The sequence below is a fragment of the Carettochelys insculpta genome, chromosome 26 (assembly GCF_033958435.1).
Source record: "Carettochelys insculpta isolate YL-2023 chromosome 26, ASM3395843v1, whole genome shotgun sequence".
NCBI lineage: Eukaryota > Metazoa > Chordata > Testudines > Carettochelyidae > Carettochelys > Carettochelys insculpta.
This window is the reverse complement of record NC_134162.1, coordinates 6,828,024-6,971,780: the sequence shown is the minus strand read 5'-3', so window position 1 is coordinate 6,971,780 and position 143,757 is coordinate 6,828,024. Positions and strand designations below refer to the sequence as shown.

Below are 143,757 nucleotides of genomic sequence, written 5' to 3'. Positions count from 1 at the left end.
CGATAATCACTATTAAAAGATAAATCCTGCTGTGATGGGGGAGGATGCTCTGAAACGCTCGGTTGGAGGTTTGTGGCCTTGTCACACTCTGTCTCAGCAAATCATAGATAAGTCCTCCAAGGTGGGTGAGAGTTTCTGCAGGAGGAAGTAGTCAATCAGGGATGAGGAAGTTCTATAAAAGGAACTGCAGGACCAGAATCAGCTCAGTACTTGATCTTGAGGAGGAAAGACTGGTGTGACTGGCTGCCTAAGGGAGCGGCAGCACCATGGAGAGCTCCAAGTGGAGAACTTGTGAGAGACTGTGGACTATAGGCAGACACTGATGGACTGTAATAGAGCCCTGATGTCAGGGCGAGGACATGATCTCCAGGAGCAGAAGCTCTGGAGGCACCATTCTCTACCCAAGTGGGGGATTAGAGACTGTAGGAAGGGCACTGAGATGAGCCCTTGGTAAACATGTACCCCAGAAGGGGTGTTTGATTCACACAAAGTGTGACTCAGAGGGCTGAGGTAGCCACAAAGGCTGACAAATTGAAGCAGTGCAGATACACACACTTGACCAGATGGAGTTGTGCATGGGAGGTGAGTGCCACTCCAACATATCTGCCCAATCTCATTTTCTTTTCAATGGCCCAAGCAAGGGCTCTTCAGCATGCAGAGCCAGATCTTGATGGGTTCTAAGCACCCAGAGCTCCAGCTGATAATGGGAGTTTAATTCCCCAGCCTGACGGCTAAAGGGGTATGCAGAAAAGGTGGCATCCAAAGCTACGTACCACTTCTGATTATTTGGGAGTGTAATTGCTTAGGTTTCAGGAGAGGAATCAGACCTTCCGCCTGAGGAAAGATGGGCTTGGGTGAAGATGGCAAATGTGGGCTCATTTCTGAGCTTTGTCAGATACTTCTGCACCAGCCATTTAGCCTGCCTATGCTTCTGTTTCTCATCTGTAAAATGGAAACAATCCTATATTCCCCCCAGCTTTGCTGTCTGTGCAGGACCCAGGACAGCCTCAATTAAAGCCTGTAGGTGATACCGTAACACAAGTAACTAGGTGAGAAGGCCACTGTTTTGGATGGAACTAGACTTCATTTATAGTTCTCAGACCAATACCCGTTAATTAAGATCTTCAATTAATCCTGCTCTTCCTCCCTCTTAGACCCTTACCTGCACTGTGCTTTGGAGCCATCACATGAGCACTGCTGAAAACCCATCTCCTCCCGTGCAATTAAAACAAGTGGAGAGCAGCCCTTCTCCATCTCTCCTTGCCCTAACACCCTTCACCGCATTGTGACCCACAGGCAGAAGCTGGGAGCACTAATTCTGCCTGCTTGGCCTTGGGGACACATGGAATCCCGCTGAAATAAAAGGATGTGCGCCCACTCTTCAGCATAAACCCTTGCTGATTTGGAGCCTTGCATGGGTTGGCAATGATATGGAATAAGTTAGGTGCTTTCCCTATTAGCCTCTCAAGAGTCAGGGGAGAACACTAGCACACGAGCTGCAGCTATCCAGGATACAGATGGGCATTCCTGCACAGCTGCTACAATGCAGCCTTTTAAAATGCCATCCATTGTTCCTCGCCACTTTGGTAGTTAAACATGCATTCAGGTGATCATTATTTAAAGCTTTTGTGTCCTGAAAAACAAACCACCACTGAAGCAAGGCCCTTCCAGGAGGGCATCAGTCAGGGCATGCTAGGGGAGTTGGCATAGAAGCCCAGGTTTGATGGTCCAATGGATAGGGTGCTAGCCTGGAACTGTGGAGAACTGGTCTGCCGTGGGCAAGCCACGTGGAGTCTGTGCCTCAGTTTCCTTTCCCATCCTTTCTCCAAATTCGCTATTGATCCTATCAGCAGCCTGCACAGAACTTGAGGGCAAACTGCAGGCTGTAGAGGGCAGAGTTGGGAAAAGGCTCCAACTGACCCCATGATGAGTTTGTTTGTTTTTAAATACAGGTTGAACCTCTCTAATCCAGCACTCTCTTGTCCAGCAAACTCTAATCTGGCTGCCTCTGCACTCAGGTCTTTATGCAGGAATTTCTTGGGTGGAGAGGTGTTTGTTTTGTAAATGTGGACTGCAATTATTTTAAAATATAAAGGAGTTCAAAACAGTTATGCTATGAGCATGCCTAAGAGAGGATAATGAATAGTTTGAATGGAAACAGTGATTGGTAAAATGATTTTGTTACAACATACTAAACATTTTTACAGTAATAAAGTGTTTATAGAAATTGCCTTCTGGGATCTTGGTGTAATATTGTAAGCGAAAAACAATATTCCCTTGTCCCCTTCCCTTTCTTTTTGCTAGTGGCCAAGGGAATGCTGGAAAATTTAGTCCCTTCCCTACCACGGAACTACAGATCCCAGAGTTCCTTGGGTTCACCCATCATGCCCAGCAGGCTCCCCCTTCACAGCACAGCAGGGAGGAAGGGAAGGAAACTGGACATCAGGAAAGCTGCTTTTGTGCCTTTGCATACATCCCTATGTATAGGCCTGGCACTACTGCAAGGGAAAGTGCTTTCTAGTCCAGCCACGCCTTTACACAAAGGCATAGATCCTAAAGCCCTACTGCACTGCAGCCCCTGAAGTGGGTGTCATTTGGATTTAAAAGCCAATTCATTGCAACCCACTGGCTTTTAACATGCTGCAGATTTGTTGCACAGGGGCATGTGAACAGCAGACTCTCTGAGAAGAGGATGCGTGCTCCTGTTAGATGTTCCTGTTTCAGCAAGCAGCTGTGGAACAGTCAAGTCACTTTTAAAAAGCAGCCACCCTCAGACTCCAGTGTCACCACCCCACAGAGGAACAAAAACGCTAGCACTTCCCACAGTGATTCAGAACCGCTGTAGAGAGATTTCATGGGCGGGTACATGAGGAGTAACCCCACTGAAGTCAGTGGGGTTACACCACCAAAAAAAAAATCAAATTGGGCAGAGAATTCTGTCCATGACGACACTACAGCAGTTTACAGTCAGTTCATGTTTTCAAATTTAGTTTCATGATGACTAGAAAGAGCAGATGCACCCCAAGGGCCTGTCTGAGGATTTTTTCCTGCTTCAGCTGTATCAATTTAAGACCAATCTAGCTGAAGTGACAACCCCCAAGTGTGGATGCAATAATATTGCTGTAACGATGCTTATGCTGCTATAGCTTTTGCCAGTAATGTCAGAGACTACGACCAGCATAAGAAGTCTTGATATTAATAAAGCTGCATCTAGACTGGTGTACTAATTTGTCTGCTTTGCTTAAAGTCATTTTGCTAACAAACATATTTAAATGGATACAAAGGACTGTTTAGATCAAAAGGAAGTAGATTCTGAAGCCCTGTTCTCAGCGGCTGGAGAACAATCCAGTGCTCACAGTTCACTCTGATGGATTAAATCTTCTGGCAATGGAGATAGCCTCCATTGTTTTGCAAGCTGCATTTCCATACAGGGTGCTGGCAAAGTGCAGGAAGAAAAAGATACCCCTGACTTTGCTATCAGAGGGCTACCCTGTATCTACAGAGAGTACGAGTAAACCCCCTTTGAACAGAGCAGCATTAAAATAACAGCATTAGTTTAATTACTGCCATCTTGTTCAGTGTGATATGAATGTTAATAAAACATGGCCTAGATTTCATGGTTCTTCACACCATAAGCCAATTAAAAACTGACTCTGACAACAGGTCGGCTTGAATTAGTCAATGCCTTGCTTGAATGTGCAGAATCAGGGGATGTGTGCGTTCAAACACACCTTCCCCCTCACCATCACCACCAGTTAACACTTTCCCCCATGATGGGAGCATAAGATATTTGGCTTTCATGCAGAAGGACAGAAACCTCCTGTTACATATAAAGATATGCTTTATGTAAAATGGGGCAAGTAACCTCTCATTCAAGAGTTTGTAATCCCCTGAATGAGTATATTCTTTTATGTGCATGTATCTTTTTTGTATGTGAAGTAAGAAATATGAAGTGCAAACCTGTTCGTTAATCTAGGTCTTCTAATGAAAGCTGTTAGTGGTATTTAAGAAGCTTAATGACCCAGTGCTCAAGGCAATGATCTGCGAACACTCTTGTTTTTCTGGTAAACCTGGATTGCGGTTGGTCCTATAGAGATAGGCGACCACAACACCTGGTGCTGGAACCAATCTTTAATTTGGTACTCTTCCAAAGAGGCAGGGAGGAATTGAACAAAGAGTTCCTACCATAGGGAAATTCTGTTTTCGAGTTGGGATGCAAACAATGACTTCAGCTGGTTTCACAGTCTGTGTCCAGCCACAAGAAGACATGTGAAGAGATCTGGACACAAAGAACTCTAAGGAAGGGGAGAAGCAGCTGGGCCCAGGCCAAAAAAAGATCAGCTCTGGCCCAAAGGAACTTCATCTGAAATCAGAACTAGATTAAGAAATTACAATTTGCAATGATTTTGCTTTGTGTAATAAGCTTAGCCCATGTGTTTTGTACATTTTAGCTTAAGTATTTACTTTGATCATGTTACAGGTTGAACCTCTCTAGTCCAGCACCCTTGGAATCTGACTGGTGCTGAACCAGAGAACTTGCCAGACCATGGAGGTCAATATTGTCTTGCAGCATTACCAACACTTCTACTGCTTACTGGGCTCTTTGAAGACATTGAGGGGTAATTTAGAGCTAAATAACAGCACAGAATGCTGAGAGCCAGGACTGTTGGCTGGAAACAAACATTATGCGACCATAGGAAACTTATCCACTTATCACGGATGCGCCCATCAGGCTAACTAAAAAAATCACATTGAACCACAGATATTGCCAGGCCAGAGCGTTCCAGACTGAAGAGGTTCAACCTGTACATCACATGCTATGAATGAGACACATCCAGCCCAACTTAATTGGCTTCATCAACAACTGGTCCTACAACTCTGACAGTAACTTTTGTATTTTACTGTAAAATACACACCCTGGGTTCTGTCATTTCCACCCCAGCTCATCTGAACAAGCAGGTTTTACCCAGGAACGCTCATGACCTAATAAATCTGTTAGTATCTAAACTGCTAAAGGACTGCTTGGCTTTTCTAACACAGCTAGATTAACACAACTACCCCCTCTAAGACTTTATTGACCTGTCATCACTTGCAACCACTTAACTGACGTTTTAGGGTTAATAAAATCACTTGTTTATTATCAAACAAGTGTACATAATTATGAGAAGAAACAACAGCTGGGCAGATCTTTCTTTCAACGATAACAGGAGCAAATTTATGAGCTCTTGCTGTGTAAAACTTTTATACAGAGTAAGACCGATTTCTTTGGGATTTTGGTCCTATTTGGAGCTGTGTTCCTCTGTGCTGGCGAGTCTCCATAGCCAAGTCCTCCCAGAACTGAACTGTTGTCGGAGTCTGTAAAAATAAATGAGAAGTCCTGTGGTACCTTATAGGCTAACAGATTTTTGGGAGATGCAAAGTGGGTCTTTGCCCACGAAAAATTATGCTCCAAAAAAATCTGTTAGTGTAGAACATGCCATGGAAATTCTCATATTTTTGTGGATACAGACTAACACGACTACCTCTCCCATACTTGTAAGAGTCTGTGTTAACTCTGCTAGAGTGGGGGCTGTTACACCAACTCTGTGCCTTTGCTGGGGGAAACCAGAGTGTGTGGCCCAGCAGGACAGAAAGTTGTGGAATGCCCCAGAGGGCAGGTAGGTGGGCTCAGTATGATCAGCCCATCAGGTGACAGCCTCAAGGGGATCTCTGTAATACAGCCCATCACAGGAAGCTCTTAGAATCAACCACTGTCTTACTCTGCCTACAGCATCACAGGGCTTGGATTACAGTTAGGCGTCACATGGCAACAGAAACAGAGCAGGGTTCCAAATCTATTCACAACTTCCAAGGCTTAGAGCTGGGGTTCTGACTAGAACAGATGGCTTCTAGACAGACAGATTCTCTCCTCCCCCCGCCACTCCCATGAAACATCTGGAGGAGAAAGAGCCCTTCGTTTTGAAAGAGGAAAATAAATCACTGCAATAGAGAGAGGACACCAGGCAGATGTTGCTTTTCACAGCAGCAGCAGGGAAGGGAAAAGGCCATGGGCTTTGAAGGGTGCATTTGGATCATCATCAAGAAAGTCAGTGGCTTCACTATAGCATGTGCAATCTCTCCACACCCTGAGGATCAGAGCACGAACCTCCCACGGGTTTGAGGCAGTTTCTGATCCTTCCTTGTTCTTGTCAAGCCAGAATTAACCTATGAGGAGTTTGGCATCTTGCCATATCAAGATACAGGCTCAGAATCCCCCCAGGCTAGGGTCTGCCCAGAGAATGACAGTCCCTGCCCCCAAAGAGCTTCCTACTCTTCTGTGACCTGAGATAGAAATGCCTCATTGAACCTCCTAGCCAATCCAAACCTTGTTTGCAACACCTAGGCGGTGAAACAATGCCATTCCTGGTTTCCTAGGCATGAAGCTGTGCCCAGCCACTCTGCAGATGTAATATCCACTTGTATCCTATTGAGTGTTAGTCAAGACTTGCCTACACATTGAGACCACTTAGAAAAGAGAAGGGGTTTTCTGACAGAACTGCCAGATGCAGCTGGGTCTCTCTGCTTCTCCAAATACAGGTGCTGCCCTCGGAAGAGATCTGCTGATGAGGCAGCAGAACAGGTACCTGCCAGCTCTCCCACAGCATGCTCGCTTGGCAGGGCTCATGCAAGCCAAGGCTTGTTTGTATCAGTCAAGTCAGAAGGTGGGATTTTGCACAGCAAGAATCAAAGGGTTTGGAGATCCCATAGGAACCATGCTTCCAGCACTCTGTATCATGCCATGCGCTAAGCCAGAGCAGACCATATTATATTGCAGTCACAGCGGTTCTTGTTAGGACCTATTCCCCCATTCATCAATGTCAAATGTATTGACTCACCTGACATGCACAAAGGGGGAGCAGATGGGCCTTTTTTGGCTCAGAGCCGATTCAACATTAGGAACCTGATCCAAACCCCCTGGAGCCAACAAAGAGATTAGAGCACAGGTGTCCAATACGTTCGCTACTGGTTTTCAGGGAGTGCAGCAACCCCTCCTGAACCCCATAGTCTCAACCTGAAGCCCCCCACTTTGGGTTTATTGCCTGCAGAAGGAAGAAGGGATGTAACTGCTACAGACAGAAAGAGGAAGTGATGTGCAGGGACAGGAACAGGGTAAAAGCAGGGAGATGTGAATTGAAGTGTACATACAACCCAGGCACAAGTCAGCATCCTGGCAAGATAGCTAGTGCCAGGCAGGGATGGCACAGGAGGAAGCAATGGACAGGGATGAAGGAGTAAGTACAGAGGCATCATGAGTTAGAAGGGCTGCAAGAACTCAGCAAGGGTGGGCAAGGAAAGGGAGCTCGCTTTGTTGTAAAAATTAAGGAGGCTGCAGGTGTGACTCCAAATTGTCTGTAACTTGCCCCACCCCTGCATGTGGCTACCCACTGAGCAGCATAATCAGAGACAGCTCTGGTCCATGCACAGCCCCTGGCCAGCATGCGTGACTCATCCTGCAGTCACTTGAGCAGGGTGGCACGTGCCGGGAGGCACACTGTGCATTGTTAGTTTAATGTTATTTGCTTGGCAGGTGAGCGGGAGTGAAGAGAGCAGAATTCAAGTTCTCCTCTGCTCCCCTGCAGTCCCCCACAGCTGGGGTCATGGTACAGGGAAAGGCAGAAGGAACAACAGCAAGGCACAGAAGGGAAGGCCAGGATGAACTGGAGGTATCAGAGAGCTGCCTTCAGTTCCCAGCATTGCTGCTGTTTCTCTATGCCCCAATTCCTTTTCTGATGTCTTGCCTCCGAGGGTCAGAGAGTCCCTTTGTGTGTGTCTGGGCTGGGCATGGACTCTCATTAGGCACCTCTTTGAATTGCACTGCCACGGTCCCTGCTTTATCGCCAGGCTGATACCACAGGCAGCTGCCTTAGAGCAGTGGTTTTCAACCAGTGTGCCATGGCAAGCTGGTGTGTCGTGAGAACTGCCCAAGTGCGCTGTGAAATTTTGTCACCTTCCCCTTGTGGTGGCTCTTTGCAGAGCCACCTTTAGGGAAAATGACAACCCCAGTGGGACCCCATTTGTGCCAGGAGGCAGGTGCAATGCTATTTCCTGGCCCAAACAAGCTGGCAAAGAGCTCCCCCAGCAGCTGTGGCAAGGGCAAGGGAGGGAGGGCAGAAGCCGGGTGGAGCTGGGATGCAGTTTAAATGCCCCATCCTGGCTCCCACAGGTTGGTGGGGAGGGGAGCCTGATTTCAGCAGTTACCCCTTTACTCAACATCCTTAGCATGGCATTGAGCAGATTTTGAAAATGCATCTGTGCTCTCCAAGTGTATTCTGTGGTGGATTGAAAACAATGCATTTGGTCTTTGTGTAGCTTGTTACATGCACTATTGTGTTGCAAACCTCTCTAGTAAGACTGTAACCAGAGTAAATGTGACATTTATGAGCAATCGATTCAGCTGAACAAAGAGGGTGCACTGTGGAGCTGTTTGGGAAGCGTGCCGTGTTGCTGAAGAGGCTGGGAACCACTGCCTTAAAGGGAAACGCCCTGAGCCACACTCAGAGGAAGGCAGTGCTGGCAGAGTCTACACAGTCCGCTGCAATAAAAACCTGCCACACCAAGTCTCAGAACCCAAGTCAATGGACTCAGGCTGGAGCCTAAGCTCTGGAGCCCTCCCCCAGGGGCAGAGTTTTAGCTCTGCAGTCTGAGCCCTATGAGCTTGTATCGGGTAACTCTGGCCAGCCGTAGCCATGCCACAGGTGTTACTACCATACAGATGGACTTGCCGTAGCCAGCCTGTTGGCTTTAGCAACCAAGGGCTGCATCACCACACTGTGCAGAGGTACTTAGATGGTGGAAAGAGCTTCAGAGCCCTTCACTTCCAAATTCGGCCGTGTTGGTAGGGACCGAGAATCTCTTACTTTCAGTGGCCAGGCAGGCGCCACAGTCAGGCCTTCAACAGGAGCCCACCTCTCTAAGGTGCTGCCTGGGGTGTTGCCTCTCCCAGTGGTGGAGGGCAAGTTCCTTTAGAGGCTCCTTTGTAGGGCGGGCTGGAAGATGGCAGGGGGCTGGCTGTTTCTTGTTGTGGGCAAATGGAGCTCTCCCCTGCCCATTCACCCACGATCTTTTCATTCCCTCCCATCCACCCAGACTTCCTCTGCAAATAGCAACACTAAAACCAAGATGTGCACCCACAGCATGTTCCACTGGGAACAGATTCCACTTGCCACTTAGTCTGGGAGCTTCTTTCACGGGGGCCGAGGTGAAGTGGGGCATGGAAGGAGAAAAAGCAAGGAGGGGGCACAGGGCAGAGACCTTCCCAGCCCTGCTAAGCTCAGTGCCCAGTAGGCCTTGAGAGAGGACAGCTAGGAAGGAGCCAAGAAGAGCCCCGCATTTGACAACAGCTGCCACAGCCACGTGAGCAGAGAAGCTACAGGCTCCGTCAGCAGATCAGGCAGGGTTTGTGGTGGGAGGAGGCTGCGGGGCAGCAGAGGTCAGTGTTGGTGATGAAGAGGTGACAGTCTATCAGGGTGACTGTTCCTCTAGGGTGGCCCTCTTGGGTCTGGTCTCACCTTAGTGCAGGCCACAGAGGAACAGAATAGGGCCTGCTGCCTCCTAGTACAGGGCTGGGACACAGTCAGATTAGGGAACAGTTGTTGCAGGATCCCATTTGGCAAAGCCTTTATCTATTCCTAGCAATACAGCCCATGCTGTGCCACGGGGACTGACAGGGACATTAGACGTGGAACGTAGCAGTAGCTGGCAGAGGCGCAAGTAAACCATGGAATCCACGAGCTGGAAACACTCAAGTTTGCTTGATAGGAGACAGTGACACCTCTTTCTGGAAGCAGATCTGAGACTGCAGTAAAATATGGGGATGAAGGGGTGGACCAGGGTGCCAGTAAGTTCTACCACAGAGGCAGATGCCATGGTAGATGGGGGCTAGCAGGAACCAGGCGGACTGCCAGAGACCATAAGGGGCAAGAGAACAGGAGAGGCATAGGTATGAAGGGGGATGAGCTACAGCTCTGAGTCTGCTCCCTGCTGAAGTATCAGTTGTACAGCACCCCAGGGACTCTGCCTCACTGGGGACCATGTACTTCCAAGGCTGGTTAGCAAACAGGAAGCCACTGACATCCCAGCTCCAGCGGGCCACTAGATGGTGTGAGGCCAGATTTACTGCCTGCCTGGGAGACCTGAAGAGAAATGCAACAGGCGGCTACAAGCAGCAGTGCCAGCTCTTGGATGGGCGGCTCTCTCCCCTGGCTCCATGTCCCAGGCAGGTGAAGGATCAGCGCTGCTGGAGGTGCAGTCTTTCATGAAACACAAAATCCCAGCTACTTGGTTCTCATAGATCTAATGGTGCTCACAACCGCAGTTAAGGGGATTAAATTTGCTCCTGGCACAGTTCCAACTTGGGCACCTCTGTCCACCATGGGAGTGTAGCAAATTGCTATCTGCATCTGTAGCATGGCACTGCTGTGCACTGTTTTACAGCGGCCGAGCTCCATCCCAGAGATGGCTGCATTTCAGTGGCATAGCATTCCCCTATCTAATCTTTGAAGCATTCCTTAGGCACTGAAAGGCACTTGGTAAACAAAAATTTTTCTTATACATAGATTGGTCTAACAAACTATTCACAGGAGCTCAGAGTGAGAGACAGCCTGAGCCTAGGTCAAAAGGGAGGCTAGTCTTGAGGTTAAGTCACTGGATTGGTATGCTTCCGGAAAGCAGGCTTCAATTCCCAGCTGACTGTGTGACCTTGGGGGAGTCCTTCATCTCCCTGTGCCTCTAGTTCTAGGAAGCAGCAACTATCGCTTGCAAGGTGCAGGAGATGAAACAGCAGCAATGCAAACCATCCAGCACTCTAGTTACTGTTGTAATGCCAAAGGTTATGCCCAGCTGGGACATTTGATTTAACCTGTTGTAAAGACAGGAACCCAGCTCTAAGGAGCACCAGCCTGCAGAAAACTGGGGTGTAGGTGTTCGCAACCAGAGCTGAGTAAAACCTCTGGAAGGGGAGATGTCAGCAAAGACTCATGGAACAAGTGTCTGAAGCTGCTCACAAGGCTGTTCCTTGAAGCCAGGGCTTAGATCTATTTTAAGGCTAAACCAACTCCCGGCAGCCTGCCCTGCACCTGTGTCTGGAGCTCTCACTCTGCCACTTTGAGAGGCTCACTGCTTCCCCAGCCCACCGGGTTTTGTGCAAAGCTGAATGGCACAGAGAGGTGTGTGCTTTGTGCAGTGGAACAGGTCCACACTGCTGAGCTAAAAGTCGAAAAAGGTGCAGGGCAGTGGGGACTAGAGATGGAAGGGAGCCTGCAACTTTGGAGTGGGTTGCCCAGATATTACAGCAATGGAGCCTTCCACTGGAATGGCGTATCTAGAGAGGTGGTGGAATCTCCATCCCTAGAGGTTTTTAAGTCCCAGCTTGACAAAGCCCTGGACAGGATGATTTAGTTGGAGTTGATCCTGCTTTGGGCAGGGGGCTGAACTCTATAATCTCATGAGGTCTCTTCCAACTCTAATTTTCTATGCTTCTGTGAAAGCAAATGGTTTCATTTGGGACTGGTATACATCAATGGAGGTTTAACCCTTCACCACCAAAGGAGAGTGCATGGTTGCGTTCTTCGGCTTATGCATCAACAAGAAAGGCCCTGGTTGGTTTTTAAAACCCCTCTTCTGCACCTCCCACCCAGGACATCCTGGCTCCACAGTGAGTGTCCCATTTTATGTAAGACGTGCCCATTTCCCTTCTGTTCCTCTTCTGGCTCCACCAGTGACATACAAATGAGCAGTTGCTAAGCAAGTAATTAGTCAGTCCCAGAGCCATTCAAGAAGGTAAATTACAATCTTATAAACTCCCACTGAGATGCTTGCATGATGGATGGTGGGAGACTGGAGTATGCAATACACTTCAGCTTAGGCAATGAGCTCCGGAGGACAGACCCAGCACGGCCCACCAGCCAGTGGAGTCTGCACCAGAGTCTATTCTTCCCATGGTCCCATGCCACACGTCTGCCTCTGAGGCCACTGTAACCACTTAGCTACATTACCCACATGCACTTGTCCCTTCCTTTCTGAAGCAAGCCCCTATCAGTTGGGCTGAAGGAGATCTCCTTAGTGAACAGGATCAGGTGGCTATCATATCCATGGAGCAGATACACCCCCATTCCTGGCTCCACTCAATCCCTGCATCTGCCTGATCACAGCAGATGGCAAATTCTCGCCTGCCCACCGTAAGGATATGGATCTGGGTTCCTCTTCCTGCTCTCCTGCCTGTAAAATCAATCATTAGGGACACCAAGGTCCAAACTGGGGGATAGATGCTCACCCCGTCCTAATGGACTAGGTTGCAAGCGAACTGCCTACGATGATGGTGGAGGAGGGCTAGGGTTGCTGGATGTTCTCCACAAAAATACCAGCAGCTGGGAGGGTGGGGGATAAAAAAGTGTGTATTTTCTTTGGGCTGGAATGAGCGAGCAGCCAGCCCCTCCTCCAGCCAGGATGGGAACAGGGCAGCGAGGGATTCCCAATACCTGAGACACAGAGGCAGTGGTTTGGAGCAGGGAGTTACGTGACAGATTCACAAGCTCAGACTCTGCACATGCTACAATTTCGCATCCAGCTCCGCCAAACCCACTATGTCACCCCCTCGTCCGAGCGCCTGCCACCCAATCACAGAGCCCAGCGGGATAGGGGCAGGGACGAGGCAGCCAGCGACCAATCAGAGGTCCATTGAGGGGCCTGGAAGAGAGAGGCATCCTGTCCTCGCCTATTGTCCTGCATGGGCAACCCTAGAGCATGCAGAGGAACCAACCTCATTGACAGGATGGGCCAGGAGACGAGCCCACATCTTAACTTCACATAAGGCCCCAAGAAAGCTATCATGAGCCCTAGCCACAGTAAATAGCAGAGCATCAAAGCGCTGTCAGAGGTCAGTACAGCTGGGGTGTGCAAATTGCAGGGCTGGCCCCCTTGGGGTGGCATGAAATTTCGTAAGGGGAGGTGCAGCACAATGAGCTGCTCATCCAGCTCAGTACAAATGATGAAAGCTGTTACCGTTTTTAGGTCTGTGTAGTGACATTTCTGTAACGATTCATAGAGTTTTGCATCCTACAGACTGATTTTCTTACACACACCAAAAGGGTTTGTTTTCCCCCCTCCATGAACAGAGCCAAAATTTCAGTTGGTTTGGATTGCATTAGGCAGGTTGGGCGCGGGGCAACCTTGCTAACTGCAGGGACGAAAAGGGGGGCCTGACGTAACACACTTCCTCACACTTGCCCTAGAATATCTGAGCGCATCACTGATTCCGTGCACTGCACTCCGACAACAGAAACCCAAAGGAAACATTTCCATTGGAACAGAAGGAATCCCAGTCCTGCCTGAACAGCAGGGGCTAGCTGTCCAAAACAACTTCAACGAGAGACAAACAAACAGGCTTCTCTTCTAAGCAGCTGGAGCACCAAGTGGCTTTGCAGCTTTTTTCCCCAAATCAGGCACTGTTGGCGGTTTTGAAGTTTGTGCAGCACAGAGAGACACCTAGCGGCTGAATCATACACCTCCAGGTATGTATCAATTCACTTTCCCTGCTTCAATCCCATGGAAACCCCCTCCGGCCATGTTAAAATTTGGCATGCACCACTCTCTTTTGCTCAGTGAAGCATCTTCCCCAAACCACTAGTCACAAGCATGCCGTCCCCTTTTGCAGAGCTTTGTTATCTTTAACTACTGAGGTCTACACACTTTAGGTTCAATCTTCCAGGGCTCCATTTCGCCATGCTGGCCTAGACAACAACTATAACCGCATTCAGTCATTTGACTTTAATTTACACCTCCCATACAGAAAGTTACCAATTGCCTCATGTTTAGAAGATTTCTCCACAGACAAAGAGAGTCTGTCATTGCTGACCCTGCCCATTTCCCTAACCTACATTAGGTTCAAGAGTGATCGCTGCGCTGAAACAAGCAGGGCGTACCTTCCAAGTTCAAAAGGAAAGAAAAAGAACTATTTTTAGGAACCGTTGTGGGCTGGCTAGCCTGACCAGCAGCAAACTCACAGCAAGGAGGGCTGCTGGTTTCTATGAGCTCCTTGAAAGCAAAGCTCTGCGGTGGGATACAAAACACTCACTTTTCTCTCGTTTCTTTCCTGAGTCTGCCTCGGATGCTACAAACACAAAGGGTTATTCAGTTACCCAATTCTTATGGGAGTTTGGGCTGAAATGTACAAGCAGAATCTCAAAACACAAAACTGCTTACCTTGCATAAAGGGAAAACCTCTCTGCTCAGCTCTTTTGCTGGCCCTCAGAGAGCAGACAAACTCCTCTCACTCCTGGCCAGAACTACCTTACTCTATACAAAAGCAGGCCCTCCATACTCAGGGTTTATATACCTGAGCTTCTGAAGCAGCAAAGCCTCCGAGGCTACATGATTCAGTTCTAAGGCCAGCTGTAGCAGGAATACTTCATTTCCATGTGAACAAGCAGCTGACTGGAGTTAACACAATGGGTTAGGCCTGGCCTACACACAGGTTTGGTTTTAGCATAACTGTTTTGGTGATGGATATGATTCCTCGTGAGCTCAACGACTAGGTGTACGCCACTGTATTGACATTAGGGTTACCACATTTCAACTTCCAAAAAAGAGGACACCGCTGAGAGGGAATGTATCTGTATCAGTATCACTACTCTCGTTGTAGTAATGTACTAGGTACATACAATGTATGTATAGAGTCTCTCTCTCTCTCCACCAAAAACAATACTTTACTAAAATATAAAACCCTTTGATATGCTAAAATGTTGAAAACATATTTTAGCATAAACATATAGCAAAATTTCATAAGCAGGTCTTGTTAAGAAAAATCACATAAAATAAATCAGCGTGCCCGTTTTGTAAAAGCAATAAAGTTTGTTATGAACACACTAAACTGCTCTGATTGATTCATTTGAAAGAATGTCTGTGTTTCAGTGGGTTTAAATGTGCAGCAATCCAGAATGATGTCTTTATGAAGAACTTACAAGTATATTTTAAATATGAAATCAGCTTGGAAATACTGATGAACACAAGCAAAACAATGAAGGGCTGCATCAGGTATTCCAGAGTGTTTCATACTGTACCCAGCTGGACAACTGACTTGCCTTACTACAGTCTTTGAACATAAATCTCTGACAAATTTCCAGGTATATAAAAGAACCGATGACTGACATTTTTATTCTCAAACTTACTGCTTTTAATGACCTATCTTCTGCATGTCTAGTCTTCACAACCTGGCATGCAGAAATTTTAGATTTTTTTTTCCAGTTGTCATGTGGGTTCAGGTAGTTGGCCGGAAGGGCTGAGCAGAGAGAAGAGAAAAGAGTGGGAAGTGAGTGGGGAAATGGGCAGGGGATGGATCTGGGCAGAGCAGAAGTGGAGTATGGGCAGAGCCACACGCTGGGGAATTTGCGTCCCCAAGCAGCAGCTTCACCCGCTGCCCATGCCACCCAGCTGATCAGGAGAGGAGCCGCCCACAGCCGGCAGCCTTTGTTCCTATTGATGGTGCACATCTGTGCATGCCTCGGTGCACATAAAATTTATTCTGCTCAAGGATGGAAAAAGTTAGAGGGAGCCTTGCCCAGTTCTGAAAACCCAGCCATTTATTTAGGGGTGGCTGTTTCAAAAGCACCCAGCTCTGGCCAAAACTCTCGCCCGAGGGGCTTAAACAGGAGCTGAGCTCTTGTGACAATCTGGCCTTCCATACACCCAGTTTCTCATAGGCTCACGCCCTGTGCCATCTCTGCAAAGCAGGTTTCTGAAACCCATGCAGCGTTCACTGTGCACAGATAGAGATGACTCCACAGGGCCCAGGCAGGGGAGAAGCAGATCGCAGAAGGGCCAGCTCCCGCTTGGAGGGAACACTGCAAATTTAACAAGCTCATCAAATGGATTGGCAAGACCCAGGGACAGCTCCTGCCCAGAACAGCAGCCCTGGAGCCCAGCTGCCTCCTACCTGGGGAAGCAAAGATCTTCCCAGGGAACAGAAAGCAGGGGAATGTACCCTTACGGGCCTGCATTGATGGCATTCCACAAAGCAACAAGCTGATGTGCCCCATTTTCACAGTAGATGGCAGCAGGAAACCACAGTTGGGTGGATGAACCTGTAAGGCTCATCTTCCCTGACTATGATTGTTTGTATCCCAGTAGCCTTTACAGATCACTGTGTTCCGTCATACGAGGAGCTGTACAGCCTCATGGTGAGCAACAGCCCCTGTCCCGAACAGCTACAGATGAAACAGACAAGACAAAGAGTGGGAGGGGAAACAGAGACAGAAAGAAGAGGTATATCTGCCCCAGGTCAGGCAGCAAGTCAAGTTGGGAACAGACCCCAATCTATTGCCTTGTCCATTAGACCACATTGCCTCACCATGCTTTAAAAAAAAAAAAAGACTTAATTTTGCCTTTTTATAGCTCATATTTCACCTGTGGCTCTCATTAATAAGTTAAGCGTCACAGCCCCTCTGGAGGAAGTGCAGTGTCATTACCTCCATTTTGCAGATGGGGAAACAGAGACACAGAGCAGGGCAATAACTTTCACAAGAGCTCATCATCCAGCAAGTCCATGGCACAGCAGGGTGCCAGTAAAGTTAAAACCAAAAAGCTCAGAAACCTCTAAATCCAAACTCAAGCTGGTTATGATCGGGGCAAATAAATGTCAGGGATGGTGCTTGGTCCTGCCAAGAAGGCAGGGGACTGGACTAGCTGACCTCCCGAGGTCCCGTCCAGTTCTGTGACATATGTATCTCCATATATGTGTATGTGCATTGCTGGCGATTTGTTCCGTGCTGATCGCATGCACGATGCCTTACACAGCACAGGAACATGGAACCTGTCAGATTCGAGCAGCCCAGGGGGATCCTTCTAGAGCAGGGTCCCATCTCCAACAGTGGCCAACAGAAGCCTTTTCAAACAAAAGAGTTAGAAGCCTGCTCTGGGGGAAGCCTCCTCCCAACTTCCAATGGTTAGAGAGATTGATCTGTGGTGGGACGCAATTGGACAGTCTGGTTACCCATATGAAAATGGCCGATCCTTTATTGGACCCCGCTACATGCTTGCTGTCAGGGAGCTCATGTGGCAATGAGTTCTACCAGGTCATTGCTCTGGGTGCAAAGAGAAAGTGAGGCAGGGTCAGAGGAAGAATGAGCAACACAGAAGAACAGAAGCAGCTTTTTACAAGCCTATGCAGCTTGTCCCTTCACTTGGGTGGTACCGACACGGAGTTCGATTACTGCCCAGAGCTGTTTGGGAAACCCATGTGCCTTCTGGGTGTGAGGTTCTGTCTGCTCTATAGCCTTAGCTGATAGCCCGCTGGTTTTTAACCGCCTGCAGTAAAGGCTCACACGCTAAGGGTATGTCTACATTCTGCAGAAGATCAACCCGGTCAGGGTCAATCGTTCTGGGTTCGACTTTGTGCTCCTGGAAGGGACACACAAAATTGAACTGTCTGGGGTTGGCAGTCAATCCCTGTATTCCTCAATCTCATCAGGAGTAAGGGAGGTTAATGGAAGAGTTTCTCCCACCAACCTCCCTCCGTGAGGACAGCCAGGCAAGTCGATTGTGGATAAGTTGATTCTAGCAACGTAATTGCCATAGCTAGAACTACAGATCGACAATCAACTTTAATGCCTAGAGTAGACCTGGCCTGAGCAGCAAAAGTCCCAGGTTCAATTTCACCCATAGACAATGGGGAGTGGAGGGGATTTCAGTTTTCGTTAGGTTGTGTGGGGCAATTGCTCAAAAATAGATCTTTCCATGTGGATCTAGTGCTAGGGGAAGTTCAGTCTGCATGTGAGTTAGGTCAATATTGGTATTCCCCTTTTGCTGGGTGGGAGGAGAGGAAGACACAGAGAGGGTGAAGTGACTTGTCCAAGATAACAGAGTGAGTGAGTCACAGACCCAGCACAGAACTGAAGTGCTCATCTTCCAATCTGCATTCCTCCGGACCATCGTTCCCTCTAATTTTTTCCATCCTTGGGCAGAATAAATTCTGTTATGTGCACCAAGGCATGTGTGGATGTGCACCACCAATAGAAACACATGATCCCCACTCTGGGTCCTCTGCTAACTGGCTGGGTAGCACCTGAATCTCCCCTGGCAGCCACTCAAGTGCTCAGATTGCAGGGAACACTGTTCCCCACCTCAGTGCCCTTGGTCTTCTGCGCACAGATTTTTAACAAATTTACTCTCTCTCTATTTGGGATATACCAAGGATGGTAAATCAAGCTGTCGCCTCTTGGGCTAGTTCTCAGCTTAGATAAACCGGTAACACTCTGTTAAAGTCAAAAGCCCAGAGACCCTGCTGGTGTAGATCAGCATAGTTTCCTTGAAACCAATGGTGCTAAGCTGATTTACACAGCCTGAAAGCAACACTACTCTTGCCACCCATCAAGAGCATGCTGCAATCGGCACAAAGCAATGCTATAATATTAGTAGCAATAGAGCCAGACAACAGTTTTCCAACAGAACATTTTTCTGCCAGAAAATGCCAATTCATCAAACTCAAAACATCCCACAGCAACATGTCAATTTCAAGGCAATTTAATTTAGCAAAAAAATCCCAATGGACAATTTCAATCAATTCCCCATGTTCCCTGTTGACCTGCTTAGAACGGACTGTTTTGAATTTTCATCATCCCACTCCTTTTCTTTGTTCTTTGCAGGAAGAGGAGCAAATTCTCTGCAGGTGTAAATGGGCATAGCGATTCCACTGCCACAGACAGAGTTTATCCATTTACACCAGCAGAAAAATTGGCTCCTTCTGGCTCTTTTCATCTGCTTTGCTCAGACTCTGACTCTTACTTCCATCTACTTTCTGCCTGCTTCCCACTGCCTATCACCTAGCATTCTCTCCCCACCACTTCCATTCTCTCTTCTCCTTCTCATGCCATCTCTTCTCCCCTTGCCCTCCTCCACTTTTCCTGCAGGACTCCAGACTCCCTGGATAGTGGCTGGCCTCCTGTTGAAGTGCTGACTCACCAGGCATGACCAGGGTTTGATTCACAGAAGGGAAGTCCCTCCAACCGGGTGCTTTTCAGACCGGAGCTGAGTAAAAGGGAAAGTGTCAAGGAATTTGGCCTGGAAGAATGTTTTCTTGGAGCTTAGACAAGCTCTCTGTTTGCCTGTGTTGTTCCCCTTTGCCACAGTGAACTTCTGTGACTAGCGGGATCCAAAAGCCCCGGGGGGAAAGGAAATTGACCCAAAAATGGAGTCGCTGCAGAGATCCAGCTAGAAGCTGAAACTGCTTCACAGAAACAAGCAGCAGCTCAAATATTTCACATTGCTATTACTATGACTAGCAGGCCTGATTCCCCACTGTTTTGCACCATGGTGTAATTTACACCTGAGCAAAGGAGCACAAACTAATCCCACCATTGTGAGTACAGACTGCTCTTTACACTTCCGTTACACAGGTATAAATGATGCCCCATGACCCACAACAGGAGAGAATCAGACCAGGAAGTGCCATCATCTGATATTTGATTGCAAGCTCCCTAGAGCCGGCCCTTGTTTCTTTATTTCTGAAGCACCAAAAAATGTTGCACAGCTTGCTGAAAACTGTAAAGTCTAACTGCATGCTGGAATGCAATGTCTACTGAGGAGCTGGCTCGTGTGTGCATGCGTGTTTGTCTTGTGCTCTATTGGATGGAGTAAGAACATCTCAGCTATATATCGTAGTTCTTATACTGCTACTGGCTAATGGAGATTCTCCATCAGCTTTCAGGTTTAGGAACAGTATCCCTGCTGCTGCTGCTGCTGCTGCTGCTAAGGTCCCTGCTGCGAAGCAGCAAGCGGCACAGACAGCTCCATAATGCTGTAAGCAGGCATGAAATTGCTACAATACTTCTGTGGCTTAATTCTGATGCACCATTTGCAAGAGAAAACTTATGGGCCCATCAGTGAAACCTCCCCTAATTGTCCCTTTGCAATTCTCCTAAGCAGGAGGCTGGGGGCTGGACTAGATGACCTCCTGAGGTCCCTTCCAGCCCTAGGATTCTATAAGCAGCCATTCCCCAACTTAACATTGACAGTGTTTCCTATCTGGCCTTTTTACAGCTCTTTGTAAGTCTCCCTCATGCCAGCTGCTGGGGGGAGGCGGGAGGGTTTGCTCAGCTGGACCACGCTGGCAGGTACACTTCTGTGTACACAGTATCCAAGCTCTGCCCACCACCCCCCCAGCTCCATTCTCTTGCTGGAGTACTTTGCTCCCCTGGGCAGCTTTTGTTTCCCCCATGCTGCCTTTGTGACTCAGGCTGTTGTTTAGTGCATAAGGAACAAAGGGCTCAGCCTGACAGGCCAATCTCTAGGTCAGGTCTGGATTCTAAACTGGGGGTGGTGGGCCATAATGCTACTTAGCAGCTCACTAGCCTCCTAGTATAAGTCCAACAGACTCCTGTCACCTGTGGGCAGAACTGAACCCGGGACCTCTGGAGCTTCATGTATGAGCCTCCGTGGCAGGGGTGGGCCCCTTTGGGAGAGGCAGGGGGTTGAAATTTCATACGGGGGTGCAGCACGATCAGCTGCTGGCTCATCCAGCTCATTACAAATGTTGAAGTCTGTTCGTGTCTGCATACATGTGTATTCACATTTCTATACCAATTAATACACTTTTTCCATTCTACAGGCTTATTCTCTTACACAGGCCAAAAGGGTTTGGCTTTTTTTCATATGAACCTAACTCAAATTTCCACCTGTTTGAATTACATTAGACAGGTTCAGGGACCTTGCTAATCGCAGGGATGAAACGTGGGGCTCAGTATACAAAGTCTGCTCACCCCTGCTGTACAGCATAAGCTAAATGCCATTTGGCCATTCATTAAGCCTGTAGAATAGACTGGTTATTCTCTCTGTGTGTAGTCCCAATGCCACTAGCTGGGACACTGCACCACACCCAGGAGGGGGCTGAGTTACATTCCAGGGATGGGCAATAAGCAGCCCACAAGTCAGGCGTGGTTCGCCAGGGTTAGACCCTGGTGGGCCATTGGCACTTTATTTATCTGCCTATCTGCAGGTACAACCACTTGCAGGTCCTGTTGGCCATTCATCGCTGTTCCTGGCCAATGGGAGCTCTGGGAAGCAGTGCTGTGGTCTGCACCGCTTCCCACAGCTCCCAATGGCTGGGAACAGTGACCTACGGCCAACGGGAGCTACAAGCAGCCATCACTCAGGCCAGGCAGGTAAATGAAGCACCAGCAGCCAGACAGGCCTATCTCTAGCAAACTGCCTCTGGCTTATTGCCCACCCCTGCACTACCACACAGCAGCAGCCTCACACACAGACTCCAAAGGGGGCACTGACCTTCAATTAGCCAAAGCCCTGAGCCTGGCCACCCAACCTCCATAATACTCCTGGTTTGTCATACTGTACTAGCCCAGAACCACAAGCTGGATAATGCACATGCATGCACCAACAGAACATGCATGCATGCTCCCCCCAATATACATGGTTCATGCCTCAACATACACATGAACATGTTTCAGGCTTTGGGCCTCCCCCACAAAGGTTTCGTGTTAGTGGGAGACCGGGGGGGGTGAGTATGTGTTAGAGCAGGCAGAACGTTCTGGGAAAAGAAAGGTCATTCCAATTTGGAGCAAAAACCAAAAATTCCAAATTTCTCTGCAAATGGGAATGGAGGCCTGGCTCTTGGACAATTCTCAGCAGGCTACCCAGAGCCATGGACTTGGAAGCCCTGGTGTCTCTTGCCTCACGGCACTCTGCCACAGCCGACCCAAAGTTCTGCACATCGAAGTCCTGGCATCTCTAGCAGCCCAGCAGACAGGCCTCCCTGGAGACGTGCAGATAAGCAGGTGGATTTCCGCCAGAACGTCACCAGATTGAACTGTGTCTGCAAACTGTTTCCATTTGAACAAACTGGAAAATTCCGACGAAAATCAGTACATTGGAATTTTTCCAGTCAGCTCTCCCCATAAAACTAGAATTCTCCAACTGGAAACCACATCTAAAGAGTAGGATAATCTCATCATGCATCCTGTCCTACTTCCAATTGTGTAACATCCTTGGGAACAATACTGCCATTGCTTTGAATGTCATAGTGTAGTACCGCCAGCTCCAGGCTTTCAAGAGTCAATAATCGGGGCCCCCAAAACTGTGACTGATTTAAAACGAACACTTAAAGAAGTAATGAAATCTGGGGTTCTTTTCAGTTGTCTTCTAGTTTCTCATCTGTCAAAGGTCACATTTTTCTCTACAATCACATGAGCTAGAAACCTTATTTAGGCAGGGAAGGAGGCAGGCAGGCAGGCAGAAAGACAGACTTTATATTATCCATAACTTTATATAATCATATGCATCTGATGAAGAAGGTCTTTGCCCACGAAAGCTTATGCTCCAAAATATCAGTTAGTCTATAAGGTGCCACAGGACTTCTTGTTGTTTTATATAATCCAATGACTCTAGGAGTTTGAGCTTTCACAAAAACACTCGCTGTTGAGAGCATGGGGCCCACTGCAATAACAGAAGAGCAGCCGTCTGTCTTCAGTGGAATTTTGCAGCTGGGAACAAAGGGGAGGGGTCAGCACCTAGGCCCAGTCAGCTCTCTGCAGACCAGCCTGTGCACCTCAGATCATGGTTTGAGAAATACTGGCGCAAAGGAACAAGGGGACAATGCCCAGAGGAAGAGTTTCTGCAGCTCAGCTGTGAGATCACAGCTGTATCTGTTTCTTTTATTACTACTGCTAACACTAAGATGGAGAGAAATTGATTTTTAAAAACAATAAATAAAAATCAACGTTTAATTTAAATGAAATACACTTTTCTTTTTTAAAATGCATCCTCTTAAAATTAAGTATGAAATTATGACAACCTAGAGGAAGATCCAAATTTATGGTATTCTCTTTACAATCATTTAAATAAATAAACGCTGCCTCAGTAAGCACTCTTCAATATTTAATAAATTAAAGCACACTACTTTTTAATTATATACTGAATGGGGGGGAACATCCTTTAATTTGAATCAGCTTGAGCTTCTTGTCCTATCATCAGAGGTTAAGGAGAACTTATCTCCCTCTTCCTTGCAGCTGCTATCATGTACCCTCTGTCTTCTCTTTTCCAAACTAAACAAACCCAGCTCTTTTAATCTTCTCTAATAAGTCATATTTTCTAGACCATGCATCTTTTTAGTTGCTCTTCTCTGGATCCTCTCCAATTTCTCCACATCTTACCTAAAATGTGGTGCCCAAAACTGGACACAATACTCCAGTTGAGGCCTAACCAGCACAGAGTAGAGCAGAAGAATGACTTCTCATGTCTTGCTCACGACACTTCTGTTAAGGCATCCCAGAATCATGTTTGCTCTTTTTTGCAACAGTCTCACACTGTTGACTTATACTCAGCAGGTGGTCTGTTATGACCCCCTCTATCCCTTTCTGCAGTACTCCTTCCTAGGGAGTCACTTCCCATTTTGTATGCGTAAAAACTGATTGTTCCTCCCTAAGTGGAGAACTTTGCATTTGTCCTTATTGAACTTCATCCTATTTTCCTCAGACCATTTCTCCAGTTTGTCCAGATCTTTTTGATTTCTGTCCCTACGCTCCAAAACACTTGTAACCCCTCCCAGCTTGGCATGACCAGTAAACTTGATAGGTGTACTCTCTCTCCCATTACCTAAATCACTGATGAAGATATGGAACACAACTGGTCCCAAAACTGACCTCTGTGGAATCCCACTTGCTATTCCCTTCCAGCTTGAAAATAAAGGCTGTGTCAGATGTGAGATTTGAACCTACACCTCCCTTCAAAGACCAGAACACCCAATTGAGGGAAAGAAAGCAGCTTGAGTCTAGCACCTTGGACCTCGCAGCCATCCTGACAAATGGCCTCAGAGGGGTGGCCGTGTTAGTCTGTAGCTTCACAAAAAACAAGCAGTCCTGTCTTGGCAGTCACTCAGTGATGATTAGCATGTCTTCATGTCACCCTCCTATGTGTGAATCCATTGATGGCTGACCAGCCCGATTCTAGAGCTTTCATGGGTGAGACTCACCTCTTCAGATTGTTGAGATTAGAGTTGACAATTAGAATCCAGGGTTTATATAGCAGAAGGTGGGGGTGAAAGAAGGATGGGAAAAAAGGGTAAGTCACCTGTCACTAATAGGACCAGTGGAAGAAGTAAATTAAGGAAGTTGTGCGACATTCAGATGAATATCAAAGGTGGGGAAATTGCCCTTGTAAAGCATAAGATAATTGAGACCTCTGTTAAATCCAAGAGTAAATAAGTCAAATTTGCAAACAAACTCCAATTCAGATGTCTCCCTCTGTAATCTTTTGGTAAAATCCTTTCGTAGAAGGATGGCTACTTTCAAATCCTTTACAGAATGTCCAAGGAGGCTAAAGCATTCCCCATAGGTTTATAAGTATTTCAATTCCTGATGTTGGATTTATGTCCATTCATCCTTTGGCACAGGGACTGTCCAGTTTGTCCAACGCACATGGCAGACGGGACATTGCTGGCACATGATGGCATTTCTCACATTAGTGGAAGTGCAGGTGTATGAGCCCCTGATGGTGTGGCTTTAGCTAACTAATACACTGAGTAGTTTTAGCTAACTAATTAAAAACAATATTACACATTCCCACTGAATTCTCCTGTCCATCCAAATACTGCTTGACATAAATCCCAAGGAAAAAATCATCATACAAAATGCATCATTCACCATTTTCCAGTACAAAAGAAAATAATCTGTACGTGTATATGTTAAACTACGTACATGCTTAAATAAATGTGTGTATAGTTGAGGTTCTTGCTTAGCAGAAATTATTACAAAATTTAGTACAGTGATGATAACTAATTGCACATCAACATACATCTACATCTACTTGGTTCTGTCTTAGTGAAGAAGATTGGACTAGATGACCTTGCAATGAGTCTTTTCAGCCCTCCATTTTTACAATTCTATGTTTTGGCTCAGAATGAATATTTCCCAAGGAAATTAAAGAGTACAATGTAAAATGAGACTCAAGTCCATTATTTAAATAAAGAGTTTCTGCTTGCTGAGTTTAAATCATGCTTTAAGCAGATGATTTAAATCAATCCACCCTGGTTAACAATGAGATTTATGGAGCATTTTCACCCAAAGGTTTCATAATGCTTCATGGATTAGACATGCAGAAATAACATCTGAAATGCAGCCACCTCTTGGATGGAAAAAAGAACAGGATCAAACGGGCAGGAGAAAGGAGAAGTTGTGTTGTGGGCAGAAAAGCGCAGAGTGCGTAGGGACTTGGGTAAACAAAAACTCAGGAGTGGGCAAGATACAGGGACAAAGAAGACAGAGCGGGAGGGGCAAATGAGGTTGTGCGGCCAGGGCCCAGGATACACAGGGCCAGGGCATAAAGATTTTTAAAACTATCACTTAGTTGCTCAGAGAAACACAAGTGAGAACTTCAGCATGAACAGAGTTCTTTATTTTATTTAAAGAGATGGAGCCAGGCTACACAATTTGGAGCAGCACCTGGACTCAAACTTGCCCACCATCCTCACCTGCTGCCATGAGCATTCCCTTCAACCCATCCGGGAGATCTGAGCTCCAGGATGATGGGATACAAAATTGTAGGTCAAACCAGACTCAGCTCTAAATCTTTTCCTTTTAAATCCTGGGCACATCAGGATTGGCACTCCACATCAGAGGAGTCTGAACAGATTTCAGAGAGATGAGGACAGTGGCTGCTCCTCAGTACAAGCTGAGCTGGGCCTTTTTGTAGCATCCCCTCATTCCCCTTTCCTCACCCACTTCAGAAATGTTCCTTTCCTCTTTCTGCAGGAAAGCCGCATCTTGGGGAACTTGGAGGTGTTAAGTAGCAAAGTGCAACTCTTGGGTAAACAAGGGAGGAGGCAGGCAGCAGAAAAAGTAACTATCAGACATAGAAACACTCAAGAACCTGGGAGTGCAAAGTGAGTTGGCTTTAGCATGTTTTTGCATGCATTTGAGGAGGAGGAGGGGAAAAGATAAACATGCAGAGGTGCGGCATGGTAAATAGATTATGGTATCTCTGGATTCTCATGTAAACTCCCTTTTAGGCAGAGGTGGGGAAAGTACCCAAAAAGGTACTTGACTAAAAGTATAGCTGCTTTGGGTCATGGGGGAGAATGTACGAAAGTGCACATCACCAGCGTCCCTTTGGAAAACTACTTGAGTAAAGGTATGTGCATGCGTATGTGTCACATCTTGCTTGAGCTCAAGTATCCAGAAGGGGAAGCAGCTGCACTTTTACTCAAGTAATTTTTGGGGTATTTTTCCCACCTCTGCTTTTAGGCCTAGCAGTAAATTTCAGCCCCTTTTTATAGTCAGAAATTACTTCCAGCCAGTCCATTCCTTCCTGCTGACCCCAGGCCTCAGTTAGGGTCTCATTTACAGGGCATCTTTTGCTGCCACCGAAGTCAACTGGAGTTGCGATTGTTCAGCACTCCCAGAAAATTAGCCCCTTCAAGCCCTGGTCGTTTAATTATGTGCATCATGGCACTGCCTAAGGGCCAACTCAGAAAGGGGCCCCATTATGCTAGGTGCTGCAGCAGACACAGAGTAGCAGACAGTCCCTACCAGGAAGAGCAGTGAATCTGGGATGCTGCTTCTTCTGAGTCTGAACGCAATTTATTTCCCAAGGAGGCAAATCCATTGCATCATCTCTAATGTAGACAGGACATGGGGGATTCCCCTAACTCAGTGGTTAAAAGACAGCACCTTGTCTACACAGTCACATCCACACTGATATACAGTAGCCGTACTGCTGAGGGATTGAGTCCTACCTCTACCTGTGTCAAGGTAACCTCAATGCAAGCAAAGGGAAGGATGGCTCAGGTGAGTGGCAGCCCCTGTCTCTCTGGGCTCCAGCAGTGACACATCTATTTCTGGGGAGCACACCATTCAGGGAGGTAGCTGGGGAACTTCAGGGGCAACGTGTGAATAGCACAGATGAGGCCTTTGCTTGTTCCAAAGTCTTGGCCGTGGATTTCGAAGGGATGTTCTCCAGGACACCACAAAAGACCCAAGCTAGTCTGCCCAGGGCTTGCATAGTAGAGTGGATGAGCCATTCACCCCTATCACACTTGCTAGGGAGGAGAGGGAAAACAGGCTGGCTCTGGGAGGTGAGCTAGTGAGCACCAGAGAGCCAGGCTAGGTAGAGTGGAGCAGGGAGGTGCATGCCTTGGCATACTCTTATTCAAATATTCCGACTTATTTGCAGACAACTCTTCCTGCATTTCAGGCCTAACCAGTGTTCCCTGTAAGCAGAGCATTTGGGCAGCTGGCCAGGAGAGATTCGGGTGCCATCCAGCTGATCAGCAGAGCCCTGAGCATCCACGGCTGGCAGCATGTGGTGCAGCTGGTGGTGCACATCCATATGTGCCCTGCTGCACCGAACAAAATTTATTCCATCCATGAATGGAAAAAAATAGCCTAACCCCCACTAGGAACTGCAGCTTAGATTGGACTGCAGAAGAACCCTTCCCCCTCTTTTACTTCTCACCCACCCAATGAGAGATGCCCACATGCTCCTCTGATACAGCCCCTCGTCAGCGCACAAAAGCTCACAGATAACCAGGTGAGTCATGTGCTTGCCAGCAGAGTGAGGATCGATCAGCAAGGCTACATTAGAGAACTACTCTAGCTCAGTACCTCTCAGCCTTTCCAGACTGCTGGACCCCTTCCAGGAGGAGGCTGCTCCTTCTGGTGCACCCCAAAGTGACACCTCACTTAAAAACAACTTGCTTGCAAAATCAGATATAAAAAACACAAAAACATGTCACCACCGCACTCACACTGCTGACTTGCTCCTTTGTATCACAGCACTTTAAAATCAATTGACTGGACGATACATTTCGGTGTGTAATGTACAGACTGGTATGAACAACTCATTGCATGACATTTTAGCGTGTGCTGTGTTGGCGGGTGCTTTCGGTGGAGACTGCTGAAAAACAAGGCAGCTATCTAGATAAGCTGATGCACTGCGCCCCCACCAGAAGACCATAGTGTACCTCCAGGATATCATGTACCCCTTGTTGAGAACCACTGCACTAGCTCAACTGCAAGCTAGTGAGCTGGGTACAAGAATCCCTGGAACAGCATCTCTGCCCTAGGCTGTGCAGCAGGTCAAATCACAGCAGTCCCTTCTGCCCTTAAGATCTGTAAGCAGGACAAACAATTCAAGTGACGCAGCATCAATAAAGCAAAGTGCCTGACAACAATGCAGGGAGTAGTGTTACAGTTCTTCACCTGAGTTGCACCAACAATGCACCTGGAGCTGCACAAGACACAAAGATCAAAACAGTCTGTGCCCCCAGTGAAATTACACTCTCAGAGAGGCTGTGAGCCCAATCTCGCCGCAATGCTAGGGGAGCTACATGCTGCTTCACTGGCACCCCCGGGGAAGGCATATCTGCAGGCACCCCGGCAGCCCAGAAATCCTTAGCGACTGGAAGGGACAATTTCTACAGTGCTTTGAGATCCTAAGGTAAAAGATTCCATTTACTCTATTGCAGGTTGAACCGCTCTAGTCTGGCATTCTCTCATTCAGCAACATCTGTAATCTGGCATGATTTCCACTAGCCAGATGTTCACTTATCATAGGTGTGGCCAAGTTTCCCACAGTCTCACAAGGTTTGTCCACAGCCACCAGGCCTAGCTCTCAGTGTTCTGTGCTGTTATTTAGCTGTAATTTACCCTCAGTGTCTTCTAAGAGCCCAGTAAGCTGTGGAAGTGTGGATGCTGCTGCTAGTCCAGCAAATTCTCTTGTTCAGCACTGGCCGGGTCCTTAGGGTGCCTGACCAGAGAGGTTCAACCTGTACTAATGTTTATATTGCAGCAGCGCCCAGACACCTGAGCCAGGTTCAGGGTCACATCATGCAGGCACTGAGCAGTTAAGCTTGTGCTGATGCATTTTGCTGGATGGAAGCTGTAGCCCAGACCAGGCAGTCATTTCATGGAAGTGGCATAGGACAGGTTGATTCAGTTCCCTGTAACAGTTCCGCTGATGCCACTGTGGTTTTTCACATGGTGGCACTTGTCCAACCCCCAAAATGGTATTGACAAGTGAGTCTGTATTTTTCCACCAGTTCTAGCTTTCTGCATCAGTCTGTCAGTGGCTGGCACAATCAATGACTCTGTTACAGCAGTAGAGCTGTGTGCATAGTAGCACGGCGGAGATCCGGTTTAACGCAAGGGGCATAAGGAGGTCGTTCAAATTGAAAAAAAGAATAACGTTGCAAGTGTCTCCACCGTAAACACCAGAGTCACTGTAGTTGGTTAGGCCCTCCGTGTAAACATCAACAAACTTTGAACACATCCTGTACGACCCACATTGGTCAGCCAAACTTTTCCATGAACACTGGGACAGCAATCCTTGTATAAAATGATTCATTAATTCACACCCGCTTTGCAGCTATGCTGATTTACACCAGCTGAGGATCTGCCCTGGAGAACATTAGTACTCGAGGAGCTAACCCTTTATTATAGCTGAAGAAGCACATACCTGAACTGCAACAGCAGAGGAGGTGATAAACGTTTCTTTGTTAATTACTGACTTAATGGGATAAGCCCTATATGATAAACCAGGAAAGTTGAGTTTTAATCATGGCACTGACCTGGAAAATTATTTTCCATGCCTCAGTTCCTTATGCCTGTAAAGTGGAGACAATGACACAGCCACACCTTTGTGATTTACAGCTAAACACCACTATGCCATGAAGGATTATTAATACGTTGTACTTAGAATCATGAGTCTAAAAGTGCTGAAGGTACCAACCAGGGGTCATGTGAACACACTGAAGTGGGTCCAATGGAAGCCAATGAAAATGATTAGACATCTGGAGCAATGACCTATGAGGAGAAGCTGAGAGATCTGGGCTTATTTAGTTTGCAGAAGAGAAGAGTGAGGACCAATTTGATAGCAGCCTTCAACTTTCTGAAAGGGGGCTCTAAAAAGGATGGAGAGAAACTGTTCTCAATAGTGACAGATAGCAAAACGAAGAGCAATGGTCTGAAGATACAGAGTGAGAGGTGTAGGTTGGATATGAGGAAAAACTATTTTACCAGGAGGGAGGTGAAGGACTGGAATGTGTTACCAAGACAGGTGGTGGAATCTCCATCCCTAGAGGTTTTCAAATCCTGCCTTGACATAGTCCTGGCTGGGATGATTGAGATGGAGTTGATCCTGCTTTAGGCAGGGGGCTGGACTAGATGTCCTCCTGAGGTCCCTTCCAGCCCAAGGATTCTTTGATTCTAAAGAAAGTCAACACATTGGGGATAATGCTACTGACTTCCCTTGTGAAGCATGGGATGAAAAGAAGTGCATGAGAACTAAGTAGTACAGGCTGAACCTCTCTAATCCAGAACTTTGTCATTCAGCAACATCCATAATCCAGCATGATTTTCATTAGCCAGGCGACCACTTATCATGGGTGTGGCCAAGCTTCCCGTGGTCCCATAAAGTTTGTCACCAGCCACTAGTCTTGGCTCTCAGTGTTCTGGGCTGTTCTTTAGGTGTAATTTACCCCTAAATGTCTTCTAAGAGCCCAGTAAGCAGTGGAAGTGTGGGTAATGTGCTAGACAGTATTGACATCCTGTCGTTCAGCACATTCTCTTGTCTGGCACTGGCCAGGTACTGAAGGTGCGAGACAAGAGAGGTTCTACATGTATTAATTATTATTATAGCCCTCCTGAAAGAAAGGTGGTCATGGGGTTTAGTCGCTGGTCAAGCACTCAGGAACGGCGCAACCAATTCCCATCCCTGCTAACTAACTCCCTGTACAAACTGGAGAGTCATTTCATCTCTTTGTGGTTCAGCTCAGCTGCCCGGCTTTCTGCCTGGGCTCAGCCATCACCTCTAAGTCTCTTACCTTTCAGCCCATGCCAGCAGCCCCTGGGCAAGTTCACTGTTGCCCACAGGAGTTGAGCTCACTCCTGTGATCCTTCCTGTTTCTAATCACTTCCAGTTCCGGGCATTGTTTCTCGGCCTGATGGACAGCAGACAACCATTTGCCCTGTCAGAGCAGCAGCGTCTGGCAGCTGTAAAACAGACAGCTGGGGTGGAGGCCAGTCACTGCTTTGGTCTGACCATAAGGTTCTGTACCAGCTTCTGTTCTTGCCCTACTTCTGCTTGCAGCCTACTTCCCCTTCATCTGTGGCCTGCTTCACCTTTTTAAGCTCTCCTTCTCCAGGCTCTACCACTGTGCTCAACTGGGATGCTCTCACGGCTTGGCGTCAGTGGGAAGAGGGCACGTCCCATCACTCTCAGCTCCTCTTCTTTTGTCTTCTTCTTCCAGGTAAGGACCCAGCTTCAACATCTAGCACACTGAGACCCTGAGCTGGGCTGCAGCCTCGAGATCTGAGAGACTCAGAGTGAAGCTCGGGAGCCACAAATGGCTCTTGAATGGGTCTCCTGAGGCTCTTTGCAGCACGTAATAGGAAAAACATGGTGGGGTTTAATTAATAACCAAATCTCAGTTATTAACCAATCAGGATGCTCTATACTATGTTATTAGCCAACTCTAAAACACTAGGTCAGTCACTCCGCTGTGACAGTGACATATATATAGCTTAAGGTGCCTACTTTGGCCCCTGCATACACCAGTGGTCAGCAACCCCAGCACAGGTGCCTAGAGTTGCACGCTTCCCCTCCCCATGCAGCTCAAAGTCACGCCCCCCGTGGGTAAACAGAAGACCAGCTAATGCTGCCAACCACCCCATAAGTGGTAAATGCTGCCTCTTCGTTTATGAATGAAGCTGTTGTAAGTAGGACTATTGGTGACGTTAAAAAGTATCCCCAGCGCTTGGACCGGACATTGAGGTCAAAAGGTCAACTTTCAGCACTCCACCCGGGAGATGTTGCTGACCCCTGTCCTAATCCAAACGAAATCCACTGGAATTTTCTCACAGGTCTCAGACGAGCCAGGACCTCCTCCGTCGCAGGGATGGGGTTTTCTCGTCTGACGTGCAGCGCAGGTGCTGGGATTTCAGCCAACCAGAAGAAAGGTTTGGGGGCATTTTGAAAAGAGCTTTGGCCTAAACGTGCCAGAAACGAAGAGTGATGGGCCTGGCCTCTCACGCGGCACTTGCACCGCACCGAGCACAAGGGGAGCTGCTACTGCTGCAACTGTGTCTTCGTCCCAGCTCCAGCTGAAGGCTCTGACACACATCCGGCCCAGCTACAGGGACTGCAGTGCCACTACGCAGCATTGCAGGGGCTCCTCCCCGCCACTGCTGCACTGCAGAGGAGGGCGGCTATGTCTCCTCTCCCTTCTCAGCGCTCTCCCGGGGCGCCAGCCCCTGTGCAGCTCCAGGGATCACGGCAGCCAGTGTCTCGCTTCCAGGCCAGGGCAGTAGGGAGGTGAGTAAGAAGAGTGGCTCAGGAATCCAAAGGGCTCAGTGGAGGCTGTACAGAGTTCACAGGGATGGGTTCATGGGGGTCAAGGGGCTTACGGATGGGTGCCCAATAGGGGAGATGGGCTCAGCGTGGCAGACGGTGGGACAGGTAGCTCAAGGTGAGTAATGGGAGGCAGGGATAGAATAGGTAAATAGTCCCCAGAATCCCCACCACACCCACACAATCCCCAGGGTTTCAGGCTCACACACCACACAACCCACCCAGCTCCATCAGGGTAGCCCCTCCCTCCACCTCTTCCCCTACACCCCAGGCTGCCGTGATGTCCTAAAGTTAGCAGACAGATCAGCACAAATCTTTTCTAGTGCCACATCGGGTAGTAGACAGATGTCTGCAGCACAAGGCAAGGTGGGCTCTGAACTCCCTTGCGATGATAAGAAACAAGGGCATGCCAGTAAAACACGACAAAAAAGGATAGCAGGTCTCTGAGGGTATGTCTTCGCTACCCAGAAGGCTGGCCCAGCCAGGATCAATCTTCTGGGGTTCAGTTTCGCATACCTCATAGGGACACATGAAATCGAACTATGAGCAATCAGCAGTTGACCTTGTACTCCTCAACATCGGAAGGAGTAAGGGAGGTTGATGGGAGGCTTTTCCCGTCAACCTCCCTCTGTGGGGATGGCCAGATAAATCAATTGCAGATAAGTCAATTCCATCTACACAGTTGCCATAGCTGGAATTGCGTATCTACAATCGACTTTAAAGTCTGGCCTACATCAGGACATCTGGTTTCTGCCAGCATTCCCTGTAAACTGAGCACTTGTATGGCTGCTCAGGAGAGATTCAACTGCTGCTCAGCTGATTAGCCAGCCACCCTCAGCTAGGTTTTGGTTTCTATTGGTGGTGCACATTTGCACATGCCTTGGTGCACACAAAAATTTATTCTGCATTTGAAGTGGAAAAAATCTGCTCCGTGATGGGAAAGATTAGAGGGAACGCTGGGTTTCACCCTGGCTTTGTGGCTCTGTGTTGCATCTACCCAATCATTTTAGAGTAATCACCCATTGGCACACTAGTGCTGGTGTCATTCCACCACTGGGATCAATAGTAGGGGTACTAATACACACAAGGCACGCTCATTTTTATCATCGTGTCCTGTCTGCTTGGAGTAGATCTAGACACTAGAGCAGTAAAACTGCCAGAATTCATGCTAACACTTCCGCCAGCACTAGAAGTAGTTGAACAGTGCTGTTAGTGCACTAAGGGAAGGTCTTAAAACTGTCTTTTTCAACAGGGGCCCTAAAACTGCTTCTACCTTTGCCTCTCAGCTCTCCCTTTTGCTTATTTTGTCCCACTGGCCAGGCTCTCCCTCGTCTCTGGGGATAAGTGGCAGAATATGAAACTTATCAGGATTGCTCTGTCTCTGTTCCCATGATTTGTTCATTAGCTACTCTCTTTGATACTAAAGTCAGATCAAAGTATGTAGCATTCTCATAAAACGCCATATCTCCAATTTCTATACTCCTATTTAAGGCTCTCTGACATTACCAGAATGAAGAGTGACTCTTAATGTCACCTACTTTAATAAATCAATGGGGAAAAATCTGCTAGATTCATAGTCAAACCCTGTACCATCACAGCAAAGCATTCCCCTTGCAGCTATCAGAATGACTCCAGATTTGTTCCAGTTTATCCAAGAACAGACTTTTCCCTTGAATATTCTTTTTTTTAAACATTCAGGCAGTGTTCCCTTTAATTTTTTTCCATCCATGGGTTCAATAAATTTTGTTATGTACACCAAGACATGCATGTATGTGCACCACCATAGGTACACATGCTGATCACTGTGGGTGGCTGCAGGCTTTCTGCTAATCAGCTGGGTGACACCTGAATCTCTCCTGGGTGGCTGCCCCAAGTGCTCAGCTTGCAGAGAATGTTGCCCTCAATTCCAATGCCTAAAAAAGAAGAAAAACAAAAAGCCAAACATAGCTGCTACTTTGTAGGACCTACTGGAAAACAAAATTGTGTGCTTCCCCCACTTGGCTGTTCAGGGGAAATTTCTTTCTGTGCAACCCTGAGCCAGTTATTGACTCCTCTTTTTTTTTCAGCCTCATTCTCCATCTCCAACCCTTCCTTCATCAATCTTGTCTATTTAGATTGGAAACTCTGCAGAGCAGCGACCTTCTTTTACCGTGGCAGTACACAGTGCTCTGACAACAGGCCCCAGAGCTCAGCTAGTGCCTCTGGATGCTACAATCCAAATAATTAATGAATCATACCATCTGCAAGAACTCCATCCACGTTTGTGGTGACTGATGAGGCACATGAACCAGAGTACTTTGGCCTGATGAGTCACAGTGTCATCTTAAGCTATTTATGAAAGAATCCCATTATAATTTCAACTCTGTTGTACAGTCAGTGACTCAATCAGGTTAAAAATATTGCTCAACGGATAGTTCCTTACCTGCATTAGTAGGAGTAATTGGAAATTATTAAAACAAAAGGAGGGATTTTAATAACATATGCTCTTGGGTCACTTTCTGCATGTCACTCAGCCAGCACTGTAGTAAAATGGGTCATGTTCATTTTTGTTTGTAGGCACTTTTATTCTCTGGTTTTGCACTCGGCCAGGGTTGCAATTTTAGGGCTAGAAAATCTTGAGATATAAGTTTGAGCGCATATTTAGAAATGTTGCTTTACGTAGCCAAGTTCTCCAGAGAGCTCAGGGCCAGATGGTCCAGAAAGCTCTACACCTAATGTGTCCTCATCCCAGCCACTTACATAATGGCCCAAATGAAAATGGAGCTCTTCTAAAATTCTTTCTTCAGTTGTGGGGGCGGAACCCATGTGAAAATGTAACCTTAGGACTCAAATCCTGCAGCTGGATGTTACAATATAGATCCTTCGAGGTCTATGCTTAGTAGATCCAATTGTATTTATTAATAACTATTATTATTAATTTTTGTATAGTAGTTCCTAGAATCCTCAGACACAAACCACAGCTCCATTGCATTAGATACTGTACAAACACCGAAAAGATGGTCCTTGTTCCCTATAAGCTGAGTGGTTCAGCGGCTGCCTAGGAGAGATTCAGGTGCCACTCAGCTGATTGGCAGAGCGCCCACAGCTCCCCATAGCCGACAATATGTGTTTCTATTGGTTGTGTGCCTCCGCACATTCCCCAGTGCACATAACAAAATTTATTCTCCACCTGGATGAAAAAAATTAGTGGGAACCTTGGCGGGTTTAAACTGTAAAAGCTTATACTGAAGATATTTTTGTTATCATTAGTGTTTGTAAGATCGTCTATTTATCCTTATAAATCTCACACCGACAGCTTACCCATGCAGTGTCTTTTTTGGTTTTAGCCCAGAAAAGAAGAAAGTCAGATGGCAAAAATAATAGTGAAAAATGATATTTTGAGCTATACAATGCATTGGCTTTTAAGCTTTGGTTTCAGTAGAGAGTTCAGCTTAAAAACAGACAGCATAATATGGCTTTTTATGTTCATCCTTCCATGTGAGTCTGGTGAATATACAGAATTTTATTTAATTGGGTTCAAAAGTAAGAGACATTTTATGTGTAGACTACAGATTTCTTCACAAGTACCCAGTGAATTCTTCCGTGATCCCGTGTATTCCAGAGGACATCGCTATAATTTACTATATATTTAAGAAAGTTTGTGTGTCTGTCTGTCTGTTCAAGAATGCCTTCTAACCAGAAGAGCTAGAACGACCAAATTCACTATACAGCTTCCTCTTAATCATAACTTAAAGCCAGGTTAGGGTTTGGTTGTGCCAGGAAAATGGGATGTGCCTGGAATGAGATTGCTTCTTATAAAACTGTATAGAAGAGAGACAGAATCACCAGGCAGGTGAAAAGGGCTGGCTGGGGGCACACCTCCTTCAGGAACTGCTTTTTTGTTTGATAAAATACAGACTAACCCAGCCACCTCTCTGTCGCTATGTTAATTTTGTATTAGGGAAAAATTCTTTTATTAAAGCACACAACCTAAATCTAAAAGTTTTCAGACAGCTTGCGCATAAAGTTAGGCACCTTTATCGGCATCCAGGCTCCTAAAGGTGAGTTTTTCAAAAGGGTCTAAGAAACTGAGAAACAAACGTTACTGCTGTTGAGTGGAACTTGTGATTGGAATTTTCAAATGAGTCAGAGTTAAGTACCCAACTCGCAGCAAATTGCAAGAGGCTCAGTATCTAACTCTTTTGGCTTTCTTTTTAAAAAAATCTCATTCGACATTCCTAGAGGGTTTATGCACTTTTGAAGCACACTATTAGTGATTTATATTGTATTTGTTGGTCGGGAACACAATTGCCTAGGGAGCCTGTGGAATCTCCATCACTGTAGATATTTAAGAGCAAGTTCAACGGACATCTGTCAGGGATGATCTAGATGGTGCCTGCTTCTGCCATAAGATCGGGGACTTGCTTTAATGACCTCTCAAGGTCTCTTCCAGTCCTAGTGTTCTATTATTCTGGGAGCTGCATTCATGGACCAGGGCTCCACTGTACTAAGTACTGGCCAAAACTTCTCTCTCTCCTATAAAATGGCCTGATTTTCAGAGATACTGAGACTCTCAGCTCCCATCCAGATCCACAGACACGATCCTGCGCTGAACTTTGCATTAGTGAACCTTTGTGGCCAGGCTGAGCTTACTGTAGACCGAGAGCTCGCAAGAGGTGCACCTATTGATTATGTCTAAAAAACCAGCTACTTCAATTTAGGTTCCTAAATCTTTACTTAGGACCCTAACTTTAGGCACCCACATTTTAAAACTTTTGCTCTCTGAAACCTTTCTACAGTTTCTGAATAAAACTGACAAGGAAGCAACTTTAACAGCACAGTGTGAAAATCCAAAGACAGAGCAAATGTCTCTCAGCAGAAGAGAAACTAACTCAGTTCATTTCATCAGCCAGGCTGGGAGAAATGCAAAGCATAAGCAAAGACCATAAAGGGGGACAAGTGAATTGGATTTTAAAGATTATTTGACTTTGGTGTGATCATAACCTAGGTAAAACAAAAGGGAGTTTACAACAATGGTTCTGAAAAAAGGGGGCTGGTGGTCGGTGGCTGATAACATGGCACTGGCTTTTCCTTATTTCCCGCAGCTAAATCACATTAAAATACCCTAAAATGCATTATATAGATGCCTAGTGTCCCATTTCCATGTAAGCAATTGCTGTAGCTACTCCAGGACTATTATGCAAATGGCGCAGAGGGGTCATAGGTGGGCTAGAACAATCACAAAGAGGAGAAAAAGTGGCCACCAGGCTATCCATTAATATGCAGCCCAGCCTATGAAAAAGTTGCGTACATTACAATGCATTGTCCTGATTGATTCTTCGTTCAGGTAACATTGGTGCATATTAGGAATAACCTGAAGTTACACTGGCGCAGAAGTGCACAAGCAAGTAACAAAAGCAGGTCCTGCTGCAGCTCTCCATCAAAATTATTCTGTGCACTTAAAAGAAAAGGATTGTATTTTAAATTGGTGGGGGGTCTAAAGCTACCTGCAGGCATCCCTCTAAAATATAACAACTAGCTGCATATTTCAGCCCTTTGCCCTGCTACCTTTCGCCCAGCTACTGAGGAATCATTTCCCCTTGAAACAAAAGAACAATAGGGTTTTTTAAAGCTCTTTAAATATTTATATGGTTAAATGACAGCTCTGAAAAATAATTCCCTTCTCCTCTCCTCCATCTCACCAGGTTTGTTTTGGGGGGGGAGAGGAGAGGCGGGCCTAGCAGCTTTTCTGCTACTGATGGGTCTTCTTCCTTACCCATTTTCCAGCCAGCTTCTAGCATTAGCTTCTTAAACCATAGCAGCCCTTTTAAATCACCCTTCCCTTCCCCTTCTTTGCATCTTCCCCACCCACTGGTGATGGCGTAGGCTTTGCTGGGCTCCACCCCTCCCCAACTGGAAGGGCTTAAAGCACCCCTAGCTTAGCCTGCCTGTCCTTATTTAATTTGGAGTGTGATTTTGCTATTTTTAGTAGCTGGACAGTCTCTCCATTAAGGCTGGGAGGGCTTTTTTTTTTTTTGGTCCCTTTCCTATTCCTCCCCCCCACCCCCCGTGCAAATGATTTTGACCCAGCTTCCTTCCTCTTGGAACAATTTTTTTTTATTTATATAAATAAGAGAGCCCTGGCTGGGGTGGCTATGTGTGCGAGCGAGTCCCTCTCTGCCTGCCTTCTGGTTTCAGATCCGCATTTGCCATCAGCAGCAGCCAGAAGGGGGGTTGGGGTTTAATTTGATCACAACACAGACACACCAGGGAAAACACACACACCCCACACAGATCTGAGACCGAGAGCAATTGTGAGTGCCTGACCTATTTTTTTGAGGGGGGGTGGGGGGTCGTTGGGGATTTATTTATTTTTACGATTATTTTAGCAGCATGTGCACTTTGGGGGGAAAAAAACATTTTCCAATTGCCAAAAAAGTAATCCTGGAGCTGGGGGGGGGGCTTTTTTTAAGCGTTTAGCATTTGCAGGGGAAGCGAACAAGGCATGCGGAATAAATTTGTGTCCTTCGGTTTTACTTCTCATCGTGCATTGCGGAAAGGGTGCGAGGGTGGGAGCTTTTTCGGGGCTCGCCGGGGGCAGGGGAGCCGCAACCTTGCCTTTCCCCCCTTGCTTTACGGTTTATTCTTAGAGCACCTGATCCGGGGAGGGGAAGGAGAGGGGGCATTTCTCCAGCACGTCCCCCCGGGGGCTGGACGCCCCTCCCAGCCGGCTGAGCGATCGGGGTGGGGGCTGTGCCGGAGGCAGCGGGGCTCGGGGGGGTGGGGGGCTTTGGCTTGCTTCGCCTGCCCCCTCCCCCCCACTTGCAAATACGCACACTCCGAGCCGGTTTCATTTTCAAATCGCGCGACAGCGCTTTCCAGCACCGATGCCTTTTTTTGTGCCCTGCGCGTCTGCCAATCGGCGGGCGGGGAGGGGGGTCGGGATTTATTTTGCAAAGAGCAGGTAATGCATTGGGTTCGCCAGAAACCCCTCCTCCTGCCCCTTTAAAGGGGCAGAGCCCAGGGCCATGTCTCTCTCCAGCCCCGAAGAGACGGGTAAAAGCGCTGCTGGGGTGTGAAGAGGGCGGGGGGGGGGGCTGCTTCTCTGTGATGTTTATGATGTGGCGGGGGTGCAGATCTGCCTGGCGTTTGTTTTTTTTGGGGGGGGGGCTGGGCGAGGTGCAGTGGTTGGGACATGCCGGGGGGGGGGGTTAAAGTCCGTGTTTGTGTGGGGTGCGCGCGTCTGTCCCCCCCGGGGTGCTGAGCCCACTCTGAGTGCTTGCAGAGAGGTAGCCCTGTCAGCCTGGAGGCTAACAAAACAAGCCAGCAGTCAGGGAGCACCTTAAAGACTGGTTTTGTTCATCTTCCAAGTGCCACAGGGCTGCTGGCTTGTTTGCCTGGGAATCCTGGATCTGGTGGCAATCAGATCAAGGGGTGCGGCACCAACACCCGCCCTCTGGCTCCCAACACCTCTGGGCTCTACCTGGCTCCCACGCTGCTTCCAGTTGGGGGGCAGGGCTTGGTTTCATTATGAGAGCTGCACAGGCAGAGAACTGCTGGTCTTGCCTTCTGTCCCCTGCGGAGGCTAGATCCAGCTCGGTTCCAAAGGTGTGGCGTCAGGGAGGGGAAAATGTACTGCCTGGGGCCTTCCCACGCTGGGAACTTTACAAGGTTCCTCTCCATTCCTTCGTGAGGAGGTTCCCAGCCTGGGGAGCCCAGGGGTTCCCAGCCTGGGGGGCCATGAGAGTATTGCAAGGGGTCTGGGAAGAAAACAACAGAAGTGAAAAGGATCATAGAAAAGAAGTTTTAGCTAAATTGCTAAGTTACACTCTATTGTTATTTTTAAATTAACGATCCTCCAGTACTGTCGTTGTCGGAAAAATCGCTGTTATGCTTTCCTTTTTCGTTGAATGCAGCGGCCGTAGTGGCTAGAAGCGGCTTTGATGGGGGTCTGCGCTAGTGAGAAGGTTGGGAACCAGCAGGCTAGCCCTTTCTCCTGGAATCGCACCATTCTACGTAGGGGTGGTCTTGATTCGACACCCTCCAGGATGGAGATCTTCCAAGGGCTTGCAGTGGTGTCCTTTCCTGGGGCTTCCCTCCACCCCCCACTTCCTTTTATTATGCATGTGTAAAAGGAACGGCTGCTCTAAGGGAGGGCTGGAATGTTAATGACCTCAATAGGGAGCACATTGTATGCACCTCCTGTGGTGTCTCAGCACCCTCCTGTGCTCCTCCAAAAAGCAGGTTTTTAGTTATTTTATTCCCTTGCTGCTGGGACAGTCCTGTTCTGTCTTCTGGGCAGCATCCTGGTGAGACTGCTCTGACAGGACTTCTTGGGCATGAAGACAAAGCGGGTCTTTGCCCACCAAAGCTTATGCTCCAAAATAGGTTAGCCTAGGAGGTGCCACAGGACTTCTTGTTTTTTTGCAGACACAAACTAACACAGCTACCTCTCTGGTACATGAGGCCAAGATGTTAGTGAGCAATTGTCTCTACTGGGTACTGCTTTTGTTCATCTGGGTGGTGGGGACTAGGGCTTCGATTGGCCAGGCTGGCCACTCAATGGCACAAAGGTGCTGCGGAACCAGTGGGTGTGGAGACTGGGGAGAGATGCTGCAGACGCCTGTGTCTGAAAGAATAAGCCTGGCCCTTCCTCAGGTGCCAGCCAGTTGTGTGGGTCCTGCTGTGCTCTCACTTCCTGCTCTCCAGGTTCAGGCACAGGAAGATAACCATGTGACCTGACTGGGTCCTCCCACACTACTGACGTCTTCCCTTCATAAGCCCAAGGCCTGTTCTGCACTTAAAACTTAGGTTGCTCTCACGATTCCCTCTTAATTTTTTTTCATCCAGGGTGGAATAAATGTTATGCACATCAAGGCATATGTGGATGTGCACCACCAATAGAAACACATGCTGCTGGCTGCAGGTGCTCTGCTAATCAACTGGGCAGCACTTGAATCTTTCCCAGGCAGCCGCCCAAGTGCTCAGCTTCCAGGGAACACTGCGCAACCTGTGTCACTGCGGGCTGTGAAAAATGTTGTGCCCTGAGCAATGGCTATCGTAGGTTAACCTAACCACTGGTGTGAATGGGGACGGAGACACAAGAATTCATCCCTCCACCAAGCTACCATCTCTCAGGGGGGTGGATTAACTATGCTAATGGACCAAGAAAGTATTCTGTCCATGGTACAGTTCCAGAGTGGCAGGGCTGGAGGGAAGACCCAGCCTCAGACAGGGAAGACACCTGTCAGATCCCTGCACAGATACTGGGCCAGTTCCCAGTGCAGCAGAAGCCTCGAATGCCTGTCAGGGCTGCTGCAAGAACCACGAGAGAGTTCAGCCCAGAGAACCTGCAAATCTGTCTCTTGCAGGTCCATGCAGGGGTCCTGGGTGGCTAGGGCAAGCTGCTGAAAGGTTTGTGTTTAGGCTACTTACTGGCTCTCACCTTTCCTCCATGGCAACATGGCTGTGCCAAAAACCTCACTACTGACTCAGAAGGGGAAGAGAGGACCCCAAGTTTGAATAGGGGGCTGTTTCCAACAGGGTTGAGTCCTGCCCCATTCAGCTCCTAAAAAGGGGTTTCATCTGGAGGAGGTGGGAGCTATGTACTGAGCCTTGCTCCTGGTAGTCTGAGCACTGGGGCAGCCACCCATGAGAGATTCAAGTGCTGCCCAGCTGGTGAGCACAGTGCTCAAAGCTGGCCGCAAGTGTTTCTTTTAGGGGTGCACATCCACACACGTCAGTGCATGTAACAAAATGTAACCTTCACATGGGTGGGAAAAAATTAGAAGGAACTTTGGTTGCGAGTCCAGCACTCCCCATGCCTTCCTGCCCAGATTTTCAGAGACAGATGCTCAGAGGATGTATCTGCCTCTTGTGAAGCAGCTTGGCTTGTGAACTGGATACTCAAGAATTATACTTTAAAAAAAACACCAAAACATTAGGATCAGTGTTCCTAGAGCACATGGACAACCGCCCCGGAGAGATTCAGGTGCCACCGTCCAGCTGATTAGCAGAGCACCCACAGCTGTCAGCGTGTGTTTCTACTGGTTGCGTACATCTGCCCATGCCTGCGTGCACATAACAAAACGTATTTTACCCCTGGATGGAAAACATGAGGACCCTCCTTCTAAGCGAGAGAATCCTTGAATAACTTCTGGCTGTAGTGAGTAATGCATAGGGGTGTTTACATGAGGCTGTGGCTTCTGAGGTTTACTGACTTGTGAGTCACTTCCACAACTGAACATGAGCCCATATGTACTTTTTTTTTTAAAAACCTAGAAGGCCTGTGCATTCAGGATGCGTGTGTGGTTTCCTTGGGCTTTCGTCCCACTAGGCAACTTGTTTAGGAATCTGAACTTCCCAGCTCGGCCGTTTCAGGCTGGCCCTGAAGGCTGCCTGGCTGTCACCATGGGGTGATCCTTGCTGGAGTGAATTTGAGGAAACCATCCCTTACCAAGGGTAGCTGTCTGCAAAGGGGGCACTGGTGGTTGCTGCAGCTGGGACAATCGATGGGATTGAAGCACAATCAAAGCCATGGTGTTGTGTTAGGCATCCATGGTGTTGGAAAGATTTGTTTTCCCCGAATGCAGGTTTCAACCCTAGTTGAATGGAATCCAGTTGCTGGCAACTAAAACTAAAATCTGTTTTCCTAGGAGCTGGGCTCTCCACTGGGGGTTGTGATCAGGTTTCAGGGAGTTGCAGACACCCTCTTTATAGATAGGAGGTGGATTCTGAAACATAGTGCTATAAGTTGGCAGGACAGTGGGGCCAGAGCCTGGAAGAGGCAGAGAATACTGTCCAAGTACAAATGGACCAAAAGACACAGTCTTGTGACACTTAAGGTGTATCTATGCTGCAGTTCTGGTATGTGATTGGAGCTTATGTAGATGCTCCAGAGCTACTTTTAACCAAGCTAGAACATGTATTGGAGTGGCCAAGTCACAGAGCTGGGGGCTAACCGCCCAAATAATTGCTCTGGGTTTGCCACTGCAGCTTCTGCTACCCCTGCTGGCTGGACTGAAGCTACCTCAGCTATGTCTGAGTGAGCTGAATTAGCACCCTGTAGCTGCATTATGGACACACCCAGCACTGGGACTAGTCACAGGAGGTGTTACAGAAGTAGGGCTGAATGAAGTCAGGTTGCATCCACATCTTTAGGAAAAAAACTGGGAGCACACTGTGAAGGACTCAGTTTGGGGGGGAACCCCCACCTATTTGGGTCAGATGTGAGCCCCACCCCGCCTCTCAGCAGGGAAGGCATGGCATATAAGTAATGTATGCAGGGTGAGGCCACTATTGCTGTGTTAAATGTGCAGGGGATTACATACAGATTCAACCATCGCCATAGCCCCTCCTGCTCCCACAAGCCAGGTGCACACACCCCACGTAAACGGCCACCCTGGTGGCTGCAGCCACCATCGCTGCCACACACTTGTCCCACCATGGGGTGGGGCACGTGTGGGGAGCAGTTGGAGGGCTCTCCATGGGTATGGCTCTAACCAGCCACACTGTGGCGTCCAGTTCACCACGTGGCAAACGGAAAGCGTATTGGACACCACAGTCATAGGCAGACAGGCTTGAATTTAGTTGGCCCAAGCCCGCCCCTGTGTTGGATGGGAGTTGAGTTGTCCCAAGCTACCTTGTGTTGGATGGGAATGCCTTAGCTCTAACATAGGCCACGTTCAGACTTCCCTTGTGATCCGCAGCGGATGAGTTTGCTGACTGCTCTGGAGCAGATTTATTAATGTAGATGCCAGCATCACTTGTTTCAGTGAGCTCCAAGGAATTTTCTCCCAACCCCTCTGCAGAGGATACAGGTTGGCTCCCATGATGCAGGGGATAGACTCAGACTAGATATTTGGGGGGCAGTGACTGTCTCTGGCACGGCGCCTGTACCGCACCTAGCACCAGGCCAGGTTGGAACATGCTGCCACTCTGTCCCTCTCTCTTCCTGGCAGGATGAGACAGTGGTTAGCGCAGGGGGCATTTTGCTCTGTGCACTTTAAGCAACAGCCTGTGATGTGGGGAGGAACAGTCCAGCGGGATGGGAGAGCATCAGGGTCTCTGAACCAGAAGAGCCAGGCACTCTGACTAGGTCAAGGCATGGATCCCGTCCATTTTGAGAGCTGGGGTATTGCTGGGATCCGCAGGCCATATGGCTGGGATTTAGAAGACATGAGCCCCATTTCTGACTGCCACAGAGCTAGTGTGTAACCCAGGACAGGTTTCTTCATCTCTCTACCGCTCAATTGCCTGTCTGCAGTGCAGATTTAAGTAACCCTTCCTTGGTCAGTCTTGTCTGAGGCTAAAGCAATGCAGAGCAGGGACTCTTACTTTTGCACACAACACTCATAACAGTGGGGCACCAAGCTCAGCAATACCAACAGAAGCATAAACACTCTCTAGAAGATCATCTCCAACAGCCTTATCCTGGACATTAGGCCTGGCCTAAGTCTGAATTAAGAGTTGCAACACCAGCTATGTTAATTGTGTAATTACCTTGCAGCAAGAGGTTGATGAGAGAAACACAAGACCCTTCCTTTCTTTGTACCCCATGAGAATAATGGGGATGATCACCTCGTATGGCATTTGACTCCCCAGCAAGGATTGAGCTAACAACCCCTTGTTTACAAGGCCAGTGCTGTAACCACTAGGCTGTTCCACCACCCTATGTGACCAAGAAACAGACAAGTGTTATGTACTAACCTTCTCCTTTTGTCCTTTGGAAGAAAGGCGATGAGTGAATCTAGTGCAAAATCCAGCCAGCCCTTGGCTGCCAAACAGGAGGAGGAGGACGTGTCTGAGAAGAGAAGACGGGGACGACCCAGGAAGAAGCCTCAGGTATGAAGAATGGCTTTCTTCCATATTCCCAGAGTTGGGCTCTGTGCAATATGGAACGTGAGGTCTGTGGAGAGGAAAGGGAAGAATGAGGCATCTCCATTACTTACCACTTAGGAGGCACCACCTATCAAGTCCAGTTGGGTGGGTACAGCAAAGGGCCGGGTTCTTTCCTCAGCTCTGCCACTGGCTTACAACGTGGGGCAGCCTTGGGCACATTTCTTAACTTCTGATCTGCAAAATGTGGCTGCCGCCAACAAAGAGGGCTGAATCAACGCTTATTGAGATGTCATCCCAGGTCTTAGCATGGGGCAAAGCAATAGTCCCAACTGTCAGGTAAAATGAATTTTTGGCTTCTGAGCTGGGGCCATGTGGCCTTCTCCAGTAGGGCCTAAGGTCAAGGCAGGAAAAAGCAGCAGTAAGGGACAAAAGGGACTTTCAGTGGGGAGTAAAATAACCATAGGGATGAACAAAACAAAGTAAATGAAATTCCAGAGAACGTACTCACTGGCTTTGGGAATCATGCCATACGTCTGATTTCCATGTATTGGGCTCAGCACCATGGATGCTAACACATGCATAGCTTGTCTGCTGGCTGTAAATTTAAAAAGCCTGGCTGTCTGTCCTCCAGGTGGTGAGCAGAGACCCCATAGAACTTGAACATAGAAGAAGGGTTTGGCTAGATACATCCTCCTCTAAAATTTCCCTTCTCTCTCAACTACTCTTCTTTACTGTTAGCTGCTTTTCTGTAGGTGTAGAGTTTTTGACTCCTTTGCCATTGTATAAGCATAATATTCTTCTTGCTATGGCCAAAGGTCTTCAAGAAACTCCAACTAAATACAGGCTTTAATAACAAAAGGCCCTTAAAAACTTGCACTACAGCCAGGAAAGAAAAGAATCCCAGCAACTCTACCTCTGGTTCAGCTAATTTGCTGCACGTCCTAATATAGACAGTACTTGTGCAGCTGAACTCAATTTTCGGACCCTGACACTGAAACTTGCTTTTCAGCAGGTTTAACTAACTACTGCACAGGGGCTGTCTCATCCACCCTAGGTCTCCCCTCTGTCCTGCTGAGTCAGTGAGCATTTTGTTTGTACAAGTTTCTCTCATGTAAGGCCCAGGTGTTAACTCTTTGATTTCTCTGCTGTGCAGCCAACACAGTTAGTTAGCAAATTATAATGCTTACAGCAGAACCTGAAACAAGGCTAGCTAAACCTTCACAGAAGGGAGACTTCCTGTGCCCCACCTGGAACTGCACCAGCTAACTAGCAATAGATAAAATCCCCTCATAAGGGGAAATCCAGTACCAATTGGGTTCACCTGATGACAATTAGTGCCTGTGCAGATGGAGCTCTCAAAGTGTCGTGCTAGGCAGGCATGTTACAGGAGCATCTAAAGGGTATGGAGCAAATCACTGGCAAAGCCGGGGAGGGAACCCAGGTGTCCAGATACCCATGCAGTGGTCTAATGCCTACAGCACGAAACCAGGGAGCTGGGGAAGCACAAGAAATCTGGAGCACATCTTCTTTGAGAGCTCAGTGCTTAAATCTGAGCTCCGCCAGGGCCCTTTCTCCACATTGACACCAGAGCAGCCGCTGGCCTGTGGTAGCCATTTTTTAACTGCCCTGAGCCAGCTGCTCCTTCCTCTTCCGGCTGGTGGAATAGCTGCCAGCAGGGCAGGGGTGGGGTGGGAGGCAGTCAGTCGGTGGAGATGGGGGCAGGGCTGCCGGTGTTGGATTACCGGCTTGCTAATAGCCACAGCTATAAACAGAAAGCACCAGGGTATTAGACTGCGGCTGCAATAGCAGGATCTCCTGGGGGAATGCATAATTCACGAGATTGGGTTATTTAGCAGTGAGGAAGTATTCAGGGGATCTTGGGTTGGCTGTTTTATTTTTAAAGGGAGATACCCTGGTATGCCCTCTCCAAATCAGCCCCTGGTGTTCTCGCTTCCCTCTCTAAACTGGGGAGGAAAAGCAGCCTCTTCTGGGAAGAGTCAGGCCTTTCCTCCCCCGCTGCCACCCAGTGGGCCCTTCCATCAAAAACCTAGGGAGCCCTGGTCGGCTTTGTCCCACGCCCCTCCCGCACGCTGCGTGACAGGTGCATCCTGTCCATAGCAGCCTGCGTCACGAGAGAGCGGAGCGCGGCTAAGTGCAGGCCCACAGGGGCTAGCCACACCCTCTGAATTCCCTCTGCCTTTGGAAACTACATGCCCCAGCATGCATTGCTCCCCCTTGCACAGCCTCTGCTGTAATGCAAACACTACCCAAGTGTTACGGATGGCAGTTGCGTCCCCCCTTCCCTCCCTCCTGCCCCCCCCCATGTTCCCGCACACCCTCTGATGCTGTCGCTCCCCCCTGCATTAAGATTGAAGGGGGAGTGCCATGCTGTGAGCTTTTCCAGAATAGAGGCCCAGTGGCATCCATGCTCCTAAATCTCCTCCTATGCCAGGACTCAGATTTATTTTGTTTTGCTGGGATTCTTCCCTTTCCACAGCTCCTGGTCTTGCGGGACAGGGGGGTTCCCCTTGGATGGGCAAGTGGGCTGGAAACAGACTGTGCTTGGCCCAGCCCCACCTCTCTGTGCCGATGGCTGCAGAGCTGGGAGGAGGGTCTGCTGACAGTCCTGTCCTTTGTATCCAGCAGGAACCCAGTGAGGCACCAACCCCCAAGAGACCACGTGGCAGACCAAAGGGGAGCAAAAACAAGGCCACTCCTAAAGGCAGGGTAGGTACAGGAGGGGGGCAGAGAAAGGGAGATCTTCCCTGCCCGCGGCTTCTTCATTGCCATAGAGGTGAAAGTGACTCCTTGGCATGGGGGAGCCTGGAGGTGAGTGGGTCGCAGGAGTTCCCTCTTCCTGGGATTTAGCAGCCATATGCTTCCTCTTCTGGGAAGCCAGAGTTGATGGAACTTCCCATGCACAGGCAATGGGCCCAGCAGTGAGAGTTCCAGCCGTGCCGTGCAGACAGGGTGGGGACAAGCCACGGGAGCACCCTGCTTTTTGCAGGTAGGAACCTCCTGCCCCTTTGGAGAGTCCGATGTGGCTTTCTAGCTTCACGAATGCAGATCCCACGAACACGCCTCATCCACGGAGGTCCATTGTCACTGGTGCTTGTGTGGAGAGGCAGCAGGCAGAGTAACTCGAGGGGCCCTCAGGCTCATCTGTGGGAACCCCTTGTCTCCAAGTGGGCCAGCAGATGAATTGGTTTGTTGGTGTCGGCATGAGTGTTGGCTGTGTGTGCAGCTGGGCTTTGCATGGCCACAATTGGGCAGGGAAGAAAGGGGGCTCCATGCAGTGGGGAGACCAGGCCCTTGGGCAGGGAGGAGGGAACGTAGTAATCGAGGCCAGAGGAATCTCCTGGCATGGACTCTGGGCTACAGTCAGATGGACGAGGGCAGAGCTCACAGCCCATCTTCTGTTTGATGGCAGCCTTGAGCATCCCACCCTTCTCAGCCACTGCAAACGGCACTGGGCCCCAAGGAATTGCGTGGGGAAGGGATGGAAGGCTGTTCCCATACACGTGACAAGAGGCAGTGGCACCCATCGTGGTGAAGGGTGTTGCTGGCTCAGTGGGTCCTCTCCCTCTTCTAGATAGGCAGGGAAGGTTCTTTTCATGCCCAGCTGCTGTTGATGCAGCTGGGCAACAGAGGTTATTTCAGCAGACACATCAGTTCAGCCTTAACTTTGACCTGATCTTCTGACATCTTCCAAACTCTTCACCTTACAAATTCAAATGGGAGCCTCATTTCTCAGCAGGTCCGGCCAGACCCAGATTCCGCAGCCTTTGCCGGGGGCGGGGGGCGTGTGTGCGTGCGTGCGCGCGCGCGCTGCCGGCTGCTGCTGCTTCTTGAGTCTCACGCAGAGTTCCTTCTAAATTTTTCCACCCCTGGGCAGACTACATTTTATGTGCACCACCAGTAGAAACACATGCTGCTGATTGTGGGCACTCTGGTAATCGGCTGGGCAGTGCCTGAATCTCTCCTGGGTGGCTGCCCAGGCGCTCAGCGTACAGGGAGCCCTGGTGTTAGCCCCTGGCGAGGAAGAAGTCCAAGAAGGGAGCAGTTTCAGAGGGGTATTTTCCCCTAATAAATGGAAAAGTTACAGTGGAAGCAGGAGGTGAGCATTAGTACATGTGGGTTCTAGTCCTGTTTTGGGGCAAGTCATGTTCTCCTGTGCTGCCGTTTGCCAACCTGTAAGATGGGACCAATGATACCAGCACACAGCAATGTGCTCTGAAATCCTTGCTGCTTAGAAGGGGACAGTGTGATGGCTAAGGGGATGCTGAGTGAGGAATCTGTGGCAGCAGTGACCAGCAGCAGTGCACTGCTTCCTCCAGTATCATGTGTGGCGGGGGGGTGAGGTTACCACCGCCCTTTAACCGCCCCCCCCCGCACCTTCCCACAGGAAGTTTGGTGGGACAGAATGTATAAACGACAGAGAGGATGAGCCATCATTGTGCTTATTCGTGGGGAAAGGCAGGGGCAGAGACACTGAAGGTTCAAGGAATGTGGCTTGTGTGTGTGTTTGTGTCTTCAAACTGTTTTGAAAACACGCGACTCATATCCTGCCGATTTCTCTGAGTCACAGGGCTGGGGCCCAGCCAGCAAATGCTGGAAAAGAACTCTGAGGGTCGGGGGGGAGGAATCCGGCCCCACGGAGGCATGTTTGTGTCCGGCAGCCACAGGCAACCTGGGAACTGCAGTGTGTGTGATGCATTTGGTAGGTAATGCTGTCACAGGGCAGGGAGGTCATGCCACCTAAGCTAGAAGACACCAGAAATCAGCAGCCCAAAGCGTTCCAGGGAAGGAGGTGAGGGTGGTTTGCTTCCTTCCCCTCTGTGGACTTAACAATTTCTGTGTTTAGAAAGCTGCAGTAACACCTGGGAGGAAACCTCGAGGTCGGCCCAAAAAATCGGTGAGTGACCCTTCCTGACCTACTCTGCAAGGTGCTGAGCTCTCTCTGCTCCTGTTGAATTGAGAGCAAGCAGCACTCTGCAGGAGCAGGCCCTTGCCAAATGCATGATGGGGAAAGCGGGTGCTTGTTGCATGGAGGGTGCCAGTCTTGGTCGGATCATAGGCAGCAGGAGTAGCAAGAAACTGCGGGGGGATGCAACCCAATCTCTTCAGCATAGAAATAGCAGAAGGGCTCCAGTCCTGCCTCAGTACCAGACAGCCTGGGAGGGTAGCACTGTAATCTACCTTAGAGGTCTATTGCGGTTGAGGCTGCAGTCACAGCCTGCTCCTGGCTGACACCTGCGCGCATACAAGTGTGTGTGTGGGAGGGTCTCAGTGCCAGAGGTTCCTGGGGGGCTAAACTGTAATCCCCTAGGGAATAATCCACCTCACTGTGGTACACACTCGCCCCATGGGTCTGTAATTAGCGCCATGTTTTTTCCCTGCGCCCCAGACTGACTAACAGGAAGTGGCTTGTTCCCTTCAGCAAGCTGGCACTGGCCTGCAAAAGGCTTTGTGGTGTGTTCCCAGGGTGGCATTCCTGCAACGTGAGTGTGCAGCAAATTCCCCTGGGCCCCCTACGGTGCTCTGTTCATCTCTTTCCCTGCCCCCCGCCCCCGCCCCAGTGTCTGGCTGTACCGCAGCCCCTCCCACGGGGCTCTGGCAGGCACAGCTTCCCCCAGCAGCGATAAGCTGCTGCCGCAGCCCCACCCTTCCCCTACTGCAAGCTGCTATCTGCTGCCCACAGGAGCACTCTACTGCCTCGCCTGGCTCTGCAGAACGATGCGTTTCTTGCTTCTCGCCAGGTTACGGCAGCACTAGTGCCTCTTCTGCCTGTGCGGGCAGCTCGGGTAGCCTGGCAGTTGGGGTTGGGGGGGGGGGCATAAACAGTGCCTGTATTCCCCTCACTGGCAAAGAGGTTCCTCTGTACACGCACGCTCCCCCCAAGCCTCCTGACCGTGACAGTCTTTGCGGTTTGTACAACCTACAAATTCCTCTGTCCAGACAAAGCATTGCTACACTGTGCACGGGGGGAGGGGGCACACTGCTTAGGAGACACTCCTCCCTCCACACACACACACACAACCTCAACATGTTGCAACGTCAGCCCTTAGCGGACGCATCCTTGCAGAAGGGAGCACGCGTACCTGCTGGCTGGCTGTAGCACCTCTGCATCCAGTGTGTAGCGACATGGAGAGAGCCTGGCTAGACAGCTTCCAACATACTGCACCAATGCTGTGCCTTGATCCCAGCTTTGGAGGGCTCCCCTAAGCACAGCTGCGAATGGAATTCGGCTGCAAGCTCAGACGATGGGTACCAGACCTGGAGCGCACTGTACTTGGCCCTCTGGCTCTTCAAGACATAGGTTCAGATCCCAGTTTGCATGGCAGGAGGGGGAAGGAGCTGTTCTAGGCCCATCTATGAGGGGAAAAAAAGCCTGTCTTGCCAATTCTAGGACTGTCCATGGCTAAAGGAGACCCAGGAGTTGGCTTAAGATCTGTTAGCAAGGTGCATTCATAAAGCCACAAGGGACTGCTATGACTGCTGGCCTCTTCCATATCACAGTTGGCCCTAGCACTCCAATGTGGTAAAGGGATGGATCAGGGTGCTTTGCCACAGTAGTGGGAGGAGGGGTGCTGAATGTCGGGTCTAGCGCAAAGAGCATTGGCAAAGTTGCCTCACCGAAACTTGCACAGTCCCTGGCCAGATCAGTGGTCCACCTAGCCCAGGAGCCAGTCTTCCAACAGCAGCCAGCACCAGGTGCCTAAGAAGGAACAAACAGAACAGGCTCCTCCAAGCTCACCTCAAAAATTATTTTAACAGTCTTTGGCTTGGAAACCTGCACATTCCCCTGGCAGAAAGCCCTGGGGAGCTGTTTCCTACAACCCAGAAATTCTCCAACCAAACTCGAGGTCTAAATTGCAACTGCTGCAGCCTGAAGGCAGGGCCTTGGCGTCGTACAACCACTGGATTTTCTAGCCGGCTTCCTCACTCTCCAGGTTGGGCTGCCAAGCCCCTTTTCCTATTTTGGGCTGCCCTGGCATGCTGGTTAACCACAGCCTGCTTCCCAGGAGCAGAGCAGGGTTAACCCAGGCCCATCAGTCACTTCCTTCCTTCGCTAATGAGAGGCTCTGTGGCCCTGGAACACTTTGTACGGAATTGGCAGCTGTGTTCCATACCGGCTCACACGGTCTGTTTTGTGTTTTTTTATGAATGAACTGGGAGGAAGTGGAGGTTGCTGACTCACCCTCACACTCAGCCATGACTCAGACTGTTTTGAGAGCATGCCTGTTTCTTTAAAGCGAGCTGGGCGGAGGAGCACATTTCAAGGAATCTCATCATTGTGGCACTCAGCCCAGGGGTTCCTGCCAGCCCCTTGCTGGCCAGGGCTCCCTGCCTTTCAGGTTTGGTGGGGAGACACAGGCCAGGGCCGGGGCACACCACCTCTAAGCGGGTTGAACAGAGGCGCACTGTGAAATTTGGGGGGGGGGCCGCGGGTAGAGCAGAGATTGGCTTTGAAAGGGAGGTTAAGTTCCCAGCTGCAGCTGGGGCCCCTCTTGTGGCCTCTGGGAAGCATTACATCTAGCAGCTGGAAATGGTTTTTGGTTGGGCTATACCTGTGTTTCTCAAACTTCACCCTGCTCAGCACAAACCTTTCCACAGACCTCCTGCCAGCTGCCCATTAGGACAAAATGCATTTGCTCATTTTTATATACCTTAAATACTAAATTAGCGATATTAAGCTACCGGAGCACAAAAACAAATTTGCAGCTGCAGCATAAGTTGGGGACGCAGGGCTGGAGAGCCAGGGTGGGCTCCAGGTCCCAGCCCACAACTCACCTGTAGGATGGAAGGTCTGCACACCACACTGTGAGAGCCACTGGGCTATGCCCTGGCTATGAGAGTTACTAGTATTTTGTATTTCTGCTATGGCCAAGGCAAAAGACCTGCATGGCACACAGCACCACATTAAAACCCGAGACTGGCCCTTCCAGCATCCGCCAGCGCAGGTTCTCTTCCCACCCACAAGGACTGTAACTGAATTCCATTACAGGGGCTATTGGAGGCACAGAAATTGGAGCAACTCATAGGCAGAGTCCCAGTGTAAAGAGCAAGGCACCAAGCGTCAGGATTCTTCCATGCTCTGTTGCTAGCCGTTGTGGCATGACTTTGGTTCAGCAACTGAGTCTAACTCACTTTTCAATCTCTAGCTGTCAAAGCCCTTTCCAAAGATGGACCAAGCGTCCTTATCCCCATTTCCCAGGCAGGGAAACCCAGGCAAAGAGGTGGAGTGACTCCCCCGAAGACAGGGGCATCACTGGGGCTAGAAACCAGGCGTCCCAGTTCAGATCTTTGCCTTGGAGCAGAGGCTGGAGGTGCTGAGGGGGTTGATTTGAATGTAAAAGCTCGTTAGGGCTCCACTCAAAGATCTGCATGAGCATTTGAAACAGGCAGATGTCTCAAGGGGCACTTCTGAAGCGGTCCGTGTCTTTAAACTGATGCAACATGGGGAATGTTTTTATACCAACAACGGGCAACCCAGGCTAGTGAGTGGGTGGCATGAGCAGCGCTCCTCCATCCCTGTGGGCCCTAAGATTGTCCTACCAAGACAGGCTCCCAGGCTAGGGCAGTTTTGCCAATTGCACTTGCGTACCTAGAATTTGGGGGGCATGCCACCGGAGCGTAAGAGCGCTTTGACTGGGTGCAGCAGGAGCACACGGCTCTGACAGTCCATGTTGTGTGCAGTGAGCACACACCTCACCTCCCGACCACATGACTTTAGTAAAACCAGTGGAAACAAAAACCCAATGCGCAGAGAAATGAGCAGAATCTGGCAACCCTGCACTGAGGCAACAGTAAACACAATGCCATGGGAGCCACATGCAGAACCCCCATGGACTGCAGATCCCCCACCACTGCCCTACACTGAGCTGGCGACAGAACGCTGGGGCCTTCGCTTACTTTTCCCTTCTCTCCCAGCAGAAGGACGAGGAGGAGGTGAACGTCTCCCAGGAGTCCTCCGAAGAGGAGCAGTGAAAACGCTTGAACCCGGCACTACCTCATCATTCAACTTACCAGTTTCTTGTCAAGCTCTTGGACTGAGGAAGCAACAAAACAAAACAATCCTGGGTGGGTTTTTTCCCCTCCCCTCTTCCCCCCCAAACTTTCTCCCACTCTAACAGCAGCAGAACAGGAGTACAGCCCCAAACTGGCAAAGCTGCCGCGACACTGGCCGATGGACGCTGTTAACACCGAGGGAGAGAACGGTTTCTGGTTCTCCTACTGGACAGGGTTAAACTTTGGCTGACTGGTTTTATGTTGTTCTTTCGTTCCTGGTGAAATCCACTGACGGGCAGTGCCTGTAGAACAGCTGCTTTTTTGCTTGTGATTTTCTTCCCCCCTTAGGCACGTCTCAGTAGGGAAAGGAGGGGAGGGGGCTGGTTAGAGTGGTCGGTATATTTTACAGTTGTCTTTTTTTTTTTTTAAACTGGTTGGGGGCAGGTCCATGACGCATGGCCCATTTCCCTCCTGCGCCCCTCGTCCCCACTTCGCACAGTGGTCGAGACCTTCCAGCCCAATGCTGCTGGGAGGATAGTACATTCGAAGGTCTGGCGTTCGTAAGAGGTGAGGAGGGGCTGCTAATACAAATAGATTTCTCCCCTCCCCCCGCTGCAGGCCAGTAACGCTTTTACCTCTGTTTGTAGCAATGTCCCACCTCTGAAAATTGAGACAACCCCCTTGCACCGGGGCTGCCCCACAGCTGCCGACAGCATGCAATAGAGATGAGCTTCTACCTGCAACCCCGAAAGGGGAGCCAACATCCCATGTGGGGGTGGGTGTTAGTCTGACAGGGCTGGTTGAGCACAGCTCCCCCGCTTCATGTCAAACTCCCTTGTCACTCACAGCCACAGAAGCGGCTGGCACGTCCCTGCCTTTCCTCTACTTCCCTCCCCTCTGATGGTCCAGCCCACCCTCCTCTGCTGCCAGCCCAGAGGGGACAATTTGAAGATGGAGAATTTAAAGAGCTTGAAGGAAACTTCTCCTGTCCTGGTTCCAGCTCCCCCATGCCCTGCGCTGTGCTTGCCTAGGACTCAGGAGAACCCATCACCCTTATGGGTTTCTCCTTTGGGCCAGCAGCAGAGCAGGGCTATACATACAACTCACTTGTGAGGATAAGCAGAGGGATCAGCAATTCCCTGGCAGGCTGCAAGAGAGACTATGAGCTACAGCTTTCAGTTCAGCCACGGCACTGTTTGCTTGGGACGGACATGTGACCAGACCCAGCATGCAGACAACTGTGGGAACAGGACACAAGATAATGCCTGTAAGGCAATAGCCAGGGATTCACAAGATGCAAGTTCTATTCCTGATTCTAAGGCTGACCTGCAGCAAGTTGCAAAACCTGTGTGCCTCAGTCTCCCCAGCAAAATGGGGATAATGATCCCAACTGCCTTTGTAAAGTGCTGGAAGAGCTGCAGCTGGAAGTGCTGGGCAAGAGTTAGGCACAGTATTATCAGAGCATCCTGGTATTAATAGAGCCATCTCCTCTTTGAATTTGGAAGGGTAGAATAGCAGGGCCTTCATGCTGGAGCACAGAGTAGACACAAGTAGCAGCTGTCAATCAAGTCCACCCCCGACCAGCTCCTGTGGGTGCCCAGGACACAATCCCAAGCCTGGAAGCAGGATACAGCCCGACTGCTCTGTGTTACGCTAGGGCAAAGATTGAAACAGACCTGCTGCCATCTTGTGAGGACCTTTAAATCTCACTGTTCAAGGACAATTGCCCTTTTGTTTTCACTTACAAAGGAGCCAGCTCTCACTCCCCTATTGCAGAAGCACTAATGCTCTTCGAAACCCCACCGACAAAAGCAGGCTTCCCTCTCGGGAGGGGACCGAGGCCCTGCTGCAGCACACCACAGACTCAATATTGCACTGCTAGCTGCCTTTTCACTTCCAATTCCCCACCCCTCCCATGGGTGAGGGTCACAAGGCCAGCTACCTACTCCTTCTGCACTGGCCCTCTGCTTGCAGGATCAGCCCTGGAGAGGTCTCTGCCTCTGACAGGGGCTTTCTCGCAGGGGGCTTTTGAGTTAGTTGTACTTCCTGTCCAGGTTCCAGTGGATTTTCTTTAAGGTTTATTTTTGTTAGTTCCCCACCTTCATTCACAACTACCTCTGGATAATTTAAGTTCCATTCTCTTAACCATAGATATGCTGCTGCTGTTACTGCTGCTCTACTGGTTACAACATTTATTATTCCATCATGGTCTTTCTGGGTTTTTATTCCCCTGGCCCCTTCCTTCCTCTGGCAACAATTTGGCTACTGTAGGGAGCCAAAGACCATTGGACAGGGGTGTTTTTATTAGTGTTTTAAAGGCACTAGGCTGTTCTGTTATGGGAAGGGACAGAGTCTTTCCTGGGGTGTGGCGAAGGCCTCCTGTCAGCCCTCTGCCTTGGGTATGCAACATTAGTAAAATGAGAGGAAATAAAGCAGCAGGCCTGGGCCTATTCCCCACCAGTCCTTCGCGCTCACCAGTGAGGAAAACCCCTCCCTGTCCCTCTGCCCCTTTGGGATTACCTCTCCACCACCGTGGCCTGAAAGCTTTCCGTGGCCGCATCACAATGCCGAACTGGAGATGTTGCTCTCTTGGGAGAACAGCAGCCCTGGTCAGGCGCTGCACTGGACAGAGTCAGCCCCTGCCTCCATTCCCCTACCACACCCACACCCCTTTGTGTGAGGTGCTTGGGAGGTGCTTCCCCACTGAGAACCCCTTTGCTGGAGAGAAGGTGCCTTAACCCAGCAGCCCAAAGGAGGGCTGGGATGACGTTTGCACATAATACCACACCTGGTCCAAGGCCATTTGCCCTTCCGCTCCGCTGCTAGAGGCTGGGGGTTAGACTAAGCAGGGAAGTACAGCGCTGGGGCGGCTGCCTCCATCGACCTCGGGCTGCAAGATCCATTCACCCACTACACTCAATCCCTTTAGACACGACCAACTGCAGTGGAGCTGGAGGTTAGTGCTCTGAGGAGGGCCAAAGGGGGTGAAAGCCGTGCTGGGTTTTTCCCAGGCAGTTTTCACCGAGCAGTAAAGCCACCTGTCCAGCAGGGTGAAAGGAGGGGAACCATCTCAGCAATGGCTGGAGGAAGCAGGCAGGTGGCTGAAAGATGGTAGGAAGCGGAGGGTTGGGTTTTTTTTTTGTTTTGTTTGTCCATTGTTAAAGACCTTTTGGTTTCCTATTTGCAGTTACTTGAATAAAACATTTTATGGATGTTTCCAGCCTCACTGTTTCTTGCCTGGCTGGCTGGTTTTAGAGCAGCAGCCATGTATCAAACACTCTCTCCCTGGCAGACAGGCGCCTCCTTCCAAGCTATAGATTAGTTTTAGTGGCTGAGGGCCGTGCAATATACGTTGATATATGTTTTTCAAGCCGTCACCCAGTTTGAAGGGGGCAAACAAAAAGAGGCTTTTAACTCCAAGATCTCCCGGTGCAGATCTCAGCCACGTGCAACCTGCTGGCATGAAGCACTCAGCATTAGCACCCGCTCCGTTGTGTTCAACGCAGGGGTGATGGACCCTGAGGAGTGTGTTGGGCACAAGGGATTCTACAAAGAGCAAACAGACAGAACTGAGCCAAGGACCAGCCTTCTCCCCCAAGCGCACACCAGCAGCCCTGACTTCAAGGCAAGTGGGGGCGGTCTCTGCTCTGCTCGGAGGATACGGTACCTTTTCAATCCGGACATCCCAAGCCCAGCTCTGCCGTTGACAAAGGGTTAACACACCCCAAGCTGCACTCCTGGCCAGTTTTGACTGCTCTAAGCAGAAAGATGAGAACTGCAGATTACAAAAAAAGAAAAGCAGCTGAGTTCTTGCCAGAAATGCTCATGTTCAACGGGCCTTTTTATTTACAAAACAGAGGTGAGCTACTGTAACATACAAAAATCATCAGCACAGAAAGGTCCACCTTGCTGAACCGTTACCAAGTTGGGTTCTTTTACTATCCAGTCACTTTTCTGCTAGGAAGATGTCTCCTCTTTCCATAAGGCCTCTTGGCTGAATGCAAAGCAGAACTATTTTGCTCTGCTTAACGCACAGTTTTCTACTGCATAGCCAAATTGGACCCAGCCCTGCCCTTGGGTGACTGGAATGAAGAGACTGCATCTGAGTGGCCTTTTTGCAGCACTGCAGGAAACATGCTTGCTGGCAGCTATTCCAAGATCCCAGCAAAGGCTTCATTAAACTCAGCATTCAAGTTCCCAGCTGCACAATTCAACAAGAATCCCCAAACAAAGAGAGATACACAATAATCAGGTTTGTGCATGGGACTGACCCCTCCCGCTGCCCCCCACAAAACAAAATAACACACCCAGTCTGTGCAAAGAGATATAGGCAGCATGGCTGGAGGTTTATTCTCTGTGCAGTCAGCAGAGAGAGCTGCAATACCAGAGCTGCGTTACAGGGCACATACTGCAGAGGAGGCCGAGATAAACTGGATTTATCAGGGTTGAGTCTCCGAGCTCCCCAACGACCGAGTTTCACCAACACGCTCTCAGGAGCTGCAGTCTCTCCTCTGTGCTCACGTGGAGAGATGCAGAGAGTTTTACATCCACAACCAGGAGGAACCAAGAGCTGTTCCTAGTCAAAAAAAGTGCAAACCCAAGACTTAGCCAGATCCTTCAGTGCTTTGCCAGTAGAAACACTCAGGGCAGCACCACAGCCTGATGGTGCTCGGACACTGACGCCAGCAGGTTCTACGCCCATCTGCCTTACGTTGTCATGGACAAGGAGCAGGATGGAGAAAGCGAAAAGGAGGGTGGTGCTTTAACAGTGAACCCCACGTGGGAGCAGTTGAGGGTAACATGGAAATCCCTGAATAAGGGAGGGGGATGGAGGTGAGGAGTACATCGCCTGGCTGCTGGTTTCTCTGAGCTCCGCTACGCTTTCATGTCCATGAGCAGAGTTCGATGGGGCTGGTACCCACCCCAGCCTCGCATCACCTGCAATGAACAATACATTGTTTATGCACCTTCCAAGTACCAGATGGCCTGGCCCTCCCCTCCACCTTCAACCAGGGCTGGAACCCAAGAATTATCAGCATCCACTGAGATGGTGAAAAGAAACAAACATTTGCATTATGGGGGGCTTGTTCTCCTTCCCCTCTCCATGGCTCATGACCAGAAGATGTGCTGATGCTGTGGCAAATCAGTCCACAGGCAGAGGAGAAACTCTGGATACCATCTGGCTACCCGGGAGATAGTGGCAATCAGCATTTCTTCATTACATACAACAAGAGGTGGTTGGTTCTTGAGATGCTAGAGAAGCCTGATGAGCTGGAGTGGAGAGTTACTCTCAGGGAACATGCCTGAAAGAGCAGAAGGAGCCCAGTATCATGGGCCAAGTTGCCTGCCCAAACAAGTTATTTTCATGAACGAGTTCCCCCACGCACCGTAAAACCTTGACAGGCCAGCAGTCCCCAGCCTTCTCTGTGTGCACAGAACAAACAGGCCATGGGCAACTGCAGGGAAAATGTCCCCGGCCCCTTCCCTGGCCAAAGGGTTCTGTCTTTCTAAGCCAGTCAAATCTCAGCCTCTGCTGATTCCGCCAGCAACAAGCACCCTCGGTGAGCACCTCTTGCCATACCAGTTTGTACCACATGTACACTAGCCTGCTTGGAATGGGACTGAGTTGAAATCACTTCATTTCAGCTGGGAGCACCATAGTGACCAAGACCAGAAATGCACAGCTGCTACTGATCCAGCAATCCAGCTCAGAATGGTGCTATGGGATGGTTTACACTACCAAGTTAGGTCACTCTAGGTCCATCACTCCAGGGGGGTGAGCATATTAAGCCAATCAAATCCCCAGCACAGAATACTTCCATCAACCTAGTGCTGTGTACGCTGGGAGATAGAGCGGTTTAACTCTGTCACCCACAGCATGGATTTGTCACAGCCTTCAGCAACGTAACTGGGTTGAGAACATTTTAAGGTAGTCCTGGACTTACTAAGAAGAAGAAATAAGCAAGATCTGAATCCTTATGATCTTAACTTTACTCTAGTTCTGGTCTGGTGCATCAGGCTCACGCCTAGGGCAGCTGTCCTGAACAATATCACGTAGCTTTGCTGGTGATCCCGTCCATTCTAACACGTCCCCAACACTCAGCCTGAGTCACTGACCTAATTTCCAAGTGGCTGATGTTGTTTATCTACATCACTTGGCCTCCTCCCAACTCCCAGCCATCACATCCTTTCCACTGGCACTTGAGGCTTCACCTTTAGGATTTGTGAAAGCCACAGTTTCAAAAAAAAAATTGAATATAACTAAGGGAGAAAGTCTGCTGCTGTACTTCCAGCCCTAACACTGCAGCCACGAGCTAGAGCATGAGAACTGTTTTCATCATCGGGGCAGAGTGAAATGCAAGCAGTATAAACGGTAGAAAGTCATATCTGGACCTTTCTACAGTTTTAGCAATTCGCAGTACTATTAATTAATTTCTTTCAAGATGTGATTTTTCATTGTCTATAGCCAGATTATTCTGGAGAGCTTTACACTGAATAGTTATGGATTCAAAATGTTCCACATATTTCAGTTGTAGAATAATAATAATAGTAAGTGTTCCTACACAGGGCTACATAGAACTCAAAGCCATTTCAAAAGACAGGTATTATTCCCATTTCACAGATGGGGAAGACAAGGGAAGGACCACCTGGCCAGGTCAGTTACACAGCTAAGACCAGAACTCAGCTTTCCAGACTAACAATTTTTAAGGCCTTATTCCCTGAGCTATGCTGGCTCCTTTCAGCCAACTGTCATTTTCACTACAATAGGTTCAATATGAAGAAGGGGGCTCTCTTGTACAGATGTTTGCTGACCCTAGTAATTGAAGTACTTTGGAAAAATCTCTAGTTATAGCAGATGGAGGAGTTTTCCAAACTGCATTTTTGAGATGTGACAGGGTGTTTCTTCATATTTTCCAGACAGATTGATCGACAGATACCTCCATACCTGCGGGTTCAGCGGAGGGAAACAAAAATGATTAAGGGGCTGGAGCACAAGACCTATGAGGAGAGACTGAGGGATTTGGGCTTGTTTAGTTTACAGAAGAGAAGGCTTTGGGGTGATTTAATAGCAGCCTTCAACTTCCTGAAGGGGAGCTCTAAAAAGGTGGGTGAGAAACTGTTCTCAGTGGTGTCAGATGGCAGAACAAGGAGTAATGGTCTGAAGCTGAAGAGGGAGAGGTGTAGGTTAGATATTGGGAAAACTCCTTCACCAGGAGGGTGGTGAAGGACTGGAATGCGTTGCCTAGAGAGGTGGTGGATTCTCCATCCCTAGAGGTTTTTAAGTCCAGGCTTGACAAAGTCTTGGCTGGGATGATTTAGTTGGGGTTGATCCTGCTTTTAGCAGGGGGCTGGACTAGATGACCTCCTGAGGTCCTTTCCAGCCCCAGGATTCTACGAGTCTGTGATTTCTAGTCAAAGGCTCCTGCTGTGCAACAGCAGTAAAGAAACATAGTCTATGTGATTTTTTTTAAATGGACCAACTGCAAAAATCTCCTAGCTTTGAGTGAGCCCCTTTAAAAAGTATCCCCCATTAAAATCCTTTAGAAAGCAAATGACTAGGTTTTTTACTGCTGCCTGGTCAGCATTTAGGGCTCTTTTCAGCAGAGGACAAACCAATGCTGTAAACACAAAGGTAACTTTCCAAACCCCATGAGTTACATGGTAAAATGTTTGCAAGATTGAACTGACTATACATAAAGAGATGACAGAGAAAGGACAATTTATTTCCAACAGGTTCCTATGCAAGAAGAGACCTCTGTGCTCATCACAGCCCAGGCCAGGCCATCTCCCTGAAATAATTCCTAGAGGAGATTTTCCAGAAAAAAACATCTCCATTGAAAAGCCACCCGTGCTGGAGAGCACCTCACCACCATCATTCTGATGGTTAATGACTCTCACTGTTAAACATTTCCATCTTATTTCCCACCTGATTTTGTCTAGCTTAAGTTTCCAATCCATGGATCCTCTAAGACCCATGGTGGCCAACAGTTCTGAAGCAGCCGCCACAAGTTGTAGTGGCTCGTGGCTACCGCTGTAGTGAACTCGCCACATTATTCTGAAAAATGTATTTATTGTTCAAGCCAACTAGCCACACTCAACTGGCGGAATGGCCACATGTGGCTCATAGCCAGCCTGTTGGACACCATAGTATTAACACCTTCTCTGCTAGATTGAAGAGCCCATTGTTAAGTGTCTGTTCCTCCTGTAGATACCTATGGACTGTCCTCAAGTCAGTCATTCCTTAACCTTCTCTTTGTCAAGATAATAGATGAGAGCTTCTTGTGTTGATGCTCTCAGGCCTGTTTTCTGGTCTCCGGAGCATTCTCATGGCTCCTGTCTGGACCCTCCCTTATTTATCAACATCTTTCTTGGCTTGTGGCCGCCAGAGCAGGACACAGCACAGGCATCATGGAGGTCAAGTGCAGAAGTAAAATAACCTCCCTGTTCCTGCTGGTGATGCCCCCCATTTCTGCACCCCAGAGTTACACTTGCCCTTTTGGTCACAGCAGGGGCTCACCGTCATCCCCGACTGTCACCGCTACCATTTTGGTGAAGGTGATCTCTGGTGTTACAATTCCCGATACCCAATTTCAGACAAAAAAAATGCTTTGCCAAGTTGAGGATGACTCTCAACCTGAGCGCTTACACCAGCCCTGCAGGAATTAACCACTCGCAGCAAGAAGTATGATTAACCCTGTGTTTACAGGCCAACAGTGGCACCGAAAGGTTGTTACTTGCCCAGGTAACTACAGGCTGAACTTCTCTTGTCCAGCACCCTCGGGACCTGACTGGTGCAGGACAAGAGAATTTCCCGGATCACAGGAGGTCAATATTGTCCAGCACATCACCAACACTTCCAGAGTTTATTGGGCTCTTAGAAGACATTTGGGGTAGATTACAGCGAAAAAACAGCCCAGAACACGAGAGCCAGGACTGGTGGCTGGAAACAAACTTCATGGGACCGCAGGAAACTTGGCCCCACCATAAGTGGATATCTGGCAAACTGAAATCATGCCAGATTATGGATGTTGCCAGAGGACAGAGTTCTGGATTAGAGAGATTCAACCTGTATTCCTGCAACCTGCAGTCACTCATGCATTCACCCTGCTCCTGTGCTCAGACCCCATCCACCACGTGTCTCTAAAAAAATCAGCTGAATGCACAGTGCTCTCCTGGGCAGAGCAGTTACAGCAGAGGACTTTGGATGAGAAGTATCATCCTTCGAGTGTCTCTCCACATTGCTCTTTCAACCCACCAGCCTCAAAGCACAGTACTGGCTGCAAGCAAGCTTCCTTCCCAGTCACACTGCCCTCCTGCACGGGCTCTGGACCTGCGCAGCTCACCTTGGTGTCATCCGGATCCCCCAGCAGTTCCTGTTCAGCTTCATGCAGGTCCTCAGCAGGGTCATAGCTGTACATCGGTAGCAGGTGGTGACGTAACCTGTCAAACCTGACACAGGCAGACATGGGTCTGTGAGGCTGGTTGGGGAACTTGCAGCTGCACCCCAGGTGATGCTGGCAATAGACCCACATGGCCCGCAAAAGGGAGGGATGAGGCTCCCAGAGCCAGCCAGGGGATCTAGACATGCTCCTGGAATTCATCTGAACATCTCAACAGCTCTGAAAATCTCATTGCAGGTCTAAGCCCGTGGGCCAAAGCCAGCAGTCCTTCCTCATTCAAAGCTACCATCACGCTGCCACCTCACACTTCCCCCCCAGCTCTTTGTTCAATCCACCCGCCGTCTCCTCCTTCACGAAGATCTAAGCACCGTGGGGCAGCGCAACACATAGCACAGTGGGACTGAGCACAAGGATACAGAAGGGCTAACTACTGCTATTAGTGGAGTCACTGGGCATTTGGCCCAGGCAAGGAGTGTAACATCTCTATTGCCACCCGAGGTCCCAGCCGCACACGAACCATCTGACATTCGTCAGCAGAAGACATTCATTGCCCCAGAGGGTGGAGGTGGAACGCGCGGAGGGATTGGAATGACACACGCAACACCCCTTTCCTGCTAATGCTGAGTGCCTGCCAGGTTTCGAATTGGAAGCAAATCAGAGGGCACTACAGAACTTGGAGGTCCGTGGGGGAGGCGCAGGTTGGGTATTAGGAAAAACTATTTCACCAGGAGGGAGGTGAAGCACTGGAATGCGTTAGCTAAAGCCGTGGTGGAATCTCCATCCCTAGAGATTTTTAAGTCCCAGCTGGACAGTCCTGGCTGGGATGGTTTAGTTGGGGTTGATCCTGCTTTGACAGGGGCTGGACTTGATGCCCTCCTGAGGTCCCTTCCAGACCTAGGATTCTATGATTCTAACTTTCAGCGCAGGGCAGCAGGGGCCGGTTGGCCAGAGTGGGGTAGATTTACAGGCCAATTTGCCTCACGCTAAGTGTTTGTCCGGCCTAGCCCACACTTAGCGGGAGCTGGGGAGAAAGACCATTTTCAGAGAGCTCACACTGATCGACCCAACAGCGCTATGCCTCAGGCAGCTGCTGGGGAAGAAGGCAAGGAGGCGCTGCCATGAGGCATGGGGGAGGAGTGGGCAGCGCTGGTCCCAAGTTTGTTTTCAGGAGGGGATGTGGGTCTCGCATGAAGAGACAGGCAATGGGGAAAGCAAGCAGACAAGCGTGCTCGCCTCACCCACCGACAGAGCTGCCATCAGAGCTGGCCCTGGTTGCACAGGCACGCCGGGCTGGATGAACTCCAACACTAGGCCCTTAGGAAATGCACACCCCTGGGTTCAACGAGGAGGGGGACCCCAGGGAGAGAACGTGAGGGAGCCAGCCCACCCCACAGCACGAGCTCATGTCCCACAAGGCCAGGCCCAGGTCCCTGCACCAAGCATTGCGACCTGGCAGGCAGGGTCCCAGCACTGTACAGGTTTCACACAGCTCCCCCCATCCCCACATGATGGGGCAGGAAGCAGCTGGGCCAGAGGGGCTGTTGCTGCTGCTGGGAAGCACGCATGGAGATCAGAGTAGCCATGCCTGAGCGGAGAGCACTCCTGCAGGGAATTCCATGACCCTTGACGGGACAAGAGGATGGTGGCAGAAGAGGACGACGACGGCCGGATTTCAGGAGGCTCCCCCACTGCCTGAACCTAGTTTGTCTCTGCATCAGGCTGACCCTGCTGGTACTGTGCATACAGAAGACATGGCTGGGTTTAAATCCCTGCTGAACACACCCTCCCTTCCTTTTGCACTGATGCCCATCTGGGATCCAGGGCAAAGGCCTGCCACAGAAAGGGAGCAAGTAACAACAGCCAGAGAGTTCCTTCCTGGATGCCCAAAGCCCCCCAGGAGTCTGTATCTGCTCTACTATCTCCAGCCAGATCTGCACTGCAGGTGCTGTGTGACTGCCACTCCTCTCCAGGCAAAGCAAAACCCAGACCCACACCCACCCCACTCCACATACCAGCAGCTCCCAGACTTAGATACTTACCTCCTCTTCTTCTGGATGTACATGATCTGCAATGGGGAGAAAAAAAGCACTCAGTGAGCAGGAACGCAGCCCAGGGCGTTTGCAGAGCAGGTACCGCACAGCACTAGCTTCCCCCCCCCGCCCCCCGATAGCATCCGCTGCCAACGGCCACAACCATCAGGCACCTGCCACCTAATTTTCAGGACAAGTCCGCAGGCCGGAGGCTGCGCTCTGGGGAGACGCTGGCACTAAGTGTTAGTGCAGAGCAGGCCACCTGGGAAGAAATCACTCCAACGATGCTCAAGCCATTCCCCTGCCGACAAGGGTCAGCATCTGATTTGTGATCCAGACACACATTCTGCCGGGAGTGGACAAACCCACTCACGTCACAGATGGCTGGTGGGTGGCCTGTGAGCAGTATCCATCCAGCTGCCAGAGGCGAACAGCTTGGTAGCCCATCCCCACAGGCCAGGAAGGGCCATCAGAACCATCTGCTCTCAGGGACCACACGGGACAAGCCTGAAACCCTCACCCAATGGCTCCTTCCTTGAGCCTAGACCTTGTGGTTGAGCTAGAACAGGTTAAAAAAAAAAAAAAAACGTGCCCCCCATCCTCTCACCTCACTTTTAGTCTATGAGTAAGCCAGGGACAATCTTCAGTCCCTTCCTGTGACTCCTTCCTTCACATGCCACCTGACCCTAGTTCTCCCCTTCTCAGCTGGAAGGAAAATTTTGGAGGCAGGAGGGTCACTGTGGTTTTGATATTAGGTGGAGGAGATGTTCACAGAGGACACCTAGCAACTGAGTCCAGGCACTTCTGTGTTTGTTTTAAAACACCTGGTGCCCTCCCAGTGGGAAAAGGTCAGAGACAAGAAACCACTGCACCAATTCTGCCAGGCCGCTAGACAGCTGTGCCCTCCCCGAACATGTTCTCCCAAGACCCCAGCCCCACTCTTTGGGGAGGGCCATGCAGAGGAAGGGCTCACACAGCCACCCCTCAGGTGGACAGACATCATCTAGCCACAGGACAAAGATGGCCCACTTAAGCTCACCACACGCGAGTGTAGGTCAGCCCCAACCTGGAGAGGTCACGTCTAGGGAACAGGACAGGTGTGAGGTCTCCATGTGGCTCATTCAGCCCTTGGTCTCTGCCAGAGCTCCCAAGAGGAGGGAGTCACTTCTGCCATGTAACTGGCACTGGGACACCAGCCACCAAAGCAGTTCTAACTTTGGGTCATTGCCTGGGCTTGAACCAGTGACCTAGAGGTGAGAAAACACTTATTTCCCTCCCACTGGACTGGGCTGACCAGTCCCCACTGTCTCCCACAATCACATCTATATCCCATTGGGTTGGCTGAACTCTCCCCAACAAAAGCAACTCTCTTACCACTGCCAAGACAATGCCGACCACGGTGATGAGGAAGAAGGGCACCAGGACGTACCCTACCAAGGAGTCGCTGGAGGTGCGGGTGGAGGCGGGAGTGGTCGTGTTGCTCATGGCACAGGCAGCAGCTGGTCAAGGGGGGCCAGAGGGATGGCTCTGATCTTCATCGAGAAGAGAACCTCTTGGCTGACCCTCTCGGCCGTAAAGAAGCAGAAGAAGATCTTAGATGTTAGGCTCCCTGTTGAAGAGGCCAATCAGTGTCTCCCATTCAGCAGCCAGATTCCAGTCCCAGAACTGGTACCATGGTGTGTAACACGAGTCTGTCACAGACTGACCATGACAGCAAGCCAGCAAAGGACACCACTTCAAGCCTTTGGTATGTAGCCTAGCCGGTTGCTTCAGCAACACCCATGCCCATTAGGGCCAAAGGGAGGAGTAACAGGTAAGGGACCTGAGCCATCATGTTTAAACCTATGACCATGGCTAACAATGAGGGGGACTGGTCAAGGGGGACACAAAGTTACCCGGGCTGCAGAGGGAAACAGCATGTTTAAAACAACCCCACACCATCTACTAGGCACTCCCTGAGCAACTGATTCAAACACTTTGCTGTATGCAGAGAGCACATCCCAGCCACAGGCCCCAATAACTTCACCCCCATTTGGGACAGACAGGGAAATACAGAGACACAAAAAAGCTGGGGACGGGAGGAAGAGATTTGCCCCAGACAAAGTGATGGCTCCAGGGCAAACTGGAGCAAGTCACCTCTTTCTGTTTCCCCACCAGTTAAAATGGAGATGCCAGATATTGGGTAACGTTCATGAGGTGCTGAGACGGAGCCAGAGTCTGACACAGCACCCTGCAGTGCAAGGTAATATCTGCTTGCAGCCTGGCCCAGGCTGAAGCCCACAGACCTCACCACCATCCTGTCAAGCCATCACACCTATGAGAGGGAGGATGGACCTGTGGCTTCGCACCAACCTTCAGGACCTAGGGTCAGTTCCCTTGTCTGCCAGTGACTCCTGGATGGCCTTGGGCAAGTCACCTTCTCAGTGCCTCAGTTTCCCACCTGTGAGATAATGCTTTATTTCTCCTCTTCATCCATCTCACCTCGTTAGGTCATCAGCACCATTCCTCGCTACATGTGTACAGCTCCTAGCACACCAGGGACCAGATCTCAACTGGAACCCTAGGCATTAGTCTGACTCCAATAATAGCTCTAGGCTCAAGGACATGCCAACACATCTTCGGGGCTTTACTGCTCCCACAGAAATGCCCAGATGAGGACACTGCTGCAGAGAACTCACAGGTCCAGGCATTAAAAGCCCTAGGTGCAGTACAATACGTATAATTAATACTAATAATACATCATCTGGGGAGAAGGGCTGAAAAATTGCACAGCTCTGTCTCAAATCTCTCTTCCATGTGACGCTGGGGCAGAGACCTCCCCCCCACACCTCCAAGGGCTTAATCCATGAAAGAATCTCTGCCACGGACAAGCATCTCAGAGCACGAGTTTGCAATATGCAGAGCACACAAAGACACCCTTGAGATGGATAAAGACACGCATTGAAATCAACAGCAGAGGCCAGATCTTGGCTTGGGAGCAGATCACTGAGTATTCTGGAGTCAGGAAACGCCTGGAGGCCCTTTAAACACCCGACTGCCATGAGGCTGTGTCTCAGAAGAGCACAGTGGACCTTTATCCACTACAGGGAAATACCCAAAAACCCACAAGCATTAGGAGCAGGCCTCATCCCGGGCCCCACTATTGTTTATTATTTGTATTGTTATAGCACCTCACATGGCCACACCCCCCACCGTGCTACGTGCTGTACAAAAAAACCCTCAAAAAACATGGTCCCTGCCCGAAAGAGCTTCCAATCCACCATCTGGTCTCACCACTGTTGAAGAGAAGCCAGCAGCCAGTCAAGAGCCAGACTGGGGGAAAGGGAGCAGAACAGTCCTGGGAAGTATGGTCATGCTTGAATGCAAACATTTGGCTCCCGCAGCCCATACCCCACAGTGCTAATCTAGGGCATGGTCGGATTCATCCAGGTATCCATGATTTATGTATCTTGCCACAGCATAGGAGAATGCAACAGGTAGCCTCTTGAGGTTCCTTTCCATCCCTACATTTCTACGGTTCTGAATCCCCCAGACACAGAACAGATAGCTTACAAACCTGGAAGGCTTATATTAGATTCAGAGAAGGGTAAAGCCCATCGAAGAAAGAACAAATGTGAAGTCTGCAAGAGGGACAGCAGTTAGGCTCATCCCCAAATCCCTTCTGGAATGGGCACAGTAGTAGACGCGCATAGAGTCTCCCTGTAATGAAAGGCAGCAACAACAACAACAAAAAGAATCGTAGTATGTGCCCTCCGTATGACTCACAGGAGTCTGGCTGCCTTGTCCAAGCAGGAAAGAAAGTGCAATCAATAGAGCTAAAAAATCATTGCACCACGCTCAGCACAGGAGTTGGCCTATCATAGAATCATAGAACAACAGAGCTGGAAGAGACCTCAGAAGCCATCAAGTCCAGGCCCCTGCCCAAGGCAGGTCCAAACCCCATCAGATCAGCCCAGCCCAGCCAGGGCTTTGTCGAGGCGAGACATACACCTCCAGGGATGGAGACTCCACTGCTTCCCTGGGTAGACCATTCCAATGCTTCACCACCCTCCTAGTGAAAAAGTTTTTCCTAATGTTCAACCTGGACCTTCCCAACAGCAACTTGAGACCATTGTTCCGTGTTCCACCATCCGTGACCACTGTGAACAGCCTCTCTCCAGCCTCTTTGCAACCTCCCGTCAGTAAGTTGAAGGCTGTTATCAAGTCCCCCCTCAGTCTTCTCTTCTGCAGACTAAACAGACCCCATTCCCTCAACCTTTCTTCATAGGTCATATGCTCCAGCCCCCTAATTATTTTGGCTGCCCTCCCCTGGGCCCTCTCTAGTGTGTCCACATCCTTCCTATAATTGGGGGCCCAGAACTGGACACAGTACTCCAGATGCAGCCTCACCAAAGCCGCATAAAGAGGAATAATCACTCCTCTGGATCTACTGGCAACGCTCCTCTTGATGCAACCTAATATGCCATTAGCCTTCTTGGCTACAATGGCACACTGTCGACTCATGTCCAGCTTCTCGTCCACTACAACTCCCAGGTCCTTTTCTGCAGAACTACTACTGAGCCAGTTGGACCCCAGGGTTCAACCCCCTGGAGCAGAGATCTGCTGGCATGGTGAAGTCCACTGCAGGGCCAGGGCCTGCACACATCGCGAGGAAATCAATGAGATGTTTAGCACTTAGTTACCTGTGGGGTTACTAGCTCTACAGCTAGGGGCTTTCCTGTTTTTAACCTGCCAGTGCTCTCCACCCCTGTACACACAGCATCCCCTCCCAGGTCCCCCCATTGGCAATGCACAGCCCTCCTCACCACCAAAACTTCCACGCTTGGGCAGACTGTGAAAGGCTGGCAGCGGGCAAGGACTCACTCCCGAAATGCGTCCATCCCTTCTGGGAAAGCCCTGGACGAGGTCCTGAAGAAGGAAAAGCAAAGGCGCAAACGCAAGCCCTGCAAGAAGACTCTGCCCCCGCGCAACCAAACCTGCAGCTTGTGGGGTTCTGCGGGCTGTCCTTTCCCCAACCCATCCCCCTGCAGCCCTGCTATAGGCCTCAGAGAGACTCCTGCCTGCCCCCAGTCAGACCAGCCCCTCTCTTGCCACCCACCGCTTCTTGTGCTGTCCTGCCCCCTCCCTCCAACCTCCTTTTGCCTTGCTGCACCCCTACCTTCCCCCTCCCCCTTTGTGGCAACACCCCCCCATCCTCCCTTTGCCCTGCTGTACCCTCCACCCTACCCCCTCCCTTTGCGGCAACACCCCGACCCCCTTTGCCCTGCTGCAGCCCCACCCTCCCCTCTTTGCTCTTCCTTTGCAGCCCCTCCGGCTGTCCTGCCGCCGCCCCCCACGCTGTTCATAGGTGCTGGAAGTAGGGGTGTGGGGTGCAGCAGCACCCCCAGGCTTGCAGCAGTTTCCATTATTTCCACGGCTTCCAGCTTGGCTCAGCACCCCACTGCACAAGTTGTTCCAGCCCCCTTGACCCTGCCCCTCCGCCCACACCTCCGCGCACCCCGAGCCCCGGGCGGCGGCGCCTGCTCCTTACCTGCCGCCCGGCCCCGCTCGCCCCCTCCTCGCCCCACCCATCCGGAAGGAGCCGCAGGCGCGTGACTGACAGCCGGGGGGCGGAGCCTCCGGCCATGCTGGGCAGGGGGAGGAGCCGCGGCCGCGCAGGCTGCAGGAACGCCAGGGAGGCGGCAGGGGGCAGCCGCTGCAAGCTGCCAGCCAGGCGGGAGGCGGAGAGATGGGGTGAAGACCTGGGGGGAGCTGTTGCCCCACTAGCCCTGGTGGGGATGGGAGGGGGCTCCAGGAGGAGGTTCACACCAGCTGCGAGCGCCCCCTCCACAGGGGCGCTACCCTCCGCCGGCCGGCTGCAGCTCTGGGGCTGCAGGGACAGCATGTGGCTGGAGCGGTGGACGGGCTCGGTTTGCCCCGCCCACCCCGCGTACACACAGCAGGGGACATGCAGAGGGGGCTTGGTGCTGCTCATCGTGCTATACAGGGGTCGCTGGAGCGGGGGCACCAGCTCCCGTCCATCACCCGGTGACCTCAGTGCTGCCAAGGCGCAGTGGGCATGGCAGGGCCGCGGCCGAGGGATTTTATTTGAAATCTTCCACAGCTCGGACGTCACACAGTTAAAAAAAATGGCAGCAAATCAAAGTAACCTGAGGAAAGGGCAGTCTAAGTGACTGACACAAGGCCATGGAGCAAGGCAGGGGCAGAGGTGGGACTAGACGCCCCTGCTTCACAACCCATTCGCCTTCTGTAGCCCTCTCCCCCCTAGAACACCTGCATGAGTCAAGCTGGCGGCAGGAGCTCCTCCCTCTTTGCAGAACAACCGTGGCCCAGGTAGGGAGGGAACCCAGATGTGATGCCCAGGTCCAGTCCGTGGGGCTGTATAGAGAATTTCGCTCCTGTCTGTTCTCAACACCTAGAGGTCTGTATCCCTGATCATCCCCTCTCCTCTGCTGAGAGCAGAGCCTGCAGTGCCTCAACCTCAGCTGTGAGCTCTACCCTCTCATGCTGCAGGGACGTGTACTAGCCTGAACTCCTGCCTCCAAAACCAATGACAGTTGCATTTTATTTTTAATCCTCCACAGCCGAGAGATCGCTCAGTTAAAAAAAAAAGGCAAGACTCTGGCCTCAGACACCCTTTCCACTGCCTCTTTCCCCAGAAGCAGCTGGCTGGAACTCAATCTCTCTCCTGAAAGCAGAGGGGAGCACGTGTTAACTGAGTTGCCCAAGTTAACGGGGAGAGTGTAGCAGACCCCACTTCTTTAGGGCTCCAGCTCTTCCTTACCCCACGGCACTAAGTTCACAGGCTTGGGGGAGAAGGTTTTCTCTTAAAAACCATTATTGTTTATACTATAATTACACCCAGAAGTTCAAGTCAAAGATCCATTCCCCAATACCCTAGGTGCTGTACAAACAAGCAGCCATCCATTCCCTGCCCTAAAGAATTTAGCACAGCTGTGGTGCAGACATAAGGCAAGGAATAAACCATCTTGTGTCCCTCCCCCAACCTTGGCAGAGAGGGACAGTATGACGACAACAGGTGACCCCTCATTCAAACCTTTCAGCAGCTCCACAGGAAGCAAATCCAGAATGGGGCATCAAAGCAGGGCAGGCTGCTCCTGCCCTCCAGACCTGGCGCGGGCAGTTCCAAAGGGCAGCTCATCCTCCCTGTACAAATTCAACTGAAACTCAGCAGCTTCCAAAAAGGGCACCAGGCTAACATATTTGCTCTCCCATTCCCTCGCAGCTGGAATGATTAGGTGTGCTTGTGCTCATGCTTTCCGAGAAAAGCCTTGGAGGGGCTCTAACCCTCCAGCAGCAACTGGGGGTGTTCAAGAGGAAAGGCCATTAAAACCTGTGCATGCTGGGCACATGGTTGTTAACCCACATTAGCACCATTTGTTGAAGAGGGAACAGGAAAATGTTTGTTATTTTACCAACTTCTTCCCAGCCCCACTTGGGGGATGCAGTTGGGTTTGAATTAGAGAGGGACAAACTAGAACTATCCAGGTGCCAAAATGCCTGGTCAGTTATCATGAGTGCAGTAATTATACGCCCACACAACTGGTCCCAGAAGTTTGCTGACCAGGAAGTCCAGCCCTAGGCAGGGTGCATGGGTACATGACAGGGGCACTTCAACTGTGGGCTGCTCCTCTGCACAGCAGCGGCTTTCAGCCTTTGTTAGAGAGTAGATTCCATACACAGCATAAGTAATATACCAGCCACCTCTCCCATCTCCACCCCCGCTCCAACTCTGACATCACTCCCACATCAGTAGGCATCACACCTCAATTGCGTTCCCAAGCAGCAAAACTGCCAGGATTGTAATACAGAGCTTGTGCCGCACAGAGGGAGCTGACACAGTCCAAAGGAGGTAGTCTTCCAGGCATCCAAGGATGTTGTGGCACATGGGGGAGAAGCCATCCACCATGTCCTCTTCTGATAGAGCAGCTCAGGCATCATGGGAGTAGGTAAGATTTTCCCCAGATGCACCATTATAAATCTCACACAGACTAAGAGAGTACTCCCCGCTGCTGGCAGAAAGAGCAGGGTTCCATCTATTTTTTTTCATCCCTGGACAGAATAAATTTTATTAGGTGCACTGAGGTAGGTGTGGATGTGCACCACCAATAGCAACACATGCTGCCGGCTGTAGGCACTCTGCTAATCAGCTGGGAGATCTCTCCTGTCTCTTTCCTGGGTGGGTGCCCAAGCACTCAACTTAGAGGAAACACTGAGGAGGAGCCTACATTAGCTGCAACAGCAGCCTGGTTCTCCTTGGCCTCACACAGGCAGCAAAATGCTGGACCAAAGACCAACATGATGCTTGAGAAAGGAGCCCACTTGTTTCACTCCAGAGCAGCCAACCAAACACACCTCCCCTGCAGGGGTTAAACCCCCAGTGGAGCAATGGCTGGGGAGTAAAGTGCATCATGGAGATGAGGCTCTAGCTGCTTCCACCACAGAGGTGCCTGGAGATCTAGCTCCAACCTGCAGGAACCCAAGTCAAGATTTCCCCCCACTGATTGTGGGTGGGTGGCTGAAGATGAATTAAAAGGGGCCTCATTTCTAGGCAGCAGAGAGCTGCCACTCTCCATCTATCTGGTTTAGGATCTTTTCAGCTCTGAAAAATCATCTGTTGCTTCTGGAAAAGAAATTTCAGACCCAGTGCACATCAAGACTTGGCGAGATTAGAGAGACATTTCAAACCCTAGCAAAACAACCCACCTCTCCCCCTCACAGCCAGGAGGGAAGCCCTGGCCAAAGGAAGTTGAATGAAGCAAGCAAGTGCCAGACGATCAATGGGAGAAGAAACAACAATAGTTCAATTTTTTTTTTTTTTTTATTAGGAGCCCTGGCAAGGGATGAGACACCTGACAGAGACTGGAAAACACCCTTTCTGGACCTGGCCTGACCACAAGGACCCCAGCTTTACCATCAGCCCCATGTTGCATCCACCTGCACCCCTCCAGCTGAGCAGCTCCCTGCGGCCTTTGGAATTCATCAAGGCTAGTGTCAGAGGGGTTGCTGGCAGAGCACCATGTTTTGCATGGGGAAGATGAAGAGGTGAGCAAGGTGGGAAGGAGTCTCTCAGAGCACATAGGACTACCTAAGCAGGTAGCTCTTGAGCTTCAGAGGCAAGGGCCGGCCCACGACTTGCTGGGCCCTCCTGTTGATAGCAAGCCGGAACAGATGCTGTAGAGCTGGCACAGAAACACAGGGGCTTGATCAGTTTCAGTGGAAGGCCAGATCCTTGGAGGTGGATGTGACCTCTGACGCTGATGGCCCCAGCTGCTTCATTTGCTTCCACAAAGCCTGAGAGTAGAACTGGGCCAAGTCCATGGCATTCTTGAAGTTCTGGAGCTTGGACTTGGCCAGGGTGGATGAGCTGAAGCTGAAGCGGCCAGCAAGGTAGCAGATCTGGATGTGGGTGGGCCCCAGAGAGGTTTTGGCTGGCAGAGTGAGCAGGATTTCTGGGCTGGAACTGTCCCGCATCAAGGAGCCTTCCAAGGTAGGGCAAAGCAGAGCATACTGTGAGGGGACCCCAGTACCAATCTACTCAAGACAGAAAGTGCCTCATGCTTCCCGACAAGTGGAAGAGCCATGAGGATGGTGTCTGCCAGCTACAATGTTCTCTCTAATCTTTTCATCCCTGTGCAGATGTCTTGGCTCCAGCTGTTGAATAAATATTTCACTTCTTTAAGTGACCTGAGCTTTCCCGAGTGGCACCTGCAAATGAGCCCTTCGATAACCAGCTCCCAGGCCATTCAGATGCTGAAAGATTACAGGGAAATGGGGCCTAGATGCTCAGGAATTTTGAGTATTAAAAATTAAGCGTGACAAGCCCCATCTAATCTCTGGAAAGTGGGTGAAGGAACACAAGAACTGGTCCAGCATCTTCCTAAAGGAATCAGATACATTTTGGGCTGCCTTGGGAGGGTAACGTGACTGCCTTTCAGCACATGCAATTCAAGGTCTGCACTTTTGGCATTTAAAGCCTTGAGTAATACAGGACCAGCCTACCTCAATCCATTAGTGGCTATTAGCCAGGATAGGGAGGAATGGTGTCCCTAGCCTGTTTGGCAGCACCTGGGAATGGATGACAGGAGATGGATCACTCAATAAGGACCTGTTCTGTTCACTCCCTCTGGGGCATCTGGCCACTGTTGGAATACAGGGCACAGGGCTAGATGGACCTTTCACCTGACCCAGTGTGGCTGTATGTTCTTACCTGGTGGAGTGGACATGGCTGAAATCGCTTGGGTAAGGAACGACAGCTCTGGAATGCTCGTCTCAGTATTGAAACACCCTTTCAGGCAAGCCTGAATGCCGTATTCCCATTCAAGCCTCCACAATTCAGCATGGAGCTGTGCAATACTGCCATCCTGGGGACTTGCTTGCTCCTGTCTTCTGCCCAAGTCATCCTTTTTGTGATCCCCTGAGCCAGCTCACCATCAAGTATCATTTGGCGTAGCTCCACTGGAGCGAGGGAATGGAGCCATGCTCATTTACACCCGGGGAAAATCTGGCAAGCACATGTGGGTATAAAATAATGTAACAAGCTATACCCACTAACTAGTTCACCCTGGGGGAAAGGGAGAGAGTTTTGCTGCACTATATCAAAGGTGGATGCTTAGCCCTTCATGCCATACATGTAACCACAGCACTCTGTGCTAGGAGATAGTGTATGCGCATCTGCACTTCTCCACGGGATGACGACTGCCATGCATGGGCTGTGACTAACTTTTAAGAGGGGCAAGAGATTGCATTCCCCACCTCTGTTTACAACTTGCAAAAGCTATTACTGATCTGCTCCCATAGACTTCATCAGCACACTAAGGTCTCTCAGATACCTTGTGTCCCCAGACCATAGCTAAGAATAAAAAACATTAAGTCTATTTTGGGTATAGCAGTGAAATATAAGTATTATTTACTGTGCTAACACAGGGCATGCAAGCCAGTAAGCTATCCAGTTCAGCCATACATGCCCTTGAGCCTGAATCAGGCTGGTATGATTAGCTGTGCAAAAGATAACCTCACATCAGTAAATGGCAAGATCACAGTGACATGCCAGGCAAGATCCACAGGGAGGAGCCATAATGACCCCCACAGGTAGTGGTAGCGAACAGTAGCAAAGAAAGATAGTGACCGTCACTCCAGGATCAGGATCGTCACACCAGGCACAATGCCAGTCGCAGAGCTCACCAATTTGCACTACAGCTACAAGACCCCAGTTCTTATGGGAGGCTAGAACCCCTCCTCCCAAACGGTCCACCACTAGAGCTCTTCTGCACTAAGTGTACTGCTTCAGGCACATTTCTCAGAAGTCTAAAACCCCCCATGACAGGAGCAGATAGCACATCATGCCTACACACGATGCTGACGTTTCTGCCAAAGTACATTGCAGACATCAGATCAATGGCCACAGCCTGCCCCTGGAGCCAAAAATGCTACTGAGAGATTGGATTGCCAGCAACCACGCTTCAACGGTGCTATTGTATTGCTCATGCACATTTCATTCTGTTAGGTGCTTGTGATTTTTCTAGTGTTGTTTTCAATAATGTATCTCGTATAATTCCTCCTTGGCAGTGGCAGGTATGGATGGAGAGAAATCCGAAGTGACGCTAGGACCAGGACTATATTTGAACCCCAGGTGTGGGCAAAGAATATTTAACAAATTGTAGTTTGCCAGATGGTGGATTTACAGAGGGCACCCTGTGGAGAAGACCTGGCTTGAATGACTCTCAGTTTGGACCACGAACACTACCTTGAACTCCTTCCAGGCACAGCAAACCTTAAGACCATTTGAGCAAGTGTGCAGATTTCAAAGCACTGAGAAGAGTCCACCTTTGGACAGCAATGCTTGAGTTTCACCATGCCCAATATTATGCATTAGACAGAGTGACTGATGACCACAAGTGTGAATAACTTGGGTTCCTGATAACTAGTACTTGGACAGCATGGTGACAGATACTGCAACAATGCAGTTATCTTTGAGCACCATCTGGTTGAGTGTATGAATGGTTTCCATCATTGCAGGCTGAAGACAGCGTATACCACCGGGGCAGAGATACCCCAGCTTGGACAGGAGCACAGTCTGACTCAGGTTGTAAGAGGTACTGCTCCATGAGGCAGCTTCCATACACGGGTTTAGACAGGCCTTTCCAGAGACTCAGAAGACAAAGAAAGGGCTTAAGACCTGACCGACCATCCCCAGGAGACAGAGGGGAACACAGGTTACCTAAGTGTAATGTTCAAATCCAGGTTGGTAATACTGTGCCAATGTGACTGTTTGCCATGCAGAGTGGGGATTTTCTTTCAATTGTTCCCCAGGGACAGCTACAATCTGAGATGGGGAAGCCAGCCCTAAATGTAATGCCTGAATTCTAGGAAAGCACGGCCACCCTGCAGAGGCTCCCACACCCCTCCCTTCTTCCAATGCCTAGCGTTGGAGGGATACAGTTACATGCAGTCACATTTACACTCGTGATCACCTCAAAGCTAATTCTCTCTCAAGCCTTGCTTTTCAATTTTTAACCTTTCCTTTCCCGTCAGGATCCAAATGATCACCTCCAGAAAGCTTTGCCAGCCTCTCACTGGTTGCAGCAGCAAATGAGAGAGATTAAAATGCAATAGTAGAAGATAAATACAACCGACTTTGCCAGGTTGAAAGTACCACAGTACTGTACATGATGCAATAGTTATTTTTATCTAGCCACATACAGTACTTGGTACAAGTCAGTGAAAGAGAGATCTCTCTGCTGTAACATGTGCAGCTCACAAATGTGGAAAAATTACCCAAAAGGTTACCTGAATAAAAGCACAGCTACTCAGGGGGGAAATGTAATTAAGCCAAAGTCAAAAGCATCCTTCTGGAAAGCTACTTGAGTAAAGTGCAAAGGGCACACATCTTAATTGTGGTCAAGTATCCAAGAATAAAAAAGCAGCCACCCTGTGGACAGCCGTGGATACTTCTGGATACTTGATCACAATCAAGATGTGTCCCTTTTGTACTTTATTCAAGTAGTTTTCCAAAAGGATGCTTTGACTTTTACTTCCTTACATGACCCAAAAACAGTTGTACTTTTACTCAAGTAACTTTTGGGGGTATTTTCCCCACCTCTGACAAATTGCCATTTTCAGCTGTTTTGTTGTCAGAGAACGCACTGTTCAGATGGGCCCCACCCCCCCAATAAGATTGCTTTGAAATCATCTCAACCTTTGGAGTGAGCTTTAATTTCTATTAGCTCTCAGCTTGGTGAAAACTGTTGACTTCTAACATCACTGTTGAGATAAGAGATTTTGCTACGTTCCCAGCACTGCATTAGTGAGAGGGTGGGAAAATGACTGGTAACAGCAACACATCTCTTATGAAGCATCTGAGACACCTTCCTATTTTAGATGAAGATGGCACTTGGGATTTCAATCAGCAAGCAGGTTCTTTTCAGGGAGAAATGATTCATTTCTTTACAGTGGGGCATGACCCAAGCAATCTCAGGCTCAGTTAAACAGGCTCAGCTATGGACAGTATATAGAGAGACGCTCCAGTAATAGCATAGCAGAGTGCAAAGATTTGCATGAATAATTCAGTAGCTAGAACTCTTTTCTCTGGGTCAATACGGCCCCAATGTCATCATCTGCTTTTGTCAGTAGGCACTAGGTTGCTGGAGTTCCTATAGTTCAGACAAGACCTAAATAAAATTGAGGTCTTAACCACGTCCCATAATACTTATAGATTGGAGTTGGTCCCCAAGAGGATTTTACCCCTTGTCCCTATTACAGATTGAGGCATTTGTTAAAAACAACAAGGGCTGGAGAGTTTGGTCCCAATGTCCTAAGTCAGTTTCGATTTGAGTAATGCATTGTGTAGTTAAGTCTCTCCAACAGCTTGGACTGCTTATGGTATTTTTCACTTCCTGACACACTGAAGGGTTATTTTTCACTATTCAACGGCAAATGACGGAGACTGCAGGTCTCTGATACCTGAAGTCAAACCACTATAGCAGAGAGATCTTTATTGCTTCCTTCATGTAATTACTCCTTCACCTCAACCCAATCAGCTGCTGCTTAGTGCTCCGTTCCAGGGAGTAGAAAAGATGCAAGAGGAAAGAGTCTTGCAGGTATTACAACCTAGTAGTGACATGTTTTGCTTTTAAAATGGAGCCAGCAGGCATGTGATTTGTCACACTAAAAGGATTCATCAACAACTGGAACGATCACACTTCTCTGACCATTTTGTTACTTGACAAAAACCACTACAACAGAAAAAAATAGACTGAACATTTTTCAAGTGTTTGTGCAGTTATTAGCAAGCTCCTTCACACTTTTGTTGCTAGCTAGTATCATCTCCTGTGCCAATCGAAGAGCTCATTTCTATGCTCTTCCCACGCATTCACAAAACTGGGCACAAAGGGATGTTCTTGTACCATACTTAGCACAGAAAGGTCCTGGTCCATGCTGGGGGAGCAGGAGGAGGGGAGTGGTGGGTCGGTGCTGCTGCAATGCAAACAAACCTTAATCAGCAAATTAGAATCCAAAGAGGCAAGAGTACAAACATCTATATGGAGAGGAAGAGGCTGGAGCTGTGCATGTGGCAGTGTTGCTCTTGATTACCCCAATGATCTTAAACATAAGGACAACGATGACACCATTTTTAGGATGTACCATTCAGAAAAAAGGGCTTTAATTAGTTTGTCTACACAGGAAAGCTGACTGGAGGAGTTTTTGCAGAAGAGCGTCTCAAGTAGACTTCCTTCTTCCATTACAAGAGTGCCTTCCTCCTGTTTAGAATAACGTCTGAAACCTGGGTTAAGGTACAATCAGAAAAAAAGCACAGCTACTGGAATAAGTTCTTCTATAAGGAAACCATTCTGCAATAGGGTATGTTTTAAATTCACACCATACCTTACTCCAGAATAGCTTTCCATGTAGACAAGTCTTTGAGTCAATGTGAAGGGTCAGGATGTCAGTATCCCTTAAAAATTGGGCATCCTCTTGACTGTTGACTTACCTGGGAGATTCACAGAGGCAACTTGCTCCTCCAATAACTTTTTTCTTCTTCCTCTTCCCGTAATGCATTTAACAATCACAGAGTCAGAGAACAACATTAGGAAGAAGAAACACCACACAATAAGCCCAGGGGTGTTTGAAATATTGGTGCATTTTATTGGGTGGCACTAGATTACAACCTACACTCTCACCAAAACTTGCTTTCACTAATTTTTAAAAAAAAAACAAAAAAACCAGTGGTACCTCCCATCCCCCACAATTCTAATTGAGACATCTTTCAGAGAGAAAGGAGCCACACTTGCCAATGCACGAGGCCAGACCATCAAATGCTGTGAGACAACCTTCCTCCCTGGATTTCAGTGAACCTGGCTGCTTTACGTCAGTTGAGGATATGGCTCATCCCAGATGTGGGTTTCTTTAAAAAAGTAGTTCAGTAATGGTACCCAAGCTAAACACAGAGCAAACCCCTTTGGTGCCTTGCCTGTGAAAACAGTGAAGGAAGTAAGTGCAATCTTATCCACCTGTCTTGTGAACTTGTCCAGACTAGAGTGAACAAGAACAAAGTAAGTGTGCATCTAATTATTCACAGGCTTAAACTAAGACTGGCCCTTTTCCGTTCAACGAATTACACCTAGAATAAAACCAAGAGGCATCACAAATGAGACTCCAAAACAAGGGCTGAATAAAACAGGGACCTCTGCTCAAATGTCAGACTTCTGAAGTGTCTTCACCATTCTCTTATTCTTAAGAACTACTTTGATTTCTGAGACGTTTACAATGAGAAGTGTCAGGTTTACTCAAAGGTCAAAGAAACATGCTAAGTAAGAGGTTCAGAGCACACTGTGTAGGAAAAAATTCAGAGAAACTCCCAGATCCCATTAAAAGTCCCACAACTTAGTATTTAACTCCCTTCAGCTTCTGTGAAAATGCCAGCTTTGGGCTTGTCTCCTGTGCAGCGGTACAGTCATTTTAGCACATCTGCTTAGATGCTATGCATCTATTTCCAAACACAACCCTGTTGAGTCCCGCACTCCACCAGGATCAGAAGAGTATCCAGAGTTGACAGAAAGAGCAATGCCTGCCAACTTTATGGCATGGAAGACACTGAAGTGAGTAGGTCGACTTCTGAAGTTGCATAAGGAAGATCCATGGGGTAACAGGGTTTAGTGTAGATAAGGCCTTAGTTTTAAGGCTGACTTGCCTGGAGGATGGAAAACTGATGAAAACCTAACCTAACAACGCCATTCACAAACCAAATTACTGGTCAGCAGTAGCACCACAGCCACCTTTTTTCCCTCCCAGTCAACAACATCCTTTGCCAACATTAGCAGGAATAGTTGGGGGCTTACAAAACATAGGGTATTACCACTCGCACAAATCATTATAGTTCTTGGCTACAGTCTTCCCAGTTTTGTACATTCCAAGTGATTTAACGTACCCACTATGTCCAGCTTCACTTTGGTGGCTTCCACTTGTTTTGGCAATTGCAGAAGTAACCAGCAGAAGAGGTAAAGTGTCAATGAGTACCCGGACTGACCTCACAAAGTCCTGTCCTCAGTCAGAACAAGAAGTTCACATGTACCATCTCAAGTAGGGCTGCACACAGATAAGTAAATAAATACAAAATATGTTTGTAGAGTGGCAGTTTGGTCTTGGAGGTATCTGGATTAGCTCAACAATGTTAGCAACGTCCAAAATACAGGTGCTCAGGCTTACTTGAGTCAAATTTGCGCTGTTTCACTGTAAAGGATCCCTAGTTATTGTTTTTGATACCTAGTCAAATATTTTTGATCATATCTGGGATTCAGTACTCCATACTGGGGTACCCATTTTAGATTTTGCTGATGTTGTGGGTTTTGTGGCAAGACAAGGCAGAGAATATGTAGATTTTTGACTTTTCACAAGAGCCAATATATATTAGACTGTAGCAGAAGCTTAGGAAATGTACGCAGAATCTGGGGAGGAGAGGAAATATGCTTGTGTCTCAAGTACAGTTCCAAATCTCTTTCCTAGGAGACTATCAGCTGAAGTCACAATTAGGTCTTCACACACGCACACACACAAACTACTCTGTGCTATTTAAATCCAGTTTAGAGCGTTCCATCCCAGCCCATTTACTCGCCTTCCTTGATTAGCTAAAGACATACCACTATAGCCAAGATCTCAGTGTACACTTATATAGCACTTTCCGTCAAAGCATCTGAAAGCTCTCTGCAAATGCAGATGAGTTTTAAAACCTATTTTACAGGTGCGGAACTGGGAACACAGGGGGGAGAAACGAGTTTGCGTCAAGTCAACATCAGCCCTTGGCAAATGGTAGGACTAAGGTTTCTGGAATCCCAAATCCTGTCGTAACCACTAGATGATGCTGTCTAGTGAGCAGCAGGAGCTACCTGAGCTGGGAGGGGAGAAATACCTCTTATTTCTATTGTCTGCAATATCAGCCAGAGGGTTAGAGAAAGTTGTTAATGACTTGTGGCACTGAACCTCAGAGATTCCAGCTCAGACTCTAGTTTGGCCTCTGACATGCAGCAAGTAGGCAGGATCTGAGAGACCCTGCTCCAGTTCTTTTTAGTCCCACAGCTCAAGCCACGCAAACCAAGTCAACAAACCCATGCTCAGACCCATGTGAGGCTCTCTGTGTAGTGCAAACACCTAATGACAGAAGACAGTACACACAAACTAGAAGACTAGGTTGGCAATAGCATGCCACTGAAAGGACTCCTATCTGTTCAAACTTCCTCTTCTTTAACTGACACAAGTTGTGTGCAAAGGGCTGCAACTTGCTCAGAACTTCACTGCTAAAATAGCTTGTCAGCTCCTGAAATGCAGCATTTACTTCCTCTTCTAGTCCAAATAAACAAGCCCTGCAGAAGAGCATTTCTACCTCTTTCAAAAGTATATGCTAGAGATGAACACGAGGTTTGAGATTTTAAAGTCTCTGACGACAACAATCATTGAGTCTCCTATCATCTGTACAGTGAGTAAACCTCAACCAATCCAGCTCATGAAAATAACATTTCCTTAAGCCCTATTTGTATGAGGAAATCGATTGAGGATCTCACCAAATCTGTGCTGAAAACGTTTACCTGCTATTGCACTTTTCAGAATACCTACAGAAAGTCTGGCTGAGAGGAGGGAAAAGGGGCCAATCATGCTTCAAGTAATTTAACCCAGTGTAGGTTAGCCTACATATGCTGTTTTCAGCTCCAGTTCAGGACCACTAGCTGCTATCAGTTTTCAGCAACAGGTCCATTTCATGGCATAGATGGGCCAGAGAGACCCACTGACTCCAAGCAATCAACTCTCCACAGTCACCTGCCACAGCACGGTTTTTAATTACCAGACATGACTTACACTCAAGGAAAAAGTGAAAGACACAAACATAGCACTTGCAAAACTACAGATGATCAGCTTCCTTCTGCCTCAGACATGTTAGTTGCCGACATAAGAACAATGCATTTAGCACAGCCATTTTAAAAGGAACCAATGAGACAAATATGCATGTTAGTGCAAGAGATGGGAGAAGGTAATGTTCTCTGATAATTCTGGACACTAAAAGCACTTCTGTTTAAGCTCTGTCTGGCATGTGTCAAAACATACCTGACTTCTCCCTTCTACAGCAAACTCAAAGCTCTTCATAGAAAGTGAACAAATAGCTTTGCATTTTGTAAAAGGAGAACTGCAGCAGAGCAGCCGAGTGACTTGCTCAGGGAATAGAACTTTAATGACTAAGCACTACCCTGCATACAGCATAATTTAAAAGATGAAACTGTGATGAACTGGGGAATTCCAACAGCTTTGGCCCTTGCACAAACTGTAAACCAAACTTCAGCTATGAGAAACACCAGTAAGGTATACTTGCATATACTTCAGATAGCAGTTGAAACAGACAAGTTCTCACTAATACTTTAGTTGAGTCCCCTCTCCATCTAATCCAATGATCCCATCTCTCCTATCTCCCATATCAACACTCCTCACTGACTGCTTGTCACAATCCTAAGAAAGTCCCACAAAAGCCTCTGCTGACCTACTAGCCAAAGTTCTTGAACTTCAATCTCCACCAAAGCAGCACACTGTGCTTCTCCAGCAGGGGCTTGGTGCTACACCTTGCACCACAGCTGTCCCAGAGGGTACACCCAAACTCAGCGTCTGCCTGTCCAGCACCCAAGTTGCAATTACAGTCACAACCCACTTATGACATGGGAACAAATTTCTCCTCATAAAAAAAGAAAGCAAATCCTAATGGATGCATGACGACGGAAGTGAAAGAAACCAGTGGATGAAAACACAAGTGCCCATCTGGCTATAAAACATATCACCTTCAGGAGGCAAAGAACTACGTGGACCTCATTTCAGGACTTTCCTGAAAAAAAACCCCCACAGATCCACATATCCAATAGTTTCACATAATGCAAGGGCATACCCAGACCCACCTCTCGAGGCAAGTAGCAGCATATTAGCAATGTTTTCCGTCAAGAACTTATGGATGATCGCATAATGTTTTATTTTTCAGGTCTTCATTTACTACAGAGATACAAAAAACAGGGCCAACTCCCACAATTAATGTTTTACTTTTTATCCACTCCAGACAATTTTAAAAGAGCTTGTTGAGTTACCAATATCCCCTTAACTAGATCCAATAATTCCATCCCCTCGCATTAGATTTGAGCAAACTGGTTATCACAATTAATCACTAATACTAACCCACTGCTTCAATGGTGTCTAGTGGTAGAGATCTTCAATAGCTCCAGATATCCCTTCATTTTACAGGAGATGATCCAAGACTCACGCCAACTATGAGGTCTAATTTCAAGAGAAACATCTATAGCTTCACTGTGGGATTTTCCCGTTGTGAAGTTCTGCTGAGGTCGAGCATCTTAACTAAAATTAAGAATCTAATCTTACTTATGACAGCATAGCCCCATCACTGTATCTCATGAATAAGGACTTGGCAGAAGGAGTGGGGGAGGACAGATCAGGCCCTCAACAGATTCCTGTTGAATGCACATAGCACAAGCATATTTCAGGATCCCAACCCCCTAAACTTACATGACTTGTCACACTACCAGCCCACCCTAATTAATTTAATCCAATTAAAGCATTTTGAATCTATGCTTTCCAGATTTACACTCCAGCTTTTACTTTTTAAAGTAGATGAATAAAATCCATGTCTTATCACACAACATACTTCAACATGAACACTCCGTACACTCACGTTTCCTAAGCTCTTCCAACACTGAAGAAAGCAGGAAACAGGCTTCTTCTCAAAGACAGCATTTTTGGCTTCAGTTGCTAGAAAGTACGTAATGTGATAAGAACAGGAATAGAACAGTGTCTCCAGTGATGATAGGAAATTGTTCCTCTGTACAAAGATGCCATAAAGAAAGATTAAAAAAAACCATGAACTCCCCTCCCTGAGCATCTGCCTGCTATGTAAAATACTGGATTTGGCTTCCAGTAAACCATGGGTCTAAAACCAAAAAGTCCACTTTTGCATGGAGATCATAATATACTTCGCTCTACTCTTGGCAACATCACAGCTGCCAGTTTGCAACATCATCCTCCAACCAAAAGAATTTCTTCAATCTCCTCTTCACGAATCCAAGGCAAATGGGCTACTTTTCGGGGCTTGAGAATACTAAGGAAGAGCTCCAGTTTCATTGGAAGATGCATCTTCCAAGGATACCTAGAAAACCATTCATCTACACTAGAGGCTCCCATGAGTACATTTTTTTAATCTGACAGGTAGATGACCCTTCCCCTCCATGCCTTAATCTTTAAAAGATCTAACTGATAACTGATTTTCCAGCAGCTCAACCATTTTTATTCTACTATCCTAATGAACAAAATACCTGCTGGTTTCAAGTAATCACAGCAGCTAAATCAAACTAAAGCTTGCACCTGGCATAGAAGGAAAACATGGGTATTCTGGCACTGTTAGGAATAAAATGTTCTAATATATGAGTTCCAGCTCTAATTAGTCACAGAAGTATTTAAACCCTTTCCTGCCCCCACTGTCACTCAGGAGACCCAAATGTGGGCATGCCAACTCGTCAAGGGAGCAAAAGCACAGTCTCTTGTATAGCTCATGGACAGCAGTCCAAACTAAGATGCTCACACAAACCATCTAACACCTCAGGGCCTGGGGCCTTCAGCCTTCCTACTAGGCCAAGAGAGTCCCAGTAAAAAGGCAACACTCAGAACTGAACCTACAATACATGTTCAGAATCCAGGAGGCAAGACCATCTGCCCAGATGAGATTAAACCATCCCATAGAAGATACTTTATTACAGAAAAGTCTAAGCACAGAGTACTACACATCAAGTGGAAAGCTGGTCTTTTAGCTCTGACTGAAGAACAACATAGCTCGGGGACAGTTATATCAGACACATGAACAAAACCAAGCGAACAGTGAAAGCGTTGATGAACACGTTTTAAAACCAGTTACCCCCAGTAAAACCTCAGCAGTCGCTCCACAGTCATCAACACACACAGTTTCCTTGAATTTTGACTAGTCGAGGAATGCTAACTTCCCACGTGCTTCATTGGTTGATTTTCAGGAGGTTTTTTAAGCCATCTAAATGGGAAACCATTTACTCTTCTACCCGAACAAAAACACACACACAGATAGCGGATTTCTCCAGGGACCACATTCTAAATCTGCTTCGTGTCAGGTTTGCAATAACTGGAAGCACCACATGTACCCAGCATTGTGTATGGCAAATTTATTTCAGAAATAAACATGGCCAAAGACAGTCCATTTATGGGAATGGTGATGGGGGAAGACAAGATGAGAGAGCGCTAGCCATAGGGGCATACAGATTAATGGGAAAAAATAAATTTATGGCTAAGAACGTAAGAAATTTAGATATATAGAGAAAACTGTGGGGAGAATAAAAGGAAAGACTGCTCTGTATTTAAAACAAAAAGCAAGGGTGGGGAAGGGCAGAATATCAAGGATGATGCAGTTCTGTTCATGGCTAAGGCAGCCCTTTCTTTAAAAAAAAAAACAAAAAAAACACACACACACAAGTTAGTTAACTCAAAGCTAAAGCCAAAAAAGGTTTACATTCACCATCTCCGAAGACTCCAAGGTAATGTGTTTATTTTACTCGCACACTTCATAAATGGTGATACTAAAAGCACAAAAATAATGCCATAGAAATCGCTGTTCCACTGTACCAAAACAGGGTTTGAGAAATAATGCCAAGAGCTTGAAGAATACTTCCTCCCTTTAAGAGAGGCTGTGCCAAGGTTGGTGTTTCCCCACATCAGTGAAGGTTGGTTTGTTCTCCTTCTCACTTGTGGGCTTCCCAACTGGTTTGTCTATGGGTCAGTGGCCCCCACCCCAGACTACTCTCTACTGGAGCTTCTTCTGCACTCTTGCTAACATTACTTCAGCTCTGTCAGAGTTACTCGTGTTTGGCACCAAGATACAGGAGACCCTCTGTCTACCACTACGTTAAGTCCTGTGTCAGTTGTAACTGCTCGGAACCAGGTTAAGAGGCACGGAACCTGATTTTCAAAAGATATTTAGATGCCTCAAGCTGGAGACTGTCAAATATCCCACAGGACACCCATCTGGCCCATATGCTTAAAATGTAAGTGGTCTGCCTGCAACCTCTTCACACAAGGATCCCAACTTTGCTAACTTTGGTGGAGCTGACCAACATGTAAGACAGTGGAAAATGACTTACAAATTTCCCTAATATGGACAAGCATCTTCTCCATGCTTACACTCCATGCTGACCTCCAACCCTAAGCCCTACTGTAGGGTGCAAAAGGAAAATTAATTCAGGATCTCAGTATTCAGCAATGTCTCCTCCCTCCCCTCCACCCCCCACAACCAGTCTTGCCTCCCAGTATCCCAGTGAGTACCCCTTCCTTATATGTGCACAGAATGAAGGTGGCAAAATATGAGGAATAATTATCAGGTGTGTGAATCTACTCTTCCACCAAGGTCTGCACTGAATTCCAGCACACTGATTCCCATTAGAATCCTGAGTCAGAGGTGCTGAAGAAAATCTAAACTCCCAGGTGGGTTCCACACACAATAAAGAACTCCGGGTGTCTATGACAGGTGGAAAGTTCTGCTCCAAAGCAAATATGCCAAAGCCTTCACAGTTGTGTCTGGAGCTTTGTAGCATAGCTACAGACTTCCCGAACTGTTACAACCTCAAGAGATATCCCAGACCACACCTAAAAATTTCTTGCCTATTCTGATTGGCAGGCACCCAACACTATATTGCAGGGGTGGGCAATAATTTTTGGTGAGGGGAGTCATTCCAAGATTTTAGTAAATAGTCGAGAAACGCACCTTTCTAGAGGGAGCATGGTATCTGCTTGTGAGGCTTGGAAACCAGCCAATTGGAGCTGAGAAATTGCGCTGGTGTCTCTGCTCCCACTGGCTTGTTTCATGCCTTCTTCACCCCCTGGTACCAAGAAAATCTCTCAGTTGAGTGATTTTGCTGGGGGAGCCCCTTACCCCAAGCAGGAGCCAGCCAAAGACCAGATTGGGTCCATGGGCCGCATCTTGCCCACCCCTGCCTTACTGGCTAATATCCAGGGTCAATCAAGAAGGAATTATATTGCAGTACCCTGCCCCAGACCATTACATGAGTTCCTGCCCTGGCTAAGTGAAGGTCCGAGACAACCTAGCTCTAAGTTTAGGATCAATCAGTATACCACACTTTTTTAGGGGTAATGATTTGCACCCTTTCTAATACACATTCAGAAGCACAAGTCTTAGCAATGCTGAAAGTCCTAGTCTACTTTGAAAGTCATTTTCTGCACTGGGTCAGTTAGACTCACCACTGGAGAGGCTGAACTGACACACTGACAAAACCTGCTAAAGCCTCTCCTTAAAATCTTGTTGTGTTTGCATATAAATGGTAGCTCAACTGTCAGTCCCAAATCAATTTAGTCTCATTTTAGATAAGAGGATTCCCACTGACATACCGCAGGGCTATCAATTTTTACAGAACTTCTTCACACTTTGAGAAAAGATATGTACATTTTCTCCCCTTCATGCCACCCACATTTGGAAGTCAGGAACAAGGCTTGTTCTATGCACACAGCTGTTGAATAACGACTACTTTAACCCCAGGAGTAAAATCTTCTATTTCCAGTTAGTAAGGCATAGCACCAGTCACTCAATGTAACTGCATTAACAGTTCATCAATTCATGTCATATTAAAAAATTCTTTCTTGGCACAATTTATTTTTCTGACCCAAACATAGCCACGAGCAACTTATTAACAATATTCTACCCTAAAGTGTCAGTTTAACAGCCTTATAAAACATTTTTAGATTTAAGGAAACAAAAATGTGCATGCTTATTGACATTAAAACTGCAGTTACTCTTCCATGAGTACCAGCTGCTTTCTTGCAAAGCATTTGTACTTTATTGAGCTATACAATGAAGGAAAAAAGCAACTGAAGGCAGTAGACAGCTGTGTTGGTAGGTGCCACTTGCAGCTTGGACAGAGTGAATCCTTTCACATTTTTGTCCATTTCTGGGTATACTATTTAAGCCCTTTTTAGAGTTATGTCCAGGCTGATCAACAAGGGCTAAAAGGGAATGGTAGATTTGTTCCTAAGTTGAAGAGAACAGAACTGGTGTAATTCAGGCTGAATTCCAGGCATTCAGTTTCAAACTACTTCTTGAACAATGCCTCTCAGCCTGTTGTTGTGTGTCTTTTCACATCGGTGATCACTGGCACTGCTTTGGCCTTGCTGTTCCATACCGATGAAGGTTGGGAGAACAAGTAAAGCAACAGAATTGGATCTCAAATTGAACAGCTTCATGCCAAACCAGTGAAGATACCAACTCCCATTATCCCAGCTCCACGGATACTTCTCTCAGAGCTGAGTACCGTAGGTAAGTGCTTACTGGGAAGAAAAAAATGCTCTTGAAAAGTATGAGTATTTATTAGAATAATTTCTGTTAAATAAAAGAGTACTGCAGATTTAATTTCACATCTTGGCTATGCGCTGACAAAGGAGAAGTTACCAACTACAGCAACTAGCTCCTGTCTCAAGCCAGGGATTAACTAATGCCCCTCCCATACCTTGCCCTACCCCCCACCCACACCGCCCAACTCCAACCATTTCCATTTTATTTCCCAACTAGACAACACTGTTGGCAAATCAAGACAGCATGAAATTTACATCAGTTAAAAAAAAACATGAAGTGTGCCAATGCATCAGGAAAACTATCCTATTAGATGGCATGCTTCTCCCCACTAGCATTTTTGCATGGAAGTCAGCTGTACCTTTGTCTCAAAGGATGACAGACAGTTTTAACATTCTGACCATGCTCTGTGGTGCAATTTTAAGTGTTGCTGCGCCACATACTAGATTCAACACCTGAATTCCCCCACTTTCCCACATCCAAGACTTTTCTTTTCAGAGACCTCCCCCAAAGGTTTGTGCAATGACACTCAGTAAATACAATCCAATGCTTTAGCACAAATTACAATACTCAGTTCAGCACAGTGTAAGGCATGTGGACAAGAGACATCAGTAATATGCAGCAAGATGTGAAAGAATTCCAAAACAGCAGGGCAGCATTGGGGCTTGAAGCTCCAGTTGGTTAGATTTCAACCTCACTTTGTATCCCTGATTTCTACCATTGAGGCCGAAATCCAGTTTCTATCAGTGTTTCTGAGCTTGTCTGCATTTGGCTGGGTGGTAAAGACCAATTCCTTGTGTTTTATTCTAATATAAAAGCAGAAACATTGGCTGAAGCTGTAGGAGAAAAAAAAACGAGCACCAAAGATCTTTGTAGGTGATCAATTAAAATGTCACTGTGCTAAGTATGAGAGGAGTAAACCGGCCCAGCCACTAGCATGGTCACAAGAAGTTTTGTATTTGAAAAAACAAGGCAAACTGATTAATTACGAAACGCTCTTTTCGCAAGTAGCCCAGGTGTTAAAAAATTCCCACAAAATTAAAAAGTTAAGATTCCTCCATCTAAAAAAAAAAAGATTATATATATATGCGCTGAAAGTGACCCACACAGGTCTGAACAGCACCTTATAGTACAGACTAAGACTTAAAGAAGTGATCTCACATTTGCCGTCTTTAATTAAAAAAGAAAAATATCTGGCTATGGTTGGGATGACGTGTGGGAACACTTCAGAACACAAGGCAGAGGCGAACTGAGCAGTGTTGCTCTCCAGGCCGTGGTAGCAGTATAAAGGGAAAGGGGCACTTCATGCACAAAATGTATCTTACAAAATACATATCCAAAAAAAAAAAAAAAAAAAAAAAAGCGAAAAACCCCACCTTGCTCTAAATGGCAACACTCTCAACACTTGCTTCGCCACAGGCTGCTGCCCATGCCTTGCTCAGAGGCGGCATATGAAAGGAGGTGGGAGAAGGAAGAGGGGGGAAATCCACGTCTCAGTCTGTTTTCCAAAAATCTCTCTTTTATAGGGATGTCTTCAGTCATCTTATATCAGACACAGAGCTCTCATTAGAGTCAGAGTATGAAGTGGTCATGACAGGAGTGCCGTTATTTGCCAAACGGCCTTGTCTCAAGGTTTGAAAGTATGAGGCCTGCACTGGCTTGTGGTACTGCAGAACTTTTACAGCATCTTCTATCTTAAACCATTCCCTTTTCCTTCCTGTGGGCAGAGGAACATATTAGTAAAAGCAGCAAGAGGACTGAAGATAGGCATTTATCCCTTCTGTCAAGCTTTTGCAGTTGACTAGCATTCTGCCCATGTGAACTGCAATTAAAGAGCTACAATGAAGTGGGCTTGCAGCCCAATGCCAATTCAAAGATCCCAAGAAATTTCTCTCACTAGTCTTTTGATCTCATAGCGACTGAAGGGTCACCCTAGACAAGAACAACACAGATGTCTCTAACCTTCCACAAAAGATGTATCGCTAGAGCAGTAACTATGATCCACCTGAGCGTGGATTTGGATTCTGCAAGTGGGGTGGGGGGTGAGAAGGGTGTTAAATGTTGTTTCCATGATTTCCAAGTGGGATAGAAAACCAAAATATAAGATCTCTACTGATTTTAAGGGAATTCATAAATTTTGAACTCAACCTATCCAGCCATTCTCTTTGACATGCTCCTGAAAAGTAGGAAATGATGGTGCTCTCTAGCACACGGACTGGCATGAGGAAGTGCTTTGTCCTCCAAGGTAAAATATCTTTACGTATTTCATTTATCTCTGTAAGGAGTCTTCTCCTGAGGAAAGCCAGCAAGAAGAGGGCAATTATACCTGGGTTTTTAAGAGTATTGATAAACATCTTGCAGGAATTAAACTGAAACATTTGGGGATTTAATAGGAATTTAAAAGCACAGCTTTCAGGAGTGAAGGGTCAAGCAAAAGTGTGAGAAACAAACAAAACATAAGTCCCTAATAAACTCACTGAGCCAACTCTAAAGGATTAGGGAGCAAAGAAGGAATCAACAACAATCACATTTTTGCTTTCTAAAGAGCAAGCCAATAGAATTCAACTATTCTAACAATGCATAATAATAGTGGGGAGTTTGCATGCTTCTTTATGAGGGGAAGGTCTTACCAATATTGACAGAGTCCTCCCAGTCCTCCAACACTTCTGTGACGACAAGTACATAAACATATGTTCTGTGTTTCCTGTCCCGATTCTGAAAGGTATAATGTACAGAATTATGACATCTCTCTCTCAAAGACAATACCGAAATAAAATCCTAAAATCTCCCTTTCGGTTCGAAGGGGAACCCTAAAGCAGTCCTGGGAAGGTGGGATAGTGTAGGCCTTCCCTTACAAAGGGACCTTTGTCTACAGTAGTTTCCTATTTCATGGTCAAAGAAGGTGTTCAGAACGGATTAGTGTGTATAAAATAGCATACAATAGTCCACACACAATAAATAAGCACAAAACCATTCCATGAAGTCTTGCTTTTTACTACTGGTGAATGGCATTTAATAAGAGATCTGATCTGGACCACAGCTGATCACCAGTCTTCCCAACTGAAGTGGAAACTGAGTACTGAGCACCTTTTTTTTTTTTTTTTTTTTTTTGGGGGGGGGGGGGGGGGGGAGGGGGGGAGAATCAGGGCACACTTTTTTCCCCCAAGTGCTTTTTCTCCAAACCTGGTTGTCTAGTTTGGCCAACATGCATACTGCCACAATCTTAGAGATGTTTTGCTAAAATATTGTTTTTGCAATAACACCATACAATCTAAACAGATACTTTAATAAAAACTTACCTCAAAAATTCCTACTAATCTTCCTAATGTCCCTTTCACTCCAGCCTACAGAAAGGTACAAACAGAACAACAAGGTTTAAGGTTTTTAACTACAGCTCAGCTCATTTCCTTATTTCCAGATTGACTGCAATGTCTAAAAACAGGAAGCAAATGCTGCAAGTAGTCAATTCACATGAACACAGCATTATCACGAGAGGTATGATGTAACTGTGGCACAGGGCCCAAAAGCCTTGGATCTAACTTAGCAAGAAATCAGTTTGACACCTGGCTCCGTGGTTAGCCCACTGGCCTTGTAAACTCAGGGTTGTGAGCTCAATCCTTGACAGGACCCTTCAAGGGTCTGGGGCAGGCTGGATTGGAAAAAAAACTGTCAGGGATGATAGGTCCTGCTCTGAGTGCACGGGACTGGACTCAATGATGTCTCAAGGTCCCTTCCAGCTCTGTGAGATATGTACATCTCTATATTTCACTCACGTATCAATATACCCTCAGTGATACAACAACTCATGCATGGGGAACTGCATAGAACAAGCACATCACTATCTGACCCTAGATAAAACTTGCTTAGTAACTACTTTATTGTTGCTGATTTATTGCAATCCTCCCACCTTTCATTAGGCACAGCACTTACTCCAGGACTCTGAGGTCACAAACACTGGACACTTCTGAAATAGTCTCAGCCATATGAAAACTTGTTTGTATACAAACCTTTTTAAAGCACACTAAAAAGAAACAAGTTTATCAGTTCCCTGATGCATCCTGTTCCTGAGGTCTTCAGAAGTGATCTTATCATGAGGTATCTTCCACTCAACTGTGTACAGTATTAGTAGTCACGGCTAATAAAGTGATCTAACTGAATGCACACAAGTGCTTTATCACAAATTAGCAGTGGTTCTGGAATTTCCATTATGTTTCACCAAAAAAATTTGTTTGGTCCAAACATTGGAAGTATTAACTTTTTTAAAACAGCTGGGGAAGGGAGATGGAGGGGTTTGTTTTCAACTCACCTTCAAAAAGACCATCATCCTGGGAGTTCCTTTCTGTTGCAAGCAGTCTAGTTCCAAAGTCAATCAGTGCTCTAGCACTTCTATACAATAGCATTTCCAACTCATTTACTACTCCACTGTCTCCTCTCTGCTATTTCTATGTTGGAGTTACAATTTAAATGGACCTGCCTTTCTAATTATGATGTTTCAAATTTAAGGAATTTGCTCTGATGTAGAAATTTTGCAGTCTTTTCCATTACCTGCTTTATTTCAGTTGAGACAGAAGCAGCTGATATATATGCTTACTCCTTCCCTTATTCAGGAAAACAGAACTGCATGGATGATCGCCCAGAATGCTTCTTAATTAGCCAGTTACAAATTTAAAAATAACTTTTTGCCTTAATAAAATGAGTTGCCAATAGTGGATTTGGGGACAGTTACACCTGAGCTCTCATTGAATCACCTTTGCCATTTTATGTCAGGGTGATGGCATAACTCCAGAGAACACAACAGCTCACTCCACATTTCAGGAGTGCATAAGACTGGTGTGTATCAGTTACAGTAAGCAAATACACTGCAAAGAACTCTATTTAACTACCATGCTCTCTAAGGTAAAGAAACCTCTGCTGCTCTAACCTGAAGCTTTTCTTCTGTTTGTGTCTCCTTAATACACTGAGGATCATTGGTCTTTTGCCACTTGCCAGTATCATATTTTGCTATATTTTAGATTTTTAGCAGCTCAAGTTCAGCGTGCCATGTTACATACAGCTTGGGAACAAGAAAACAGAGTCGTTCTTCCTCAAAGGATACGTGCAATGGATAATGCTACTTTCATAGCAAAAAAAACCACACACACACCTCAACAAAAAGAATTCAGAAGAACTAGTGAACTTTGGGAAAAGAGGTTCTTTTTAAAGCAGAACCATTTTATACTCTCCAGAGAATACAAGGAAATGAATTGCTAGGGGAGACCGCTGGGTGTTGCCAAGGATTTTCACAACCGCAATTAACCCCACCTGCATTTGAAACGCCATGGGTTTACTCACACAATGAAGGTGAACAAAGTACAATGTTCAATACTCTGCCCCACAATCCTCCTCACTGCACAGCTGGAGGAGGAAGACTCTCTCTGCTTTCATCTGATCTGACTTCCAGCACAAAGCGTAATATTTGGGGAAGGAGGAGTGGAAGATTCTGAAAAAACCCTGAAGTGTTCACGCTTCAAGATTCTGATAGATTTTTAAATACTTACAAGGTGCATGAAACTATTTCTTTGACGGCAATACAATACAGTGCCAATTGTGCTGTTAGTTAATAAAACATGTCAGTTATAGCCACATACAAATTTTGATGAAAGAGTTAAACAAGAAAGACATTTTGATATTAAGAGGCTTGAAGTGGCACTATACATAAGTATTTTTAAATCTGATATGTAGATTTTGAGGACAGCTCAATACACACAATGCCATCCTCATCCATAGGCATAATACTCACCTGTGTATGGCACCCCACAATTAGGGGCAAAACTGGGTGCTTGATAGCCCACTAGGAGGATTTGAGAAATGGCATTGGCACAAAGGCAAACTGAGTTTGAGACCCCAATCTAGACCATCCCAGACAGGTGTTTGTTTAACCTGCTCTTCAAAATCTCCACTCATGGAGATTCCACACCTCCCTAGGTAATTTATTCTACCATTTAACCCCAGTCTCCAATACACGCGGTGAACCATGAAGCATATTGTAAATGTGGTTTGGTGGGCTGGTGTGGTGGCTCAGGCAGGAGCTCCTTGGGCACCACGCAGCACCTTAGGGATTTGGGCGCCATGCCGCCTGGCTCTCGGGGATGCATGGCTTGGGTGGCTCCGGCAATTCACCAGGGTAGGGTGCCTGGCCGCAGGGGGTGGGGAGTAGGGGCAGGGGCCTGGCTAAAGGAGGTAAGGGGGAGAACATGGCAATTGGTTCAACCACCCTGAGAGTTAGCAAGATGTTCCTAAAATCCAACCTAAACCACCTATACTGCAATTTAAGACCATTTCTTCCTGTCCTATCATCAGAGGTTGAGAATAATTTTTTCCTTCCTCCTTGTAACAACCTTTTAAATAGCTGAATGGCTATTAAATAGCTGAAATTCCTTTTAAATAGCTGAAAGCTAAGTTCACTCTCACTCTTCTCTTTTCTAGACTGAAGAAACAGTTCATTCAATCTTCCCTCATAGGTCACAATTTCTAAAACTTTAATTATTTTTGGTCTTTGTACCTTTTCTAATTTGTCCACGTCTTTCCTGAAATGTGGTGCCAACTGAGGGCCTAATCAGCGCAGAATAGAGCCTAAGTATTACTTCTTGTGTCTGGCACACAACATTCTTGCTATACATCCCAGAATGTTTGCCTTTTTTTTTTTTTTTTTTTTGGCAACAGTGTTGATTCATATTTAACTTATGCTTCACCGGGACCCCTGGAAATTTGTCTGTAGTACTCCGTCCTAGATCATCTCTTCTTATTTTGTATGTGTGAAACTGATTTTTCCTTCCTAAATGGAGTACTTCACATTCATACTTGGTGAATTTCATCCTACTTACCTCAGACCATTTCTCAAGTTTGTCCAGATCATTTTGAATTCTAATTCTATCCTCTAAAGCACTTGCAACACCTCCCACTTTGGTATCGCCCTACAACTTTATGACTGTGACCTCTATTCCATTAACTAAACAGTTGACGAGGACATTAAACATAACCAGTACCAAAACTGATCCCTTCAGAATCCCACTTGTTAGGCCCTTCCAGCAAGACTGCAAACTATATTGATAACTACTCATTGGGAATGGTTATCCCACCAGTTATACACCCATCTTATGGTACAAGGTTGTATTTCTCTAGTTCATTAATGAGATGGTCATGAGAGACTATCAAATGCTTTATTAAAGTCCAGGTATACCATGCCTACCACTTGCCCATTATCCAAAAGGCTTGTTATTCTATCAAGGAAAGCTATAAGGTTGGTTTGACGTGCATTGTTCTTGATAAATCCATGCTGTGACTTGATCACCTATCTTCTAGATAACTGCAAATGAATTCCTTAATTATTCCCTCGATTACCTTTCCTGGTACAGAAATTAAGCTGACTGGTATGTAATTCTTTGGTTGTCCTTATTTCCCTTTTTATAGATGGGCAACATATTTGTCTTTTCCAATCTCCTGTCTTCCTTGATTTTTCAAAGGTAAGGGCTAACAGCTCACACATCTCCTGAATCAGCTCCTTGAATATTCTGAGATGCATTTCATCAGGCCGTGATGACTTGAAGACATCTAACTTGCCAAAATAATTCTAACTTGTTTTTCCCTATTTTAACTTCTGAACCTTCACCATCATTCACTATGTGCAATCATCACCAACTTTCTTGGTGAAAGCCAAAACAGTCATAAAGCACCTCTACTATTTCCACAATTTTCCGTGGAAATGGCAAATGCTTCAGAGGATGATGCAAAAATATAGTTGACAAGCATGAAATTGCCTACCTATGGTGGAAGCTTCCTCAAAACCTCATTAGTTGTTTGCTGCCTTATGGCTTGTTGTATGACTGTTTATAACCCTTACAAAAATATTTTAAAAGTGTTATTTTATACAACTATGGACCTACCTATTATTTATATGAACATCTAATAATCCTTTCCAAATGCCCAAAAAACTCTTGGCTTCAGATAACCTGTGGAGCTCACTGTTAGATAGCCTATGTGTAATGTAAAATAATATTACTTTACCAGTTTTCAACATGCTGCTTTTAGTTTAATTGAATGTTCCTCCTCCTAACTGAAGAAGAGTATACAGGAGTATTCTATTTATCTTCTCAATATCATTCTGTATAACTTTGTCACCCCTACTTCTAGAACAGTCCCATAAGAGGATGGAAGGAGTTAAATGATCGGTCTTTCCATGCCTCTAACTATTTTCATGATCAATCTTTGGTTACCCACACAAAATATTTTGAAAAACTATTTTGGGTCAAAAACATTTCTAATCTGTTTCCTAATAAATGATGGACCTCTGTGATTCAACAGGTATAATTAAGATCTTCCATACCAACTCTCAGACCATTCTAGGACATGTCTTCGTCTGAAAGCTTTCTGTATTTTTTTTTTTAAACAAAAGAAACTGCACTTTATAGACAATGCAAAAAGCAACCCAATACAATCCTCAAAATTATTCTAGCTTCATTTTAACTTCTTTCAATTAAAGGTCTCAGACGAAAGGTCTTCTTCAAAAATAGCTCTTATGTTCAACTATACTACCTTTCTTTTCAATTCCTTACCTAGTTTTTTGCCCCCACTGTTTGTAAATTCAGCATCATGCAAGACACTGTCCCTTTCCTCCCCCTGCCACCAACTATCTTGTCTTCAACCCTATTATTTCTAAAATCATTGTTTCCACATCGCACCTTCACTTCCTCACACCTTGATTACTGGAAATCTTCCCAGTCAGCTACCCCTACCACTGTACAGCTATTTTGGGACCTATGAGACACACCACTCCCTTACTACTAAAGAGAGTGTATGCAATATCAGTTAAAGGAAGGGAAATTATCAGACATTTAAAATTTTCTTAAATAGATGACAAGATCCCCATTCTATCTTTATTCCTCTTGTAAGCCCCACATATAGCCTATAGTGTTCAATTTAGAAGTAATGCTCACAGAACTATAGCCAGTCATACATGAACTTTGCACTTGGCATTAAATTATTTTTACCCTTTTCGAGATGAAAACAGTCACAATAAAAAAAGTACAACGGTGTCACTGACAATGCAAGCACTATTTAGTACCTGCAATAAATTGCAGGAATACTGAAAAATGAATCAACAGGCTGAAAATTTTTCTCACAACATGAAAATTATTTTGGCAGCAGGGGAATGAAAGAAAAGGAAAAGAATAAGAAAACTTAGCCAACCACCAATGATAGTGTTCTTCTGGGAGTTCTGTTCTTGTTGGATACATACCTCTTCACAGACTTCCCGCACAGCAGCCACGTTGGGCTCCTCCTCCGGCTCCATACCACCTCCTGGAACAATCCATCTATCTGGATGGCGACTACTGCTCACCAATAGCACCTACCAATGAAACCAAAAAGCTCTATTTCAAAGCAAAACAGAGTGCAGCTGATGTGTGTACTTCAAAAGCATACTACCAGGAGAGGACTCAAATTAAACACAACACACACACACGCAAGTTCTCATATAAAGATCCCCTAAAACTGGTCAAACTGGGGTGTGTGAAAAGTATTTTGCTTCTTTCTTGTGGGGCTTAATCTTCCCTAATCCCACCCTACTTAGACATTTGCACATACTCTATTCAGTAAGCTACTCCAAGTTCTCCAAACTGTTCCGATCATTATTACTCTAGAAGAGTGGTACTCAATCTTGAAAAGACAGAGCACAGTATGGAATGCAGCCCTGTGATCAGCATTCAGCTTCCTCTGCCTTAGATAAAGTGGAATATGTTAGATCTGTGAAAAGCGGTATCTTCGTATGTCTGAGTGCCATCAGTCTAGAAAGAGTAAAAAAATAAATACGTATTCCTATTTCAGCAAAGCTTCTGAACCAGCAAAACAGGTTTGAACATACGAGTAGAAGCAATTCAAGATTTCCCCTAAATACAGACGTTTTGGGGGTGTTTTATTTCATTTTATTTTTTTGGAGCACCTTTCGTTCTAGTGTTCTGTTCTGCTATGAAATAGAATGTGGTTTTATTTGTTTGCTTATCCGCTCCCATCAACAAACTGTTAATCCCAACTGGCTGGAAGTTCTCCCAAAAAATACCTGCACCTTGTGTTTACTGAACCTGCTTGTGACTCATCTACACAGAGATACAAAAGCAAAATAAATCCTCTGATATTTACCCAAGTTTTTAAGTGATATTTATTGATTCATTCCACTCAGAGCCCTGTTGTTGCATTTATTTCACTTGCACAATTACCAAATCAGTTCTACACTAGGATGGGCAAGGTACAGCCTACCGGCTAGATCCAGCACACCAAGCCTTCTGATCCAGTCTGTGACCCTCCCCAGTGGGACCCAAGACAGGCTCAAAGCTTCATTATGGCAAGTCAATGCCATCTCTTACTATTAAATAGGCCCCACACGCTGTCCTGCAGCCCAGTCTCCTATCCTAGGCTCCTTTCTGCAACCAACCTCCATACCGGACCCTGCACCCCGTCAAGAAACGTGCAGCCCTTGACTGCTCACCAAAATCTTGGAGTGCCCCTCACCCCATCAGAAATGGCTGCCCACTCGTGTGCTAAGCCAGGGGCAAAATGGAGGACGGGCCCCTCAGGTGCCATGAACTTTCATAAAGGGGGTACAGCACTATCAGCTGCTGGGCCTCAGGCTCATCCATCTCCTTAAAAATGTTGAAATATGTTACTGTTTTTATGTATGTGTGTGTTCACATTTATATACCAATTAATAAAGTTTCTATATGCTACATATTTTCTTATATGCGCCAACAGGATTTTTTTTTCATATGAACATAACCAAAATTTCCATCAGTTTGGATTACATTAGCCAGGTGGCATGGGGGAGAGGGCTAACTGCAGGGACAAAAAGTGGAGCCCTACACAAAAAAAGTTTGCACACCCTTGCACCTAATGCTACTGTTTCACAGACTTTTCAATAAACCAGTCTAATTGAGTTACAGGCCAACTAACTCAAACATTTGTAAGTAAGCAGCAGAAAAGACTACGCCTATACTGATTTCTCAATACTTAGTAAGAAATGAAAGATTAGAGCAAATTAGCATGAGAAATTCCACATGCATACGACTGTACGTATATTTTAAAATGTCATTGTGTGGAAAGCAAACTTAAAACTTAGAGGTCCCTCCACTTTGGAGTTTATATAGACTTTTCTAACAACTGACTAATTCACACAGTTTGTATTTTTGTATGGCTAGAAAGCTTACTTGTAAGTTACACAAATCTCACGCCAAAAGTATGTTAAAAACATCCAAATTGAAAAAGTCAAGCACTCAGAAGTTCAGGAATGCAGGAATTAAGGTTGCTAGTAAGATACTGAATCAGCCCTCTTGTGTATTTGTACTACTGTACAATCTTTATATATGTGAGCACATGCCATTCTTCTACACTCTGCTCCATAAGTATGCAAAGACTGAGAAGTCAGTCAGTACTTTCAGAGACTCGCTGCCAGTGGTGCCTCTATTTTTTCCCATCCATGGGCAGAATAGTGTATTTTTTATGTACACCAAGGCATATGCAGATGTGCACCATCAATAGAAACACATGCTGCCAGCTATGGGAACTCTGCTAATCAGGTGGATCGCACCTGAATTTCACCTGGGTTGCTACCCTTGCACGCATCTTATTGAACATATATGAATAACGAACACGGCCACCTGCTCTCAGTACCAATATTCGGACCCAAACCAAGCACCACCCACAGCAACCCATAACTGAAATTACATGCAAAATTGGAATTGGAGGAATGCCATAGCATCAGGCAAATCAATTGAGAACAATGCAGGCTGTCCTATGATTCATGGCCTATGCAGGTGCCCAGGAAGCATCAACAAGCAGACTGGATACAATAGGTGAGGGGCAAAAGGGTCTGGAACCCCACCAAAACCCAGAATGGGGGTCACCACTTAAGAATCAAGGATACTCAGTGGTTAGAGCATTGGCCTTGCAAACCCAGGGTTCAGAGTTCAATCCTTCAGGAGGCCTTTCAGGGGTGTGGGGCAGGTTAGATTTAAAAAAATCTGTAAGAGATGGTGATAGGTCCTGCTTTGAATTCAGGGGACTGGACTCAATGACCTCTCAAGGTCTCTTCCAGCTCTCTGAGATATGTATCTCTCCATTCTAAATGTAGTCTCCATAACTACAAACCTGATTGCCCCCTCCTATCTATGCAAAGCATGAACCAAGTCCCATAGGAAAAACAGTATGTGATTATGCATTCAGACGTTCAGTTAAGGTTGAATGGGCAGCCTACATTTCAGCAATTTGAGTGCTTAACTTTTGCAACCCTAATGATCTTTTAGTCTTAGATTATGGTAATAATCAAAGCATGTTAAGCACTCTCCAGAAGACAACATAGCCCTTGCCCCAAAACAGCACTCATTTAAATCACCAGTGACAAATCATGATGGTTACACAGAAAATGCTAATGCAGATGTGCACAGCATTTTCCATATTTATGATCTTGGCCTAATAGCGTAGACTGGGATTCCACTACAACTGTCAACATCTGCATACCCAAACAATCTCCAATTATAAACCAATATTGAGTCATTATGGAAAAATGCAATCTGTACTAAAAAGTCCTTACCTTGTCACCATAGTGTCTCGTTCTACTACATTGAAGTTCTGGGATATTATACTTGTTTATCACCAGCATTACATATAAAAGGAGCCTGGATTAAAGATTCTTTACTTCAGATCAGCTGGTATTATTAGCAAGAAAAGTGAGACAAATAGGATGCTATCTTCTGCATTTCTAAAGAGAACGTTGCCATGCTTTACCCCAAACTAAATAGGAGCAATATGAAGGAAGAGGGGAATATCTGTTTTCTAGTCAAGGGAAAGTATACTTGCTCTCAGAAGGCATTTATTTTCATTTGGGAGGCCACCTGGAATATTAACAAGGCACACACATTTGTGATCAATTTGCAATTGTGTGGAAATGCACATAAGATCCGCTAATAAGTCACAGTAGTAAACAGAGTGAATAAAAAAAATCAATTTTTAAAAATTTAAAAGTTTAATTTAAATTGTATTTTTGATTTTTTTAATCAATAAAACAATTTCTTTTAAAACAGAAATAAATATAATCACAGATACACTAAACACACACTTACAGTCTCATAAAAATGAATTAATGGCTCTAGCCTGTCCAGCCAAACTACTGACTCTTGCTTCTTCAATTTTCTTGGCTTACAGATTGTTTTGCAGCAAACTAAAAAGTAACATGTACAAAGAAACACAAACTGGAGGATTTTTTTTTTATTCTGTGCTTATGTAGTGGTGGACCTTGGCCAAGCACAGCAGAGCAGTTAGTTAAGATGATGTCAAAGACAGGCACACAATAAATAGGAAAGGACAGAGTTAGCATACAAAAGAACTGTGGATTGTACCAAAAACAAAGAGGGAAGACATTCAGCGCACACAGAGTTTTCTATAACCCCCTCTTCGAACACAGAAAATGGACATTGCTACTGGGTTTAAGAAAGACCCTATCTGCGAATATTTTGAAGAAACCTGTTCACTGGGTAAAAAAAGGACATGTCAATTGTAAGCAGTGCAAGACAGAGACTGCAGCACCTAGTTGCAAGAATGAAACATAAGGAAAACTGCTTACTTGGAGACAATTGTGTGGATGAAGATGTGAATATGGCTGAGTGGATCAACTGGTTAGTAATTTAAATAATTCACCTTGAAGTGCACCATTCTTCAAGAGACTCGGACTTTTATAACTGATTTGCGAAGTAAATTTCCATGCTGTTTGCTGTGTTGGCTCTTGCACGGTGAATAGTGACAGGCTAGCACAGCTACCTCTCTGAATCCTCACAAAACAAAAAAGCAGTCCTGTAGTGCTTTAAAGACTAACAAAATCATTTATCAGGTGAGGAGCTTTTGTGTGACAGGCTCACTTCAGAGCCAGGTCTGAAGAAGTGGGTCTGTTCCACAAATGCTCCTCACCTAATAAATTACTTGGTTCATCTTTAAAGTGCTACAGGACTACTTTTTTGGTTTTGCTGTTGGATGTTACTAGAAAAAAATTCAGCTTAACTAATTAAACAAGCCATAAGGAGTAGCTAATTATGTTTAGAATTTGTCAAACAAGCATACAGAACAGAAAGCTGCTGTAAGAGAAGTCTAGAGTTGCCAGTTGCCTCTTAATTTTCTTATTTTATAGCACAGAACACCCACCTCTTCTTTTGGAACATCATGGCCACAGATCACAGTGGTGATGTCATAAATCTATTCCCAACTTCACTTTGGCATAATTCAGGTTTTCCAAGGGAACTGCAAGTCCTCATGTGTTCAGTGGGGCTTAGGCCAAAAATTAAGTGCATTCTGCTTAGCTTTTTTGGTACTTTGATTTAAAAATTAATTAATCCTGTTGATAATTTAAATTGCCTTGACTCAAATCAATCCACCCTGGTGGCAAAGGTTTATAAAAAACACAGTTTAGCAATGTAGAACAAGGCAGTGCCCCCAATTAGACACCCCACTGCTAAACCTGGTCTGATTTCTGGCATTTAAGTTAGCTTACGTCTTCAATACCCTTAGTAATCGAACAACTGGACAACTCTCAGAGAAGCAAAGCCCTGTCATTCTCACATTCTCAGTAGTTTGATCACATACCTGAAAGGAAAGGAAACGTGCTCTACAGCGGCATCTTTTACTATTTTTAACAGGATATTGCTACTACTGATCTCTTAACCAGACAAAAACCTAGATAACAAAGCATGCTGTGTTCTTCGAAAGCAAACAAACAATGTACACAGGGAAATTCATATGTTTGAAAAGTTGTACTCCTAGTATAAGCATGGAGCTCAAAGATCTCAAGTAAACTGGATAGTATGATCCAAGACTGAACATAAACAAAGCAATAGAGACAATTTTAAAGTTTTGCAGTCTGCTTAGTGATTGGGGGGAGGAATCAGACCTACTGTAAAGTAACATTTTTCTATAAATCATTAAAACATGCTTGGGAGGAAGAACAGGAATGTCACATACAAGAGCAAAACTTGAAAAATCCACCTCTGGCTGGAAAGCTTTATTTTGTTAGTCTTTAAAGTACTACAGGACTACTACTTTGTTTTGTGAGGATACAGAGAGGTAGCCATGCTAGCCTGTCACTATTCAGCATGCACGAGCCACCAAAATTCCTCCAGAATTCAGTTTTTAAACAATTAAGTTTCTAGTAGGTGAGCCAATTAATCATAGTTTTAACTGTGCTGTTAAACATTAACTAGTCTGGAAAGTTTTTGTACATTTTCAAAGATACTGATTTCAATTACAACACAATGTACAGTGCTCACTTGATATTTTATTTGCAAATATTTGCACGTAAAAGTGATAGTATTTTTTTCAATTCACCTCAGAGTATTTCTTTTGTTTTTACACTGCAAATATTTGCAATCAATATAAAGTGAGCACTGTACATTTTGTATTCTGTGTTGTAACTGAAATCAGCATCTGAAAATCAAAAACATGCAAATATTTAGATAAATGATATTCTATTGTTTAAAAGCACAATTATCACAATTTTTAAATCACAATGCCTCAAAAAGACAGGAGTTACGTAACAGCCTATCCGGAAAGAGCCCAGCACTCCAGTGATCACTGCTGCTGGTACAGTCCTTAAGGCTGTTGACAAGTTTTGCTACCTCAGAAGTGTATTGTACTCCAGTAAAAATATGGATCATGATGTATCTGCTCTATTACCCAAAGCCAGTGCTTCCTTTGGAAAATTGATCAAATGCCTAGGGAATGACCATGACATTAAACTGCTACCTTGGTATAGAGTTTATCAGGCAGTTGTCCTGAATATCCTGATGCATAGCTTGGAGATGTGGACAATATACCACCACATTTTGAAACTCAAATCAGTTCCACATGCGCTGTCTGAGGAAGATCACCGATGTCAGCTGGTGGGACAAAACTCCTAATATGAAGGTTCTTAAGCTGTGTGGTGTCATGGGAACAGAAACAATTCCTATTAACAGACAGTTTTGCTGGATTGGTCATGTTATTAGGGATGGATGATACATGAATACCAAAGGTGGTCTTCTACGGACAGCTTGCTCATGGAAAGCACCCTTTCAGTGGCGCTTAGTAGCACTAAGTATAAGTGCTATAAAGACACCTTAAAGGCCAAAGCTTCTTGTTGTTCTCGAAGCTACAAACTAACATGGCTACCTCTCTAATGCAGCATATCTCCAAATTATCTGGAGACTCTAGTGCACAACAAAAACCAACAAGAAGTCCTGTGGCATCTTATAGACTAATGGATATTTTTGGAGCATAAGCTTTTATGAGCAAAGACCTGCTTCATCAGAGGCATCTGCCATCCACCATCCTATACTCATTGTGGCTTAATTTTGGCTCACCAAAATCAAGACAATTTAACTTCTGGTCCCTCGGCCAGTGATCAAAATCACAACTACTCAAGTCCAACAAATATTTCAAACAACATGTGTTTTTACAGCTTTCCTTCTTTCCTCAAAAAAGGAAGGGAAAAAAAGCAATGCACTGTCAAGGGACAAATTATCTTCCACAACATCACTTATGTTTCTGGTAAAATGTATAACCTCAATCTTAAAGTGAAGCTAAGAAAGGGGTGAGTACCCTTACATATTACATCCACAGGGCAGGCAACTAGCACTTCTCCCTTTCCATTGCCAAGCAACCCTGCAGAGAAAGGGGGCCTCAACATGGCTTCAACAGAAAGCCTGGCTCTCTTTCCATTCACGGTCAAAAAGCAGCTGTAATTAAAATAAAATCCCTCCTCAGTTTCCCCCCTCCCAATTCCCTAACACACCCCCTTAAAAAGCATTTCAAGTAGAGTTACTATAATGGAGGTTTCCTGTCAAGCATCTATATTACAACAAAACACAAATGTAGGGGAATTCTATAAAGCGCTACTCCCAGCTTGATTAAAACCAATAGGGATTACAAAGAAAATGCCTGGCACTTGCATATTCCTATAACCCTTCCTGCCCCAACCAACCCGCACCCTCGCTTCTCGGCAGTATTCCTTTTCTGCAGTGAGATCATGCAAGTGGGAAACAGTATTTCTCTTGCAAGCAACCTGGCTAAACAGTAGGGTTGCTGCAGAAAGATCTCTCCACTGTGCAACAGACCCAAATGTAACCCAAGACTGAAACATCAAAACAAACATCTTTGTCCTTTATGGAAGCAGAAAAAAATAAAATAAAACCACAGCAGAAGAATTAACCTGATAGCAAGGCCAGGCTGATATTTCAGAAGAAGTAGTTACCATGCTTAACTGACCTCATGACAAGACAAAAGGACTCCTCGTGTAGTAATGTACGTACTTGCATTATTTAAACATTTTAAATTCTAAAGATTGTATTTCTTACAAAAACAGTACAAGAATTTTAAAACTTTTCTCCTCTAAGAAATCTGAAAGTTAAGAGCTCTATCCCTACCAAATTTTGTTATTTTCTTTTACTATAGTGTCTAATGCATTTAAAAGTAGCAAATATAAAACAAACATTGCTACATTAGCACAATTCTGGGAATAAGATTAGTTAGTGAACTGCTGTTGGAGAAGCAGGAACACCAACATATTACCAAGACGCTCACTCAAAAAAGCCACTGCAATAGTTTTTGCCTCTAATCAAACACAAAGCTATGGGTATTAATAAAAAAATCAAAAGGTGAGTAAAGAAGTCGTTAAATGAGAGGCTACAACTGGTCATACTGCAAGGAAGTTACTAGTGGAGTTCTCCAACGATCTGTCTAGGGACCAATCTTAAAAAAAAACATTTGAATAATTACCTTGGTACAAAAAGTGAAAGTACGCTCACAAAATGTGTGATGACACAGTTGAGAGGTACTGCCAGTACTAAGGAGCACAGGAATGTCATACAAGAAAATTTGGATGACCTGAAAACTAGAGAAATAGAAATGAGATGAAATTTAATAGTTAAAATTGCAAGGTCTTGCACTTATGTACTGAAAAGAATATTTGCTATAAACTTGAAATGTATCATTTGGAAGCAACAGAGGGCAGGAAAGGGCACAGCACATTGGCCGATCACAGGAGGACTATGAACTGCTAACATAATATGCCTGTGGAAAAAAGCTAATGAAATCCTAAGATGCACGAAGCAAGATATTTCTAGTAGAGAAAGGGAGGTGTTATCACCTTTTTACAAGGCATTTCAGAGATCTCATCTGGAAGACTGTAAGCAATTCTGGTCTCCCATGTTTAAGAAAGATAATTTAAACTACAACAAGTTCAGACAAGAGATACTAGAATGATCAGATGAATAGAGAAGCTACTTTAGGAGACCAGCCTGGCTTATTTAGCCTAACAAAACGAAGGCTGAGGGAGAGATGGTTGCTCTCTACAAGCATACACCAGGGAGGGAAAAAAGTTATTTAAGGTAAGGTCAAGGTTGGTGCAAGAGCAAATGAATATAAAGCGGTCAAACAAAACAAAGCAGTAGAAGCATCACACTTCAAAGACTAACTAAATGATTTATTTGGTGATGAGTTTTCGTGGGACAGACCCACTTCTTCAGATCAATTTCATTTCCAATACAGACTGACCTAAGTACAGAGGACCAGGAGGCTACGCTCCAGAAGGCTCTAGGTGACACGAATGTCCTTTCCTATAGACAACCTCCTAACCTGAGAAAGGTTCTCACCAGCAATCACAGGCTACACCACAGTAATACTAATCCTGGAACTTTTCCTTGCAACAAACCCCGCTGCCAATTTTGTCCACATATTTATTCTGGGGATACCACCACTGGACCTAACCATGTTAGTTACAAGATCAAAGGCACATTCTCGTGCACTTCCATCGACATGATATATGCTATTATGTGCCAACAATGCCCTGACACTATGTACATTGGACAGATTGGGCAAAATCTTCACCAAAGAATAAATGGACACAAAGCAGACATTAAGAAACTCAATACACATAAGCCTGTCAGCGAACACTTCAACAGAGTGGACCATTCTGTTAAAGACCTGAGAATGTGCGTCCTGGAACAGAGAATTTAACAGACTAGAGTGAGAGATTTGTAAATTAAAGTACATGTTCAACTTCGACACATTAACACATGGTAGGAACACAGACATCAACTCCTCATGCATTACAAGGACCGCTTCCCCTCCTTTGATGCTCATAATTATCTCAGACAGGACAATTAACTTCTCCCCACCTCTCACCCCCTTCTTTCCATCCTATTTGATCTGTCAGCTTTTACTGCAATTTTTTTTTCTGGTTCAGGGGAGTTCTCTGAACTTATGTCAGTCTGTACTATAAATGAAATGGATATGAAGAAGTGGGTCTGTCCCACAAAAGCTCATCACCAAATAAATCATTTTGTTAGTCTTTAAAGTGCTACATTGCTACTCCTTTGTTTTGTTGGAGTACAGACTAACACAGCTACCTCTCTGTTACTGGTCATAAACAAGTTTAAGCTTGAAATTAAAGAAAGCTATCTAACCATCAGAGGAAGAAAGTTGTGGATCAACCTTCCAAGGAGGATGGTGAGGACAAAAAACGTAACTGTCTGCAAAAGTGAGCTTGATAAATTTATGGCAGGCATGGTACGATGGATGAGATTTCCTACAACGGCACATAGCCCAGTTTTACCCTATTAGCAATTATCTTGAAGAGCTGGAGATGGCAGTTAGTACACAGTTCTTTCCCACATGGCTGGCAGGTGGGTCTTGACACATGTGGTGGTCTAAATGAATGCCATATTTGGGGTTGAGAAGGAACATCCCCAGCCCACCCACCTCCCAGTCACTAGCATAGCACTCAGGGGAGGATGTTTTCCATTCTTCAGCAGCATGGGGTACAAACTCACTTTCTGTTTCAAACTAAAGACTGAATTCTCTGCAACTTAAAGTCTACTTCAAGATCTGAGAACTTCCATCTCTTAACCAAAGGTTATGAAACTATAACAAGAATGGAGAGAAGTTCAATGGCCTGAAATGTGCAGGAGGTTAGACTTCATCGGGGCATGCAAAATACACTCTACGGGCTAGATCCAGCCTGCCAACCCTTGTAATCCAGCCTGCATCTGGCCCCTATGGCTGCGGAGGAGCAAGAGCTTTGTGTGCTGCCCCCATCTTGAGCAAAATCTCTCACCTCCTATCGGCCAGAAACCAGTTAAGAGATTTTGCTGGGAGCAGGGACAGCACAGGAAAAGGGTCAGTGGGAACTGAGAAACTTTGCTGAGGGCAGAACAGTGGATGGGCACAAAGAGCCACATAGAACAGCCTTTGGGCTGAGGCTGCTGGCAGACAGAGAAATCTCACTGAGCGAACTGCTAGCCAGGAGCTACTTAGGTAAGCACCTCCCAGCCAGAGCCTGCCTCTGGCACCATACCCCTCCCCCCACCACTACTTGACAATGTCCTAACAGACTTAATGATTACCTTCCTTGAAAACACATAAATCAATTGCAAAAATGACCTGGTACCACCGTGCCATGGTGCCCTGAATAATCAAAAGAATATACACCAAGGTTCCTCCATTAAGAGGGAAAGTCTAGCCTTCTGCTACCTATTGTTAACTCACTGTTACAGTCAGTGCAATTTAAAGATAATGTAGATTCGATCAATCTAGACTAACTCTAAAAATGCTGTCCATCCATACAAATATTAATATGGCCCTGTATCAAAACTTAGCAATCTTCTAAGGATTCTAAACCTAACTCCCCTTTTCTTATATTTTTCAATCTACCTTTAAAAATATATCAGACCTTCACAAACATTTTATTCTGCTTTTGAGAATTATTTTATGACTATACCTAATGTGCACCCAGAATGTTCAAGTACTCAACAAATTTTACAAAACTAAACATAAGGATCACACAGTATACACATATAAGCCGGTCATTTTGCCCATTATACAAACGTGGCCACCTCTGGTCAAATGGTTAACCTAGTGCCCAATAATTTAGTACAAGTCAACAAAACATCCATTTGCTACTCCAATATAATACATGGAAACGGGCAGAATTATCTGAGTCTGTATTTGGTCAGGCTGCTACAGCTAATCCCTTCACCTGCCAAGACTGTAATCCAGTAATGTACTATCACTAAATGCCGTACTCTGCTCTGTCACATTACACTGGTGATTTCAATCATTCAGATTTTTTTCCCCCCAAGACAACTCTGTAAAAAAGTACTGTACTTAATTTACAAAAGAAAGCCGAGGCATACGAATGCAGTGAGTGCCATATCACACAGCAAGTCAGTGATAGAGTTGGAAACAGAACCCAGCAGTCTTGACTTCCCAGATGCCCATTCTCACCACAGAAAGTTCTAGAAGCAACAGCTGTGAAGTACTAACAAACAGAAGTACCTTTCAGAAACACACCAAAATTCACCACACATTTCAGCATACCTCACAGTGTGAGAAAATGTATTCTCATTGTTGCAATATATTTGAAATCCACAAAATGAAGAGAAAGTTTATTTCAAAAAAGTACATAACTACTATGAAGCCACTACACACACTAGGTTTTACTTGCAAAGTTCATCAGCTGTATCTTCAACAAGTTCAGCTAAATTTATAATAAAATACAAGTTCAACGTCTCTAATCCGGCATCCTTGGGACTTGACCAATATCAAACAAGAGATTTTGCCAGACCACGGGAGGTCAATATCATCTAAAAGCATTACCAAATACTTCCTTGGCTTACTGGGTTCTTATAAGAAATTTAGGGGTAAATTAGAGCTAATAACAGCACAGAACACAGAGACAGGACTGGTGACTGTAAACAAACATCATGGGACCATAAGAAACTTGGCCACACCAACTGTAAGTGGATACCCAGCTGACAGATGTTGCCAGACAAGAGATTAGAGGTTCAACCAGCATTAAAAAGACAAGACAAGCCTCTGACACCAGTGACAAAGCCATGGCACTGTTTCTCAAGAACTCAGAAAAAATTGAAGAGAAGAACAACTGTTCAGCTCCTTCAATTGCAGCACTGTCTCCATCTGTGTATTTGTACAATGTGCCTTATATCTTGCTTGGAGCCTCTGGGGCTGAAGTAAGAACAATCCAAAATAATTTCTTCCCTTCATGTACCCAGGACTTTTTCCTATTCCTCTACATCTCATCTATTACAATGACTGTTGGCTTGATCATTGGTGAAACAGTTCAATGTGTCCTCTAAAAAAGAGCAACCCCATTCCTAAAGCAGTTTGCATTTTATTTAGGCATTGAGGAAGGATTAACATCCACACTACTCTAACTAGTAAGGCACTCATCTCAGGCAAGGTCCATGGCAACTCAAAGCCAACAAAAATATCAAAAATGAAATCAAATTAAAGTAAAATTGCCACACAAGCTACAATACTTACATATAAGGCTACATTTTAGTCAAAGGTATTATTAGAACAAGTCATGGACAGGTTGCAGGGCGGTAAACAAAAAGTCATGGCCGGTGACCACAATCCGAACTAGAACTTGGCCCCAGGAACCGCTGCTGGTGCTGGGGGAGGAGAGCTGACAGGCCTCCTACACATGGCTCTCCACAGCTCCCCAAAAGAGGATGGCATATCCCTGCAGTTCATAAGAGGAGAAGGAAAGGCCAGGGGATTCCTCCATGTGCTGCCTCAGTCACAGTCTCTCGCTCTGTAGCTCCCATTGGCCAAGAAACAGCCAACGGCAGCTGGAGTTTGTGGCTGGTGCAGCACGTGGACAATGCTTATTGTCCTTCCTTCTCCAAAGAAGTTGCAGGGACATGCTGGCCACTTATGGGCAGCCCCCTGTGGTAAGTGCTATCCTGAACCCCAACATTCCCACCCCAACCCAACCCTGAGGCCTCTTTCCATCTTCACACTGCTCTGCCACAGCAGTAGCTAATGCAGCTGGCCCAGGGCTGCCTCATCTGCTTAGGCAGCCACTGAGACAGCCACACCAGCAACTACACAAGTCCCAGAATCTCCATAACACACTGCTTTACTTATGAACTGCATACAGCTTCCCTATGTAAAACTAAGGCAAAACGCAAAGCTGGTTCCATGATTACTTTGGCAAGCAAAAATGAAGGCAGACAGAGATGTTAGAGAGATAAAGGATCAATCCTCAGTATATACCATGTAGCTATCAAGGAAGTTCTACGCTTCTCTCAACTATGGCTTGAAACAAAAAAATACAACCACTGTTCACTGCTTAGTCAGACCTAAGCATGTGACTTCTACTATGTGGCTTCATGGAGGCAACTTTATAAAGGATAACCAGGAATTATCAGCACAGAGATTTAGTTAAAGCTAGGTGGCTATCTATTCAAAGATATTTCAGCAATGCACTTTTCAGGCATTCAAGAAAAGCACTGTGGAACACACAAACTAAGGACAAAGGTGCAAGTAGACATACTCGGCGAGACATTACAGAAGAAAGGAAGATAAGCTATCAAGCAGCAGGATTTAGCATGAGCAATCTCATGAACAGCATTCAAAAGCTAATCCAGTTCCACTCCCTGTTGTCTATCTCCACTATCTTTATTAGAACTTGCTACAAAAATGTAAAGTCCTGATATCACTGCTTCTCAACGAGGAGACCATGGATCAAGGTTACTCCCTAAGACTTCCCTCAAACAGTTCAGGAAGGCACCTTTAACACAATTTTTGTAACAAGGATACACCATCTCACACATTTAAATAACCACATAATTTATATTTAATGTTCAGAGTACTTATCAACTATAGCTAGAAGTTTCTCTGAAGGCTGTTCAAAATGGTGTATAAAATGGTAAATGACGCATTTCTTGTTTACCAGATAGCAATAAAATTTAACTTGTGATTTGTGTCAAGCTCTAGGTAGATGGAAATTCAAATGCAGTTCAAAAGACACTTTAAAATGTAGCTTTTGGTGTTTCAAAATTAGTTAGATAAAGGTATGTTTCATGTGTTGCATACATAAGATTATCAAAATATTCTTAATTTAAAACTGAAGAAAATATCTGTAGTCACTGAATAAAACTCTTTCTGGTCTCTATACCTTTCAACATTTTGGCAGATCTCATCCTCTCTAGTCTTCAGTTATTGACTGGAAGAGGAAACAAGCTCTTCTCTGTTTTTACAGTATCCGCTGGTTTAATTGCTTCCTTCCCGCCCCCCCGCCCCCCCCCAACTGAACTTATGAAGTCTGCACTGGACAGAGATATGCAGCTACATGTGCAAGGAGAAACATGAACCTACTCGTTAGGAATCAGAAAATTTACTAAGGGTCTATACCTCAGACAATTAAAAAGGGCTATTGTATATTATAAATACATACACAATTGTAAAAGTTCAGACACCTACTAGCTGGAGGACTCAAACTCCCAAACCACGGTGCCAACTCCGTTCAATTTAGGAAGGTGATCTCAACTTTCAGGTCTAGAAATCGTTTTGGGATTTTGGGTTTTGTTTTCTTTCGTTTGGCAGGGAGAGGAGGCTTTGGCCAGATTTTTTTTCTTGGAAACTTCCTACATGCCATATGGAAGTAGATTTTGAGTATAGAGTGCAGATGCTATACTGTATTACTAATACAGCGGTATTTTTATTTTGCTTTAACCATAAACCTTTTACATAATTGAAGGAAATACAAACAATAGTCAAGTTAAGCCTTAAGAGCAATAATTCTCAGATTGCGATCTGTGGAAAGCTGGACGATCACATGGCTTTCCTTATTTACAGACATTAAATCACATTAAAGACAGCTGAACATACATTAAATACTTTCTAATATTACCTTTCCCTGTAAGCAACTGCTCTAGTGATACCACAGAAATGTTATCTGATCATTAGTGCGCAGGGAGATGTTCATAGCTATCTTAAAACATAGCTGACCTTATGAAAAAGGTTTGAGAACCTCTAGGAGTGCTTACCTAGCACTCTCTTTAGGAAAGCTCCCTGTAGATTATGCACACTTTCATAGTCTCCCGCACCCAGTTTTATTCCTCATTCAGTAGTAAACTGGAGAGCGCTAATGTCCTCCTCTTTGCAAAACAATTATTTCCTGCAACATTCCCTCAAGACATTAAGTTGACATTAAGCAACCTGTCCCTCTTTGGATAAGTCAAGCATGATTATAGCAGTAGCCACACCAACTGACTTTTTTAAACAAAAAAAACCCCACTAGAACTGAACATTTATTACGTGTACTTTCATTAAAATACAGCACAAAGTTCCAGTAAGTGGACTTCCATTCTACCTAGAGCAGAAATTGAATGTGTGATATTTTCTGGCCCTCTGCCTCAAATCCTTATTGGAGAAAAAAAAAAAAAAAACTATAAAAATGTGTTGATTTTCTATACAACTAGCAGCAAACTTTTAAATTAAATTTTTAAAACCTGTAAGATATTACAGGTGCTAAAATGCAGTACTTCAAACTTCTAGGTTAGGTTACATACGAAAAAACAGAATTATACTGCTTCCTGTAAATAGTTATTTAAATTTCAAATCTCTCCCCTTCTCTCACACACACGGAGCAATTACAAGAAACTACTCCCCGTAGTTTTTTCATCCTTTTCAGAGTACTTTTATGCTAACTATTGCTAGAAGGCTCTCTGAAGGCTGTTCAAAATCTCTTTGAAAACGACTTTTTTTTTTTTTTTGAGCCAGACCTTCCTCTAAGGGGGATCTATGATTTCTCAAAGAACAGGAATATAATACATGGTCTTCTGTGCACTCCTCATTGTCTGTGCACTGAGGCAATTTTAAAAAGTTGGTTCTTCTATTTGTACTTTAGGTTTTCTTCTTAAATTATTCTTTCACTAATTTTAGAGAAATTTTTGCAACAGAAATGTGCTTCTCTCTACAACTTGAGGATAGAAACCACAGGATATGCGGAAATAATGTATTCCATTTGTACCATAATCTCATTTAGGAAGCATGTCCTAACACACTTTTTTCACAGATCTTTTTTAAAAAAAGATATCTACCCCATCTATAGACAAGTTAGTTGAATAACTGTTTTAAAATAGGCCACTTAAAGTGGTATACTAGGGATGCAAGATTCTGTTTGAGCTATCCACTGGACCAGGGGTTCTCAACCTTTATGAAAACACCTTAGATGCTGTTTTTCTACCTTCCCAAACTCCTATTACCTCTACCCTGCCCCAACCAAAATACCTATTTGGAACCCTGAGTCACTTATTACAACGTTAAGAAAGGATACTGTCCACTGCATGGGGTAACAAAGCCACTCATATTTGGCCCACCAGTCCCTCCATCACAACAGGCAGATATGCACAGACACACTAAACCCACTGCTTTGAGTATAACTGATTAGACTTCAAGTTGGCAACAAACAGGTGTCACCCCCTTCAACAGGGGCTTAATATCCTACCCCACTCCTCCAAAACCCAGGGCAGAGTGAGAAGGAGTAGGCCTCTGTACCCCAGAATTGGCCTCAGCTCAGAGACACTTTTAGGCCTATGGGTGCCTGGCATTGCGAGGGCATCTCAAGCCCATCTGCCAGCCCCTAATTATGTATCAAGGCAGCCAAGGAAAACAAAGTCCTCAAGGCTGTGCAGAAGCTATTGCTGTTCAGCAGGCCTGGCCTGCACCATCTGTCAGAGGTGCAGCTGCTCCCCAAGAAGTCCTGCCCTAATCTATATGGGTCCTCAGCAAGGTTCACTCTGATCTCTTCCATCCTTGGGCGGACTTTTTCCATCCATGTACAAATTAAATTTTTATCTGCATCGTTGCATGTCTGAATATGCACCACCAACAGAAACCAAAAAAGCCTAACTGTAAGCGCTCTGCTGATCAGCTGAGAAGTATTTAAATCTCTCCTGAGTGGCCGCACAAGCGTACAGCTTAGAGGGGAAAAAGTCCTCAGCCCACTGTCCTCCTCGCCCATTTCCACCATCACTCCCTCTCATCCCTACAGGCCTGACAGGGAGCCAACCAGGTAAAATTTGAGTTGTTACAACCCACATGCAACAGTGCAATGCCATATGTCCAATTTTGGCCTGGTTGCCCTACAGTTGGTGATGGGGTGGCAGGGCTGCTCCAAATAGCAGTGAATGGCATTACTAAAATCTCGCCTCGCCCCCTCATACACATAGTTAAGAACTCCCAGGATGAGTTTACAGTTGCAATCACACACACTTCCTGTACATTGATAGTGGTTAGAATGAAATCCATCAAAAGGAAGGACACTGAGAATACAGGCTGTCATTACGTCAGATGGCCACATATTCTCTTCTGTAAAATAATGACAACTCACTTTCAGGCACTCTTCAGTAGCCAGTCCTGAATTCTTAACACTTTTGGTTTTGAAAGCTAGAGTCAGCTCTTGGCTAGACCTATCTACAGAAAGAAGTTGCTTCAGTCTGACTTAAATGGGGATTACTACTTCTTATTTTTGATATGAGTGGCTTATTTCCTTTTAGCTTAAATTGTCAATTTAACCAAAAGAGTTAGAGTCCACATAACCAGTAGTATCCATTTAAACAAATCAGCATTTAAATAGCAAACAACCCAGACATTAAATCTGTTGATCTTTCCTCAGGGTGACAAATGCTTACTTTCAAGCAAAGTAATTTTCTATAACCAAGACCAAAACAGTTGCAAACAGATCAGTGACATGAAAACTTCCATCACGGGTGGTGGTGTAAATTCAACTGTACAAACTGACAACCAGTCAAAAGCGGACAGATCATATGACTGCAACAGATAAATATTTGCACATTTAGTCATATTGCAATCCAGCCACTACAGTGAAAATGTACCTAAATACCTGCCTAGAAACACACATAAAAAGTTAGCAGTCACACATTCCTAATCAATTTTGTAAAGCTAGAACAGTAAATATTATTTTCTTAATTAGGCCTAGCATCTTTGTACCACAAAGCACTCTCTGAAACCACAAGGCTGAATTTTTCCTTAAACTTATTTTAAAATTGCAAAATAATTTCACAGAAATTAGTAGAAAGGCCATATCTTTGTCCAGACAAGCTTTTACAAGCAAGTTCTAAATCCTTCAGACCACTTATAACTGAAATGCTAATACTCCTCACCGTGACAGCACAGCTATAATAAAGGATCCTTTGCCATATTCAATAACCAAATAGTATGCTAATTAACTTTCCAGTGGACTGTCTGTATTCCCTTGAGATTTCCTCTAGCTACAGCTATGATAATCAGTAGAACAAAGACTTTACTACAGCCACCCAGGAACCAGTAAATCAAATCAAGTTAATACGTCTCCACTACAGTCACATTAGGATATTTCTTGATTTAATACTGTATGCCAAATAAGCAATTTTTTCTATTAAAAAGGTTTATAAAAATCATATTTCTGTGCTCATTCCCTCCCTTTAGCCTCAGTATCCTCTACAGTATAATTGTTCTCAGGCTAGCCAGTTTACCTTGAATTCCCATTTCCTCCTAACGCTCTCTGGCCAGCGGTTTCTGGCAAAGCATCAGTCCCTTTTACTCCAGTTTCTTTTTATAAATCCAGGGTCATGTTTCCTTTCCCATCTCCTGTGATGTGGTGGAGTGAAGATCTGCTACTGTGGTTAGTGCAGTCCACTGCCAAATACCACACCATGCCACGCGGTAAGAAATCCTTTCACCCTTCACTGTTTTTAACCTTTTGTTTGGCACCTTTCATTCGCAAAGAAAACATGTTTACACCATCACTCAAAACTGTACCTTGCATTTTCTTAAACACGTTTTACAAAAATGTTCTGTTGCACTCAAGTCACCAAAACTGCAATAGTCTAGATTTTGCATGCAGAGAAAAGGAAAATTATGGTAGACAATGCCTTTATCTTTTCAGCTGTCCTTAGGCTCAGAATCGGGTGTCTACTCAGCTCTTTATTGTCCCTCCCCATGCCCTCAGTTTGTGAGGCTGCAGAATAAAGAGCTTTCTGTCTGACAAAATTAGAACCTCATACATACATACGTGGCTTGAGCTACGGAACTTAACAAGTGCTCACTGTCTCCAGCTAACCATGTCAAGGACCTTAAATGGTTCTACTCCTGTGAACCCTCACTTTCTGGGAATCCACAATTCCTACCTTCCACAACTGTGAGCCCTCCTCATATCTCTGACTCACAATTCACTCCCTTCCCCAGCGTCTGATGTTTTTAAGGCCTCTCAACCTCTACCCCTGGGCAACCCTGTCCCCACAGGCTTAAACTCAGCCTCCCCGATCGCCCTCCTCCAAATACCCCGGCAGCCTCATCCCACTGCCTTTTCTTCCCCTACAATACCAGCCAGACGACACCTGCGCCTTCGCTCCCTTATTCTCTTACCAGGCCTCCCACCCACCCAATTCCCCAGCGTCCTCCCGCCCCCAGCCCCTCCCAGGCTGCCCCAACCCACCCCGCTCTCTTCACCCACGCCAACCCCTCCCCCACCCTCCTCTCTCCCCATCCCCCCACCTACTTCCGACCCCCCCCCCCCACTCACCTCCTCCTCGCTCTCGTTGCGGAAGCACAGGCAGGCCGCCCGCTTCTTGTACCCGTCCCCGTCATAGGTGCGAGTCTGGTTGGACTTGAGCTTCATCATCCTCCGCGGCGGGCCGGGGGAAGGGTCGGCTCCGGGACACTGAGAGGAGGAGGAAGAGTGTCGGCCGCAAAGAGGGAGCGGGCGGAGGAGAAGGGCACCGAGGATGCGGGGCGAGGCCCAGGCTCCCGGAGGCCCGGCGGGGAGTAAGGCGGGCGGGCGGCCCGGAGGGGAGTGGGACCCGCCGGTCTCCGGCAACAGGGACTGAAGGGCCCCGCCTCCCAGGAGAGTCCCGCACACGCCGGGAACCTCCGCTACACGGTACTGCTACTGCCACTGCCGCCTTTCGCCCGCCTCATCCCCGCCATCATCTCCGCCAGCTCGACCGCCGCCCCCAACTCTCCGGCCGCCACCAACGACGACCGCGACGCCATCTTGGGGCACGCTACGCCAACGGAGTAAACCCCGCAGGCGAGGGACGGCTGCAACGGCGGCTGCGCAACAAGCGTAGAGGATTACTCCCCTTCCGGCGTCAGCCCGAGCCTGACGCGAGGGAACAGGGGGCAGCCTAATGCGATTTGTGGCCCCGGGGGCCGTCGGAAATCTGGAACTTACGTAGGTTCCGCAGGGAAGAAGGGCAGACAGGTAGCCGCTTGGCGTAACTTCTTGCCCGTGGCTTTACGCAAAGCACCTAGCTTACCAAGGAAGAACGCCCGTCTGGTCAGAGCACTACGCTACTAGCGTCGGATTGTTCCATTGTAACAGCCCTGAGCACGTGGATGGGAAGGAGGCGCGTGGGCTGGCGGCGACCAGCCCGCAGAGCTGGCGGATGGCAGTAGTCCCTGCCGGGCGGGAGTGGGGGGTTCTTCTAGGGGGCCAATTCCTGCCTCCTGGGCAGAGTCAGTGTGCGAATGGCTGGCTAAATACAGAAGCAGCTTCCCCTCCCTTGGTGTTCACAGCTCCAGATCAACTGCTGGTAGTAAGCCTCACCCTTGCTGACTGAGCTAACCTTGTTATCCCCAGCCTTGCGCTGGCTTATTTATGCCTGGCCCTGCAGATTTCCAAAACCAGCAACAAGGAAGTGAGTCTGTGCCCACGGAAGCTTATGCTCAAAACTTTTCTGTTAGTCCAATAAGGTGCCACAGGGCCCTTCGCTGCTGTTAGCTTCTGGGCGCTTTACGAAGGAATATCCTCCTAACAAAGCAAATAAGGGCTACATCTACACACGAATGCTACATCAAAATAACTTATGTCAATGTAGTGACATCGAAATAGCCTATTTCGATGAATAACGTCTACACAAGATCCACAGAGCCGACAACTAGTTGCAGACCCTGTGCATGCAGCATGGATCCCCAGCTGCAGCAGCAGCAGCCAGAAGCCCTGGGCTAAGGGCTGCTGCACACGATGACCATAGAGCCCCGCAGGGGCTGGAGAGAGAGCGTCTCTCAACCCCTCAGCTGATGGCTGCCATGGAAGACCCCGCCATTTCGATGTTGCGGGACACACAACGACTACATGGTCCCTACTTCAACATTGAATGTCGAAGTAGGGTGTTATTCCTATCCCCTCATGGGGTTAGTGGCTTCAACATCTCGCCGCTTAACGTCGATGTTAACATCGAAATAGCGCCCAACATGTATAGCAGTGACGGGCGCTATTTCGAAGTTAGTGCTGCTACTTCGAAGTAGCGTGCATGTGTAGACACAGCTAAGGAGACCCGTTGCGGGTGGGGCTCCTGTTTTGCTTGGTAAATTAAAGAGCCTGCAGCGGCGTGTCGGAATAAGGGGGAAACCTGCTCGTTAGGAGGGGACGAAGAAGTGACCCTGGCTGACAGGGGAAAAAGGTGTCCACAGCCAGTAACTCAAGACCTAGCTGGATTCCTGGCACATACATTACTGCTGATACCCTCTGATACTTGACATTACTGCTGTCCATCACCCCAACTGAGAAAGTATCTCATCCAAATTACAACTGGAACACAGGTAGACACCAGACCATGGGGCCTGTTGCACATGTAGTTTGATGTTTATAGCACACCAATCACCATTGAAACACGTGCTTCCTCCAGGCCGCTTCTGCCCAGGCAACTGCAACTTACAAGGGAATGGTTTTGACCTATTGCAGGCTAAGTCCCATAACCCAGGACTAATTTATGGTACAATCATGCCTCCCCTGCATTAGAAACCAAATTCCAATTTTGGAACTTCCACACCAGCTGTTCTTTAGGACAAAACTGATCAGAAAGGCACCATGAACCCTGCAGGAGACAAAATTCTTAGCGAAGGAGAGCTAGCAACAGAACAGAGTTCTGGATAGTAGGAGAATCTAGAGACCAACCCCCTTCTTCAAGAACTAAAAGCCACTCCCTGAAAAGGGAAAAAAAATCCATCATGAAAGCGATAGTACTAAGAGGGTGAGGTAACAGTTGTCTATCTAATCTTGGTACCCGCAGCATACATAACTCAGGGCACTGGCTGCAACTCCCTTCTAGCAAATTAACTCCTACTTACAAACCCCGTACAGAGTGGAGAACAAGGGAGGACTTAACATATGAAAAGTTCCAGACAGTGTATGAAGTCAAATAAGGACCTTAAGATTGATTTTATGGTGAAAACAGCTAACTTATAGTAAGGCAGAAATCCCTAAAATACATCATGGGCAGTGGGTGCAGCTGTGTGCCAAACATAGTTTGGATACAAGGACAAAACACATTTCAGTAACAATGGTTAAAACTCAGAACAGTTTTCCTCCTTCAGAGAGCATAATTGAACTACACTTAACTGGAAACAAAGGGGCCTTAGCAAGCAGCCCCACCTATGGGCTGGAAACAAGTGGCCTCTGACAGCACGATAATTTTAGCAAAAAGTCTCTCCCTAGGGTTGCTCATGCTTTGCTCAATTCCCACAGCAGGAGTTTGACAACTCATGGCAGACTACAAGCCTCATCTGTTTATGGAAAGTCCTGAGAGAAGAGAACAGCAATAGTATAACTAGCTCTTTTAAAAGGAAGAATTAGTAACATTACTAAAATATTTGGGTATGTATTTCCTTCATTTGTTTTTCCATAGGCCAAATGCACAGGTTAAGTTTAACGGAAGAAAGTGTGCTTTATTTTAGAATAGATCTACTATCTATTTTGTTCTTATGTCCTTTGACTATAAAACTAGATTGATGCAGCTTACTCGTGGTATGGTGCTATAAGAATGTCTCAAGTGTTAGGGGTTTTTTTGGGCAAACATTAAACACTCAGCAGTACAAGGCCCTAGGACTGCTACAACACTTAATATATTTAGAGTAATCAGGATCCCTCTGTAATAGATACTAACTAAAGACAGTCCTTGCTCCTCATCCTCACACTATGTACAATCTTAGGAAAAGAAAAACACATTTACCCTCTTCAGACGGCAGAACCCCATAATTTGAAAGCTCCCCAAGCTAATTTCATCAACATGACTTGATTATTAGTTTCTCATAGCTTTAGACTGTAGAGGGCAAGGTTGATGTGCTCTCCTTCGCTCTTCTAGTGTGTCTGAGTGATGGCAGATCATGGTCTGCTAGGATAGGCTGGAGTCTCACAGTCAGCTGGAGATAGTAGAAAAGTATTACTTGTACAACTTGAGAGTTTGTCACTGAGAAATCTAGATGCCTTCTGTTAGCCTGTTGATTCACATGACCCATGGCCATAAGATATCAGCATCTTACACATTAGTGTAAAAAGTGGTAGGTTTAGATGAAGCAGAGAATATATTATTTAACAGGCAAAAAATATGGAAATTGACAAAAATCAGTTAAATAAGCATATACACTTATCTAGCAAGTTTACAAATACAGAGAACAAGGTATCACAACCTAATTAAGATGAGCACAGTTACACTAGAGTTTCATCAACAAAACTCGCGGAGCATCCACACTAAAAAGGTGTTCTATCAACAGAGCTGCACACTTTTGTCAACTGCTGCATGGACACTTTGGGAGCCCTCTGTTGACACAAGTCTTTTGGGTCACCAGGCATCGGTGTGTGCTACGGCCATTCTGTCAAGAGAGCAGCTGGGCAACCCAGCTCCTCTGTCAGAATGGATCAACAGAGCAATCTGTTTTTGTGTGTGGCCCCAATCTGTGGACAGAAGTTTGATAAAAAGACATCTTCTGACAGTAACCTCTGTCGACAGATCGCTGTAGTATAGATATAGCCCTGGTGAATCTTATACTACATACAAAGGCAGACAAGAACCACGTTTGTTACTGACTTAAGAGAAAACAAGCAGGAACACTCCTGATAAACTAAAGCAGTTATATAGCATCAAGTTATCAGCCAGAAACATTAACCCAAATTTATTCATTATGGAACACGTTGATTGACTAGAAACAAATAACGAAAGATCAAATGCAAATATGATTGAAGTATTTGCTTGATAAGATGTAAAATGTACCATTACATCCAGCGGTTACACACACCATACTTTGGCCAAATTACTACAATTAAATTATAGACTGTGATTTACAGACTTCAGTTAATGCAGCTGAAACTATTGATTTAAAAACAATGAAAAATTAGAGGCAGTTATATTTGAATAAACCATCCACAAGTGAAAATGATCACTAGCTATTACACCAATATACTCTGTAGTTAAAAAAAAAAAAAAAAAAAAAAAAGACGACACCTCATACCCTTCTCCATTTCATTTCACCCAGCCTACCTTCCTTATTGCAGTGTTTGTGAGGATTATTTTTATTGTCTACTTTTGCAGCGTTAAGACCACTTTATAATGCGCACTAACAAAACCATTCAGGTTAGCATCCATGGGACTAGAATAAATTTGCAATAGGATGACATCTACTGGCACTACCATATATTGCATACAGGCCTGATTAAGCCAACTGATCCAAACCACTGGACTGGCTCTATTCTAGATAGTAGAATCAAGAATTTCCTTGAAAAGACTAACTCTTGGGCTAAACAAGGCGCTACTAAAAATACAGGAACTTGGGTTTCCTACCTGCTCCCCACTGTTCAACTGTGTATACGAGCGTAACACAGCAACCCACGCTTCTTGACAACTGTCTGATTCTCCTGCAAGTAGCAACCCATGTCTCTGTTGGTGGTTGCAGTTGGTTAATCCAGCACCAGCTTCCTCATCACCTAGAAAACTTGCCCCTCCTAACAGTTGTTTGCAACATAATTATACAGTACACTCCAAGTTAATTTTTACTGCCCCAATATTCTAAAACACAAGAAATACTGCATGCAGTGATTGTGGATAGTAACAAAGAGGTAGCCGTGTTAGTCTGTATTCTAACAAAACAAAACAGCAGAAATGTAGCACTTTAAATGATTTATTTGGTGCTGAGCTTTCGTGGGACCAACCCACTTCTTCAGATCAAGAGCACTTCCAGTACAGACTGACATCTGTAAGAACAGAGGTCCAAAAAATTGCAATAAAAACCTGACAAACCAAGGACATACAACTTAAGGGGGGAGGGGGGTTGACGGGTGTTAAGTGTAATGATTGTGGGTCATTCATATATTTTAGTAAAAGCCTGTCTGAGGAAGATTTTTCAGTTTGCAGCACAGCCCTGTCCAAGAATCCAGACCTCTTGCAACAGAACCTTGTTTCTACTTGACAGAGTATGCCTCTATAGCAAGGCAGCCAGTTCAGATCATAACTAAAAACTGAACAGATCTGTGTGCACATAAGCAAAACTACTTTGGAGAAATAATTGCTTGTCTCTCTGTATTTGAGCAAAGAGTGGGACAACTCAATTTTCACTTATGTTTTGTTCAGACTGTAGATCACCCTGTTTTCACGTAAATTATTACCTACAGAGTAGAATCTAAAACAGTAAAGGAGGTATTGATCTTTCTACTTGAACATATGGAATGTCCATATCCACTCCCTGTTGTCCTGTATGAGAACTTCCCCTAAGTACTGGGAACCACACCAAGCTGGGACAGAGTGCTTGCCACTGGCACAATAATAATAGTATCAACAGTCATTAAGGGCTGGGTACTCTAACCCTATTAATGCAATCACTTCAGTCTCACACCAAATGAATCTTTCAAGAGTCAGTGCATTTTAGCTGCTTCAACTTTATAATACTCCTAATGCAAGATTACGCTCTAGAGGTGACAAACCTCCACATAGCCCCATTAAAAGGGAGGCCGCAGAATTACCACAAACCTACTATGGGTGCCCCTTAACTAAGGGTACCAGTAGTCTTTCCAATTTGCCAGAGGACCCCAAAGCCAGTTATCTCCTCCATGGAGAGCCTCCAACCTCACTAAACTCTTGCAGCAGCAATCCCCTCTCCCATCACTGCTGCAAAGGCAGGCTGATGTTCTAGGACCTAGTATGTGCCCCATAACCTGCTTTGTAATCTGGATTATTTTCATCTCCACCATAACAGGAGCCAGAAGGCTTAGAGGTATGAGTGTTGGTCTGCTCTCTCTACTATTACATTTCAGCGATTTAAATGATACCAGGAAGCAAGCATGGTGAGATTTTCACCTATTTTATTATACACAAAAACATGACCAGAGGATTCTACTGAGGAGGCTGACCACGTCCACGACCGAATCCCCCTCTCTGTAAAACAAAAACCACAACACTCAGCATTAGAAATTTGGACACATCAGCAAATTAAAGTAGCACATCACTACCAAAGCAAATATTAAGCACATCCCAAATATATTGCATCATTATGCCCCTCCCCCAAGCCAAATATGGAATTGTATACTTCGCTCAGAGCCATTCATTTTGCATGCTTTTACTGATCAAGTTCAGCAGACTTAAGGATTCATTGCTGATGTTACCACATGCACTGAAAGCCAAGTGGAGCTTTCACTCTCAGGGCACAGCTCCTGGCTTTATAATCTATGACATGGTCCAAGTCATACCCAAAATATGGTTGACTATGCCAGCAATTCACCCCACCTCTCCGCTATCAGCCTAGTACAGTGGTTCTCAAACTGTGGCATGCTTGTAGCCTGTGTGGCATCCTCAGGGCCACACAGGTAGTGTATATTTTGTATAGATACAGCCTATCACACAGAGAGCTGTGATATGAAGACGACAACGGTATATAAGTTGAGAACCACTGATGTATTACCTGCAAGCTCGCTTGCTCAAACTAATGCTCTATAGGCTTGTGACGCAATCCTCTCATCTCACTTCAAACATAAGGTAAGGAATAGACAGGCACTGATTTGCTAAGGAAATTGAATATAGCTCAAAAGGGGCATTAAGTGTGTTAATGTACACCTTAAATTTAAGGCAGATGGAATGGATAAACACAAGTCAAAAACAGAAGGAAAACTTAGCTTGACAGAATCCAATTGCAATTTGAGTGATGTAGCTAGGCTACCACTGAGGTAGCCTAGCTACACTACTCAAATTGGAACTGGATTCATTCATCCACATTATTATGGCCTCTGTAGCCTGCTTTCACCTGAAAAATTATACAGAGCCACTGGAAGCGCTCTACCTACTACGATCGAATGATTAGCATAGCCTCAGAAGACCTTCCCAGGAACACCTAGTGCTGGCTAGCCAAGTATCTCAATCAATTCTGTTTAGTACTTGAAGTCTAATATGACAGTAGTCCAGGTGATATAACTGTAGAGTCAAAAGGAGCTCCATCTATAGGTAGCACCTTATATTGTTCCATCAGCAACTGTTTGCTGTTCAAGAAGGCGAATCAAAGACGGAAGAGATGGTACATTTTGTACAATGCATTCAAGGACTGTTTTAGTACAACTTTCCTAAAGCATTAACACACAGGCAACAACAAAGTCTCTCAATTTACAGATACTCACGAACTGGAATTCCGTAGCTGCTCCAGCACCAGCCTCAGCCTTTTTGTCAGCACCAGCTGGAAAGATAAAAAGAAATGGCTATTCTAGAAAACAGAGACAATCAACCAGCTGGGTGCTGATGACAAACTCGTATTCAATACATACCATCTTTAGCAGTGTCAAACATTTAATACCTCATGAGGTATACACCACAGAGTACAGTTAATTTCCACAGTGCCCTTTTTTTACTGCAACTGCAAACATTGACACATGGGAGAAAAATCCACCAACCCAACTTGACCAATAAGCATAAGTGCAGTGCAGTAGGACTGAATTCATAAACAGGTTAGAGAATCACCAAGGAAGTGGAGGCTTGAGACCTCAGATATTCATCACCAAGTCAGCATGTTATACATCTAAACACTGAAATAAATTCTGTAGAAAGTGAACTGCACAACTGCCAAGTGCAATCTGATTAACCCATTCTCACGCTGGACAGAATACTCACGTGGAGCAGTACTGCGTCTGTAGGTATCTCTGTCAGCCTCTCCCCGAGTAAGACGAGCAGGACGCTCACCTTCCAGACCTGCATGGCAGAACAGCACTATAAATCCAAGAAATCCAATCTAAAGAGGACTCAGTTATGTTACAGGTGTGAGAGTGCCAGGAAACTTCGATACAAGATTGTACAAACATATTATATGCTTAGGCCCTATCAGGCCACAAATGCAGTTGTCTATTACAGCCTCACTACTAGAAAGTAGTATGTGTCTCAGTCTGTCTTGACCACCACATCATGTTTCACTTTCCTTAAAAGATTGCTTATAAAAAGACAAAAATATTTTAAAATGATAAAAACTGAAATCTAAAAAATACTCTATTTTATGAAAAACATTATGGAAATATAAATAATTTATATTTCAGTGCATCACAAAATAGTATGAATGAGTCATGGTCTGTAAGACTGTTTAGTTTATACTGACTCTGCCAGGGATATTAATGTAGTTTGTTGTAAAACTAGGCAAATAGAGTTCATGTAACCCCCTGAAAGACCTTTGTGCACCACTGACTGAGAGCCACTCAAAACACACAGCAATATATGAACAATACTGAAGAAAAATTTGACCTAATGGAAGCCTTCTATTACAGCAGGAGTCACAATTTGCTTGCTAAGTCTGATCAATGCAAATACAGCTACGTTATATCACCAATCCTGAATTTACAACATACTTTCAACCACACTGTGCTGCAAGCCAGGCCAACTGCACAACTAGCTTCATATAAAGGACTAAAGCTGAAGATTACGACGTAAGGCACACATCATGGTTGTATATTAATTAGGCTTTGCTCCAAACCCCCAGCCATACAAGAATGTTCTCCCCAGCCCCAAATATTTGATTATCTTTGGGCAAAAGAGATTTTTATGTCTTAAAATAATGGGATAGATTAATAAGCCTAAGAACACGTCCTCTAAAGTAATAAAAAAATTAAACAATTAAAATTAAAGATGGGTACATGTTCAAATAGAAGCCTGGTGAACTTGCGAGTCTTTGAAACTTTGGGAGAAACCTATTGTAAATCCATAAAGATGAACATCTCCTATACTAGTGCCTATCAACCTTTCTAGACTACTGTACCCCTTTCACAAGTCTGACTTATCTTGTTTATCCCCAAGTTACACCTCATTTAATACACAAAAATGCAGAAGCAACGAAGGGTCCTGTGGCACCTTATAGACTAACAGAAAAGTTTAGAAAAGTTTTCTGTTAGTCTATAAGGTGCCACAGGACCCTTCGTTGCTGCTACAGATGCAGACTAACACGGCTACCCCTCTGATACTTGACAAAAATGCAGAAGTGCTACAAGCACACTTACCGAAAAATTGCTTACGTGCTCATTTTTAACCATGTAACTCCAAAATAAATCCACCGGAATATCAATATTGCACATAGATTTCAGTGCATAGTAGAGGAGTATAAACAAGTGTTCTTCATGTAACAATTTTAGTTTGTACTGATTTCACTTAGTGCTTTTTTACACCGCCTGTTGTAAAACTACACATATCTAAATGAGTCGATATACCCCCTAGAAGACTTCTGTTGATCCCCAGAGGTACACGTATTGTCCTACACCACCAGGCACCAATGGTTTACTACTTCTCTGCCAGTAGACCCCTGGATAAGGACTGGTGGTTAGATGGCTCACCACAAACAGGCAGTTTCAAGCATGCTGAAAGATGCACTGTGCCCTTATTGTTCCTTTCTGGAGGAAGAAAACTGCCCACCTACAAAAATCACGGAAGATAGTACTAATGTTTAGGTTAAGGGAAAAGTCACAAATTTTCACACAACACTTTTACCACAGGGAAGTATCCTAGTAATATCTTTGGGGCGCAGTCTCTGTACTGGACTTCTGCAATCCATTTCTCATTCCTCTGAGCACAGAGGACGTGTTGGGGTCGTTCCATTCTCTACAAAACCACGAGCACTATGGCCATGCATCCTGGCCTTTTCCACCAGAAGTTTGCCATCAAACACTATTACACACCTAACACGGTTACAAACATTTGAGAAATTGTGTATTAAATACACAACAGTACTCTAGAGTCTAATTAGCACACTTTAAAATATCATTTGCCTTGAACAGAGAAACCACTTCAGCTACTGCAACTGGATGATAGCTACAACGCTATTGGTCTGTAGTTAATGGATAAGGTTTAAAACTTCTGCACTATACACAGTGAGGTAAGTAGGGCAATAGCCAATTTACCTTCAGGACAGAAACTCAAAAGCAAAATTTAACTTGCAATGTTCTCTCTCACGCCTGTAAATCCCAGCACCTCCCAGGAAAGACAAAAATAGACAAACTTGTAACCTTACACACCAGTGCTTCTCAACCTTTTTTTTTTTTTTTTTTTTTTTTTTTTTTTAAATAAATACCCCTTAAAAAATTCTGAGTACCTCCAGACTTTTAACTACCACCAGTTAAGAAACATTAGCCTAAGGTAGTCTTGAGGGCTTGAAACAAGTGCCATTCAACCTTTTCAGATTACTGTACCCTTTCCACGGGTCAGAGGTGTTTTGCATATCACCAACTACTTATTTACAAAAACATGCAAAACTATCACAGAAGACCACTGCTGAAAACTTGGCTCTGTACCATCTTATCAAATAAGTGAACTGGACTAGCAATATTGTACAGTAAACCCTCAATTTATGCAGGGGTTGTATTCCTCCAACCCACGTGTAACCCAATTTTTTGCGCAAGAGATATGAACCAGGCTGCAAACTAGTTCTCAACTCCCCTGGGTTTGCAGGAGCTGGGAAACTGACCAGCCCCCCTTGCTGAGGGCAGCTAGGCAGGCTGACAGCCACAGAGCAGCTTCTAGCTGTGTTTAAATCACATTGAAACAAGCTACACGCAACTTGAAGCTGCATATTTCGAGGGTTTACTGTACTTACCTTTCAGCGTAAGGCATATGAACCAGGAGAAACAAGTCACTGAATGAACTTTTAGATCGTGCTGACTTTACTCGTGTTTACATAACTTGTTGTAAAACTAGTCAAATAACTAATGAGTTCATGTACCCTCTCGAAGACCTTGGTGTACCCCTGGCTGAAAAAACACTGTTACAGACCCAGCAACAAGTGGCATTAAAAACATACAAACCCTGCAATACTGGTCAAGAATATCTGAGAGGTAACTGTGTTAGTCTGTATTCACAAAAACAAGAAGTCCTGTGGCACTTTATAGACTAACAGATATTTTGGAGCATAAGCTTTCACGGGCAAAGATCCGCTTTATCAGATGCAATGTAGTGGAGATTCCAGAGGTCTAGTTATACAAGCTCATGAAAAGGAGGGAGTCCCAACAAAGAGGGAGGACAGAGTTGATGAGGTCAATTCACGGTGCTTTTGATAGTGGGGTTTCCTTTCAAATGAACCCCATCTACATGGCTGTTTTAGCTTTCAAAATCAGCTCTTCTAGAATCAAGATCCCACAGACGTATGCAAATGAGGTGAGTTATTTAAATCTGTACCTCATTTGCATTACCCTTACAAAACAGAGGCGCAGTGTAGCCACAGCTTTTCTGTGCTCAAATGGCAGAACCTTTCCCATCTATCCCCGAGGGGGAATCCCACTTTCTCCAACCTCAAGGGATAAACAAAATTCCGAGTACCTGAAAGCCGTGTAATATGAATTTTTTCAACAGTTTGACCTCCATCCAGTAGCTCTTCTCAAGTTTATGGCTACTCCCAAATACTAAACTGAGTTTTCAGAAGTTCATGTCTTCACTGCTTGCTATATCAACAGGCAGCAATCAGTGTGTGCATGCACACGCAGTAACATCGACCCCTGAGCACTCCCCATCCACTTACGGCAGCGAAGATACTGCCATGAGCAGACCCCAGTACACAGACTTGAGCTACATTATTCACACAGCTGAAGTTGTGTAACTTAGGTCAATAGCTTGTGCCAGCATAGAGAAGGCCTGAGTGTGCAGCAACAAGTCAAGGCTCATCAACAGAAATAGTCAACTTGAAATAAAAATGTGTTTCAGGAAGTCTACCTGCCCAGTGTTCCCTGCTTAACTTGTAATTGTAAAAGCATGTTTTTCAACATTTTAATGTTTCTTCCCTTGTTGCTGTGTAACAAATGAACAGGAGACACTGACTAGACACAGAAAGTAGCAAGGAAGTCAGAGCTTCCAAATGCACAAAGCAAACAAGCCAGAGAAAGATACTCACCTTCAGTTTTTGTAGTCTTTAGTGTTACAAACATCTAAAGCTATATTCAGGTGCATATGCTCAAGGGATGTCAGAGTTTAAGGCCAGAAAAGGCTACCAGATATTTCTTTGTATGAAGATGGGTGCAGAGCATCCAGGCAGACCTGGGCTTTCAACCTTCATGGCAGGAGAACCACACTCATCAGCTCATTGATAAGGGTTCCACATCCTGCCAACGGACTACCACACAAACTCAAGCCCTTCAGGAGTGTCGCCTTGTGAGAGAATGTTCACCTCCTTGATCTTAGCCATAAAAAGGCCGGGTATTACAAGCCACCAAACACTAAACCCAACAACCAACGTCAGAAACAAGTGTCCCTTTAAACTTACACAAAGTGGCAGGAAAAAAGAAGAGAGAGAGTAGTGGAAATGTGTGCTATTTAGGCACATCTACTCCAGACTAACTTCTTTTTGTTTTCACAGCATCTCTACACACACACCCTCCCCCAAAGAAACCTGCAAGCTATTCATACAGCTCCAATAAACACTGCTAACTCAAGTATAAGAGGGGTAGCCATGTTAGTCTGGATCTACAAAAGCAACGAGGGGTCCTGTGACACGTTATAGACAAACAAATACATTTGTTAGTCTACAAGGTGCCACAGGTCCCTTCATTGCTACTGCTAACCTAAGAAAGTGAGATGGCACCTCAGCAAGCCACCTTTCATCAACTCCAATTTTGTGCTTTGTGCGACATAAGTCATTCTAAAATAAGCTTCTTGGAAATCCATGAATTGACAATAGCTCAGTGGATTGTAGGAACCATTAATCTATTTCGTATTCATGTACTGCCTTTGAAAATACCATTTACTCTATACGCTGTCAAGCTGAAACACTCATTTTGCAAACACATCCCTATCTAGGATATTTGAGCTGTGGAAAAAAAAGCAGGAAAAAGTGATACTGAACAGCATACCAAAGCAGGCAATGTCAATTTGTTGGGAAAGCCGTGAAAGCTGCAAGACAAGTTCTGCACATCACCTGAAATGCTGATGCCTTTAGTTTTAACATCTGTAATAGTGAGACACGGCCAGAAAGGATTCTGCTAACTTCTAGGCTTGAACACAGGCCACAGTACTTCCCTGATTTAATTTCTGGTTGAATTAGAGTGTTTCGTTTGTTTGTTTTACAAAATAAAAACATATCTTGATTTAAAAACTACCACTGATGGAGAATTCACCACAATTCTTTATAAATTGTTCCAATGTTAACTTATTCTTATGGTTAAAAAAGCTTCATATTACTGTCATGTAACTTCGTCTAGTTTCAACTTCAACCATTGGATCTTGCTTCCCCCTGATGTATGTCTGCCAGACTCAAATGTAATTCTTCTGTTCCTCAGCTAAGTACTTCTAAACTAATCAAGTCACTCTGTTAAGGTAAGTCACTTTGTTAAGGTAAACAGATTGATTTCCTTCAAACTTTTCAAGACCCTCTCATCTTATCATCATTCTCTAGGCTCCCCTCTGAACTCTCTCGAAGTTTTCAACTTCCCTTGTTATCTGCAGACAAGACCTGGATGCAGTGTATACTACCAGTCACACCAGTGCAGGGTAACAAAACCTTCTCACACAGTATTTTGCTTTATACGGCTAAAGATCACATTTCGCCTTTTGGCCACTGCATGGCACTGGGAACTCATGTTGAGCTGATTATCCACCACACCAATACAGTGCAGCAACCTCAACTTAAAATTTACACTCTTCTCCCCCCCGCCCCACATTACCCATTCACAAATCCCACGAGAGTTGCATCTATTACCTTTGGGCCGTGGCCTGCCAGTCTCAGGGCGGCTACGACGCAGCGTAGCAGGCACAATCTCAGGGGGTAGATGAAGATAATCACGCAAATATTGGATACCCTCATTGGTCAGATACCAGTAAAAGTGTCTCCAAGCAAACTGCTCTTTCACATAGCCACGGGATTTCAGGGACTAAGGAGAGAAATTCCAGTTAACCTTTCTGCAGTTGCCTATAGTGGATTATTACTTGAGTATTTGATTGTGACCATCTAACATTTTAAACACTGTCAACCAGACCTCCACACCACTGGAGAGAGGTGTCAGGGTGAACACTGACAACCTGACATTCTTATGAACACACACAAAAAAAACAATACCTTCAACATATTAGCTGTTCAAATTCCATTAGACTAATTGAAGGATCATTATGCAAAACTGAACTAAAATTATGCAAAAAATTACAGGTTCAGCCAAAGAATTATGTATCTTGTGCTACAAAAAGCTTCTTCACAATTTGTGTATGATTTATTAAGTTAATATGAAAAAAACTATTATTCTGGGAAAAAAGGCAAATTCCATTGGAGCTGCTGTTTCTCTTTCCTTAAGCTAAAGTTAAGTAATTCTAGCATTACTCAAGTGGTGCTCAAACCAATGTGGCTTCAAAACAGAAATTAAAACTGCTTTCACAGTTCAGTGTATACCCATGAATTAATTCTTCACACCTGCATGGCTTTCATGACATGGAGGTTGGGTACATTCTTGTCTGCCAGCTCTGGGTGTTTAGGCATGTGAACATCTTTCTTTGCCACCATCACTCCCTCCTTAAAAAGGAGTTCGTAGATGGCAATCCGATTCTTCTTGGGCATCAACATCTGGAAAGAAAATGAACAGTTAGCAAACTTGGAGTAATTCAATAGTTTGTTACTAAATCTAATGACTGGATCCATGTTTCATTTTCGCACAGCTTGATTCCACACCAGTCTTGCAGTAACTCTCAGCACCATCTTTAACCAAACTGGAAATTATGGAAATTCTTGCTCCATTTTAACTGGCAAGATGCATGCAAGTTTGTTACAAGTTCACATAATTTAGCTGCTCAGAAACCTATGTTATGATCCACCAGGAAGAGCAACCAAAGTAACCTTTTTAATGGCAGACATCTTCATAGCATAAATAGAACCTAAAACATTATCATTGCAAAGATGTATTGAACAATCTTCAGACTTTATTTCTATTGTATTTTAATTCAATCTCCCCGACACTAAGAATTAGACAACTCCTTCTCTCTTTCATCGCTGAAGCAGGAAAGAGTAGTCTTCATTTTAACACTTAACAGAAATTTTAAACTCTGTTCTGCAACCTGCTTAAGCAAACTGCTACAGCCTTCACACTAGTGAAGAAGCCAACAGTAAAGCCAAAGGACTGTAACTAATGCGCAGCAGAATGACTCTTAGTAATTTTTGTAAAACATGCACCCTCCCTAACAGAACTCCCAACCACCATGTCTATAATCCACACTATTCAGCTATATGAAATACCTTTCAAAAATCAGGAGCCCTTTTATGCTCCACTGCCAAACTGATGGAAGAGAGAAAACAATTCAGTAAAATGGGTGCATCATCTGTGTAGCACCTACAAACTGTCAAAATCCTGATAATTAAGTGTTTTTAAGCACAGAACCTAGTGGAACACAATGAACAGCATCCACACGCTGTGCCAGAGGCCCTCTGGAATAAAAAGATACATAAAGAAAAAAATTCCAAATTAACATTCCTATGATTGTCCCACAGTGAAGGTGGCCCATACAACAGTAATTACCTATCGCTCCACACAGTGGCAAAACGATGTTTGGGCTTCAGTTATTCTGATTAACGTTTACATAGCTGCAAAACCAAATAATTCTCTTTTTAGGAAAGGAAGAATCCAATGGCACAAATCACACACACACACACACACACACAAAATATCCAGGTGAAGAATGAACAGGTCACAAGGGTATCATGAAAGATTCGTCAGTAAGCAGCAGGAAAATAGTTCTTCAGCACTTTGGTACTGAGCAGCAAATGCTTGCTTAACTTGCCACCCAGACTCAACCAGAAACTAAAGTCTAAAAATACCTTCCCATAGCCTGTCCGCAGTACAAGAAAAGCAAGACCCTCTTCCATGCCTGCAGCATTACAGGTACCACCACTGCCTCAGTTTACAAGACGGAAAAAAGTAGGCACCGATTTCCCAGTTTACACCTTGTTAACCCACCCCATCCCCTCCTCTCCCCTCGGAACCTACCAAGAGTACAACGTGGCTTCCCCACCCTCTCCAACGGCAGCCCCCGCAACACACAATCAGCTGTCCAGCCACCCATTTCTTCCCCTCCCACCGCATCCCCCCCCCCCGCGGCCCAACAGCCACGGTAGGCCGCAAGCTCCACCACCCAACTTGCGGGCGAACTCTCCCAACAGCCCCGGGGCCCTGCAAGAAAATATCCCCGTAGACGCGTGGCGCAGGGTGCCCGGCCGCCGCCGAGAGCAAAGCACGGGTTCCCAGCCGCAGGATGGCGGAGATGCGAAGGAGATAAACGACTGCAGCCCGGACTTACCGTGGCGACAAGGGTAAGCCCAAGAGCTGGAAAGGAAAGAGCATGCGCAGAGACGCCACTTCCGCCCTGCGACGAAGGACCCCACGCAGCGGCGGCACAGCCATTCTATCGAGTGCTGGATGAAAACCGCGTTAGGACCCCTCTCTCTGAACCGAGTTCATAGGTGACTTCGCCACCGCCTGAATGGGAAATGCCACCTACATTTAATTGCAGCCCATGGGGGAGATTAAGTGGGTTGCGATGTTGTGAGCTTCACTTTTTTAACGTGTTGTATTTAGAATAACAAGATCCTGATTTCCAGAGCTGCACTGAGTCAAGGAGATTTCAGCCCCTCTGATAGTCTAACCAAGTTTATAGCTCAGGCTGGGCACCCAAGTCCAAAGAGACCTGTTCAGGCCCTATTGAATTAACAGTGATTACGGTTGCACCAGCAAAATTAAGCATCCTACTACACTCTGACTGCTCTGTGGTAGCAAAGTACTGTCATTCGGAGTACTGGAGCTGCAGAAGTCATTTCCTGCCCTTGCCCCCAATCCTCCTGCTGGACCCTTGGGCCACAAAACCCTCTTTTAAATTAGTGGAGCTTCATGCAGATACAGGGTGACCCATCCTTGCTCATTCAGTTGCAGAATTAGGGCTAGTGCTAATTAATACATTGTTGCCAGCTCTTTTCTTTGTAAGCAACCTAAGATTAATCTCTGAACCTCTTGTCCAATTCCTGAAATTTAGGATAGGGCTATGTTATGGGGACAATAGCTGCATGATTGTGTTGGTGTAGCTATGCTAGCATAACACTATAGACAGCCTATGCCAATGGAGGGGGATCTTCTAGGTTTTTGTCACTCATGAACGTCTGTTCACAGAGTATGGTCTATGGCCTTGATCCTGTAGGAAGGTCTTTACAGGCTACCTTCATGGAGCAAGATCACATCAGGGTCTGTACAGCGAACAGATGATAAACCAAATTCCATGCCAATAATTTGGAGCAAAAAAATAAATATACAGTCCACTGTTATTAAATCAATGCCAAGTTTTCACAGATGCACTTGTTTCAAGATGTATCTTTGCACAGTGGGGCTTCTGGTCTCCATACGCTGTCACTGCATCGAAGAGGAGGACAGAGGCAATCAGATTCTTTTTTTGTCTACTCATGTCTGTCCCATTGTCTTCCATGGAATTCTGGTCTGTTACAGGTTGAATCTTTCTCATCCAGCACCCTTGGGACCTGACCGATGCCAAATGAGAGAATTTGCCAGTCCACAGGGGATCAATATTACCCAGCAGCATTACCAACATGTCCACTGCTTACCCAGCTTTTAGAAGACATTTAGGGGTAAATTAGAGCTAAACAACAGCACAGAACACTGAGAACCAGGACAGGTGGCTGTAAACAGACTTTATGAGACCATGGGAAACTTGGCCACACCCATAATAAGTGGTTGTCCAGCGAACTAAAATCATGCCAGATTATGGATGTCACTGGTCAAGAGTATTCCAGAGTAGAGAGGTTCAACCTGTAATTCTCTGCAGTCCCTCACTTGGCAAAAACTGGGAACCACTACTGAAATGGAGTCAGGAGATAAACAGAAAAAAATAAATATATAAGCCATCAAGCTGACCCTGCATTTTCTCAGCACATCAAAGCAGCTGCTGCCTCCCAAGGAGGCTGCTCTTTCCAGCTGGCTGGCTATGCTGAGAGAAAGTTTGCGCTCTGCAACACAGTAAAGGTCACATAGTTTTTAATTCAGAAAGGCTAGGGTGAATGTAGCTCATGTTCCCCTCTGGAAAAGAATACAGCACATTAACTGAGACATGCAGCCCCAGGGAACTCATCCTTCTTGTTAGAGCCTCAAAATAACACCAGACATACCACTGTGAGATTCGGACTTTTGGTGCGAGAAAGCATAGGCAGCTGTCACACAGGAGCAGCACAAGAGTCAGCTGCAACCCTAATATGCATTGATTGATTCCATCACCAGTCCCAAAGCGACTGTGTATAGTATACACCTCCATATGTCCGGAGGGGGAGAGGTATGTAACTGTTAATACTGGGCCAGATTAATCTTTCAATAGTCGTAGGATCTTCCTTGAAGACTTTGAAATAGCAACGGAGTTGGCTTGGCCTGCCATTGCCATTTAAATAATCCACCTTTGTGATACTTTTGTTTATATATCCTCCACTGCTCCAAAACACTCAGGATTTTACACATGAAGTACAGCTATTGCAATTACACATAATTAGTTCATGCCCAAAGTGTTCTCCAGAAAGATAAATCAAACATGGCCCTGGACGTGAAAAGCTCATAATCCACGGCACAGATCTTGAGTGCTGTTCTGCAAGACCAGACTGTTAGCCCAGTTGGGAGCCCCTGCTAAAGTCAGTGTTGCTCCGTAGGCATGGAGAGGTTTGTACATTTGGAGCAGCTTCCAGGATCTTGGCTAATTCTGAATATAATGTAACAAGTGGGAGATGAAGGAAGAAAAAGTTCATCATCATCATCAACAACCGTGGGTTCAGCACCTGTTGGTGTCCAATGCCTCCCTCACTATTTCCTTCCATCTTTCCTTGTCTAGTACAGAGTGGCTTAGTTTCTGTAGACTAGCTCCGCACCAATCTACTATATCATCTATCCATTCTCTGTGGGGTCTGCCTTTCCTATTCAAACCATCCATTACCCTGAATACCAGGGGCTTGATTTTTCGTTCGCTGTTCATTCTGCAGATATGCCCGAACAGCTGAATCTTCCATTGTATAACTGTCTGCAGTAGGTTCTCTTTCGTTTGTGGCTTCCTATATAATTCCTTGCTGGTGAACTTCTGCCTCTAGCCTATTCTCAGGATCTTTCTGTAACACCCCCTCTCGAAAGCCAATATCTTTCTTTTTGAATCTTCTGTTATCACGCATGTCTCACATCCATACAACATGCTGCTGAATACACACCTTTTCAAGATGCTCAGCTTTGTTCCTAAGGTGATTGCTTTGCTTTTCCAGATCTTATCCATCACCTTCAAACTCACTCTCGCTTTCACTATTTTAGTCTCTATTTCCTTCTTACTGTCTAGACCATATGTTATGTTGCTTCCCAAATCTGTGAACATCTCTACGTTCTCTAGTTCTATTCCTTCTAAACAGATCGTCCTTCCTATTTCCTTTGGAGAAAAAAAACAAGAAGTCCTGTGGCACCTGACAGACTAAAAGATATTTTAGCGCATAAGCTTTCATGGGCAAAGACCGTTTTGTCAGATGCATGATGATACAGATGCACAGCTACCTCTCAGATACTGAGGAGAAAAGTTACACACACAATTTTTCCCTCATTCCATTTGCTTACATAACAATGATACTGCTTTAAAATATATTCTTTATTTGGGTTCCCTGCATTTAATCCCCCTTCCTACCTCTAAATGGAACCCCCACATGCTCTCTCTTCCCTCTGCATGCATGCAACATATTAAAAGCTAATTCTGCAGAAGTGTGGTGTCCCCCACTTCTGAAAGCTTTCTCAAGCAATGGTTCTGCCCAGGCAGCTGCGCTAGAGGGCACTGCCGTTACCAGTATGAGGGCTGCACTCATACCACACTACTGCATAAAGCACATTTTTCACAAGCCCAGAAGTATCCATTCCTCCCCCCACCAATTAGTCCTGTTCTTGTTTCTCCCAGCAAAAATAGCTGCTTTCAGTGGGCTCAGTCCAGCGGTCACCCTCTCTAATCAGCTGATTCCTCCTGCTTTTGCATCTTTTGATTTACAGTCCCTTCAAAATGAGCAAGAGGAAGAGGAGGACCAGGTAGTTTACCACTATGATCAGGGTCAGCTCTCTCTTGCAGCATGCACCTTCCCAGCTCAAGCACAAGCATAACAAATGAAAATTTGCATGTTTCTGGCTCCCCCTCTGCTCTAATCTCACTAATGCAAAGACAGGCCCCCTTTTGTTGGTCCCTGCAGAGCCCAAGACCATCCTTAGAGGCTGACTCCCCTCTTCCTTTCCCTTTAGCATGTTGCTCCATCTTTATGAGGGTGGAAGCTGCATACCAAATAGTTCCCACTGGGGATAGTTGGCTGCTCCTTGTGCAGACAGGTATGCTACAGCGAGTGGACGCTCATCTTCTTGTAATGAGTTTTCCCCGGGGAACTAGGACCTCAGATTCCCCTGTTAGCACTCCCTGACCTACAAACTCAGGCCACACTTAACTAAGATACAGCACAAGTAGGATAAGCCTTAGCATTTATCAATTATTAACTGCTGTTAGCATCACCCTCTGTTATGGATTACCAGCCAGTTCTGGTGTGTCTGTTAATTTATCATGCACCCTAGTGATTTGTGTTCTGCCATTCTCCAGGGGCCAACAGCTGGGTTCAGTTCTGCATCCTCTCCACCTGCTCACCAGGGGGTGTAAGCTGTGCATGTTCCATCCTGTCACAGGGCAGGACAGCCTCTATTGGTTCAACTTCTTCATTAAGACAGACTAAACAGAGATTGCTCAGTTGGAGTACTAAGGCCTGGATCCACTGGAGTGGAACTCTTTCTATTGGCTTTGGTGGGGTTGGATCAGGCCATACTCAGGCTTTTAGTTTATCCTTAGTTGGAAGGATTGTATCTGTGGCTCAGGGCCTTGAATCACAAGCATGGCCAAAAGCAACCTCCGAGCCCCCTCCTCTCCCACTATGCTGGTATTGCGAGAGTAAAGGTAGCTAACACGCAGCTGTGCTGTCCACAAGCAACATAACTGTGCATCAAAGAAGGTCTTACACAGAAGACAGTTACTCCAGACACTGTGGTTTTGGTTCATTAGTCCAGTTAAATGTGTAATGAATGGTGTCTATGACTGCCCTCTAGAGGTCAGAATGAAAACTGCTCAGCTGTGTGTCTTAGGATCAATATTGTTAACTACCAGTGGAGAGTTTCCTTTAGAATAAGTAGCAGAAGTCTGTGCTGTTTTGTTGCTTTGTGAGCAGGACCCTCAGATTTGTATTGCTGTAACATTGTGAGTGGCCATGGGGCATACCCTAATGAAGAATGATATTCTTACTGTCAATGGCTGTGTAACATACACCAAAGGGTCCATTATATATTCTTTATCCTTCACATTACTTGGGCTTTGTGTCTGCTTCCATCCTGTTCACGAGACAGAAGGAGCCAGCATAGGTCTATAAATTATACATAGACTACGGACCCAGTTTACAAGTGGGAGTATATCTAATGGCAACAGATTAAAAGTGCTAATTCTGGAGGGAGGCTGGCATGTAGTTGTGTTGGCTCAGTACCAAATGAGCTGGATTCAGTTCTCAGCTCTGTAAAAAACATGCTGGTGAGCTTGGCTGTTCAGGCCACAGTCCTTGGACAAGTCAATTCCCAGCTCCATGACTCACTTTCCACATCTGTTAAATGGGATTAAGGACAACGTCCTCCTTTGTGAATTACTTTCAGCTCTGCTGATAAGAGATAGGTTTCATTTTTATTATCCTGCTGAGCAATGCAGGCAAGTGAAAGTGGAGCTGGAATTTAGCCCACATTATTCCTCACACCCCTGATGCTCCAAATGAAACTAGAATCTGCAATCCACCAATTCACAGTCCAAAGCTGTACTGGATGCAGCAAATGTGAAGTGTTCAGGTGCCTCTCCAAACAGTACGGGAGGGACGGTGACCAGCGCAGAAAGAACAACGCTTCCTGCTTGTCCAACCCCTCCCTTGCCCAGCAAAATGAAATGGGACTCCATTTGACAGAGCTTTTAAATATTTTATAAAGAGAGTAAAGGGATACAGGCAGTCCAATGGGGCTTCTTCATGGTCCTAGTGCCAGCCATCCACTTTTTTAACAGGCTAGTTAATGTATTCGTGCCTAGCCCACTGACATACATTTGGACAGATGGCATCTTCAGTCCAGCAAGACTGAAGGATTTGATCATTTACGACCCAAAACCGTGCTGGTTTCTCTCATGTGAGCGGGCTGTCTCCAACAACAGATGGCATCAGGGTCTGCATCCTACAAAAGGGATCTCCAGCCCAGGTCCAGCCAAGAGCTTCACTTAATGCATGTAAGTAACCTCTGATAACATGGTTGCTGCAACAAGGCCATTGCAGGATTGAAATCTAAACCTCTCAAGTGGAGGCCCACAAGCTAACCCTGCTCCCCTTCCCTCTATCCGGCACAGTCACATGCTACATTTAGGCCTTCATTCTGCAATCACATGGTTCTCCGAGCCAGCATGGAGCTGCATTGTCTTCCTGTGGGTAGGTCCTTAGGCTCACAAAGAATCTTGTTTGTGTCAGAGAAACTCCACATGGGCATAGAGTGCCTATGTGCAGGGATAAAATGACAGGATTTCGGGGGGCTTAAATAGTAAATCCTTCTGAGCCAAGGCTGTCTTATTTCAAGCTCTGTAGAAAGCAAGCCATGCACTGTTGTGGCACTAGGCTCACTAGCTGCCACCGTTAATAAACAAGGTATTAAATAGTGTAAAAATCAACAGCCGTACTGACCCGCGGGGGATTTAAACTGTTGTCCCAGTGAGGCACTGGCTTGCCAAATGCAGAACGAAGCTCACCACTGGAAGTAAGATAAGAACAGGCACGTCCCCAAGGACTGTAGGCCTGGTGAAAAGCAGAGACAGATTTCGGTGCTGGGATAAGAAGGAAACGCCAAGTACACTCTACAGGGATTTTTAGATTAAAATGGTTTGTCAGAACCCTCAGATAGAGACTCTCTTAATCAGGTCAGTGCAAAACCAAGTGCCTCGAAGGGTTTGTTGTTGGGAGTTGCATTTTTATGAAGTTTTCGAGGCAGGAGATA

General features: G+C 46.1%; 4 protein-coding genes across 13 annotated transcripts; 1 reads left to right on the top strand and 3 right to left on the bottom strand.

Annotated features, from left to right (window-relative positions):
* Window positions 1-38,467: 38,467 nt before the first annotated feature.
* HMGA1 (high mobility group AT-hook 1) lies at window positions 38,468-57,413 on the top strand. 6 transcript variants are annotated; one of them, XM_074977791.1, is made up of 5 exons: window positions 38,468-38,675; window positions 45,093-45,204; window positions 47,848-47,928; window positions 50,066-50,116; window positions 54,136-57,413. In XM_074977791.1, exons 2-5 carry the CDS (start codon window positions 45,100-45,102, stop codon window positions 54,190-54,192), a joined length of 294 nt encoding a protein of 97 aa, XP_074833892.1. In that variant the 5' UTR covers window positions 38,468-38,675; window positions 45,093-45,099; the 3' UTR covers window positions 54,193-57,413. The 6 variants fall into 6 exon arrangements, with proteins under 6 accessions (XP_074833892.1, XP_074833890.1, XP_074833888.1 ...); XM_074977789.1 differs by having other exon boundaries at window positions 47,845-47,928; XM_074977787.1 differs by lacking the exon at window positions 38,468-38,675 and adding an exon at window positions 39,240-39,325.
* Window positions 57,414-58,036: 623 nt separating this feature from the next.
* Window positions 58,037-71,197, bottom strand: SMIM29 (small integral membrane protein 29). Of its 5 annotated transcripts, none has more exons than XM_074977758.1 (6): window positions 71,175-71,197; window positions 70,450-70,552; window positions 67,019-67,207; window positions 65,654-65,679; window positions 63,558-63,663; window positions 58,037-58,789 (listed from the first exon to the last, which is right to left on the bottom strand). In XM_074977758.1, the coding sequence occupies exons 3-6, from the start codon at window positions 67,127-67,129 to the stop codon at window positions 58,424-58,426; spliced, it is 609 nt and encodes a 202-aa protein (XP_074833859.1). In that variant the 5' UTR covers window positions 67,130-67,207; window positions 70,450-70,552; window positions 71,175-71,197; the 3' UTR covers window positions 58,037-58,423. The 5 variants fall into 5 exon arrangements, with proteins under 5 accessions (XP_074833859.1, XP_074833860.1, XP_074833862.1 ...); XM_074977759.1 differs by having other exon boundaries at window positions 67,019-67,253; window positions 71,175-71,193; XM_074977762.1 differs by having other exon boundaries at window positions 58,647-59,151; window positions 71,175-71,193.
* Window positions 71,198-90,757: 19,560 nt separating this feature from the next.
* On the bottom strand, window positions 90,758-120,498 carry NUDT3 (nudix hydrolase 3). Its single transcript, XM_074977854.1, has 5 exons — window positions 120,010-120,498; window positions 99,844-99,954; window positions 93,869-93,913; window positions 93,200-93,284; window positions 90,758-92,286 (listed from the first exon to the last, which is right to left on the bottom strand). Exons 1-5 carry the CDS (start codon window positions 120,106-120,108, stop codon window positions 92,108-92,110), a joined length of 519 nt encoding a protein of 172 aa, XP_074833955.1. The 5' UTR covers window positions 120,109-120,498; the 3' UTR covers window positions 90,758-92,107.
* Window positions 120,499-126,541: 6,043 nt separating this feature from the next.
* RPS10 (ribosomal protein S10) lies at window positions 126,542-137,051 on the bottom strand. Its single transcript, XM_074977855.1, has 6 exons — window positions 136,964-137,051; window positions 135,090-135,239; window positions 134,388-134,559; window positions 128,348-128,425; window positions 127,861-127,916; window positions 126,542-126,631 (listed from the first exon to the last, which is right to left on the bottom strand). The coding sequence occupies exons 2-6, from the start codon at window positions 135,237-135,239 to the stop codon at window positions 126,590-126,592; spliced, it is 498 nt and encodes a 165-aa protein (XP_074833956.1). The 5' UTR covers window positions 136,964-137,051; the 3' UTR covers window positions 126,542-126,589.
* Between the last annotated feature and the right edge of the window lie 6,706 nt (window positions 137,052-143,757).

Coding starts and splice junctions, on each gene's coding strand:
- SMIM29 (XM_074977758.1), bottom strand. CDS start 67,129: ATGAGCAACACGACCACTCCCGCCTCCACCCGCACCTCCAGCGACTCC. Junction 65,680..67,018: donor TCGGCATTGTCTTGGCAGTG/GTAAGAGAGTTG, acceptor TCCCCATTGCAG/ATCATGTACATCCAGAAGAA. Junction 63,664..65,653: donor TACATCCAGAAGAAGAGGAG/GTAAGTATCTAA, acceptor TGCCTGTGTCAG/GTTTGACAGGTTACGTCACC.
- RPS10 (XM_074977855.1), bottom strand. CDS start 135,239: ATGTTGATGCCCAAGAAGAATCGGATTGCCATCTACGAACTCCTTTTT. Junction 134,560..135,089: donor ATGTCATGAAAGCCATGCAG/GTGTGAAGAATT, acceptor TTCTCTCCTTAG/TCCCTGAAATCCCGTGGCTA. Junction 127,917..128,347: donor CAGACGCAGTACTGCTCCAC/GTGAGTATTCTG, acceptor TTATCTTTCCAG/CTGGTGCTGACAAAAAGGCT.
- HMGA1 (XM_074977786.1), top strand. CDS start 39,249: ATGCCTTTTTTTGTGCCCTGCGCGTCTGCCAATCGGCGGGCGGGGAGG. Junction 45,205..47,844: donor GACCCAGGAAGAAGCCTCAG/GTATGAAGAATG, acceptor CTTTGTATCCAG/CAGGAACCCAGTGAGGCACC. Junction 50,117..54,135: donor GAGGTCGGCCCAAAAAATCG/GTGAGTGACCCT, acceptor CTTCTCTCCCAG/CAGAAGGACGAGGAGGAGGT.
- NUDT3 (XM_074977854.1), bottom strand. CDS start 120,108: ATGATGAAGCTCAAGTCCAACCAGACTCGCACCTATGACGGGGACGGG. Junction 99,955..120,009: donor GCAACGAGAGCGAGGAGGAG/GTGAGTGGGGGG, acceptor TTTCATTGGTAG/GTGCTATTGGTGAGCAGTAG. Junction 92,287..93,199: donor GGAGGACTCTGTCAATATTG/GTAAGACCTTCC, acceptor CTCTGCCCACAG/GAAGGAAAAGGGAATGGTTT.